Raw genomic sequence first — 144,179 nt, 5'->3', positions numbered from 1 at the left:
CACATTTGCACTAAGAAGAGAGCACATGTTGTTTGGAATTAATGAACTAATACATCAAGTTCATCATTTGCAAATATTATTATTAATTTTTGGACTATGCATTGTTTATTTATTTTGTCTAACTATATCTTAAAGAGATATTTCAGGTTGATAATTGATTATATTATACTATTTTTGGAGCCCAACGGGGTTTAGTTGGGTGAAGTAGTGCTTCACAATATATTATCTTTATGTTATGCAACTATGGACTTCAATGGGGTTCAGGGCAAAGTTTAGACTTTCTGAATTTTGAGGATGATTTGCGAAACTGGCTGAAAATTGAACCCAAGAATATTTGTTCATCCATAATTGTCACCCAGGCTGAACTTCAATATATTTATTATAATAATTATATTTATTACATTCATTATATTCATTTTCATTACATAGTTAATGAATTACATGGGATTATTTTGTTAAAATTGGTCTTAACCTGAAAAATTAAAACCAAGGCAGACACCACATCTAAGTACTGGTAAGCCACAATATATTACGTTTTAGGTTTAGTGAATGTAAAGACAAAGGTCAACTTGAAGTGTACTGTTTTTTTGTCCAAAACAACTTTTTTTGGTCATGGTTATTTCTACAAATACCTTCCCTAGGTTATAATTGATCCCTGTTTCCCCTTAGGGATATTAAAGAGATTTCCTGTTCTAAACATACCAGGAAATTAATGGACATCTCTCCAAAGTAAACGGAATCCCCTTTCACAGTTGTGAATGTAACTGATATCACCATTAAGATTTTTCCCTGGCTCCTGTTATGTGGCTATAGCAACATTTTTCATTTCAGATAAATCTCTGTCTCCCCATTGGGGACAAAGACAAAAAAAAAAACCTAACATGGGTCCCTACAGTGTTCAAAACTACAAATAAAATAAATAAAAACTTTTAGCTAGTAATACAGTTTAAGAGAAATTTCTACAAGGTTACTAATAACTTTGGTGAACTGTGCATAAACGAACATGCTAAAAGTTCTACTTTACTTGTCAATATTTTATAATGTGTGATTCAGTTGATGTGTTCACCCACTGCACATACTGCATATAGTCTACAAATTATTCAAGTAACCCATTAGGCTTTGTTAGTACAATGGCCAGCATTATCTATCAAATTAAAAAGAAAACATTAATAGAGTACAAACTGACTGTATAATTCAAACACAATTTTGACTCCTTTTCTGGAAAGTAAAATACAGTATATGCTTCATACAGAATTTTGTACATAACAATTAGTAAAACATACAAACCACGTTAGTTAAATGTGTAAAGCAAACTAGATAATTCAGATAATAAGATATTACGTAGTAATTTTGATGGTAAAACTGAAAATCACAATCTGGAAATACTTTCTGATTATTGGATTTCTGAAAATGATGCATAGATTGCAGTCTATTAGAACGTAATTGATTGAAGGTCTCAGGTTACTGATTACTTGATGTCTTCATTAGCCTTTATTCATAGGCTTGGCACTTGAAAAATATGTATGATTGGTACACAAATGGTCATAAGGCATGCATAATTAATGGTGCCTGTTAACAGATACAATCATATAATATAACACATATTTCTCTCCAGTTCCCTGGCAACCAAGGATACTAAGACAGATGAATGCATTATGTTATTGTACAGTGGAGCAGTGGGTGTTTAGCATTTAAGCTCTGTATAAAAATATTGAAGAAATCTAAATTCCAAAAACAACCATCTCTTTTATAAAATAAGATTACAACTAACAGCTACTATACATCAAAGGATACATAATGTTATATAAAATGCATGCCATTCAGTTTTATGTTTAATGAACAAATTCGAGTAATTCAAGTGTTACATGTTTTGATATGCAAAGTAGTTTGTTTTATGTACTGAGTAGGTACAATGAAACAAATACCATGGCAGTATTAATTAAACAATAAACTGATAAAAGTGTAGAGATTGATTAGAAGGTTTGTTAGAAATGTCTAAGCATTGAAGCCTTTGGAATGTATAAACTGGGGCAAAAACAAATGATTGGTTCGTGATATATTAAAAGATGACATTAAAGCAATGAAAAATAAACTATTTTATGGCGTTACTTGAAGAAAAGGTGCACGTATAGCTGGTTTCATTGTGAACCACAGTATATGATAAAATCAAAACTATGTATTCGTAAAAAGTTACTTATACTTACGCTCACTTTTAAAATATTTGTTTCCAGTCACATGCCACCCTAAAAACATCTCCAAATCATATTCTCAATTGAGTTATTAACACTCTTTCCTTGCATTGCTTGGATCCATGGTTTCATTTGGGACACTATCTGCATTAAATTTGCATGTGTATTTCCATTTTTTGTGCAGCTTTTCTCTGAGTACAACCAGCCTGCCAGATTCTTTTGTGATTATCGCTAGTGGCTGCTATAGCCGCTAGCGATAATCACTGTCTTCTCCCTATTGGGATGGCTTCCCCCGCCTGCCCCCGCTGGGAGAAGAAAATGGCTGATTGCCCTGTTAACACTGCCTGGTGCAACCCGCATTTGCAGGAAAGAGGTTTGGACTGTCTATGGCCTGCCTAAGAGTTTTAGTTTTCTCCTGCTATCCAGAACACACTGGTAAGTAAATTGTTTTCCACCAATATTGACCATAGTTTGTGTCTGTGCATCCATTTAACTAATGTTCTATGATTATTCGAGACATGGATTGTTTAATCACTCTGTAAAGTGCTGTGGAATTTGCCAGTACTATATGATTTAATACCTTGTAAAATTATAACACTGAACACTAATACAATTTTTGTTTTTTTTATTATGTGTGCTTTATGTAAAGTGTGTGATGCCTTGTATGTAGCCATTAAAATATTAAAATTTTATGAAAAAAGAGGATTTCAAGGAACAATAGCATTATAGCAGAGTACCATAGCTGTTCTTCATTGTGAGCAAAGTTGTGAAAGAGTTTGACAGAAACTTCTTCCTTTCTAAGGCCCCTTTCACACTGGGGCGGTTTGCAGGTGTTATTGCGCTAAAAATAGCGCCTGCAAACCGCCCCTAAACAGCCTCCACTGTTTGTTCAGTGTGAAAGCCCGAGGGCTTTCACACTGAAGCGGTGCGCTGGCAGAAGAAAAAATCTCCTGTCAGCCGCATCTTTGGAGCGGTGAAGGAGCGGTGTATTCACCGTTCCTAAACCGCTCCTGCTCATTGAAATTAATGGGACAGCGCGGCTATACCGCGGTAATACCACGGCTATAGCCGCGCTATACGAGGGGTTTTAACCCTTTTTCGGCTGCCAGCGGGGGGGTTAAAACCGCACCGCTAGCGGCCGAATACCGCGGTAAAACAGCGCTAAAAATAGCGCTGTTTTACCGCTGACGCTCCCTACCGCCCCAGTGTGAAAGGGGCCTTAGGCATATGTAAAGTAGTGCTATCTGCTCAATGCACTATGCTGTTTAGATTACAGACCCAAAATATAATGGTCTGGTGTCAATTTAATACCTATTATTTTAAATTTAGACGTTTTTCAATGGATGTCTTATGTAATATATGCAATTTGTGTTTTACATATAAAAATGTAATACATGCCTAAAAATACCTTGATTACTAGAATATCTAAGTGAAGAGCGTATGATTGAACCTTGGAACAAAGTGAAGTGAGAGATGACTCACTATTCTGAATAATGTATTCATGTTGAGTTAGTTCAACTTCAGCTATTGAGGTCTGTAAACCCAAGCAAATTTTACAATGTGCATTACAACATTTCTTGAGCCCTAAGTTGCACCTGACAACTGAATAGAAGATTAAGACCAAACATATAATGAGCTAGACACAAACTTCCTAGTCAGGACAATCATGATGGTAGATTGGGTGGTCAAGGTACAATCAAGCAATGTTATGATGTAGCAGTAAATAGACAAAAAACAAGATGAAAAAAACAGAAAAAATGCTTTTGATCTACATTGGACTGTCTACTTTTCAAAAAGGGGTAATTTGGGGGGTATTTTTACTGTCCTGACATTTTTAGGCCTCAAGAAATGAGATCAGTACATCATGGATTGATCAATTTTCAGACACGTATATACCATAGTTTGTGGACTCTATAACTTTCCTACAGATTAAATAATATACACTGATTTGGGTTATTTTCACCAAAGAAATGTAGCAGAATACATTTTTACCTAAATTTATGATCATTTTATATCAGAAATGAAGAAAAACTTCTTTAAAAACCCAGTGGTAAAAAAATACAAGCAAAAGAAAGCTCTAAAAAAAAAAATGATAAAAATTGAATATGGGTACAGTGTTGCATGACCGCACATTTGTCATTCGATAGTGACGGCGCTGAAAGCTGAAAATTGGAATGGGCAGGAAGGGGGTAAAAGTGCCTGGTATTAAAGTGGTTAACACTGGAAACCAACTGTTTAAATATATATTGTATTTTCAATAAGCACATATTTTGAGTTAATATTGCAGTGTTTACCATTAAAGAATTTGTTTTTTACCTGTTTAAATTCTTCTGCTTTCACCTTATTATCATGGAGCGATATGTAGATTGGCCACAAGAAGTAGAGTAGATATACCAGTACAATTACTCTCTAATTGGTTTCACACTTGTGAATGCACCCTGCCTGTAATTAAATGTGAGAACCCCAATAGAGGTTCCCGCAATCAGCTGTGAGTAAGCAACCCCATTGAAAGCAATGAAACACTGCTGGCTCTTGCAGCTAATCACACCCACTCATATGTCATCTCTCAAGCAGCGATCACATGCGAGTGTTCATCCCTGGATTCAGGCAGGCATGTGATTAACTGTGGGAGTCGGCAGCCTCCCATTGTTTTTAGTGGTGCTACCTATTTGCATTTAATCATGGGAACCCTCCCTAGGGTTATCACATCTAATCACGGGCAGGGTGCATTCACTGGTGTGCATGCACCCTAATAACTGAGATATCAGCCACACCAGAAATGTGTTGCTTGCAAAGAACTGGAAGACACATAGGGATTGATTTTGGAAAGAGAAAACAGAAAAGGGTGCAGGTCTTGTGTACTAAAAGAAGTTTTAAGGGCAACAATAGTGTAAAATCACTTACTATTAAAAATTTAGTCGGGCACTTATCTCAAGGTAATCAGAAATACAGTGACAGTGGTATGATCCAGCATTGAGATCACAATGGTGGAAAGAACTATGCCATTTTCTGTTTTCTGTTTGCAAAAGTCCAGATCTTGCTTGATCTTTAGAAGCTGCAAGAGTTAGTGTGGATTCTGTAACGTACCTGTTGAAATGTTTAGTTCGGAGTGGAGCTTTGGCTGGGGGTTGAGGTGTTAGTGTAATCAGGCAGGCCGGGTCAGCAGTGAGTCTTGGCAGCAAGGTACAGAGTCAAAATCCAGAAGCGTGGTCGGGGACAGAGAGGGTCATACAGAGGCTGACAGTAGTAATCCAGGAAACGGGAAGAGTTCGAAGTCCAGAAGTTCATTATGTCACACCCAGGGAAACAGATCCAACAAATGACCCAGTCCACAGGATATCCTGCAATTTAAAGAGGAGGTCCAGCCCCCCACAAAAAAATTAAAAGTCAGCAGCTACAAATACTGCAGCTGCTGACTTTTAATATTAGGACACTTACCTGTCCAGGGAGCCTGTGATATCAGCACTCCAGCCAATCTTTGGATTGGCTATTGGGTGCAGCCACTGCCATTCCTGGTAAAGGAACCCGGTAGTGAAGCCTTTTGGCTTTACAGTCAGTTCCCTACTGCACATGCGCTAAGTGCACTGCACTTTCTAATTGTTCCGGCAGTGGAGGAAGGAGGAGGGGGCCGATCTTCTGGGAGACAGGGCCGCGGCCCTGTCTTCTGGAAGTGGGGAATGGTACCTGTTAAAAACAGGTACCCGTTCCCCCCTCCCCCTTGAAAGGTGCCAAATGTGGCACCGGAGGGGGGGGGGGCGGATAAGGGGAAGTTCCACTTTTGAGTGGAACTCTGCTTTAAGCTGATCTGATTGTGAATTGATTGCAGCTGGAAGGCAGGTGGGGCTAGAGAGTACAGAACAGCAGAGGTACTATAGAAGGTGTATACTACATGACTCAGGTTCCCCAATGGCAAAGGGGACAGAGCCGCAGCCCAAGGACAGCAGGACCAAGGTTCAATCCCAGGCACATTGCAGCTTCTATTTTTTCCCTAACTTTAGAAACAGCTTGAGAATTATGAGGATTTTACCTTTCTGGCTACAAGAACAACTGAGAACTGTCTGTAATACTTTTTTATTTGCATTAATATTCACATTTTCAGGACAGGCTTTTAGGGTGTTCTCCCTTCTTCAAGGCCCAGGCAATACTAATACACAAAGTTTTAACTACTACTCACAGTATTGTGTGCTACTCATTTTTTGTTCTGTAGGTGGATTTTGTAAAAGCAGAGGCTGTTTACGTAAGAAAGACTGTTCACCGGGCTTAGTAAATAAGGTGAAGCTGAGCTCACAACAATTTTACCAGCCATGTAGAGGAAATCTTGTTTTGTAATTTTCCGAGTAGGTATTGAAAGTTAACAAAGCTTCACTTTTTTTTACAATGCTTCCGTTTATTTAGAAAGTGGGCTTAGTGGACCTCTTTTTAAAGGGAGAAGTCGCTCTCTTTTTAGTAGGAGTAGTAAAGATTTTTTTGTAGCACTACATAGCAGCAAGCAGACCCTGCATGTGTACACATATGTGGCTGTCTTTAATAAATGTGTATGTGTGTGTGTATTTTTATTTATTTTAGGTACTTATATAGCGCCATCAATTTTCGCAGCGCTTTACATATACATTATACATTCACATCAGTCCCTACACCCTCAAGGAGCTTACAATCTAAGGTCCCTAACTCACATTCATACATACTAGGGCCAATTTAGACAGGATCCAATTAACCTACCAGCATGTCTTTGGAGTGTGGGAGGAAACCGGAGTACCCAGAGTAAACCCATGCAGGCACAGGGAGAACATGCAAACTCCAGGCAGGTAGTGTCGTGGTCGGGATTCAAACCAGCGACCCTTCTTACTGCTAGGTGAGAGTGCTACCATATATATAATAATAATTACAAAATTATGCATAGAAACAATGTTTAAAAATATAAGATTAGTTGATAAAATTTTTACATTAAGCTGATATTTTTTATATGTGTTGTATATCTAAGAAAATAAATATTGAGAAAGCGATACATTTGCAATACATTTGCTTTAAATTACAGCATCTTTAAGCTACATGCGCTTTTCCTTTAGTGCAAACAAGGTCTGTGGAAGTCTGGCATATCTACATATCTACAACTGAAAAGTTAAGTTTAGTGATGTAAAAGTTTGATTTTATTATTTATTTGCTTGCTTTTTTAATGAAACTTAAGTTATAATATGTAGAATGTATACAGGCTTACAAGGCAAACAATGTGGCTCAAACATGTTTCTATTTAAAATATCAATATAATTTATCTTACTTCTCTTTGTTCATGTGCTAGACCTATATGAGCAATCACAAATTACAAAGGGATGATCGACTAGGCTCTTGCATATTATCGACTCATGATTAAGCAGTGTTTGAAGTCCGAACTCTGCCACATGATTTGTTAATCCTTTTGTGCTTGCAATGGGATTTTGTTGGCATTATGCCTATTGTTGGCAATTGACAGTGAGAATTTGTAAGAGCCAAGAAGTCTCTGTACCAGCTGAATTGCTACTTGCCCTTCTTAATATGACAAACAAATTTGATTCACTTATCCACATGACTAGCATTTATCACTCAACATAAATCCATTTTAATTTACGAAAAGCTCTTAAAAATATCAAGCAATTGCCACTGGTATTGTTAATTACATTTCCTTAATTTGTCCAATTAAGTGCTCTAATTATTTCTTTATGAGGTTATTAGATAATTCAGACTTAGAACTTCCTTGTAAATTATTCTCTAGAGACATAGTAGTTGTTTTGACCTTCTATTTGTCTCAATATTCTCATAAAGTACATGTGAATTCATTTTAATATTGAAATTTTATTTACTGAAATTGTAGCAACGATCTTTTAGCATGCTTTTTTTTGTGTAAAAATATTTAACTTTTTTGTAAAGTCAATGCATTGTTTTATATTTATGTTACAAATATGTAACTTAGCATACTAGTCATGTGCTTTTTTTCAGAAATATAGTATGTCCCTTGATAAAAAGATTTAGACAAATGGTTTTCAACATTTATTAAAATACTGCTTCAAATCCATGTATTATCAATCTGACTAGCCAGCAAATATCTAAATTGCAAAGAAATAGGAAAAATCTGCATTTCAGAAAAAGAACACAGAAATATTAACAATGTGGAAAATTATATTTAAGGTGAGATTGGTTATTTGTGGTGATCTCGAAAGATTCAAAACAATATAATACAAAGTCCAGAATGTGAACTACATTGAAAAAAACCTTTGCTTAAAAGCCTTACTACACAATTCCATTAATAAGTCACAGTAATTCTGTGATGTTCAAGATAAGCACTAAATTATTGTGACAATATATGCAGGGATCATAATGGTATGAAAAAGTTATCTTGCAACTAAGCAGCGATTGCCATTGGGTTTTGTCAAGCCTGATTTGGGGAACTGGAGATTTAGAGAGCACTGAGCACAAAAACTTAAAGCAGTATTAAACCTAAAGTACCTACAGTGCCTTGAAAAAGTATTCATACCCCTTGAGATTTTCCACATTTTGTCATTTTAAAACCAAAAACTAAAATGTATTTTATTGGGATTTAATGTGATAGGCGTGGAAGGAAAATGATAAATGTTTTTCAAAACTATTTACAAATAAATATCTGAAAAGTGTGGCGTGCATTTGTATTCAGCCCTCTTTACTCTGATACCCCAACTACAATCTAGTGGAACCAATTCGCCCAATTAGTAAATAGAGTTCACCTACGTGTAATTTAATCTCAGTATAAATACAGCTGTTCTGTGAAGAACTCAGAGGTTTGTTAGAGCTCCTTAGTGAACAAACAGCATCATGAAGGCCAAGGAACACATCAGACAGGCCAGGGATAAAGTTGATGTAAAAGTTTAAAGCAGGGTCAGGTTTTAAAAAAATATCCCAAGCTTTGAACATCTCACGGATTGCTGTTCAATTCATCATCCGAAAATGGAAAAAGTATGGCACAACTGCAAACCTACCAAGACATGGCCATCCACCTAAACTGGCAAGGAGAGCATTAATCAGAGAAGCAACCAAGAGGCCCATGGTAACTCTGGTGGAGCTGCAGAGATCCACAGCTCAGGTGAGAGAATCTGTCCACAGGACTGTCACGAATTTGCACGCCCACGGCGACTAACTAACCGCGACGTGCGTTCCGTGACCAGGGTATATGAGGAACTAAGGGAATAAGGGGGAACTTATACTGCGCATGTAAGACTGGCTGTGGTACTTTCACAGCCTGCACTACCTTTGGCCACCACTAGAGGGAGACTCCACTCCAATCTAGCTAGCTGACTACACACAGGCAGATACAAATCTTACATACAATCGGGTGCACTCTAAGGGTTGGGGAGCAGTCTAGCAATTACTATACACTTCTAGGGTTCCTCCAGCTATCCTGCAAGCTTGAACCCCGGTGTTAATCACTCTTCCCACTGTCTCCACACCCACACACCAGACACACAATAAACGATAGCCTGCCACCACCCAACAGTTTGTCCGCAGACTGGTCTGCTGAGCCACCACACACACAGATCTCCGTCTGGAAGATCTGTTAGCTTACAATCTGCATGCAATCTGCCAACACACAGTGCAATTGCATACCGATTGGTACGTAACTTAAACCGAGTACTTAGGCACTAAAATACAACAACCTCTCCAGAGATATGAGTCCTAGCTTAGTACACAGAAGTCACTTATTAATTTTATCATTTAATATCCCGAAAGTGGGCAGTGCATATAAGATATACAAAGAAAAAAGATTTACCAAAAAAGATACAAAAAATGCAGAAAGACACACAACTGGCAATTTGCTATGAAAATAAAAAGGGATAAAAACAGAAATAAACTTTACCAAGTAAATCTATCCGTTAGTAGAAGCATACTGGAACATATGGGAACTCCCCAGTTTCGAACTGGCTTCGTGGAAGAACAATGTCCATATCTCAGGCTACCCAATTTATTGAAATATGGATGCGGGCTGGACTTTAGCCCTTGGCCAATCAACCCTGGGGGGGTGTTCCTGTCTCAGCCCACAAAGGTTTTGTGTTCTGAAATGACCAGAGTCAAATTGGCCCAGAACGGCGCTGATTGCTGGGTCATGGATAGGATTTCCGATACCAGCGCATCATGCCGATCGCAACAGTACCAATCACTGCCTGCCTGCCGCAATCAGGCGCCATATAACGGTTTTGTGTGGTTCTCTAGGATTCCACACCTGCTAAACATACAGAGTTACATGTACACGTAACCCATCAGGTGTACGATCAAAAGGAATTATTTTCATCTCTCTGCCGTTAATATTTTAGCTTTTATGAGAGATAAAATAGGTTCCTTAGATCTCTTGATATTAATCAAAGCTTACAGACTGTCCGGAGCCTTGTGAATGCCCCCTGCAGATCTGTGTAGCCAAGATGACTAGCAGTTTCTTTGAGCCTCAGGAAGGTGGCAATCTATGTTTACTCTAATGGGAACTTTTATTGGCATCTAGGTGTCACTACGATCCTAGAAAAAACTATCTGTGTCCTTTTCAAATGCTAATGAAAGAACATATGTGCATGACTGACATCGAATACTATATTTTTAATAACCCAGAATTAAACTACATCTACATTTACACTACTTCTAACGATCACACCACATCTAGTTAAGGCAAAACTATCCTACGCTTATATTTTTGTCACATCTCCCCCTTCCAGATGACGCACAGCTGAGCCTAAACGGGTCAGCTAACGCGTCTGCATGGAAGGTTCCCTAAGATGGGGGTGAAGGTTCCCCCAACTGAAGCTTGGCACCACCGACATTTCAGCCTGTCCCTTTGCAGATAGGAGAGGGTGACCGCACCCCTCTCTGACTGATCCTAACGGGTCTGGATCAGGATTGGCCAGTAGATTGCCCTGCGGATCCACTTCATCCACTGGCCACTGACTACCTACTGAAAGGGTACAGGCAAATTTGTCATTGTGTGTTGTCAGCATTCTCAGCCATTGGCCCTGGCCATCTGGTGGTACTCTATGAGCTACCACACCCAGATGTTTGAGCCTGGCATAAGGCCGTCCCTGGGTGATCTGGGCCTGGTTCCATGATCTGGGTACCAGGGCCTCCACTCTTTGGCCTGTCTCCCACACTTTTTCTCGTTCTGCCTCAACAGAAGGCCTGCCAGCACAACCCCTGAATTCCTCTACGCTGACACCAAACATATCAGCCTGTAGGAACCCAGTGCCATCAGCTGCAGCCTCTGAGAGAGCAGATTCAGATGGGGTCAGCTTTCCCCCATAATTCTGTGGTTCTTCCCCTGTTATGCATAGCAACAAATCCTCAATCATGATACTCATAGCTATGGGTACAGAGGATAAAGCCACAAAAGACTTTATTCTGCCAGGGGTCATGCTCTGACCCGTGTCATACTCTCCTACTCTGTCCTCCTCAGCAGAAGGCCTGCCAGCACAACACCTCAGTTCCTCTGGGCTAACATCAGACTTATCAGCCAGAAAGTACCCGGGGTTGTCAGCTGCAGCTGCTGAGATGGTAGGCCCTGATGGGGCCAAATTTGCCCTGTCACCCTGTAATATTCCCTCAGTGACACACAGCAATGAATCCGCAATAGCAGTACTCGCAACTGTGGTGACAGAGGAGAAGATCACAGAAGACTGAATTCCACCGGGGGTTGTCCTTTGACCCACATCCCATACTCCTACTCCATCCTCAGCAGAGCATCTGTTGGCACAACACCTGAGTTCTTCTGGGCTGGCAACAAATGTATCATCCCCTAAGAACTCAGTGCTGTCAGCTGCAACTGCCAAGGGAGTAGAGCCAGATTGGATCAGATTTGCCCCCTCACCCTGTGGTCTTTCCTCTGTGATGCACAGCCCAGAATCCCCAATGGAAGTACTGGTAGCAGTGATGGCAGAGGAGCAAGCCACAGAAGACTTTGCCTCACATAAGGTTACAAGCACACCTTGCTTGTCCTTACCAGGATCTACTGAAACACAGTTTTCCTTTTCAGCAGGTACTTCAAAACATTCCTTTTCTTTACAAGTGGTTACAGAGTCACAGTCCTGTTCCCCATACACCCTCATCCCGCCATCCCCAACTGGCAGTCCATCAGCCAGACCTCTGTACTCCTCCAGGCTGATGTCAATTTTAACAGCCTCAGGGGACTCAGAGTGATCTGCCACAGACGCCAGGGAGACAACAGGTTGAGGGGACCTCAGGCCTGCTTGACCAAGTTCACAAGGGTCCGACCCAGTTGGATTGGGCCCTTTCACAGACAGTCCCTCTGTAGCAGTGGGCAATAACCAGTTCGGGGCAGCCCGGTGGGCCCCGGGAGTCACCACTGCAGCAGAGGGAATGTCTGCACAGCACAGATCATGACTTTTTACATCACACAAAACATTATCAATTTCAGAGTTCATTCTGACTTTAGTTTCCTCTCTGGGCCTTGGCTCCAGAAACCCATTAGGGCCTGGACCTGGCACACAGTCACTAGTCCCCTGACCCTCCCCAGAGTTCCCAACGTGCACTGAGTCACCCAACAGTACTTTACGTGAATCCGGGGCTTCAGGTGGAGATGCAGGTTTCAGGGGGGCTGAATTTTGCTCATAGCGGGCTACCAACTGCACCCGGTCAGTACTCGATAGTACATTACTGGCATCTGCTATGCCTACTTCTCTCACTTTGCTCTTTGATCCTCTGAGCAAAGCAACACAAGCTGTTGGTAACACAGGGATGACTCCTCCAACCCCTGTGATAACTGTGGCTTTCTTTGGGACCACATCCACATGGCTCCTCGATCCTGAAAGAGCTAGGACATCCGTGGATCCCGTATCTCGGAGTCCGACTGAAACATTATTACCTGCGGTAACCAGCTGCAGGGTATCCGCACGGCCTCCTACATTTGTGGGATCTGCTCTGCCCACTTCTTTCACTTGGCTTTCAGATTCCTGGTTCAACGAAACACAAGCCATAAGCATGACAGGGATGGCTCCTCCACCTCCTGTGCCAACCATGGCTTCCCCTGGGATCACATCCTCACAGCTCCTCAATCCTGGAAGAGCTAGGACATCCTCTGATCCCATAGCTTGGAGTCCAACTGTAACACTGTTACCTGCGGTAACCAGCTGCAGGCTATCCGCATGGCCTCCTACATACGTGGGATCTGCTCTGCCCACGTCTTTCATTTGGCTTTCAGAGTCCAGGTTCAACGAAACACAAGCCATAGGCACGGCAGAGATGGCTCCTCCACCTCCGGTGACAAACATGGCTTCCCCTGGGATCACATCCTCACAGCACCTCAATCCTGGAAGAGCTAGGACATCCTCTGATCCCATACCTCGGAGTCCGACTGTAACGCTGTTACTTGCGGTAACTGGCTGCAAGTTATCCGTTCGGTCTCCCACATTTTCCCCAACAAGCAACACAGTAGGGGGAGCACTTTTCACACTTGCTGGTGGGCTAGGCCTCCTCCTCTTTGGACAAAGGCTCGAGTAATGTCCACCTTGGTTACAGACAAAACACTTCAAGGTTTCCACAGACGTAGGTCTGGCTCTTGTAGTTCTTGATGCAGATGGAGATGGAGGTGATGTTGCATTTCCATGCTGGATTTGGGTACTGTTCAGTTTGTGCTCTCTCTCTCTTTGCTTCATCTGCTGTAGTGATTTCTTCCGCTGAGAGGGTTTGAGAACAGAATCATGCTGTCTCACACAGTCATCTGGAATGGCACAGTCTCTGGGTTTAGATGCCATGGTGAACTGTTCATGGTCATCCTCTATCAACGCACATAAAAGTTGGGTCCTCGTCTTGCCGACTGTACTGATGCCTCTTAGCTCACAGAGGTCAATCGCGGTCTCTTCGGATTGCCTCTTGTACCAGCATATCATCTCGTGGGTTACCATCTCCAAGTTTTTTGCCCAAATAAAAGATAGAAAAGAAAAAAAAAAGGGGGTGGGGAGCAAATAGCCAAGTATGTCTTCTACAAAACAAAAATTATGCACTGAGTGAGCTTCTGTAGGTCAGTTGCTTCTAACAAGCTTCCAACCTTTAGTACACAGGTTAAATGAATAAACCATGTACTAATGTACTAAGCAAATTCCGCTCGCTGCCGCCAATCTGTCACGAATTTGCACGCCCACGGCGACTAACTAACCGCGACGTGCGTTCCGTGACCGGGGTATATGAGGAACTAAGGGAATAAGGGGGAACTTATACTGCGCATGTAAGACTGGCTGTGGTACTTTCACAGCCTGCACTACCTTTGGCCACCACTAGAGGGAGACTCCACTCCAATTCAGCTAGCTGACCACACACAGGCAGATACAAATCTTACATACAATCGGGTGCACTCTAAGGGTTGGGGAGCAGTCTAGCAATTACTATACACTTCTAGGGTTCCTCCAGCTATCCTGCAAGCTTGAACCCCGGTGTTAATCACTCTTCCCACTGTCTCCACACCCACACACCAGACACACAATAAACGATAGCCTGCCACCACCCAACAGTTTGTCCGCAGACTGGTCTGCTGAGCCACCACACACACAGATCTCCGTCTGGAAGATCTGTTAGCTTACAATCTGCATGCAATCTGCCAACACACAGTGCAATTGCATACCGATTGGTACGTAACTTAAACCGAGTACTTAGGCACTAAAATACAACAACCTCTCCAGAGATATGAGTCCTAGCTTAGTACACAGAAGTCACTTATTAATTTTATCATTTAATATCCCGAAAGTGGGCAGTGCATATAAGATATACAAAGAAAAAAGATTTACCAAAAAAGATACAAAAAATGCAGAAAGACACACAACTGGCAATTTGCTATGAAAATAAAAAGGGATAAAAACAGAAATAAACTTTACCAAGTAAATCTATCCGTTAGTAGAAGCATACTGGAACATATGGGAACTCCCCAGTTTCGAACTGGCTTTGTGGAAGAACAATGTCCATATCTCAGGCTACCCAATTTATTGAAATATGGATGCGGGCTGGACTTTAGCCCTTGGCCAATCAACCCTGGGGGGGGTGTTCCTGTCTCAGCCCACAAAGGTTTTGTGTTCTGAAATGACCAGAGTCAAATTGGCCCAGAACGGCGCTGATTGCTGGGTCATGGATAGGATTTCCGATACCAGCGCATCATGCCGATCGCAACAGTACCAATCACTGCCTGCCTGCCGCAATCAGGCGCCATATAACGGTTTTGTGTGGTTCTCTAGGATTCCACACCTGCTAAACATACAGAGTTACATGTACACGTAACCCATCAGGTGTACGATCAAAAGGAATTATTTTCATCTCTCTGCCGTTAATATTTTAGCTTTTATGAGAGATAAAATAGGTTCCTTAGATCTCTTGATATTAATCAAAGCTTACAGACTGTCCGGAGCCTTGTGAATGCCCCCTGCAGATCTGTGTAGCCAAGATGACTAGCAGTTTCTTTGAGCCTCAGGAAGGTGGCAATCTATGTTTACTCTAATGGGAACTTTTATTGGCATCTAGGTGTCACTACGATCCTAGAAAAAACTATCTGTGTCCTTTTCAAATGCTAATGAAAGAACATATGTGCATGACTGACATCGAATACTATATTTTTAATAACCCAGAATTAAACTACATCTACATTTACACTACTTCTAACGATCACACCACATCTAGTTAAGGCAAAACTATCCTACGCTTATATTTTTGTCACAAGGACAACTATTAATCGTGCACTCCACAAATCTGGCCTTTATGGAAGAGTGGCAAGAAGAAAGCCATTGGTGAAAGAAAGCCAAAAAAAGTACCATTTGCAGTTTGTGAGAAGCCATGTGGAGGACACAGCAAACATGTGGAAGAAGGTGCTCTGGTCAGATGAGACCAAAATTGAACTTTTTGGCCTAAAAGCAAAACGCTATGTGTGCTGGATAACTAACACTGCACATCACCCTGAACACACTATTACCCACCGTAAAACATGGTGGTGGCAGCATCATGTTGTGGGGATGCTTTTCTTCAGCAGGGACAGGGAAACTGGTCAGAGTTTATGGGAAGATGGATGGAGCCAAATAAAGGGCAATCTTACAAGAATACCTGCAAAAGACTTGAGACTGGGGCGGAAGTCCACCTTCCAGCAGGACAAGAAGAGTCTCTGGTTAATCCCCACATACACTAGTCAGGTGCTAGCCCAGCTTGCATGCTGTGTAACATAAGGAAATAATTCTGGACGGCTGAACTTCCAAAAATTCTTTTATTGAAGCCTCATATGTCAAGTGGTTAACAGATGGAGCAGAGGACAAAGAGGTAGACGTGTTTCGCGCAAATGTTAGCGCTTAGTCATTACCTATTGGAACTAGTCACCAGAATCACTTATATACTGCTCTATTGTGTCATCATTAGGTTACAGGTGAACTAACCAATTAAAATGAGTGCTCAGCTGGTGTTACAAAGAAAATCGGGCTAGAATACACAGTACTTACACTCAAATCTGATGTAAAGAGTTCGGTCCAAATCCACGGCCAGAAAAAATCTGATACAACTATTGAACTCGGAGCAAACTCGACACATCAGTCAAAATCATTATATAGTTACAACAACATACAGACAATAATAGAAAACATGTATATATGTATACACACAAGGAAGTTGATGTTGAGAACAAATGAATACTGGCATATTCCCAAAGTATGTGTATAGTCTTGAATGAATGTCAATGCCAAGAAAAAATAAAAATAAATATATAGGAGAGAAATAGGTGCTAATAGACTGCAGAAAACAAGCTAAGAGAGAGAAAAAAATGAATGTAGGAGAGAAATAGGTGTTAATAGACTGCAGGAAACTAGCTAAGAAAAAAAAATGAATAAATGTATAGGAAAGAAATAGGTGTTGATAGACTGCAGGAAAGTCACTAAGAGAGGAAAGAAAAAAATTACTATATTAATGAAATGTAGGAGAGCAATAGGTGCTAATAGACTACAGGAAACTAGCCAAGAGAAAAAAAAAGAATAAATGTATAGAAAAGAAATAGGTGCTGATAGACTACAGCAAACTAGCTAAGAGAGGGGAAAAAATTATATATATATATATATATACATATACATATACACACATACACATACACATATACATACATACATAGGAGAGAAATACGTGCTAATAGACTGCAGGAAACTAGCTAAGAGGGAAAAAAAGAAAAAGCAAGGGGAGGTTCATCATAAAATGGGTAAGATCCAACTCAAAATTTACCAATGGGTTTACGTGTTCTCAAATGGAATACCCAAAAGACTTCCCGCTTGCACAGCAACCTAAAGATGGTGGTCTTTTAACTCTTGCAATCCCCTGTATTTGTAGAGCTGTGAGTTCGCCACCATGTGATCGATTAAAATGATTAGCAACATTTGTAGAGTGATTCTTCTGTATATCATACACATGATCATGGAGGTGATCCCGCAATCTCCTTGTTCTGCCCAAATATTGTATGTGGCAGATTTTATATGTAATCAAGTATATCAAATATTTGGTGTTACAGTTTATAAAATCCCTGACACTGTAATTTCTGCCAATAAACTTAATAAATACACTTAAAACCTTCTCCTTTAATCAAATGTGGATACAGTGGCGGTGCGTCCATAAGGGCGCATGGGCGCCACCCCATCTCTCCTGCCACCCCCTCTAGCACCAATAGATAGATTCATGCATTGCATGAAGCTATCTACGGCCTCCGCTGCCATCACCAATTCAGGAGCTCAGCCCCTTTTCGGGTGCCTGAATTACAGCAGCGGGGGGTGTTTTTGAAGCACCTGATTAGAGCTATAGGCTCTAATAGGCACCAAAAAACCTCTACCTGCCACCTTTGCTGTACAGCTTGGTCTGTTTAAGGAAGTTGAAAAATAACAAACTTACCATCTGGATCACCAGACTTTGCATTTTCCGTGCTTGGCATATAGTCCATGTTGGCGGAGCTGACACAAAACACTCTTGACATGCCCCTGATGTAGGTCATAGGACACAGAAAAAAAATCAGGATATCTACTAAATATACCATCACAAAAATGTGCAGGAAATCTTTGAACACATTCATGAAATGCTGGAAGGTGGCAGGAGCATTGCACAGACTGAAGGGCATCACCAGGTTTTCAAAGAGGCTGAATCTAGTACAGAAGGTCTTCTACTCATCCCCCTCACAAATTCGAACCAAATTGTATGCCCCTTGCAGATCCAACTTGGTGAACATGGTTGCAGACCTTAATCTCTGAAACAATTCAGATACAAAGGAAAGGTTTTTTTTTTTACTGTAACCTTGTTTAGTTCTCGGTAATCTATGCATGGATGTAGAGAGTGATCTTTCTTCTGTACGAAGACTATTCCTGCCCGTGCTGGAAAAGTGAATGGGCAGATGAAACCTTTTTCCACATTTTCATCAACATACTCTTTTAGAGCCTCCTGTTCTCTCTATGAAAGTGGAAAAATTTACCCAAAGGGAATACCCCTTGAAATTTTCTATATTTTGTCATGTTACAAACAAAAACGTAAATGTATTTTATTGTGATTTTATGTGATAGACCAACACAAATTGGCACATAATTGTGAAGTGGAAAGAAAAATTATAAATGGTTTTCAAAATTTTTTACAAATAAATATGTTAAAAGTGTGGCGTGCAATTGTATTCAACTTTGTAGACGTTTTTGGGGATGTCTCTACCAGCTTTGCACATCTAGAGAGTGACATTTTTGCCCATTCTTCTTTGCAAAATAGCTCAAGCTCTGTTAGTTCGGTTGGGTTACATCTGTGAACAGCAATTTTGAAGTCTTGCCACAGATTCTTCATCTGGATTTAGGTCTGGACTTTGACTGGGCCATTCTAACGCATATGCTTTAATCTAAACCATTCCATTGTAGCTCTGGCTGTATGTCTAGGGTCATTGTCCTGCTGGAAGGTGAACCTCCGTCCCAGTTTCAAGTCTCAAGTCTTTTGCAAACTCTAACAGGTTTTCTTCTAAGTTTGCCCTGTATTTGTCTCCACCCATCTTCCCATCAACTCTGACCAGCTTTCCTGTCCCTGCATAAGAAAAGCATCCACACATCCACACATTGCTGTCACGTTTATTGTAACGTGTAGAGGGAGACCGCTCGTACAGTCCCAGCTCAAGGACCACTGATGTTGCGACAGTGGCCAAAAGAGCATGGTGAGGTAACAGTGCCTGTAAGATCTTCCACTGGTTGCAGAGGTGTGTGGCAGGTGCGTCACCAGAGTTGAGCTGGATAACTGAAGCAGCAGATGGCAGCAGGAACAACAGACCCCAGGCTGGGTAGGCAGCAGCTGGTAGTGGATGCAGTAAGACTCGCAGCACACAGCATATGGAGGACCAGCATAACCAGGCACAATGCAGAGCAGGACAGATGGATAAGCGGATGCAGGGTCAGACAAGCCAGGTCAGCAACAGATGGTAAGGTGTAGGCATAGATGGCAGGCAGAGAATGGTCAGGATGCAGGCAGAGGTTGGCAAAATGAGATCAGGCAGATGTGCAAAAGGTAATTGAAGTCTTAGAGGCAAACCAAAGTCAGGACAGGTAGAGTTCAAGTGTGGTCAGGATAAGCCGGGTAATCATAGGAGTCAAACACAAGGAAACGGGAACAGGAACACGGGGAACAGCTGCAGATCAGACAGCAACCTCCTAATGCATCTGCTGCACTTATATAGGGCATTTGGCACCAGTGTCAGTGTTGAATGCACGCATGCACATATTCTGTGGTATAGTCTGTGGTATGGATTTTGTTTTTATTGTAATTGTACAGTTTACATAGATATTCATAGAAAAACACATTCCATTATTCCTCGGTTATACAGTATTCATAACATTTCCTAGTTATATTGGGTATCCACCCTTATGGTATTAGGAATATTGAGTATTACTCTGGTGTAAAGAGTTAACTGTAAGCTCGGCCCTTCACGATCTCTCTATTTGTTCACAGTGGCCGGCTTCAAGCCGTGATTATTAATCCCTTCTAGCTTATGCATTCAATTCTACTATCTGAAGAGGTTTAATGGCTGTGTATATGATATAGAACAATTTTAAAACATAACAAAAAACAGAAACAGAATTCAATCATAGTAATGCTTATTAACTTAAGATCCCATTGTGGTCAATCCTTATTGTTAGTGCTTCAGACTGTTAGGGTTTAACTCATTTGGAGTACCAATCTTACCATGGAGCCCATAGTTTTTACACTTTTTCATAATTCCCCATTGCTGAGGAATGTAGGGCCTCCCCATGAGTGTGTGTGGTGTTAATTACTGTTGGAGCCTCTACATCCTTCCAATGTCTAAGAATTGTTAGACGGGTAGCTAGTAGAATATGAGATATCACAGTTCTATGGATGGATGGTATGGAGTCTAGTTCTAATGAGTATTACCATTCCTGGTTTTAGTGGTTGGTTAAGTTGTATAATAGTAGTCATAATTCTTTCAGTCTCGGACCAAAGCATTCTTAGTTTAGGGCAGCTCCACAGGATGTGGATCAGTGTGCCAGAGCAACCACAAAGCCTCCAGCAACTTGGGGAGGTGTGGAGTCAAATACCGTCTGAGGAATATCTTTTGTTGCATTTCCCATAGGTTTGTGCTCTTGGTGGATGTATAAACTAGTCTTAGTGTTTTTTCCCAATGTGCAGTTGGGTATTCTAACCCTGTTTCCTGTTCCCAGGCTATCATGGATTGGGATTTTACACAAGTGTATTTCTCTTGAAGACCCAAGTATAGAATTGATATTCCTTTAGATAAGCTTGGGGTTTGTTGGTATAGTGGGTTATCTTTACTGGTAATGTTGTGAGTAATTGGGAGTTCTTTTTCAAAAGTTGTGTTATTTGCATGTGTTTATATCGTTCTGTTCAGGCAATTGGTATTCAGATTGTAAGATGTGAAATGGCTTAATCGATGGGCCTTCCAGTATGTCCTATAGATGATTGATTCCTTTTTCTTTCCATGTATTTAAATTGATATCTGGAATTATTTGGTGTATTGCTGAGATAGGAAGTTTTAAAGGTAATAATTTACCAGACCATTTGTGATAGCTTCTGAGATGAACCCACACCCTTATTGATGCTAGGATAGGTGGTGCTAGTTTGTTATTTAGGGAGGAGTTGTGGTGAGCAGTCAAGGAAGTCTCGTAAGGACCCTTTCATAATTTGTGTTTGTTCTATTTCCTTCCATAATGTCTTGGATTCTGACATTATCCAGTGTTGTAGTTGGGCCAGCACGGTCGCAAAGTAATAGTCCTGTAAGTGTACATGGCCCACTCCCCCTGCCTTCCTGTATTTGATGAATCTACTAAAAGCACATCTGGCCTTTTTTACTTGCCAGATGTACCTATCCAGTATTGGTTGTAAGGAGTTGAATTATGAATTTGGCAGCAGGATTGGTAGGGTTCAAAGAGATATAAAAGTTGTGATATTACCTGCATCTTAAAAGCTGCAAGCCTACCCAAACTTTAGTTCATAGCTGCCAAGCTTATTTAGTTTGGTTTCTAAAGATTTCAAGAAGGGGATATAGTTGGAAGATATCAAGTCATCTGTTTTAGGGGTCAATGTGATACCTAGATATTTGATACCTTCTTTCTTCCAGGGATAGGGAAATTTTTGCTGTAAGTTTTGTTTAATCTGTTCCGGGACGCCTAGGTTCAAAAAATATGACTTGGATTCAGTCACTTTGTAATATGATACGCCATTAAATGTTTGCAATGCTTTGTGGACCGTGGCCAAGGAGGTGTCTACATTCATGAGCATCAGTATTATATCATCTGCGAATAGACTTATTGTGTAGTGTCTCGTGCCTACTTTTATGCCGAAAATGTGCGGATGCGTTCTCAAGTGGGAGGCCAGTGGCTCTATCAGCAAATTGTCTTGTCCCATTAGTGATTGTGAATGGGGTAGAAAGTGCACCTGAAATATATACTTGGGCCGATGGGTGAGTGTAGAGAGCCATAATGGCTGAGTAGATAGGGCCCCCGAATCCAAACTTGCTCAGTACCTGTGAGAGAAACTGCCAGTGTAATCTATCAAACGCCTTCTCTGCGCCCAATGCTAGGAGCAGAGAAGGCTTTTTGTGTTTGTGTCTGGGGGCATCCGCCGTCTGTCTCCCCTTGGTAAATCCAGACTGGTCTACATCTATAATTGAAGGTAGGATGTCCATCAATCTGGTAGCTAACAGTTTTGCATACATTTTAACATCATTATTAATTAATGATATGGGCCTAAAGTTTTGTGGGGAGTCTGGCTCCTTACCTGGTTTAGGCAGAGCCACTATTATGGCCTTAAGCATTTCTGGAGGGAACGACGAAGAGGCAACAGCAGAACCAAAGATTCCTACCAAATGTGGAATCAGTATGTCTTGAAAGGACTTGTAGTACTCCCCCTTGAAGCCGTCAGGGTCTGGGGATTTGTTGAGTGGAAGCGAATGTATAATTTGTTGCACCTCCGCTTCCGTAATGGGGGAGTTTAGTATGTGGAGGTCTTCAGAAGTTATTTTGAGTAAATTGACTTTGTGTAGGAATGTTTTTTATGATTTCTGGTGTTGGTTGTGGTATAGTAGAGTCGTTTTTAAGGTTATAGAGTGAGCCATAGTATTGGCTGAAGGCGTCAGCTATGGCTTGAGGGTGGTGTTGTTTTATTTGTGTATTAGGATGTGTAATGTATGGGATTTGTGCTTTGTATCTGTGTCCTCTTATCTGGTTAGCCAGCAGTTTTCCTGCTCTATTACCACTGGTGTAGTATGACAGTTTGATTCTCCTGGAGGCTTTTCCAAAGTCCTCCAGGAGGAGTAATCTAAGTTCCATGCAAAGTTGTGCAAGTTGGCCTATCAGTGCTTGGGATGTCGTGGACATGTTTTGTTTTTCTAACGTTTCAATTTGGGATATAAGTTTTGCAGTATGCTGTTGTCTCATCCTCTTGACCCTCGCGCCCTTGTATCAAAATACCTCTTACAAATGCCTTATGAGCATTCCATACAGTGAATGGGTTTGTAACCAATTCTTGGTTGTTTGTAAAAAACTCTTTTAGTTGTTCAATGTAGGACTTGGTCGAATCATCCTGGAAGAGATGGGGATTAGATCTCCATAGAGATGTATGTTTATGAATGGACGAGCCTTCCACTGAAAGCTCCACCGAGGCATAATGCAACCAAGTAATGCTATTGATTTTGGCCGACTTGCATTTAAAAAACAATTGTTTGTCTACCAAGAATAGATCAATTCTGCTATAAGATCTGTGGCTGCGTGAGAAAAAAGAATAGTCTCTCTGATTAGCGTTGAGGCATATCCAGGCATCACATAGTTCGTACTTGCGTAGGAGTGGTAGTAGAGATGGTGGAGAGCGTTTTAGGATAGAGGTAGAGTCCAGAGTCGGGTTGGGTGTGATATTAAAGTCCCCACACATCACCAGTGTACCCTGTTGTATTAGACGTATTTTCTTGATGATTCTGTGAAGAAATTTAGTTTGCCTGGCGTTGGGGGCATATATATTTGCCACGGTATAAGTGCTGGAGTTAATGTCACATACCATTATTATGAAGCGACCTTGTGGATCTGTGATAATCTTGTGCAGGCGAAAGGCTATTGTGTCTCTGATCGCTATCATCACTCCTTTTGATTTTGCTTCTGCATTGGCATAGTATATAAATGGGAATTTTGAGTGTGTGCACTTTGGGGGCACCTTGTTTTGAAAGTGAGTCTCTTGGGCACATAATATGTCACAGTTCCGTTGTAGGTCTTCCTTCTATAGGAATCTGCGCTTGGCCGGGTGGTTGAGTCCTTTAGAATTAATAGTTAAAAAGTTCACTGCCATGTGTACAGATTGTAAGAGTGTAGGAGGTTGCGTATGCCAGGTGCATCACTTACTTTTGATGAGGTCATGCTTCGTGAGGAAGAGAGAAACGGTTCTTTGAGAGGTTCTGAAGACTTTAGGATCAACTTGGAGGTTGTCTCGGATTTCCTTGGTATTGAGATGTTGTATTTGACTGATAAGGTAGAAAAGTAAAGTTTACGTGAACAGTAATATAACATAACTGTGGTTGATCGCCAACCAACAAAGAAAGGTAGTAGGGTGTGACTTATATTCACTGAGGATTTAAGTTGGGGGAAAAGAAAACTTGTACAAACTCAAGCGAGTTGCCCAAGTTTGAGTTAGTTGTGAGTGCGAACACTCCTGCGGTCTACTGTGCACCATTCAGGCTCAGGGCTTGTAGTAGAACTTCCCTGGCGAGGGTGTGTTTGGGGTTCGGGAATAATTCCCCATGTATTTAGTAGTACCATGCCATTGGCAACGGATTCCATCACATATTCCGTGCTCTCTCTGTTAACAATCAACTTGGTCGGGAATCCCCATTTATATCCAAGCTTATGATTTCTGAGGGCTTTCTTGATAGTATTCATGTTTCTGCGCTTCTGTAAAGTATATCGAGACAAGTCAGCATAGAATTGCAGGCTAGAGTATAGCGATGGGATCTGATCTCTTTGTCTGGACGCTGCCATTAGTCTCTCTTTCGTGTGGTAAAAATTGAGTCTTAGGATAACATCCCTGGGTATGTTATCTGATAGGTAGGTGGGCTTGGGGAGACAATGTATCCTATCCACTGTGAAGTCTAAAGCTGACATATCAGGTAGTATTGTGTTAAAGAGCTGGGAGACATAGTTATCCAGGTCCTGTTGTTTAACATTTTATGGTACCCCTCTGATCTTCACATTATTACTCCTGGATCTGTCCTCTATGCCCACCATTTTGGCTTTGATTTCCTCTATGTCATCCTCCCTACACTCATTGGCGTCCACCAGATCATTAATTGTGGTTGCATATTCCCCCATCTTATGCTCTATATGGGAGACTTTGTCTGACACAGACCGGAGCTCAGTGCTAAACTTGTGCATACATGAAATCATGTCTGAATGGAGAGAGCCCCTCAGTGACACTAGCATCTCCTTCAATACTGTGTCCAATACTGGCTGGCCATTGGTAGGGAATAAATCTATGGAGTCTGGCAATTCCCTGGTGTCATCCCCTGAATCTGGGAGAGAGCTCATCTCTGTATTGTCATCTGCGGCATTCGCCTTGAATCTCGCCTTTTCCCGGCTCCCTGAGGATGGTGTAGCTGGTGGGGATTGCAAGCTTTTAGGAGGACTGCTCCTTTTTTGTGATCTCCCCTTCTGTGGGGAGTGACACTGGGCTGCAGATGCCGGCGTGGATGATGAGCCGGCACCATTTTGCTTAGGCCCGAGCGAGAAAAACTCTGTGAGTCTCTTGGGCCGGTTTCCCTCCTTCTTGCGTCTCGGCATGATGGGACTCTGTTCCCTGGGTGTTGTGGAACTGGAATGCCTTGTTAGGGTCAGTTATGGTGTACCAGATGGGTCGCTGTTGACCGTGTTGTTCTCGCTGGTACTGGAGCTCTGCTACTGAGCGTCCATCTCGGTCTCTGGCTAGTTCCGCCCCTCCTGTGGTATGGATTTTTAAGGGAGACCTCATGGAGAAAAACAAAAAAAGATGTGGTGCCTCCTAAAATTAATATTAGACCCTTATCTGGGTAAGCAACCCAACTGGTCAGGAAGAATAGGAGGGACAGCAAACATTCAACCCCCTCCTGAAACATACCAGGCCACATACCTTCAACATGGGGAGGTTACCTTGCAAGAGGGACAAATACTTCATCGCCACATCCCTAGTCTGGATGTGGGGATTTGCAGGAGGAATTATTGCTATCTAGAATCCCCTTTTAAAATAAGAAGGCCCCAGATATCCAGATCTCCCATCTACATGAGTGAGTATGGAATACATAACTCTTGCTACTCATTTAAAGAAACAGCAAGTAAAAACAAAGACACCTGAAAAAGGCCCCTATTAAAAAAAGACATGTCCCAGTACATAAATCCAATATCAAACACACTGTCTAGCAATGTAGATCCATCATCAGTCACAATGAACAATCATCCTACTACCTGCTGACATGAAGACAATAACGCACAATGATTCTTAAGCGACCCGAGACTGAATAGTTTTCTCCTTATGCTAGAATCACCATTTTCATTTTTTTGCATATCACTGTCATACTGTATCTCCTTAAGCATCCCTTCTCCAGGGAAAATAATTATAATTCTTGTAGTCATTCCTCATAACTGAGGTCCTCCGGTCTGCCTATTAGTTTTGTTGCCCTTCTCTGAGCTCTCTCCATTTCCAGCACATCCTTTCTGGGGACTGGTGACCAGAATTGGACAGCATACTCAAGTCAAGATGTGACATAACAAGAGTTTTGTAAGGTGGTAGAATTATAATTTTATCTCTTGAGTAAATGCCCATTTTTAGTGCATGCTAAAAGTCTGCTAGCCTTGCTTGCTGCATCTTGATATTGCATGCTATTGTTGAGCCTGTGATCTACTGGGACCCACAGATCCTCTTCCATCCTTGATTCTCTCAGAGGTTCTCGCCCAGGGAGTAACTTGCATTCATATTTTTTGTCCCCAAGTACATTACTTTACATTTATCAATATTATACCTCTTTTGTTATGTAGTTGCCCATCCCTTTATTTTAGCAAAGTCTTCTTGTAAAGATTCTTTATCCTGTTGTGAGGTTATTTCCCTGCTTAGCTTTGCATCGTCAACAGATGTTGACATTGAACTTTTTATTCCAACCTCCATTCCATTTATGTTCAAGTTAAATAGAATTGGTCCTAGGACAGAGCTTTAGAGCACTCTGCTGAAAACTTCAGACTATTCCCGAGATACTCTATTTATCATCACTCTTTGGACACACTCCTGTAACCAGTTTTTTATCCAGGTATTTACACTATTGACAATGCTAACAGTCCTCAATTTGTAAGTTAAGCAACTTGAGTCAGATGTTCCAAAGCCAGTTTTGAGGGTAGAAGAGAGAGACATTTACTGAAATAAAGGTATGAAAATTGACTGGACGGGGATCAAGACCTCCTCAAACTAGTTCTGGGAAAGATTACTCATCCCCTATAAGTAGGTATTCCTCTGATGCAAGGGAATCTGTTGTTAGTTTCTTGTCTAAGAGAGGGATTCTTAATTGTCAGCACACAATAGATTCAACCCTTTATGATTAAGAGGATGAAGAAATTGGCAATAGATACTTGGGGAGACACTCCCATGAGCCTATATATCAAGGAAGAGATATACATAGGAGGAATGATGATTTTCAGAGCCTTTATTCTTCACAGAGACCTCCTAATCACCAGTCATATCTACCTTTGACCCTTTCCCCAGGAAAGCCTAGAGAAAGAGATATCAGGTTTTATAAAAAACCAAGGGGTGAGAGATGGGGCCCTTATAGAGATAGGAGATCTCAAGGTCCAACCTCAAATTTCTCATACTCTCAATATGTGGGAATAATTGTTTTTAAAGAGGAGGGTCCCCCAGAAGTAGAGAATATGAAAAGTATGGGCATTTTCAATTTGAGCAAAGTTGATCTTATCCCAAATAAATTGGAAACACTAAATAAAGAACTGAGATTTTTTCTTAAAATGAAACTTAACATGTGTCAGTCTTTTTTTATATCCTTAAGTTTACTAGGCAAATCTCCTTGAAAAAATACTTTGCCCAGAATCCCATAATTAGAAATAATATGCTTGAATTTAGCCACTCAGGTTTAACTTACATTTTTATATTTGTTGCTGATCAGAATACAATGAATAATTAATGTGTTCTTTAAGCACAATTTTCCTCTGTGTTTTTTGTTTCTAGAATAGAAACTTCCCTTGCAAAGTGAACAACCTATTTGCCTTTTGTAAATTAACCCCTTAAATTAAGCCCCTTCTTGGCTTGGGGCATAAAAGCCACACCTACCTGCCTGTCTTCTATCTAATGACAATGTCTTGCTGGCCAATAAAGCACTCTGATTGAGAAGCTGAAGCTCCGTTGGTAAGTGAAGTAAACTCAGATGGGAGGAGACTTTTCTGGACAATAGGTAATGGGGTAATAGCAGGTCATGTGTGGTGTCTACTTTTGTCAGGGATTTCAAAAGCAGGTATCCAGCAAGGATAACCAGGTCAGTGTGCTGTTCTTTAGGAAATCATGAGCCAGGCTGAATAAGGTTAAAATACGTTTATTGGGGTAAATAACACACTTCCAACACCAATCCCAAGACCAGTAAACCATAAACAATGTGGTGTAACAAAATTATTTTAACAATGCAGGAACTCAAATGATGATCTAACTATGTACAAAATAGAGGTGGCACACCTGAGCAGGGCAAGGTCAGGGCTAAGACAAGGGAAGCAGGGAGCAAGATACTGGGAGCTGGAAGCAGGGAGCAGGGTATAATAAGCAGGTCACAGGATCAGGTACAGGAACCACGAACATGGATCAGGATCAGGCATAGAAGCTGGTGCAGGAATCAGGTTTAGTCGAGGACACAGCTCACAGGAAGAACACTGAAGCCCTGAACCTCAGTTTTGGGCAGGCTTAAAGGGATTGTAAAGTCTCGTTTTGTTTCAATAAAAATAACAAACATGTTATAATTACCTGCTCTATGCAGTGGATTTGCACAGAGCAGCCCAGATCCTCCTCTTCTAGGGTCCCTCTTCTGTGCTCCTGGCCCCTCCCTCCTGTGGAGTGCAAACCACAGCAAACAGCTTGCTATGGAGGCACCCAAGCCCAGCTGCAGCTTTATGTATCCATTCAGACACAGAGCTGTGGTCCGGCCCTGCCCCTATCTCATCCTGATTGGCTGACTTTGATTGACAGCAGCGGGAGCCAATGGCGCTGCTGCAGTGTCTCAGCCAATCAGGAGGGAGAATCTTGGATGGCCGATACACTCGTGGACACCACTGGACAGAAATGGGGCTCAGGTAAATATTAGGGGGTGCTGAGGCAGCTGCTGTACACAGAAGGCTTTTTATCTTAATGCATAGAATGCATTAAGATGAAAAAACTTTCTGACTTTACAATTCCTATAAATACCTCCGAGCAGACCATGTCAGGTGCAGCCTAATTACTTGGAAAGCCTGGCTTCTGGGAGACACCTGCTGGAGGCCACCAGGATCCTTCGACTACTGGGAACAATAGTGCCACCAGCAGGTGAGCTAGGTAATGACAACTTTAACCCTTAGTTCACATCTATGTGGCTGTGGTTGTTGCGTCCTTCCTGTGTCTTTCGTGTTTTCAAACCCGCGTTTTTGATGCATATTTGCATACAGTTTTCATGCGTTTTGCGTTTTTTATTTACTTTACCAAACTGTGAATAGCTGGTTGTTAAAGAGCGGGCTGGCCACGTCCTTAACAACCAATGTGTTCCCCGCTGGCAGCTGAATGTAAAAAAAAGAATTGCCGACAATAAAGAAATCAGGGGAAAAAATGGTGTGCCCCCCCCAATCCATACCAGACCCTTCAGGTCTGGTATGGATTTTGAGGGAAACCCCATTCGAAAATGTATTTTAAAAATGGCGTGGGGTCCCCCCAAAATCCATACCAGACACGTATCCAAGCATGCAGCCTGGCAGGTCATGAAAAGGAGGGGACGAGCGAGCACCCCCCTCCTGAACCATACCAGGCCACAGACCCTCAACATGGGGGGGTGCTTTAGGGCAGGGGGCTCTCCCCCCTCCAAAGCACCTTGCCCCCATGTTGATGGGGACAAGGGTCTCTTCCCCACAACCCTGGCCGGTGGTTGTGGGGGTCTGTGGCCAGGGGCTTTTTGGAATCTGGAAGGTGTTCTCCAGATCCCACCCCCAAGTGAATTTTTGACATAAAGCCCCACTGACAGCTGATGACTCATCAGTTGTTAAGCCCCAGCCCGCTCCTTAACAACCAGCTATACACAGTTTATTGGAGATGGAGTTTGATGGAGAATAAAAAAAACCCCACAAAACTCAAAATGCATGTAAAAAATGCATCAAAAATTGAACACTTGCATTTTTGGTGCAGGTCCATTGAAGTCTATTACACGCAAAAAGCAATCTGCGATGGGAAAAAAAGTCCCTTACACTTTCCAAAAACGCATAGGTTGAACATATACCATAGGAAACCATGTTAAATGGACTGTAGTACATTTCTGCAAACTGCAAAACGCACTAAAAAACTCATAGATGTGAACCTAGGGTTAGGCAGTACTTTATTACTTTATATAGACAGAGCAGAGGAAAGAAATTCAACAGACATATTACATTTTATGGTACCAAAAACAATTGGCCACATAAGCCACATAAAGAAATACAACTTGAAAGCATTTACTCCTTACATACTTACCTTGAAGCCCATCCAATCCAATCAGAAATTTACTGACTGTACTGTATCAGCTGGAAAAATATCTTTGTTAGAAAAGGAATCCTCAGACACACAGGTTTGATATATCTTTTGGTTGGGCAAAAAAACAAATACAATAATTACATACTGTACAGTGATGGCAAAGCTGATTGATTTCAAATAATCACTTATTGAAAAAGATGATGTAACTTCCTGCACACCTAAGAACTGAAAGGGCTGAGCCTATTTACACCACACAGGACAAAGTACACACAGTTTACACTGCACAAAGCATATATAGTATCTTACAAAAGTGAGTACACCCCTCACATTTTTGTAAATATTTTATTATATCTTTTCATGTGACAACTCTGAAGAAATGACACTTTGCTACAATGAAAAGTAGTGAATGTACAGCTTGTATAACAGTGTAAATTTGCTGTCCCCTCAAAATAACTCAACACACAGCCAATAATGTGTAAACCGCTGGCAACAAAAGTGAGTACACCCCTAAGTAAAAATATCCAAATTGGGCCCAAAGTGTTAATATTTTGTGTGTCCACTATTAATTTCCAGCACTGCCTTAACCCTCTTGGGCATGGAGTTCACCAGAGCTTCACAGTTCGCCACTTAAGCCCTCTTCCACTCCTCCATGATGACATCACCGAGCTGGTGGATGTTAGAGACCTTGCGCTCCTCCACCTTCCATTTGAGGATGCCCCATAGATGCTCAATAGGGTTTAGGTGTGGAGACATGCTTGGCCAGTCCATCACCTTTAGCCTCAGCTTTTTTAGCGAGGCAGTGGTTATCTTGGAGATGTGTTTGGGGTCGTTTTGTTGGAATACTGGCCTGCGGCCCAGTCTCCGAGGGGAGGGGATCATGCTCTGCTTCAGTATGTCACAGTACATGTTGGCATTCATGGTTCCCTCAATGCACTGAAGCTCCCCAGTGCCGGCAGCACTCATGCAGCCCCAGACCATGACACTCCCACCACCATGCTTGACTCTAGGCAAGACACACTTGTCTTTGTACTCCTCACCTGGTTGCCACCACACACGCTTGATACCATCTGAACCAAATAAGTTTATCTTGGTCTCATCAGACCACATGACATGGTTCCAGTAATCCATGTCCTTAGTCTGCTTGTGTTCAGCAAACTGTTTACAGGCTTTCTTTGTGCATCATCTTTAGAAGAGGCTTCCTTCTGGGACAACAGCCATGCAGACCAATTTGATGCAGTGTGCGGCATATGGTCTGAGCACTGACAGGCTGACCCCCCACCCCTTCAGCTTCTGCAGCAATGCTGGCAGCACTAATACATCTATTTCCTAAAGACAACCTCTGGATATGACGCTGAGCACATGCACTCAACTTCTTTGGTTGACCATGGCGAGGCCTGTTCTGAGTGGAACCTGTCCTGTTGAACTGCTGTATGGTCTTAGCCACCATGCTGCAGCTTAGTTTCAGGGTCTTGGAAATCTTTTTATAGCCTAGGCCAGGGATATGCAATTAGCGGACCTCCAGCTGTTGCAGAACTAGAAGTCCCATGAAGCATAGCAAGACTCTGACAGCCACAAGCATGACACCCTGAGGCAGAGGCATGATGGGACTTGTAGTTTTGCAACAGCTGGAGGTCTGCTAATTGCATATCCCTGGCCTAGGCCCTCTTTATGTAGAGCAACAATTCTTTTTATCAGACCCTCAGAGAGTTCTTTGCAATGAGGTGCCATGTTGAACTTCCAGTGACCAGTATGAGAGAGTAAGAGCGATAACACCAAATTTAACACCAAACCTGCTCCCCATTCACACCTGAGACCTTGTAACACTAACGAGTCACATGACAACGGGGAGGGACAATGGCTAATTGGGCCCAATTTGGACATTTTCACTTAGGGGTGTACTCACTTTTGTTGCCAGTGGTTTAGACATTAATGGCTGTGTGTCAAGCTATTTTGAGGGGACAGCAAATGTACACTGTTATACAAGCTGTACACTCACTACGTTACATTGTAGCAAAGTGTCATTTCTTCAGTATTGTCACATGAAAAGATATAATAAAATATTTACAAAAATGTGAGGGGTGTACTCACTTTTGTGAGATACTGTATAACACGGAAGATACACATACACAGCACATAGTACAGACAGCGCATGTATAGAGCACAGAGAACACACATCACAAAACACACATAGGGGTTGATTTACTAAACCTGGAGAGTGCAAAATCTGACATAGCTGTACATGGTAGCAAATCAGCTTCCAGCTTGTTGAATTAAGCTTTGACAAAAATAAAACTGGAACCTGATTGGTTTCTATGTAAATTTGCACTGTACAGTTTTAGTAAATCAACCCATAATGCACAAAGTATGCATGGTCCAGCACATTTTTGAGGCCTACTAACTAAACCTTTTCACATCATAAGACATGTAGTCTTACAATTAACATTTTCAGGCATAATTCCATGTGCTGTTAGAACATTCATCTTGGTTGCAGCTGTGAACTTAAGCCTCGTACACACGATCGTATTTTCTGGCGGGAATTGTGTGATGACAAGCTGTTGGCGGAAAATCTGACCGTTTGTACGCTCCGTCGGATAATTGTTGTCAGATTTTCCACAGGAACAAATGTTGGATGGCAGGCTTTCAAATTTTCCGTGGACAAATGTCTGTTGTTGGATTTTCCAAGCGTGTGTACACAAGTCTGTCGGACAAAAGTCCAAAGTACAAACACGCATGCTCGGAAGCAAGGACGAACCAGAAGTGGTCGGTCTTGTAAACTAGCGTTCGTAATGGAGAATTAATATTTGTGACGTGGCAAATTATGTAATCTCGAAATGCAGCAGACATTCTCTTCTTCTTTAATGGGATAATAATGAAGCTGCTTTGCTGATGATACAGATGGAGTTATTGCAAACAAATTAGACAATAATGGCTGTGTTGAGTTATTTTGAGGGGACAAATTTTCAAAGGCTTTTTTTTTTCAAGTGATATCAAGAATAATATTATTATGCTTGTTATTTTTATTTTTTGGTGCAAGTTACCACAACACCATTATCACATAGTTTATAAGATCAAAGATACAACTATGTTGGTGTCCCTTTTTAATTTTACATTGTATTTTTTAAAATGTAACTGCCAAACTGTCATTTGAAGTAAGACAAGTATTATTCTGCACAATTTTTTTTATTGTGCATTAAAAAAAGAAAACAAATAAAACTAGACATGCTATCTGCCAATAGAACTTAAGCAAAAAGTGCATTCTATGCATCCAAAAATATAGAAAATATACCAAATCAAATCATTATTCAATCAAAAAATAAAATAAAAGCCTCATGCATGTGTCCTGCTTCTTAATATAGGGGGTCAACAATTCCAAGAATTATTATTATTATTATAAACGATTTATATAGCGCCAACAGTTTACGCAGCGCTTTACAATGTAGAGGGGGGACAGCACAATTACAGTACAGTTTAATACAGAAGGAACAGGAGGGCTCCTAGAGCTTACCTTTTTAAGAGAGGGGGTGGTGGTATAAAAGGTAATAGATGCAGGGAACGACTTGATGTGGTTGAAAGCAGGTCTGTCATCCAGAGATAATTCCGAAAAACTTTTGGTCCAAGAAATCCTCCTCCTCCTGTTCCTGGACTGGTCTTGGGTCAAAGCAATAACTCCATGGCCAATAATAAATAACGCGTTATCTCATCCGATTCTGCAACATGGCTAGTTGATGAACGGCCGTTCAGAAACAGACTGAAAAGCGTGAAATGAAAAGCGCGAACTGAAAAGCGTGAAATGAAAAGCACAAAATGAAAAGCGCAAAAGCGCAAAAGCAGAAGGAGCCCAAAGGGTGGCACTAAAGAGCTGAAAAACCACATAGTACGTCACTACGTTTGTGTTTGCTGGCCGACAATTGTGTGCCGTTTGTATGCAAGACAAGTTTGGGGCCAATGCCCTTTGGACAAAAGTCTGCGGTTTTGTCTTCGGAAAATCCGATCGTGTGTACGAGGCTTAAGATCTTGCAACAATTTTTGATTCAAGTTCTGATTTCACACTTTCACTGATATCCATAGGTTTAACACCAAAAATCAAGAAATAAGCTGTAGTTATTGATTATGTGACAGCCCATTTTTGATGACTACTTAAGGTTTGTTTACAAACAAACCAACCCTTTCTTACTGTGTGCTTTCTGTGGACGTAGAGAGTGGCACAGTAAGGGCTTGTTGGATTGCCATTCAGAGGACTTTTGACAGACCATGAGGAGGTGTTATGTCACCTCCTCATTCCTTCATTTAATTCCTAAAAACCTGCACCACCATAACACATTAAGTTTCAGCATGGCCGCATTCAGTTGGATGGGTTGTGTTCGGGGGTGGTACTGTCCAGCAAGTGCAACAGGGGGATCATTTTTGCCACGATGTGATGCAAGACATTACAGCTAGGGCATATGTAAACCCCGTCTGCTTTCTTTGTAGCTTAGGGGGCAGCAAAAATGTATCTTAAACCTGTGTTTTAACTGTACCCCAACCTCAAGTGTAGACAAAGCCTAACACTTTTTCTCTGAATTACAGTATGTGAAAAAAATACCACGATTTACAAATGGAAAAACTTGATTACGACCTGCTTGCGTATCTATAGATACACCTTTTTTTAGTTTTGAAAAGAAAATGTATTTTGATGTAATTATCCCAGTGGAGATTTTTCTTTACTTTAAGCCCTGGAAACACAACAGTAAATAAGAAGATATTTCACTTGGATGATTTACCCTTATGCCGCGTACACACGGTCGGACTTTTCGTCTACAAAAGTCCGACAGCCTGTCCGACATACTTCCGACGTACCTTCGGCAGACTTTCTTACGAACGGACTTACACACACACGACCACACAAAAGTACGACAGCCTAGTACGCGGTGACGTACACCAAGTCCGACGAGACTATAAAACGGAAGTTCAATAGCCCGTACGACACCCTTTGGGCTCCTTCTGCTAATCTCGTGTTTATCTCGTGTTAGTAGAAGTTTGGTGAGAGACGATTCGCGCTTGTGAGACTCGTATTTTTCAGTTCGTTTTAACTGTTGTTCAGTCTGTGCTTGTGAGGTTTGTATCTGCTTTTCAGTGCGTTTGGTCAGTTGGCATTGAGAAATCTTTGTTTTATTGCCCGCTCGTTCCTGATTTTCAGGTCGTTCTTCACAGGCCTTGCTGTTCTTCAGTGCGTTCTGTTTAGTGCGTTCTGACCAGCCGACCGTTTTGAAGCCATGTTACCTGTACGTACTCGTCGTCGAGCTCGTGCATTGTATGTGCTTGGTGCTGTAGTTTATTCTTCAGCCCAAGTCCAGTCCATGAACAGGGCGAGGAGGAGTTCATGGACCAAGAATTGGTTGCTTCAGCGTGACCAGTTCTGTCACATGCCTTTGCTCCGTGAGATCCGTGAGAATAATCCTGAGGATTTCAGGAACTTTCTCCGGATGACGGACCCCATTTTTGACCGTTTGTTGGCTTTGCTGACCCCCTATATCAGCAGGCAGGATACCTGCATGAGGCAAGCCATCACTCCGGAGCAGAGGCTGGTCGCTACCTTGCGGTATTTGGCCACAGGGAGAAGCCTGCAGGACCTTAAGTTCTCGACAGGCATCTCCCCCCAGGCTCTGGGGATCATTATCCCAGAGACCTGTTCTGCCATCATACAGGTCCTGCAGAAGGACTATATTAAGGTAAGATATTTTTCTTTTATTAGCATCACATGTTCTTTTATGTAATCTTTGATAATGTGATGTATTTCTTGCTTCAAACACTACTTACCATCATTGCAATATAGTGTGAATGTCCCCTTTTTATCCTCACACATGCTGGAATTTTTTCCTGTTATTTTTTGTCATGCATGTATATTTTCCTTCAATAACCTTCCCAGCATGAAGTGATGGGAACATATCCACCTAGTCTACTCATTTGGAATGTATTTTGTTTGAGTGTATTTAGTGTGCTGCTAATGAGCAATTATCTAGATTTCACAACCCCCCCACCCCCCCCCCACCTAAACTCACTCCAAATAGTGTGCTGCTAATGAGCAATTATCTAGATTTCACAACCCCCCCACCCCCCCCCCACCTAAACTCACTCCAAATAGTGTGCTGCTAATGAGCAATTATCTAGATTTCACAACCCCCCCACCCCCCCCCCCACCTAAACTCACTCCAAATAGTGTGCTGCTAATGAGCAATTATCTAGATTTCACAACCCCCCCCCCCCACCTAAACTCACTCCAAATAGTGTGCTGCTAATGAGCAATTATCTAGATTTCACAACCCCCCCACCCCCACCCTCGTTAAAATTTGCTTGAATGTTCTGTGGTGTTGATTTGTCTAAAGCAAATATATGTTGCACTTTGCAAAATGCATGTGCACTCTACAAGTGCATTTGTTCCAGTGCTTTAGTAAATGAGCAGAAGCTCTGCTGATTTCCATCATCAAATCATATGCAAGCCTCAAAGTGTTTTCATTAATTGCCCTTGCATGTGATTGTGTACTCCTTGCAACATGAATGCCTTTTTACATTACCTCATTTACTGTAAGCTGGTTAGCAACTGCACCTGCAGAGTGCGACAACTGCAGTCTTGTAGCCTTTTTAGTCCCTAAATTCCTGCGTGTCCTAAAAGTAATTTTTTTTAGGGATTTCACAACCCCCTAAAATGTAATCAATGTTCCATCAGAGGGGGTGAGCAATCTGATAAGTGTGCCTTTCCATATTAGTTATTCCAGAACAATTAAATTATTGAATGTTATACTGATGCTGGGGAATAATGTTTTTAATTGTCTAATTTTCTTGCAATGTTAGCTTCCAAATTAATTGATTTTGGTTTTCTTGTTTGATTTCCCAGTTTCCTTCAACGCCACAGGAATGGCAGACTGTGGCGTCCCATTTTGCCAGCCGTTGGGACTTTCCCAATTGTGCAGGGGCTATAGATGGGAAACATGTCCACATTGTGCCACCACCCCATTCGGGGTCATATTATTTTAATTATAAGGGGTTCCACAGTATTGTTTTAATGGCGGTGGTGTCGGCACACTATGATTTTTTATATGTGGACGTGGGGAAGAATGGCCGGATGTCGGATGGAGGAGTATTTGCCCAGACGGAGTTCTGCCAGCGTCTCCAGAGTGGTGGCCTGGGATTGCCACCTGATGAGGATAACGTGGAAGGACTCCCCTTTGTCTTCATTGCCGATGAAGCCTTTGCTCTCAGCAAGCACCTCATGAGGCCATTCCCCCAAAGAACCCTCACCCCGGAGAGGAGGGTTTTTAATTACCGGCTGGCCAGAGCTAGAAGAGTGGTTGAGAATGCGTTTGGAATTCTGGCCAGCCGGTTCCGCCTGTTTCAAACAGCCATTAATTTGGCGGAATACAAACTTAATTTTATCATTTTATCGTGCTGCATTCTGCACAACTTTTTAAATAAGCATTCTCCAAATTATATAGGCACAGTTGGGCCTGAGGCCGGACAAATAGAAGCCAACCTTACAGGCCTGGATACTGTCCGTACTGGCTTGGCCCCCCAAAGTGCCCGTCAAGTTAGACAGCAATATGTTAATTATTTTATGGGTAGGGGGGCCATTGCAATGGGCCAGGATATATAATTTTTGACAATAAAAAAATTATTGATGAAATCTTGCATTATATTTATTGCTTGCCTTTCTTTTGGGCTGTCTTCTAGGTTATGGTCGAGCAGTTGTAGTGCCAACTGTATTGTAATTTTAAATGTCTAAATAAGCTCCATTGCCACTGTAAACAACTTTTTGACAATTATAACTAAAATGATACTGAGCCTTGAAATAACAAACCACACATTTATTTAATTCCTATAAGGAGATGTTTTTATTAATGGTTGTTATGCATTCAGTTCTGCATTTAGTATAAAATGTTCATAGACAAAAATAGAATGATATCTTAATAATGTAGCAAAATATAATTATATCTAAATATTTATACCTAATCCACAAAAAAATATTTTTGGCTTTTTGATTTTCACAAACAGGCTTATTTTTTTGTTTTGGGAAAATCAAGTTTTGTTTTGTTTTTTTTTTTTTTAAAGCAATTTTTTTGTTTATGTTTTTTTTTTTATCAAGTTATTTTTGTTTTTATTATTTTTTTTTAATAAAGTTTGTATATTATTTTTTTTGGTTTTTTAACATCAAGTTTTTTAATTTTTTTTGGTTTTTTAAAATCAAGTTTTTTAATTTTTTTTGGTTTTTTAACATCAAGTTTTTTTATTTTTTTTGGTTTTTTAAAATCAAGTTTTTTAATTTTTTTTGGTTTTTTAACATCAAGTTTTTTTATTTTTTTTGGTTTTTTAAAATCAAGTTTTTTAATTTTTTTTGGTTTTTTAAAATCAAGTTTTTTATTTTTTTTTGGTTTTTTAAAATCAAGTTTTTTAATTTTTTTTGGTTTTTTAAAATCAAGTTTTTTAATTTTTTTGGTTTTTTAACATCAAGTTTTTTAATTTTTTTGTTTTTTAAAATCAATTTTTTGATTTTTTTGTTTTTTTAAAATCAATTTTTTTTTTTTTTTTGTGTTTTTTTGAAAATCAAGTTTTATTTTTTTGTGGATTTTTGAGGTATTTACGAGAAACAGCCCTCCTTTTTTACATTAGGTTAAACAGCCATTTATGTTCTGCCAAAAAAAAAAAAAGAGAAGGCCCAGAATGGGGTCAGCAAAACAGGAAATGAAGGACATGATTGATGTTTTGGGGTTTAAAAAAGGGCATTTAGATTCGACCCAAAACATCAATCATGTCCTTCATTTCCTGCTGCATACGATCCAGCCGATTCCGCATTTCATCGATGTCCTTATTCCAGGCCATTATTTGACCAATTAGCCGTTGGGCACTTTCAGAGGTGAAATAGTCACTTCTTGTTGTTGTACCTAAAGTGGAATGAAACCAAAAAATGTCTTTAGAAATATGCACACATACATAGTTTACCTTACCATAAATAAAGCTGTTGTCTCAGACACTGACCTGGTGGGGTGCCCATGTAGCCTAATTCCTCCACATCCTCGGGGGTGGCACTATTGCTTGAATGAAGCACAACCAGATCCCCTAAAATAGAGTAGACAAATTACATTAAACAAAAGGCAGCCATGCATAGATTAACGTAAGCTGGTGTGTCAGACACTCACCTGGTGGGGTGCCCATGTCGCCCACCTCTCCTTCCTCCACATCCTCAATGGGACTTGGGCTTATTTCCCAATCATGTTTTGCTTGGGGTGGACTGTCTTCTGGTTGTTGGCTGAGTGATTTTTCCCCTATGTGAAACAAAAAATTATTAATCTAATTAGCACACAGATATTTTAGTACATAGTAATTTTCCAACATTTGTAATGAAGTGGTTTGTGTAGAGTTCCTATTTTACCTGAATATTTAAAATTAGAAAGACATATTGGATAGATAGATATCAATATCTCAAAATATAGTTAATAATCTTTTGATCTCTCTCTATATCTGGAACAAAATCTCTAAATATCTAACTAAATGTAAAGCCAAAAAATTAAGATAACTTCAAATCTTCAAAAAGAATGTTTTACATTTCTATATCTATCTATCTACCTATCTCTATATTTCTCTCTCTCTATATATTTCTCTCTCTCTCTCTCTCTCTCTCTATATCTCTATATCTATATCTATATCTATATATATCTCTCAATATATATATATATATCTCTCTCTCTCTCTATAGTTATATCTAGTTATATATATATATATATATATATATATATATATATATATATATATATATATGTATATATATGTATATATATGTATATATATATATATATATATATATATATATATCTATAGATATATCTCTAGATATATATATCGATCTATATATCGATCTATCTATAGATATGTAACGAGGTTTATTAAAAGATCGTTTAAAACGATGAACAAAAAATCGGATAGGAAGGAAAAGCACATGGAGCAGTATACAAGGTAATAAACACAAGAGAAAAACACGACAAGTACTTACTTTTTTTAAGAACTTTCCGGATACGTCGGTATTGATCCGGCTCCCTGAGTTTCAGGTCAGACCATCTTTTTCTCAGTTGATCTTTGGAGCGCTGGACCCCAAAAGATGCCTGCAAAGTCTCCACGACCTTCGCCATTATTTTGGCCTTGCGCAAATTTGGCCGTGCGTACGGCCCATAATTGCCATCATAGTCGTCTTTGTGAAGAATGGCCACCATCTCCACCATCTCTTTAAAACTCATATTAGAGGCCTTAAATCTAGGCCTCATAGATTTCGCTGACGTTCCAGCCTCCGGGCTGTCTCCACTACCTGAGGTCGTCAACATTTCAGGTGTCTCCGCCATTCTTTAACTCCACTACGCGCCGTAACAAAAAATGGGCGGAGAACATGAGTTAAAATCGAACGTCAGGGGCGGGCGACGCAGGCGGAGTTTCACACATGCGTAGTGTATAAAGAGGGGCCTTGCGCACGTGTCGTACGTACATTCTGTGCGTCGAATTAGGGGGCGGAGAACATGAGTTAATTTCGAACGTCAGGGGCGGGCGACGCAGGCGGAGTTTCACACATGCGTAGTGTATAAAGAGCCTTGCGCACGTGTCGTACGTACGTTCTGTGCGTCGAATTAGGGGGCGGAGAACATGAGTTAATTTCGAACGTCAGGGGCAGGCGACGCAGGCGGAGTTTCACACATGCGTAGTGTATAAAGAGCCTTGCGCACGTGTCGTACGTACGTTCTGTGCGTCGAATTAGGGGGCGGAGAACATGAGTTAATTTCGAACGTCAGGGGCGGGCGACGCAGGCGGAGTTTCACACATGCGTAGTGTATAAAGAGCCTTGCGCACGTGTCGTACGTACGTTCTGTGGTAGGTGATAGTGGACCTGGACGTTACAAAACGAAGGTAATTTTAGATATATATTTTTTTTTTTGGTTTTTATGGTCATGACTTTGTAGCAAGCGGCCTATATGGCTTGATAGATTGATGAGGCCTACATAGGGAGAAGATGATGAGGGGTTAGCCGAAACCTATAATAAAAGTGTTTTTTGTCTTGTGACTTCATCTTTTCCAGATATAATGAATCCCCTATTTAAGGATCCAGAGTTCCTTACATCTTTTATTTCCAAATATCGAGAGATGAGGAATTTGTGGGAGGTGAAACACCCTCAGTATTATGCTAAGCATGTGAGGAAGTCAACGCTGGAGAGACTTCTGGCCTTTGTCCAGGCGACCATCCCGGAAGCAACAATGGAGACATTGCTCAAGAAAATTGGGGTCTTGAGGAACATGTATAAGAGGGAGCATAAGAAGATCCAGGAATCAAGGAGATCAGGAGCATCAGCAGATGATGTTTATGTACCCAGGCTGTGGTACTATAATCAACTCCGTTTTCTGGATGACCAGAATGAAGCCAGGCCATCACTTTCAACCCTTCCCTCCACCCTTCCCTCCACCCCAGCAGAGGCTGATGAGGAGCAAGCTGGGTCTTCCATCCTGGATGAACCAGATATGACCATCTGGAGTCAGGTAAATTATTTTAACAAATATTTACTGTACTAATATTAATGATGTTAACTGGATGTTATAATTGTCTAAAATAATTTGGCACTCAAAATTGTGTATACATATCAATTGACAGTAGTGGCTAAATATGTTTGGCACCTGCTTGAAATAATTATGGTGTCTGATTAGACTCTTTTATTAAAGAGAAGTATTCACATTGAATTTGCTATTCATGAGAAGCAAACTGTGTGTCATTGATGAACCCAAAAAAATATACTCAAACTATTGTCCTTTTTTTATACACAGGATGAGTCCATCCAGGAGGAATGTGGGGAAAGTGGCAGGCAGGAGGAGACCAGGCCCATGGACAGCCTGGAGGAGGCCGGATTCACCATCATCCTGGAGGAGGCTGGGCCCAGTGTCAGGCAGGAGGTGGCTGCTCCCAGTGAGGTGGCTGCTCCCAGTGAGGTGGCTGGGCCAAGTGAGGTGGCTGGGCCAAGTGAGGTGGCTGGGCCCAGTAGGAGCCTGACCGAATCCCAAGTGCCTCCCCTCCACCTTCCCAAAAAAAGGGCCAGGAAGGGGATGGTCACACAGGACGCATCCCTGCGCCTCATGCAAGAGGCCACCCGTTTTTTAACGAGCCCCCCCGAAGCGGAAGAATCCTATGGCTGCTACTTAGCCAGCAGGCTTCTTCAGATGGATTTGGAGCAGCGCCTCATTTGTGAGCGCCTATTTGGGGAAACAATCCATAAGGGGCTGCAGGGCACGCTAACACAAAACACCCAACTACATGAGGCAGCCCCCCCTCCTCCTCCTCCTCCTCCTCCTCCTCCTGCCACAACTGAAACACCAGAGCCACAGCCTCAAAAGAAGGCTACAGGGAAGGCTGCAGGGCAGCGTGGAGGAAAGGCTGCAGGGAAGAGAAGAAAATGATGACCTGGGTTCAGTCTGGTCTGACAGAAGACGCAGGCTGTTGTAGGACCACAGTCTGGGGACATCTAGATCATCTGCTGGTGCTGTTGATCTCTGGGATTCTTGGACCAGATTGTGCTCCCTCTTATATGGACTCCGCAAGATCCCAATTTTCTGGTACACCGACTTTTTCCAGCGTTGACTTCCTCTTTATTTTATTTTGACCATGAATAAATGGATCTTTTTTGAGTTTAGCAAAAGACTTTATGTGTTTTCTTTGAAATCATTGATTTTACACACAATGTTAAATTAACAAGGGACAACAATCTCATTGAGTTTGAAAAAAAACACACCAAAAATACATTACTAATGTTAATAATGTTCAAGTGGTAAGTCTTGAAAATCAAAAAATTTACGTAACCAAAAACGGTGCTTTGGGTTAACTTTATCTAAAAACTAAAAAATAATCACCATAAAAAAAAAAAATAATAATGGGTTCTTTGTGTTAACTTTACAAACCTAAAAAAAAAAAAAAAAAAAGGGGAAAAAGTATTATTAGTATGGAAACATTGTTTTTAAAATGCATACTATATCATTCATGAGATCAAAGAGAAAAAGAATCCAGAAATCAGTTTGGGAGAACTCTGATTATGAACAGCAAAACACCTTCGTTCTTTAGAGCCTTCGTAAAGAAGAAATAAAATGCGCTGCATTCAACGATCACAGATTTTGCAGCGTGATGAATGTGCTACCTACAATACGAACACTAGTTTTACTAGACCGAGTGCTTCCGTTTAGTTTTTGCTTATGAGCATGCGTCGTTTTTTTGTCCGTCGGACTAGCATACAGACGAGCGGACTTCGGGGTCCGTCGTAGTTACGACGTAAAGATTTGAAGCATGCTTCAAATCTAAAGTCCGTCGGATTTGAGGCTAAAAAAGTCCGTTGAAAGTCCGGAGAAGCCCACACACGATCGGATTACCAGCCAGCTTTAGTCCGTCAGCGTCCGTTGGACTTTTGTAGACGAAAAGTCCGACCGTGTGTACGCGGCATTACTCTTGGCTGTGGTGACAACTCTAAAAGTCTGAATTTCCTATTACTTTTGCTTCTGTGACAATGGTCATTAGGACCAACAGGGGAATACATTTCCCATACAGACAGCAATAGAAACATGACAGATAATCTAAGCCTTCTACACTCCATTCAAAACGCTAAATATGTAAAATAAGCAGAATTTTCATTTTTACATTTTGTTCATATGTCAACTTATAGTAAAAAAAGGGGATGACATGTAATAACATGGTGTACCAAATAAAAGACTGATAAAAATGCAAAAGTTATATAGATAGGACAATTAGTCATAGAGTTGTTGTCAAGTTAATTAATGCATAATGATACTGCTAAATCTAGTCTGAACATCCAGGCATCATTAACCTTTGGTTATGAAAGGGTTAATTTCACTTTAAATCATCAATCAGGTTAAGCAGAAAATACTGATGGGAGCAAATGTCTGGCAAACCTTTTAAAAAATATTCCAGGATTGGTGTCATTCCCAAGTTTTTTTCACTAACTCAATTTGTTAATAATCAAAGTTCAAGTTGTACAGTATGTCATTTATTTGTTGGGTCTTAAATGTTTTCATTTTGTTTTTATTGTAACATTTCACCCTTCCTTAACTAGTTTTCAAGTTAATGACATATGCAAACCATTTGCCAAATGCTGAGATTGGAATTTGCAAAAAGGCTTAATTTTTGCACTGTGTAACACAGCCCTTGTAGAGAAATAGCTGTCAGTTTCATGGTAGACTTGAACATCTGTTCTTTTTTGTTCAGTTAATTGATGTAGGTCTTCAGTTTTGTAATTGAACCTTGGAAAATTGCCCAGTGCTGGGATGGGAATTGTTTCTTATTGTGTTTATTCAGACTCATTAGTTCTGTGTTAGGTTTATTTATTTATTTGCGCTGGTGTATTTATTTTCTTTGTATAAGTATATAGTTAGCTATTTTATAAGTACATTTTTTGCTTTTAAAAATTACATATCAATAGAATTCTATCAAACTGTAAAGAAATGTGTATAAAACAAATAATTACATGTCATCAAAGAAATAAATGGTGCTACCTGTAAAATTATTGCTGTTACTTAAATCACACATACAGTATATCACAAAATTTTATTTTAGTAAAGCTCAGGATTTTCATTTATTTAAACATTATACCCTAAGAATATGTATGCCACAAGACATTAGAGAATTGTTTAATAAAAAGCATTCTAAATGAACCCACTTTATTCCTAAATAGTTCTTTTTCTAGTTTTGGATAGAATTGGTTACTATTTCTGTTTTTTTGGTGGGTTTTCCCTTTTATCTGACCCTATATAGTTATCACTGCAACAGGAAAAGGCAGACAGCAAAAACAACAATTGTTCAAAATTCGAAACCTACAGAAAGTCCTAACAAGATGGTATAGAACTCCCCATCTGCTAGCCAAAATGTTTCCCTCTCACTCCACACTTTGTTGGAGAGAGTGTGGCGTCCCTGGCACAATTCTTCACATATTTTGGCAATGCAAGAATTTGTCTAGTTTCTAGAGGAAAATCTTTAGTGTTTTAGCTGATATCACCGGAATACTACAAACCCCAGAGCCAGCGTTGGCAATCCTTCACCTAGATATAGTCAAATACCCTCTGACATCACGCATAGTAGTTGTCCACATTCTAATCACTGCAAAACTAGTTATAGCCAGACACTGGACAAGCACTTACTCTCCTAACCCCTCAGAAGTTTATGCACAAGTCAACCTCAACTACCAGTATGAAAGACTTATAGCTATAAGAAAAACCTCTTGCGCAACTTTTGACAACTATTGGAAATGTTGGAAAGAATCGTATAGGCGGTAATCCTTATAAGTGGTTAAGTGTTCTCTCTTCGTTCCTAAATTCCTGCTTTTTCTTCTTTCTTTTTACTTTATTTATTTTCTCCTCCTCTCTTCTCTTGCCTTTCTTCTTTTTTTTCTTACCTTTTCCAGTCCACTCTCCATTTCTCCCCCTTTCCCCTCTTTCTTCCCTATATATCCTGTCTAAAACGGAGGTCCTTTAACTCAAAACTAAAAGAAAATCGTCCCTACCATACCCTGTTACGTACACCTTAGGTACTGTTGATTTATGCTGTTCAGTGTAAGTGCTGCCCAGTCTCTCCCAGCACAGTTTGATCTCAGTTGGGGTGCTGGAGGAGAAGGGGTAGGGCTTGGCAATATTCTTATACCGCCAGGTATAATTCATATAATTCATTCTGTTTGTCTTTCTCCACTGTGTACATAACATAACATATCAATGATTGTTCAGTGTACTTTATTTTCCAAAAATTTGAATAAAAATTATTAAAAAAAAAAAAAAAATTCGAACCCTACTCAACTAAAAGTTAATTTTTTTGTTTTTGTCTGAAAACTACACGTTTGTATAATTATTTTTTTTGTTTCATTATAGCTACCCTTTAAATTGTCAAGTTATCTTCAAAAGTTGGTTAAGATACAGCTGAGTGCCTCCAAAATGTTGAAGCTAAAGATGTGGGCTGAGCCAAAGAACAGGTTGTAAGTAATGTTCAGCCCTCAACTGCCTATATATGTGAACTACTTTTCCCACCCAGAGAAGAGGCTGCCAGCGTAAATGCAAGGGAGTTTTATGCTCTTCTATAGGAGAAGCTTCAGATTTGTGTCCAAATATAAGATCAACCCAACTGCAAGTCATTTTTCATTCAAGTAAGTGGTGCAGCCATTCACGTCTATAGCAACTATTTATCAACAATGCACTGACTGGCCTCTATCTGTTGACAGGTAGCTTAGAAGGGTCAATCATGGGGTTTTTTTATGTATCGCCCCCCCCCTATAAAAGTTAGGGTTTCCAACCCTGCTGATTCAGCATAAGTAGCCCAATTGATGCCCTTATCTGTCACAAGATGTGTGCAAATTTTTTCGCATTCCGCCCTAATGCGCCTCTTCTTCCACAGATTCAGGGAACAGGGATTTGTCTGCCTCTATTATTCTGTCTTCTGACAGGAGCCTTCCTGACAAAGGGTTTCTCCACCAAGTACTAAGTCTTGTTTTGCTTGGGGATCACATACAGTACTTGTTTTACTCACTGAACTGCAATTTAATGTAGAACATTTGTATCATGAGTTTTTTCTGGATTTTTGGTTGATATTCTGTCTCTATCATTTAAGGTACACCTATGATCTGCAGGGGATAAAATATTTTTTTTCCACACTGTACCTTTTGCTTGTAATCCACTGACAGTGCGATCAAAAAACTGTGCACAAACTGTTACATCCTCCCAGAACAATCATGGCGAGAAACAGCTGTATATATATATATGTGGCCTACTACAAATGCTTAAAAATGTGTACAATGTCACTGTAATATGTGGCTAATATGTAATATGTGTGTAATATGGCTTTTGTAAAATATATATACATTTTAATATTATTATTATTTTTTTTTTTTTTTTTTTTTATAAGCTAACTGATGTGTGCCCTGTCCAAAATACATCCTAGTACAAGTTATTCAATACTGTGTATGTAGTCACTATAATATTCTGGGGGCCTTTATTAGTAAAATAATTGCATTATAATGTTGTTTTTTTTTACATTTAAATCTGGCTGGTGTGTGTCCTGTTCAAAATGCAGACTACTACAAATGCTTAAAATTGTGTCTTGTTTAAAATGTAGCTAAGTACCAGGGTGTTTATAGGATGTATATACTGTGCATTAGTCATTCAGCTTAAATGGAATGGAAGGCAGGTGAGACATCAGAGGGCTAAAGCCCCACTGATGTCTAATTAAGGCTGGATTCACACTGCATACAGAGCGGCTCGCAGCAGTGGGTCTGGTGCGTCCCCGTTCACCCTTTCAGGTCAGAATTAGGTCAGAATTTTGGGCTAAATTTGGACCTGAAACAGAGCCAATGATTCACAGGACTCTTCTGCTTTGCGCTCTGCAGCCATCCCAGAGATGTGTGAACCCACACTCGAATTGGATGCGGCTTTCTCCACATCCAATTCGAAATAGTGTGAACCCAGCCTAAAGCTGTATTAAACCCAAGAGCAAACCTTTATTATATTGCAGCTTACCATTTCTTAGATGTGATGGCTGCATTTGTTTTCTTTTTTAAGCTTTCTTTCTTTGTTCTAATTTCATCTGACTATCTATCTACTAAGCCTGACAGGTACTTACAATGATCTGCTTTTATAAATATCCCAATAGGTAAATAAATGTTTGCTGTAACTGCTTATAAAGTAATAGCTGGAGTTCTGGCTTCATATTATTAGTGTATCTAAATATGCTAGTACACCTAACACTTCTCTCCCCCCAGATTGACAATGCTGCTGTCCAAAGGTGCCCCCTGTGCTCCTTCATCCAGAGGTGGTTCACTCTAATACAGGAGCTGTTTTAGTGGCCAGATTGCCAGGTGAAAACAGAGGGAAAAAAGCATAAGAAAAGAAAACTGATGCGGTCTTAAAATGATTAGTAAGCTATAATATATTACATTATTGGTTTTGGGTTTGTCTTTTTTGTCCCCTTTGTGATAAAAATAAAGTTTTAGTTAAAAAGTTAAAATATAAGGTTACACCCAATCACTTAGAACCCCCCTCCCCCCAAAAAATCCTACCCTCATGCACACGCACATGCAAACATTAACACACCTGTTGGGGTGCCTATTTATAAAATAATCACTTGCACTACGCATGTTACATATCGCCACGCATATCAGAATGAGAATGATGATACTAAGGCCAATATTCATGGTTAACTCTAAAGTGATAACCAATAGGGCTTTTAAAGCATCACCCATGGAACCTATAGGGTACTGATGGTCCTTGTCATAATGCGAGCACACACCATTTTAAAGCATGTTGGTTATCTATTTACTTGGTGCAACTTCATCTTTTATACTTTTTGAAAAATCAGGTAACATATTGTGTTTGTGTGCACTAACATTAACTTTAGTGTGTTTGCTTTTCATCATATGACATACAAAATTGAAACTACCACTATTTTATTCTCCAGGGTGTCTGCTTTCAGAAAATATAAAATGTTTGGGGGTTTTAACCAATCTTCAGGCCTTCGTAGGCCCAAAATACTTGACTGCTATGTGCCCTTGAAAAGGAGGAGAAAAAGGGCCGGTAACTGTCCTCTAGATTATATACAAGGAGTTGCAACACAAAGAAATTGGCCAAATAAATTTGTAAATATTATTAATATTATTATTATTATTATACAGGATTTGCATCGCACAATCAGTTTGCGTAGTGTTTTACAATCTAAAGGGAGACAGTACAGTTACAATACAATCAAATACAAGGGGGTTAAGAGGGCCCTGCTCACAAGAACTTACAATCTAATAAGGTAAATAACATGTAAAAACTGTATGTAGCCACAAATACAACATACACTCTATGACAGGAGGCTAATCTAAAGTACCTCTGGCTGTTTGGCCATGATAGAAACATTCGGGGAAAGGTGGGCAGCGGAAAAAAAACTTGCAGCAATATTAAACTCAAAATCAAAATTTTTTTATATTGCAGCTTACCAATTCTTAGACATGATGGCCGCATTTTTTTTTTTTTTTTTTAAGCTTGCTTTTTTTTTTTTTTTTTTTACCTGGTGATAAGTCTGTTGTTTTTCAACAAAACAAGCTTTCCTGCAGATGTAGCAATTAGAGTGTTAAGACAAACCATTTCTCACTGACAGGGGTGCTTACACTGATCATTTTTTATTTGTTTATGTAACACCTTTATCCCAAAAGGAACACAACTGCTGCTGGAACTAAAAAAGCGTTAGCTGGAGTTTGGCTTCAATTTGTTAGTGTATTTAAATCTGCTAGTATACCCAAGACTCCCATCTATCCAGACTGACAATGCTGCTGTCCAAAGATGTCTTTGCTGCTTCTTCATCCACAGTATAGGCACCCTGAGACAGAAGGTGTATTACTGGCCTGATTACCAGGGGAAAATAAAGGGGGGAAAAGCCCCCCCAAAAAAGAAAATGAATGCAGCCACCACATCTAATGCTTGGTAAGCTGCAATATATTACATTTTTGGTTTTGGATTTAATACCACTTTAATTGTTCCCCTGTGCTATTGGAGGGCAAGCGGACGTTTGGTTTTATAATCTCCTCCTCAGTGTCAGCACCCCATCCCAATGCTCCTGATTCTTAAGCAAGATTAGCAGAAGAGAAGGAAAGGGGCACATCGGCTCCTCATGCGCATCAGCTCTTCAGGGACACGGCAGCATGCGCGCGCTCCCTATACTTCTTAAAGCGTCCGCCGTACAGCTACGGCGATCTACGCAGGAGTGCCACTCTACCGCCGTCAATCGACGCCGGGCAGTCGGCAAGTGGTTAAACTAGGAGCAAAAACTACAATCTTTTTATGGAAAAATGGCAGGGCATGAAAACAAAGAAAAAGTTAGGCCAATATAAAATATAGTAATGTATATTACAGTATCTCACATAAGTAAGTACACCCCTCACATTTTTGTAAATATTTTATCATATCTTTTCATGTGACAACACTGAAGAAATGACACTTTTCTACAATGTAAAGTAGTGAGTGTACAGCTTGTATAACACAGTAAATTTGCTGTCCCCTCAAAATAACTCAACACACAGCCATTAACGGCTTCAGCCCCAGAAGATTTTACCCCCTTCCTGACCTAAGCACTTTTTGTGATTCGGCACTGCGTTACTTTAACTGACAATTGTGCGGTCGTGCGACGTTGCACCCAAACAAAATCAACGTCCTTTTTTTCCCACAATTAGAGCTTTCTTTTGGTGGTATTTGATCACCTCTGCGGTTTTAATTTTTTGTGCTATAAACAAAAAAAGAGCGTCAATTTTGAAAAAAGCGCAATATTTTTTACTTTTTGCTATAATAAATATCCCCCAAAAATATATAAAAAAACATTTTTTTCCTCAGTTTAGGCCAATATGTATTCTACATATTTTTGGTAAAAAAAATCGCAATAAGCGTATATTGATTGGTTTGCGCAAAAGTTATAGTATCTACAAAATAGGGGATAGTTTTATGGCATTTTTATTAATTTTTTTAAATTAGTAATGGCGGCAATCTGCGATTTTTTTTTTTTTTTTTTTTCCAGGGCTGCAACATTATGGCGGACGCGTTGGACACTTTTGACACTATTTTCGGACCATTGTCATTTATACAGCGATCAGGGCTATAAAAATGCACTGATTACTGTGTAAATGACACTGGCAGGGAAGGGGTTAACCACTAGGGGGCGAGGGGTTAAGTGTGTCTTAGGGAGTGATTCTAACTGTGTGGGGGATGGGCAGATAGCAGTGATCTCTGTCATGACACAAAGCAGAACGGGGAAATGCATTGTTTACATAGGCACTTCCCTGTTCTGCGGCTCCGTGACACAATCGCCGGGAGACCGACGGACATCAAATCCGCCGGTCCCGTGGGCACGGTCATGCTGTACGTAGCAGCGCGCACGTAGCTGCTATCCTCAACTCTTAAAGAGGATGTACAGGTACGCCCATTTTCCCACCACTGCCATTGTGCCAACGTATATCGGCGTGCAGCGGTCGGCAAGTGGTTAATGTCTAAACCACTGGCAACAAAAGTGAGTACACCCCTAAGTGAAAATGTCCAAATTGGGCCCAATTAGCCATTTTCCCTCCCTGGTGTCATGTGACTCATTAGTGTTACAAGGCCTCACTTGTGAATGTGGAGCAGGTGTGTTCAATTTGGTGTTATCGCTCTCACTCTCTCATACTGGTTATTGGAAGTTCAACATGGCACCTAATGGCAAAGAACTCTCTGAGGATCTGAAAAAAATAATTGTTGTTCTACATAAAGATGGACTAGGCTTAAAGAAGATTGCCAGGACCCTGAAACTGAGCTGCAGCACGGTGGCCAAGACCATACAGCGGTTTAGCAGGACAGGTTCCACTCAGAACAGGCCTCACCATGGTCGACCAAAGAAGTTAAATGCACATGCTCAGCTTCATATCCAGAGGTTGTCTTTGGGAAATAGACATATGAGTGCTGCCAGCATTGCTGCAGAGGTTGAAGGGATGAGAGGTCAGCCTATCAGTGCTCAGACCATATGCCACACACTGCATCAAATTGGTCTGCATGGCTGTCATCCCAGAAGGAAGCCTCTTCTAAAGATGATGCACAAAAAAGCCTGAAAACAGTTTGCTGAAGACAAGCAGATTAAGGACAAGATTACAGACTAGATTACTGGAACCATGTTCTGTGGTCTGGTGAGACCAAGATAAACGTATTTGGCTCAGATGGTGTCAAGCGTGTGTGGTGGCAACCAGGTGAGGAGTACAAAGACAAGTTTGTCTTGCCTACAGTCAAGCATGGTGATGGGATTGTCGTGGTCTGGGGCTGCATGAGTGCTGCCAGCACTGGGGAGCTACAGTTCATTGAGGGACCCATGAATGCCAACATGTACTGTGACTATATACAAGATTTTAGTAATAAGAACGATATCATTAGCAGTAATCAGCATGGATTCATGAAGAATCGTTCTTGCCAAACCAATCTATTAACCTTCTATGAGGAGGTGAGTTGCCATCTAGATAAAGCAAGGCCCGTAGACGTGGTGTATCTGGATTTTGCAAAAGCATTTGACACAGTTCCCCATAAACGTTTACTGTACAAAATAAGGTCCGTTGGCATGGACCATAGGGTGAGTACATGGATTGAAAACTGGCTACAAGGGCGAGTTCAGAGGGTGGTGATAAATGGGGAGTACTCGGAATGGTCAGGGGTGGGTAGTGGGGTTCCCCAGGGTTCTGTGCTGGGACCAATCCTATTTAATTTGTTTATAAACGATCTGGAGGATGGGATAAACAGTTCAATCTCTGTATTTGCAGACAATACTAAGCTAAGCAGGGCAATAACTTCTCCGCAGGATGTGGAAACCTTGCAAAAAGACCTGAACAAATTCATGGGGTGGGCGACTACATGGCAAATGAGGTTCAATGTAGAAAAATGTAAAATAATGCATTTGGGTGGCTAAAATATGAATGCAATCTATACACTGGGGGCAGAACCTCTGGGGGAATCAAGGATGGAAAAGAACCTGGGGGTCCTAGTAGATGACAGGCTCAGCAATGGCATGCAATGCCAAGCTGCTGCTAATAAAGCAAACAGAATATTGGCATGCATTAAAAGGGGGATCAACGCAAGAGATAAAACGATAATTCTCCCACTCTACAAGGCTCTGGTCCGGCCACACCTAGAGTATGCTGTCCAGTTCTGGGCGCCAGTCCTCAGGAAGGATATACTGGAAATGGAGCAAGTGCAAAGAAGGGCAACAAAGCTAATAAAGGGTCTGGAGGATATTAGTTATGAGGAAAGGTTGCAAGCACTGAACTTATTCTCTCTGGAGAAGAGACGCTTGAGAGGGGATATGATTTCAATTTACAAATACTGTACTGGTGACCCCACAATAGGGATAAAACTTTTTCACAGAAGAGAGTTTAATAAGACTCGTGGCCACTCATTACAATTAGAAGAAAAGAGGTTTAACCTTAAACTACGTAGAGGGTTCTTTACTGTAAGAGCGGCAAGGATGTGGAATTCCCTTCCACAGGCGGTGGTCTCAGCGGGGAGCATTGATAGCTTCAAGAAACTATTAGATAATCACCTGAATGACCGCAACATACAGGGATATACAATGTAATACTGACACATAATCACACAGGTTGGACTTGATGGACTTGTGTCTTTTTTCAACCTCACCTACTATGTAACTATGTAACATATTGAAGTAGAGCATGATCCCCTCTCTTCAGAGACTGGGTCACAGGGCAGTATACCAACATAACGATCCCAAACATACCTCCAAGATGACCACTGCCTTGCTAAAAAAGCTGAGGGTAAAGGTGATGGATTGGCCAAGCATATCTCCAGACCTAAACCCTATTGAGCATCTGTGGGGCTTACACAAACAGAAGGTGGAGGAGCGCAAGGTCTCTAACATTCACCAGCTTGGTGATGACGTCATGAAGGAGTGGAAGAGGACTCCAGTGGCAAACTTTGAAGCTCTGGTGAACTCCATGTCCAACAGGGTTAAGGCAGTGCTGGAAAATAATGGTGGCCTCAAAAATTATTGACAGTTTGTGCCCAATTTGGACATTTTCGCTTATTTTTGCTTACATTGTAGCAAAGTGTCATTTCTTCAGTGTTGTCACATGAAAAGATATAATACAATATTTACAACAATGTGAGGGGTGTACTCACTTTTATGAGCTACTGTAGGTAAAGCAGCCATTCTCAACTAGGGATGGGCGAACGGTTCGGCCCGAGCATAAATTCGGGCCGAACTTTGGTTGTTTGGGCGTTCGGTGACCAACGAACATTATGCGGTGTTTGTGGCAAATTCGAAAGCCGCGGAACCCCGTTAAAGTCTATGGGACACTAACATGAAAAACCAAAAGTGCTAATTTTAAAGGCTTATATGCAAGATTTTGTCATAAAAAGTGTTTGGGGACCTGGGTCCTGCCCCAGGGGACATGGATCAATGCAAAAAAAAGTTTTAAAAAACAGCCGTTGTTTCAGGAGCAGTGATTTTAATAATACTTAAAGTGAAACAATAAAAATGAAATATTTTAAATATCGTGCTTGGGGGGTGTCTGTAGTATGCCTGTAAAGTGGTGCAGTTTCCCGGTGTTTAGAACAGTACCACAGCAAAATTACATTTCTTAAGGAAAAAATGTCATTAAAAACTGATTTTGGCTGTAATGAATTGTCGGCTCCCTTCAATATAGATAAAACTAATTGAAAAAATGGCATGGGTTCCCCCCGAGTCCATTACCAGGCCCTTTGGGTCTGTTTTGAATATTAAGGGGAACCTTGAACCAAAAAAATTGCGTGGGGGTCCCCCCAAAATCCATACCAGGACCTTCAGGTCTGGTATAGATATTAAGGGGAACCCTGCGCCAAATTTGCGGGGTTCCCCTTAATACTCATACCAGACCCAAAGGGCCTGGTAATGAACTGGGGGGGACCCATGCCGTAAGGGATCCGACAATTCATTACAGCTGAGATTAGTTTTCAATAACATTTTTTCCTTTAGCAATGTGATTTTGCTGTGGTACTGTTCTAAACACAGGAAAACTGTGCCACTTTTACAGGCATAGACTTGTGTTTGCATGTTCGTCTGAATGTTTTACCTGTTCGCAAGTTCTGGTGCGAACCGAACCGGGGGGTGTCTGGCTCATCCCTATTCTCAACCAGGGTTCCTCCAGAGGTTGCTGTGGGTTCCTTGAGCTGTGGCTGATGAACCACCTATTTGAAGATGCCTACAGAGTTCAAGAGTCCACTTAGCAAAGCCAGCAGTATGACACCAAATATCTTTATGGGTGGCATTCTGGGCCCCACTTTAAGGGGGACATTCTTCCTATTGACCACCAATATAAGGGGCATTGTTCCTATTGAGTCCTGATGAATTGGTTTTAGTAAGGGTTCCTCGAGGCATGAAAATTATTTTTGGGGTTCCTCAAGGTTAAAATGTTGAGAAATCCTGGTGTAAAGTATAGTTCTTACACAGCATAGTAAATATACACCATGAAATGGGAAAACAATTCTATCTAAAAGTTTTTTTTTTAACTGCTTCCGGACCAGCCCGTATGTATATGTGTGTATGTGTGTATATATATATACGGCGGGAGACCCGATGCGCGTGGCCAGCAGGCGCGATCCCCACTGGCCGCCCGCGATCACGTGCACGAGAGCGGGAACGGGGATTTGTGTGTGTAAACACACAAATCCCTGTCCTGTCAGGGGAGGAAAAACAGATTGTGTGTTCCTACTAAGTAGGAACAATGATCTGTCTTCTCCCCCAGTCAGTCCAATCCCCTCACAGTTAGAACACATCTGGGAAACACACATTTAACCCCTTGATTGCCCCCTAGTGTTAACCCCTTCCCTGCCAGTGACAATTATACAGTAATCAGTGGCTATTTTTAGCTCTGATCACTGTATAAATGTCACTGGTCCCAAAAAAGTGTCAAAAGTGTCTGAACTGTCCACCGCAATGTCGCAGTCCTGATAAAAATCGCTGATCACCGCCATTACTAGTAAAAAATAATAATAATAAAAATTACATAAATCTATCCCCTATTTTGTAGAAGCTATATCTTTTGCGCAAACCACTCAATATACACTTATTGAGATTTTTTTTTTTTTTACCAAAAATATGTAGAAGAATACATATTGGCCTAAACTGATGAAGTCATTTTATTTTAATTGGGATTATTATTATAGCAAAAATTTAAAAATATTGTGTTTTTTTTTAAAATTGCCGCTCTTCTTTTGTTTATAGTGCAAAAAATAAAACCCGCAGAGGTGATCAAATACCACCAAAAGGAAGCCCTATTTGTGGGAAAAAAAGGACCTAAATTTTGTTTGGGTACAACATCGCACTTACCGCTCAATTGTCAGTTAAAACGATGCAGTGCCGTATCGCAGAAAATGGCCTGGTCAGGAAGGGGGTAAATTCTTCCGGGGCTTAAGTGGTTAAAAAAATAAAAATTATTATTTATATTAAACAGGAACCAAATATGTATATTCTGATAAACTATAACAACACATTTCTATACCAATAAAAGAAAACCGCTTTTACTGATTTTGTAAACAATGTGTTTTCCTAAATAATTCATAAAGATTTCAATTTTTTTCATTTGCATTATGCACAGCTACTGCACAAATAATTTTTTAAACTCATTTTAGGTATTTTAAATCTGGTCTGGAAATAAATAAAAGAGAATGAACAGCTTAGATGCAGATCACGTAGAATATGTTTGTGGTGCTTAATATAGACTACATGACTATTCAGAAACAAAAGGGTTATTTAATATAATTTACTTGGACAAAATATCTTGTCTAGATTGATTACAATCTGTCAGAGATTAGAAAGATCATTAGATGACAGGTCATAATTTGGTTGAATTATTGAAACCCGAAGTGAATCTATTTTTGATGTAAGACAGTAATCTTACCTACCACACAGAAAAAAATAATAATTTGCCCCTATCTGAGTTTGGCAGAAAATGTCCATAAAAAAGAGAAAGTAATATGAGTTTGATGATCCTCATTATTCCTTGAAAAACCTGACATGTTCTAACCCACCAATTTACTTTGGCAGATCTCTAATTGAGCATTATAGTTTCAACCTTATAGTCCTTATAGTTGAGTTTCTGTAATTTAGGTATCTGTCTATAAAACATTTAAGCAATATTGCAAAACTTTAAGCAGCAAATTAAATTAATTTATTGACTTAACATTCCAGTATGTATCTAAGGGATATACAAGGGATACAATTTGTATGGGCTCAGAATGTATGAATACTAAAAGTGTAGAAACACTACAGGTATAACGTTGCAATGTTTTTTATCTTTCTCCCATTGGTCACTTTTTTTTAAAATAAAAATAATAAACATGTTATACTTACCTGCTCTGTGCAAGCTGTTTGCACAGAGCAGCCCCGATCCTCCTCTTCTGGGGTCCCCGCCGATGCTCCTGGCTCCTCCCCTTTATTTGATGCCCCCACAGAGAACTGCTTTCCATGGGGGCACCTGCGCGGGCTCGCTCCTGAGTGTTGCATCCATTGACACAGACAGCGGCACTCGCCCCCCCGTTCCCGTGTCACTGGATTTGATTGACAGCAGTGGGAGCCAATGGCTCCTGCTGCTATTAATCTATCCAATGAGGACAGAGAAAGTCGATGGGCTCGTGCACATCACTGGATCAGATGGGCTCAGGTAAGAAAAAGGGGGGCTCTGGGGGCAACTGCAGCAAAGAAGGAGGCATTAAGGTGAAAATTCTTGAGACTTTACAATCACTTTAGGTACACCATTGGTTACTGCAAAATTCACACGTATATTCAATGTGATGCCTGGATGTAAAATGAATGCGTATTTGCCAGACATTTATGAATTGTGAAGCCCATTGGCTCACTTCTGCCTAGAAGCACTAGGGTCCTCAGTTGCCAACCTTGAGACTGCATTGAATTTGCATGTTTTGCCTGTGCTTATATGGATTTCCCCCCCACACCCAAAGATGCGATGTCCTAGTATGTTTGTCCTATTATGTTAGTGTATGCACTACAGTATGCACTAGGTGGGGACCTTAGATTGTAAGCTCCTGGACTAATATGAATGTACATGCACTACATAAAGTGTTGGGGTTATTAGCAAATACATAATAATAATAATAATAATAATAATAATAATAATAAGCCTAGATAAATGTGAATTGTGCAGCAGGGATATCTGTCAGTCAGTATGCAAGTAAGCGTGATTTCTATCGTAAATCTAAAGTGCTTTATTCTAAAGTAATGTGCATTGCCCACCAAACATTTATGTTGCTGCACTGCCTGACAGTTATACAAGTAGCCTGATGCTGATGCCAGATAGATACTGCAGTACTGCAAGAAGAGGTGTATCCTAATGAACTGTCTGATAGGAAGATGTGTATATAAATGCATCCTGTAAGAAAATAATAGGAAATATTAACTGTCTTCAAAGGGTGTATCTGCCCAATCTTTACTGTATGCCTTAAAATGGCATTAAAAGTAATTTTTCGGGCTAAAAAAAAAAAAAAAAAGATATTACACTTACCTGCTCAGAGCAATGATATTGCACAAAGTGGTCCCTTACCTCCTTTTTGGCAGGTAACTGCCAGTGCTTCCTTTTCCTCCCCTCCTTCCAGTGCCCCCACAGCAAATGCGGTGCTGAGGGGTGCACCCGATCTGGGCTGTGTGCATCCATAGATAGACACAGCACTGGTAAGCCCCACCCCCTCTCGCTATGCACAGGCAGTAAGACTCTTTGGCTTCCGCTGCTGCTTGTTTCATGATAAGAATGAGTGGTGGGGATTTTTTTACCTTAATGAAGAGAATGCATTAAGGTAAAAACAATTAGACATTAGAGGAAATATTTTTTGGTGAATCTGTCGCAAAGCTTCTTACCTTGGAATTCTGTCAGTAACAGCACTTCCTATTTTCGTCTGACAAAGCCAAGCTGCTGCCTTGCAATTACACCAATGTTGTCAGCCTGCTGTGAGTTCTCGTTCAGTTGGCCATTAGACAGTCTATCAGGTCTACTCTGTTCTGAGATTGATTAATCATGACTTTCTGAATGAGGTTTTTAAAGGATAAGTTCACCTTTTAAGAAAAAATAATACATGTACATATGTTTGCAGAAAAAAAGTGTATTTTTTTGTTTCTTATCTGCAGGCAGGGCTGGTGGAAGGATTTTTAGGCAAAGGTACATTTTGCCATACCATCCTCCCGCCACCTCCTCCCACCACCCCCTTCACCTACCATCCTCTCACCACCCCTCCACAACGGCAGTCCTGGAGACATTTTTTACATTTAAAAAAATTTTGTTTACATGTTTTAAAAATAATTTTAGGCCTGAAGATTACTTAAATCCCCCAAAATATGTATTTTTTTTTTAAAGCAGATACCCTACAGAATAAATGATGGTAAGTCTATTTTTTTTATGTTACATGACATTAGCGCAACTGTTTATGAAAGGCAACATTTCACTTAAAAATACATTAACCACTTGCCGACCGCTGCACACCGATATACGTCAGCGCAATGACAGCGGTGGGCAAATGGGCATAAGTGTACGTCCCCTTTAAGAGGCGGGGCTAGCAGGCATCCGTGCGAGCCCGCCACGTACAGCGTGACTATGCCCGTGGGACGATCGAGTCACGGAGCAGCAGGACGGGGAAGTGCCTATGTAAACAAGGCATTTCCCCGTTCTGCCTTGTGTCATGACAGAGATCACTGCTCCCTGTCATCGGGAGCAGTGATCGCCTGTCATGTGAGTTGAAGCCCCATCCCCCCCACAGTTAGAATCACTCCCTAGGACACACTTAACCTCTTCATTGCCCCCTAGTGGTTAACCCCTTCCCTGCTAGTGTCATTTACACTGTAATCCGTGCATTTTTATAGCACTGATCGCTGTATAAAAAAAAAAAAAGATTATAATAAAAAGCGATAAAACTATCCCCTATTTTGTAGACGCTATAACTTTTGTGCAAACCAATCAATATACCCTTTTTGCAATTTTTTATTTTTATTGGCCTAAACTGAGGAAAATTTTTTTTTTTTTTTTATATATTTTTGGGGGATATTTATTATAGCAAAATTAAAAAATATTGCGTTTTTTTTCCAAAATTGTCACTCTTTTTTTGTTTATAGCGCAAAGAATAAAAACCGCAGAGAGAGAAAGCGCTATTTGAGGAAAAAAAAAGGACATTAATTTTGTTTGGGTTCAACATCGCACGACCGCGCAATTGTCAGTTAAAGCGACGGAGTGCCAAATCGCAAAAAGTGCTCTGGTCAGGAAAGGGGTAAAATCTTCCGGGGCTGAAGTGGTTAAAGTTAATTTCTCTGCACATAAATGCAATTTATTACCTAATTTTTTGGGTAAAATATAAAAGATAAGGTTGTGCTAAGTAAATAGATACACATGTCAAACCTTAAAATTGAGTGCGCCTGCAAAGATTTAAAAACCCCTACAGGTCATAAGTTTAGAGTTGCGCAAAAGCACTGGTGCTAAAATTATTGGTGCTTGCTTATATATAACATGTGTAGGACAATCGCTGTTTTCATACATAGGTGCCCCAGCGCATGCATTTTTTGTGGGTGTTTGTGTGTGTGTGTGGGGGGGCTAAACACCCTTTACATTTTTTCTAATTTTTTTATGTCCCCTTATGAACCTAAAACTATTTATTAAATTTGTATTTATTTTTACATAACTTTTATTGCTATCACATAGGGGACCAATGTCCCCCTATGTGATAGCATATAGGTGACAAGTTCTCTTTATGGAGAGACCCTGGATGTCTCCTCTCTGATTCACTGCCACTGATGGAACACAGACCGTGTTCCATTGGCTACTTCCCCCAGCACTGAACTCGGAGAATGACAGCTCCGGTCCAGAAAGTGGCATCATACACGTCAGTTCCTGGTATGTTTACAGAAGGGAGTGGATGGAGGTCCGCTGAGCTTCACCACCCTTCCCAGCGAAACCCACCATGACAACACTGGGCCCTCAGGCGGGACAGCGGAGCCTGGTGCACATGGTGGGGGGTCATGCAGTGGAGCGGTACATGGTAGAAGTGATAAGTGGCTTCACAGCCACTTGTATCACTTCCACAGGAAAGCCGTCAGTCCGCTTTACTAAAGTACACACACTACCGACCACTATGCGTAAAACAACACATTATAAAAATCTGAATCCCCCACCCCCCCTATCCTGGTGCCCTAAGGCAGCTGCTTAAGCCACCTTATGGTAGCGCTGGCCCTGCCCGCAGGAGCCTAGAAAGCATTGCACTCGTGATCACTGGATTAGTGATTCAATGTCAGGCTTCTGTAGATAAGACCTGCAGCTTTCAGCTCATACCTTTGAAATGGACTGAGTGTTCACAAGCTGCAGGGCTTGTAAATAAACTACAAGCGTGCTCATCAGCACCCTCGCAGTTCATTCAGAACTGCAAGCTGTCAGCCATGGTGGCTGATGGTAGTTGTAGTCTATTGATTCACAGGAAACTGTGAATGAATGATGTGGCCATGTGAGTTGAGTCTGTTTTTGTTACAGCGGGTGCAGAGAGAACATCCCCACTTGCTGTCACACAGAGGTGGGGAGCGGGGGGAGATTCCGCAGGAGCTGGAACATGATACATGTTCAACCATAAATACAGGTAGAACATGTACCATGTTCTAAAAGGTGAACCTAGCCTTTAAACCAATTTCCTATCCATTTATACTTTTAATTATCTAAGCCAAAAATCCTACTTCTTACATTAGCCCTGTAAATCCGAGAAGTAGCTAGAATTTATTCTTGCATAATTGCACAATTCTGTGGTTGAGTGTAATTGATCACAACTACATGCTGTAGACTATATAACAGGTGGCATTTTATTCCATCCATTTAGCAATTCACCACAACTCCTTGGGGCCAATTTTTGAATTAAAGGTATATCTGATTTTTAAAAGTTAGCACCTAAAAGTTACAGTAGATCACTAAACAGACACTAGCACACAGAAGAAGAAAAGCAAGGTCACGCGACCTTCCAAAGTCACAAGACCACCATCTCCCATAATTGCAAAGTGCTCTCTGCAGCGTTATGCAGAAAATGCTTTGTGGAATACTGAAGACCCCACTGTGCACTCTGCATTTTAAAAATTGTAAAATTAGTCTTTAAATTAAAAAAACACAGTGTGGAATAAAAATGTTGATGTCTATCAGAGGGCAGATGGCAATATCCTTAACAAATCATCCCAATATGATTAATCTCTAGTAATAGTTCAAGTTGTCGTAGTATATAGTAGAGTGAAGTTATATTGCGCTACTAAAATAGACTGTGTAGCACTTGCCTTAGCAGAATGTGCCACATATCCCTCTCCATTACAACAAGGGAATTTTAGTCCTTACCAAGCCAAGATGACAACTTTCACACTTTCCATCCTCCTCTTGGGCAATCAACCTTTACGCCTTCCATGGTGATCGGATTAGGGTGATTTAGGGTGTGAAAATAAAAGCTGGGGTATCTTCCTGACTGTAACAGACCACCTGGCCCGGCTGTATGCCTCCACCAAACAGTGCCTCCTGCCCTCTAAACCCTTCCAGCAGACCGATAGCTAACACCAGCCCTTTACCCCAAGCATCATACATGAGGTAAAAACTAAAAGGAATAATTTTATTGAACAGAAATACAGGTTTTTATACACCTCAAAAACAGGAGCAATCCCCACATGAACAATAAAAACAAATATTACACATAGAGGTAAACATCCCACAATGGTTAGGTAACATGGAAAAGTTGACACCAGACTAATCACATCAGGAGGATTAGCAAATAGACAGAAACAATAAGTTACTTAATTAACAATGGTAGTAAGATTTATCAGTAAACACATGACACCCTAATAAACAGATTACACATAACCACAGGAGACCTCAGCATCAGGTTGATTTGAGCTGATTATAATCTTCTGCTTAGAGTCTCTGTGTTAGGATGGAGTTAACCTGCTGGTGGCACTGTGCTGTTCTGGGCTGTTTGCTGCAGCTCCAGTGTCCACCAGCAGGTGCCTCACAGGAGTCAGCAGGCTGTACCAATTAGTGACATTAGTGTTCAGCTGCCAGGGGGCTACTTAAGGTTGCTCCTCCCTTCCCCCAGCGCGTCACGATTCTGGTTCCCTCCTTGCTGTCTGTTGTTCCTGATGCCTAGCCTGATATAGCCTGTACCCCTCTCCCTTTTTCCTGCCTCCCTCTGCTGTGCTTCTGTTCGATTACCCTGTCAAGACCCCCCCCCCCCCTTGCAACCTTGCATTCCCTGTACCCTTGAGTTTTGTATATAGTTAGTTGCTCGGTTCAACAGTTCTTATCAGTGGGGTTTGGTTAGTGTGGTTGAGGTTGTTCATGATTATTGTTTGCTGTGCTCATGGTTTGCTGTGTTTCACTGTAAATACATATATCACTTTAAGGATATATACTTGTTTGTTTGGTCTCAGTTTCCTTGTGCAGCTATGTGTTTGGTCTCCTTGCTTTAGAAAACCTGACACTCTGAGTCTAGGAGGTGGGTAAAGCAGTCAATGCAGGTTTGGGGAAGGAGGCCCCAAATCTGTATCTGGGTCTTCCAGTTCTCAGAGTTTGTTCCATCTCGGGGAGACATGGACTTGAATCCAAAGCAAAACTACTCCATAGTTCCCCTAGGCACACACCTCCCAAAAAATAAGTCCCTTCAAACCCCAGGGCCCATAGTCAGTAGATAAGAGGCTAGCCTGCAGTCCCCTCTAAAAGCCCTCGTCCCATTTTTGGTCTGTCACACTGACATTCTAGGAACTAAAGAAATGGCTTTGTAAGCCATTAATTGTCTTCAAAATTACAGAACAAGTCAAAGTATATATGACTAACTACTACTAGATATAACTTAACCCTGAAAAATGAGATACAGACATTCTGATGTGACAGCTGTGAGCTTAATCTGAGATCTGTGGCTATGAGTTGAACTAAGTGAAAGAGTCTACTGTTCTGATTCAATGAAAGCCACTTAAAACATCAATATGTAAAAGACCTACACTGTAAACAGCTCCCTCAAGCTTGGTTGGTACCTGGGGGAGTTCCTAGGTGCCCTGGTTGGTGACCCCTAGGCCTTTAAGATTGAAATTACAGCACCTTGGGTCAAAGTGATATTCCTAAACAATCCAAAAATATCAGCCCTACCAAAGTTAACCCTGGTAAACCCCCAAATCCTCTTTTAACAAATAAATTTTTTTTGATCATGTTGCTTCAGAAAAGAGATGAGGCTGGCTCTCGTTGCGTATCTTGCTAAATTAAGCATTGTACTACCATACTATAACTGTGTGAATGGATTTCAAGGGACAGTCTGTCTGAGATATAATTGATGGTGCTAAATAATGAACACTAGAAGGGTGACAAGCTTGCAACTCTTATCCCACCTTTACTGAAACTAGGACATTTGACAGCCTATAAGTTAATAAGAAACGAGACAGCCACAGGGCAAAGAGCAGGATGGTGCCTGCGCAGCACAGCCATGCCAAACAGTTGCTAAAGGATTTACTGTGGTAGTCTTGTGAGTGCATCTGTGAAGTTGCTTTTCCTAGTATTTGCTCCTCAGAGTCCTTTACTTGCATTTTCCAATTTGCTCTAACAAAAAAAAAAAAATCCTGTTGTCCAAGGACATCAGATAACTCCCAGAATCAACATTCTATGGCATCATTTCTTATACATATTAGTAATTCTAATTTTTGCCTTTAGTAATGCATCCAGCCCTTTTGGAAAAAAATTATATCTAGTAATACCAGTCTTTGGGAAAAGTGTACTCCCTTTTTCACAGTTTCACAGAAAGCTCCACCACCCTTTTGTACACCCACTGAAGTGAAGTGAAATACATGCTAAATGTAGACATGGGCCATCATGTGACTCTCTCCCTTTTCATCTTACTCCCAGGTTGCAGTGCTAGCTATCTGAGTAATAAATAACCGGGTATGTGTGCTGTCAGATGGTGGGGGAGCCCTGTATAAGTGCCAGCCAGATCAATCTTATCTAGTGGGGGTAAGGAGCAGAAGATGGGAAGCAGGCAGTAGCACAGGCTCACCTCAAATCTCTATTGCTTCAGTAACAAAGGTTACCCTTTGTATCTGTTATAGTGAACTTAAGCATTTACATGCATACAACACTGCTTATGCACCTCTGCTGTTCACAAACACATGCTACATGACACCTCATCAGCCTCTCCTCTAACTTCACCTGTAACTTCAAGACTTTCTGAGCTGTGCCAGCACAAGGCTTTCTAGATTTATATAGTGGCAGGCAGGGACAGTAGCAAAGGAGAGTATAGCACCCCAGAATAACAAATGTTCCCAAACCAGTTCTGCACAAATTAGGAAGGGATTTAGACCACATAGCTGAGAATACCTGTCCTGCACTTTGGTTTGGTGGCTTGGTTGATTAAAGCTGAACCTGTATGAAAAACACAAAGGTACCTGACAATACTGTATACATTAAAGTGGATCTTCACCCTTTGAATCAAGTTTATTCCTCTTGATTTAGCCTCCCTCCACTACACAATTATATTTCTTCCTTTTTTTTTGTTTACTTACTTTTTTTCCATTGAATAGGTTTTGGCCTGCCCATGCCCCCCCGCCCCCCACCATCTTCCCTCTTCACCTAGGCAAATTATGTCAGAGCCTCCAGTGCCTCCTGGAATATGTGACGTGCCTATCCCAGGATGCATTAGGAGCACTCATTTTATTACATTCGCTAAAGGAGGGGGGGAGTCAACTGGCACAACATCGGGAGGCTGTGCCTGAAATCAGAAGAATTGGCAACCTCCAAATGACAGTACAGGGGAACATGGTTGTGCAGGACCAGAGATGCAGCTGCAAAGGAGAGGATCTCAGCAAGACAAAACTGGATCTACTGGGTGGGTGAGCATCTGAATTGAGAACAACCCATCATCAGATAAGCAGATAAAAAAATAATGGGGGGAGTGTGAAGTTCCTCTTAAACATAAATGTCGGACCTCATGTGTATATAAATGTTTTCCTTTTTCTAGGTTTTTTAATTTAACTCATCACTTTGGCTCAAGGGCATGTAAGTGACATATAGACTGTGTTATTGAGAGATGTATGCTAGAATGTGGAAAGTAGTTTTGGGCTTACAAAGCATGTTCCCCTTATCTCTCACATCTGTATTAACTGCTCTCTGCACCCCACTTAAATACTGCATATCTGTCAGGGCTGGGCTCAGCCCTCCCTTCTCAGTGCTCAGGTTGCCCAGCTGTCAATTAATTCCCAACACTGGCAATTCTGGCTATTTAAACTGCCTGGTTCATTTCTTCTGTGCCTTCACCTTAGTCAAACATATCTAGAGACTCTCTGCTGTGTTCCTGTTGAAGACTTGCCTGTCTCCATGTCTCTTCTGGTTCTTGATCCTGTCTGCTGCCTCTGACTATGCTGATCTCTCACTTCCTGATTTACTGGCTTGTTCTGACTACTCACTTTGGCTATCGAAACCCGGTTATGTTTTGACTACGTTTGCTATTTGTACCATTTTTAACATTTTATCAAAAGGTGTGATTTTTACTGCATTTTCTGTCTCCGTCTGATTCATGGTTCCTGACAATATCTAAATTACAATTGTCATTGACAATTATCATTATTGTTATCGTCCTGTATTTAAAATAGATATTATGATATAGTTGCCTGTTTCATGTAGAATTTAGATTATTGCATTTATAATCATGTTTACTTTTTAAATACACATTAATACTGCACCATACATGTACTGTAGGTGTAATTAAAAAGCTATTTCATTTAAATAAAATATACCTATTTAATGATGTTGCAATTTTCAAATATTTTTAAAATTTTAAAGTTAAGCTCAGTATTTTCTTAGTACTGAATTCTACAATGGCATTTGATTCCACATCAATCTTTACACACTAAACCAATGTCCCTGCAAAAGTAATAAACTGGTCTATAAGTGGCAGTTAAAGTTAAAGACAGCTGTTTTTCAGTTTTGTATTAAGCACCAGTCTAGTCAATGGGAAATTATAAGCATAATTTTAAGAATGACATGATTGTCTACCAAGCCAATAATAATACTGAAAGGAACTTGAGGAATTCTGTTAAAATAATGAATTACTTTTTAACCATTACATGGATGAAAAATAAACATTCAAAAGCAACCTAGTCCAACTAATCAGTATTTTACATCTTTCATGTTTTTGTTGCATTGCTTCATTTCAAAAGAAATGAAGTGAGCTGGTTTTAGGGGGCACGTTATATTTCAAACAATTTGAAGTGGAATGATCGTTAAAGAATAACTGTACTTTTAAAACATACTAGCTTCTTTAGTTGTCCTGGGAGGGACAACAAGCAATTTTGCAGATGTAAACTTTTACTTCTGCCCTTTCTTTCCTTGTACTGTCAGAGGTTCAGGCTAGTGTTAGCATTATTTTCTATACAACAGTCTATTTCCAATCATGCAGTATAGAAATAATAATTTATGGTTGCTGTTGCCAAACAGGTGTATGTAGCAGGTCCCTTCTTCTTTGTTCTCAGCTCTCTTCTGAAGACAGGTTTCTCTGTATTTTTAATCAATATTTCTAAGTCAATATAATTTCTGTTTTGCCTACCTGTATTTTATTGTATTTTTTGGTATTAATGCAGTGGTTGGCACATAGAGGACAGACACTTCTGCACACAGGGGCCCAGCTCATCTGAAATTCCTCTTCTTTGAAAAACATATTCTTTCTTCTTCCAGGAACTCAACAGCCATTTTTTTTGTTTATCTCTCTATTTATAGGTTTATTTTTTAATTTTAATTTTTTATTATAGACAGGGCCACAACACAGGGGAAGGACAGCCAGTAGTAAATGGAGGATAGTGTTAGGTTCAACTCTTAAACAAGTTGCTTAAGTTTATATTGCTTTGTCAAATTATTGCTTCTTATAGGAATTAAGACACAGAGTCAGAAATCCATGTATCAGTTTCTGAGCATAATGGACTGCTCCCTTTACTTCTTTCAAAGGCCTTTTATAGGCAATTATACAAACAATAGCATCAGCACAACCCCCACAAAGGGCAAGGGTAAACAACAACAGGAGTCACCTGGGCTACAGGCACAAGCTCCAACACCATGGCAATACAGTTACAAGGCAACAAAAGCAGCTTCAATCGAGTTCAGCAGCCAAAAGTTACATTCATAACAGATTTACACGTAGGCATTATATTAAGTGAGAACTCTAAATTAAATCCCTGACCTTATCAATTTCCCCCTTTGACATCATCCTCTCCTTCCCCCTGGGTCCTCATGAATAAGTTCTAGTCAGTTTTTCCCCAGAGTCCTTTCCCTGACCGCGAGTTGTCAGAGGGGTAGAACCCATCCCCCTAGGTATTACCAACATCTTAAAATTCAAGAAGAGGAGTTTTATAGGAGTAGGGTGATGTCAATACACATTTATTGGTATGCCCTGTCTATTCTCCTAATTTTCCTATTTATTTTCCTGTATACACATATATTCGTGATTGTAAGTGATATTAATATTAGAATAATAATTACCATTGGACTTAACAACCAGTGAAAGGTATTGGTTGCTGTAGAAGACATTCCACTAAATATATCCCACCAATGTGGTGCAGTATCCTGTTGTATCTGTGAGGAAAGATGTACTAGTCTACCTTTGTCAATTATTGCAGATACATGGTTATTCTGTAGGGTATGTTCTAGTGTTTCTATGTGTTGTCTTAACAACTCTGATTGTTCCAAAACCTGTTTTAGTGGGTCTAAAGAAATTATAAAGGGTGTAGTGTCAGTGAGATTATGTACCTCATAGACTGAAGAGAATATCTTATCGGCGTCTGGTTCAAAAAGATAGGTGTCGTTACCCCATTGTAAAATTTAATCTTTTTTATACATCCCGCAAACGGCGCCGATTTGTTTAATGACATGGTGCGGTTATCATTAGTAATGATACAAATATGCTGGGGTCCTATTTCTATGAATCTATTGTTCACATTTATCGGTGTTCTTTGCATTTTGCATATGCTAGTTTGGTATTTTAACAAGCAAGGTTCATATACTGGGGAACTTCTGCCACATACTATTCCCTTATTAGTTCCTTCACATAGAGTTAAATCATGGGTTCTGTTTCCTTTATCTACATATTTCCCATATATTTCTGGATACCAAAACTCGTCTTTAATTACTAGTGGCATGACCACTATTTTACACATTTCCATTACATCTGCTACCCGGTATGCTTCGAACCTTTCTACACACCATTTCTCCTCACATTCTATCTTTTCCCCTTTTACTTGGAACCATACACCATCGTCAGTTAAACCCTTAAAATATTTCATCCAGGTATGATAATTTCCCAACTGTAGTTCAGTCCTGGCCCTATTTATTTGTATATGATAGGTTAAGAGGTTAAAAGAGCACTGTGTGAAATTTACAAACTGTTGACTTTGATTCCACAGCTGGAGCTCTGCTCCTATCGTGTGATTTATTAACCCTCCCAAAAATTGTAATAGGGGTATTTCTTGCAGTTGGGTTTCAAAAGTGGTGGGTAACCATTTGCTTGTGATAGTCAAGCTGTCAGCTATGTGTCCCCCTGCATGCTTCCATCTGTTGTTCATTTCTTCTATCTCGACTGAGTTTAAAATTCCCATCCCTGTACCTGTCAGTCCCAATAGTGTGTCGTACCATTCTCGTTTATACCTACACTCCGGTATCGGGGGAAAGGTGATATTGAATTTTATTTTTGTTTTCTGTTGTGATGTTGATACATTTATGCAAGTGTTTGGTATGGGTGTTAATATGGAAGATTCAATTGTTGGCGTTACTTCTTCCTCCATTTGTATGTGAAACCCATAAGTCTGTGCCATCCAGTACCACCCATCAACTCTCTCTTCCCTCCACCAAGATGCACAGAGGAAAGTACTGGATTGATTAACGGTAATATCTGTCAGATTGAACATCCCTTCGGTTATATTCCCTCCTTCTGCCATGACTGTTAATATTTGGTACATTTGTCCCACTACCCGTTCCCGGGCTTGTTTCCATGTCTGTGAAAGGGATATTTTATGACACCTATGGTTCTTACTATTGTTAAAGGGGAAACCCATATTATCGTTCCACTGGAAAGTTACAGTTACTTCTGAGAGGGGGTCTGCCTGTATCCATGCTATACCTACATCTACATGAAACGGTCGCCTATGTCCTTCAACAGTATAATTACCCACAGTGTAATCCTTATTTATCTCATATCCTGATACATTTGCCACTTTAGGGTCATCTATGCTCCATTCGAAAGTCATTGTTTCCTCTACTTCAAGTACATTAATACCAGGAGTCCATGCATATATTTGTAAAACAACAATCTTCAACAAAAAAAATATGTAAGTAGATATTTCATCATGTTGTTTTCTCGGGTTGTTTCTTGCAATGTGATGCGTGTATCCAGGTAGGTTTTCCTTCCAGCTTTACTGAGGTGGATGTGGTCAAGAGTACTTGGTAAGGACCTTCAAACCTGGGTTCTAATGTCTTTCTGGTGTGTTTCTTTACATATACATAATCCCCTGGTAACAGCGTATGTGTACCTGTTATTGAATTAGGGTCTGGAAGAGAAGAATACACACTTTTGTGGATCTTAGTTAGACGTTGTTGTAATTGTATCACATATGCAGTCAAACTATCACATTGCAATTGCATACTCTGTGGAAAGTATAAACCTAATCTAGGTGCATTCCCAAAAAGTATTTTGTATGGGGATAATCCTGTTTTTCCTGTTGGAGTGTACCTTACAGAGAATAAAGCCAGAGGCAGGCATTCTGGCCAAGGCTTGTTTAACTCTTGCATGGCTTTTTGTATTTTTAACTTTATTGTCCCATTTACTCTCTCCACTGATCCTGAACTCTGTGGGTGGTAAGGGGTGTGAAAACTTTGTTGAACCCCTAACATGGTCATCACATTCTGCATGATTTCTCCTGTAAAGTGTGTCCCCCTATCTGATTCTATGGTTTCAGGAAGACCAAACCTAGGTATTAACTCAGTGATCAGTTTCTTAGCTGTGGCTTTAGCTGTAGCCGATTTTACTGGATAACTTTCGGGCCAACCTGAGAATAAATCGATACACACGAGGACAAATTCAAAGGGGCCGCTCTTAGGCATTTGTATGTAATCAATTTGCAGTCTCTGGAAGGGGTATTGGGCCCGGACCTGGTGTTTTCGTGGGGTTTTCACTTTCTGTCCTGGGTTATTCAGGAGACAGATTTGGCAGGCTGCACAGTAGTTTCTTGCAGTGCTACTGAATCCAGGGGCGAGCCATCCTTGGTTCACAATCCTATACATGGAATTGGAACTGACGTGTGTGGGTTGGTGAACTGCCGCTGCCATTGCTGGGTACAGAGAGGCAGGTAGGCATATTTTGCCTCCTTCCCTCCATACATTGTCAAGGTCTGGTGCTGCTCCCATCCTGACCCACTTATCTTTCTCGCTCTCCCCTGCTTGCTCCTGTAATTTACTCAGCTGCTGCCATGTTGGTTCTGGGATACTCACCTCTACCGCTGCTAAGGTCTCAGGGCTTCCTTCCCCTAGAGCTGCCTGTTTTGCAGTCAAATCTGCAAATGCATTTCCTTTTGCCTCAATTGTTTTTGCGCTCGTGTGTGCCGCTATCTTCATGATGGCCACTCGTTTAACCTTTTGAAGATTGTTCAGGACTCTCTTAATCCCTTCTCCATGTTTTACAGGTGTACCTGCTGCTGTCAGATAACCTCTAGCCCTCCATATGTGGCCATAATCGTGCGCTACACCATAAGCGTAGGCAGAGTCAGTGTAAATATTTCCCTCTCGTCCTTTTAAGTATTCTAGGGCTTGTTCTAAAGCTTTTAATTCTGTTTCTTGTGCTGACATGTGGGCTGGTAAGGGCTGTGCTTCAATCACCCGGGTATCAGTCACTACAGCATACCCTGTGTGATATTTACCCTTGTCATCAGCAAACCTGCTGCCATCTATGTACAAAGTGTGCTCAGCGTTTAAAATTGGTGTATCTGTAACATGTGGGAATCCCATTGTCTCCTGTTCCATGAGCTGAAAACAATCGTGTTCATCTACTTCTTTAAACAAAAGAGTGTCAGTGTCCTCATTTCTTTTCTCACTAGTACTATTAGTACTATCATTCCCCCTTGCCAAATCTGGTGACTGAAGAGGCAAAAAGGTGGCCAAATTTAAGGTTGTACAGCGCTGAAAAGTGACATTTGGAGGTAAGAGTAAAGTACACTGTAACCTTAATTGCCTAGCCATTGAAATGTGTTTGGGCTGTACCTGAGACAAGATTGCATGTATTTTAGAAGAGCAAAAAGATATATTGGTGGGCTCAAGACTTTATAGGCACAATAATGAGGGTAATATAAATATATAGTCTTGAGCCCACCAATATATCTTTTTGCTCTTCTAAACTATTGTATATAAGACGTGGCACCTGTAACTTATCCTGTATCCGCATGACCACTATGCGATGATACGATTTTAATCTAATAAAAAAAAGATTGCATGTATGTCATGTGTGGTATGCACTACAACTGGATTGTCTAGAACAATCTCTGATGACTTATCTATGATAATTGACACTGCAGCTACCGCCCGTACACAAGACGGTGAACCTCTAGATACTGGATCTAATGCTGCTGGAAAGTAAGCGACTGGTCTTTGTTTTACATGTGCCTGTGTCAGAACACCTGTGGCATGTCCAGTGATCTCAGCAATGTACAGATTAAATATCTTAGTGTAATCTGGAATACCAATAGCCGGGGCAGAAATCAACAACTTTTTCAAAGTGATAAACAATTCATAAGCTACTTCTGTAAGCATATACGGTACAATTTTCAAACAATCGTATAATGGCTGCATCAAAGCGCTAGCATGTGGTATCCACTGTCTACAATATGACACGATACCTAAAAACATACGCAATTGTTTGAAATTCCGTGGGGGTAACATTCCCTTTATCACTTGAACCCTCTCCTCAGTGAGATGTCTCATACCCTGTGATATACAATGTCCCAAAAAGATAACTTTTTCCTGACACACTTGCAACTTTTTCTTATTAACCTTGCAACCTTTTTCTGCCAAAAATCGCAACAAATTAAGGGTGATGTGCAGGCTTTCAGTCTTTCACTTATCTGTGGAATTAATCCTTCCATAAACTGTCTATTGAAGGCTCGGATCGTGACTGGCAGAGCCAAATCCAATCCCTCATCTGCCATCATACTTTCCATAGATAAGTAAAATTCTGATACAGTCTGTCCTGGCATTTGTTTCATGGGTGATATTGACCCCCTCTCCTGTTGTTTTGCCTGACAGAAAGCTTCTAATCTAGCAATAAAAGGGGCCCTTGAGTCTATATGTCTGACATGTCCTGTCTCCAGTATTGCCATCCCCCTCAGCTCGATCTGCAGGTCAGTCATAAACTGGTTAAACAGGGTCAGAGTCATTTTATGTCTGCATAAATCCTCCCCATCCTGCCAGGTTGCTTCATGTGTATTCATTAACTGTGTCACAAATCTACAGAAAGCAGCTGGCTTTGCTATAATGCGTGTATCAGTGCGTACGGGAGCTACAGTTTCTGGATGAGGTTTTTGTGCCCCACAATGCTGACAAACCCATCCTCTCCCCTCAAGTACAGGATATATCTTGTGTGGTTTGCGTTCTACGTCAGTATATGGGGGTGGGATGGCTGAGCTAAGATTATTTAAAATTTCAACATTTTTTTTTTTTTTTGTTCTTCTATCTTTCATATCACAACCATCACAGTCTGGATTATATTTCCACCCCTCTTCTTTTGCTCTATTTGAAACCTTAATTAAGCATTGAACCTGACTCATCCATTGCTTCTCTAACACCTCTCCTTGTCTGTCCCTTTTTATTTCACTCCATACATCCAGGTCTAAACCCGCTGCTCCTTTCACCTTAAATTTACGAAAGACATCCTTTAAGTCCTATGCTTCATCTTTCCCACAGATGTTTTTAATTATCTGTGGCACCGTATAGTGCGCCACAATTCCCTGACGGGGTTTTGTGTTCCTCTGGCCCATTCTAACAGTCCTGCTTAGGTAGCGTGTGGGACACTTAGTGTACAATATAATGTGGCTACAACTATACAATAATGAATAATTACTTTATATGCTAGCCCAATAACAAACCAGCTAAGTTACACTAGTTCCTCGTTGCCTTCCTCCTAGGGTGCTAGAATACTAAAAATCTCTCCGGAATGAGATTTCTGAAATCGAATTACTTTATATGCTAGCCCAACTAACAAATAATTACTTTATATGCTAGCCCAATAACAAACCAGAATGCGGCTACAACATATACAAAAATGCGGCTACAACATATACAAGCATTCCTTTAAGTGGCCAGGTATCCGACTAGATCTCCGGACTTTATGGAGATCTTATTCCCTCCCCGTATCTGGGATCCCTCTCATGCACTCTTATCCCTGCTTTATGGAGCAGACAGGGCTTATACTCTCAACCCGTCTATGGTTTATGAGTTAGATGTGAGGTTAAGCATAAGCGTCAGACCCCCAAAGTCCTCTTGCGAGGTAAGGGCGCATTCCGTTGCTTAGTTCGGCAATCCCCTTCTAACTCATACCATCCTTGACAAGGCTCATTCACTTTCTCAACAAGACAGACAGACACAGACAACAAACAAACAAATAATTCCAGCAATATAAACTAAAATATGCAGTAATTCTAGACTCACCACTACAGAGGCTGGTGTTTTAAAACCAGGAGAACCGTAACTGACAGAACGGATAGGCACAAATCAGGGGAGCACAGAATATAAGAAAAATAAAGCTTTTTCTTACCTGCGCAGGTTTTCGATCTGTGGTTCCCGGAATGCCTGTCCTTTTGTTCCGTCAGCGTAGCTCAGCCACCTCTTGTAGCAACTTGGTGAGTCCCTCGTCCGGGCGCCAAAATGTTAGGTTCAACTCTTAAACAAGTTGCTTAAGTTTATATTGCTTTGTCAAATTATTGCTTCTTATAGGAATTAAGACACAGAGTCAGAAATCCGTGTATCAATTTCTGAGCATAATGGACTGCTCCCTTTACTTCTTTCAAAGGCCTTTTATAGGCAATTATACAAACAATAGCATCAGCACAACCCCCACAAAGGGCAAGGGTAAACAACAACAGGAGTCACCTGGGCTACAGGCACAAGCTCCAACACCATGGCAATACAGTTACAAGGCAACAAAAGCAGCTTCAATCGAGTTCAGCAGCCAAAAGTTACATTCATAACAGATTTACACGTAGGCATTATATTAAGTGAGAACTCTAAATTAAATCCCTGACCTTATCAATAGTAATCCTATGATCAGGGGTAAGGGCAGGTAGCAGCAAAAAATTAAGTGTAGAATCATACAGCCAAAGGCTACCTGACCTTTTTCACATTGGGTTAATACGTTGTAAAAAAATGACAGGTATAAACGTAAAGGAAAGATAGTGGTGTTGCCACATGAAGGTAGTAGGTGGAAAACATTATTAATTTGATCTCTTCCTCCACTTCTTCCACTTATAACATCTCCTTTTCTTCCTCCCTCTGCTTCTCCTTTTTCATACTTCTCTCGCTCTTCCTCCTTCTATGTGTTTATGGTACAAGAGTAGGCTCTGGAGAAAGCTGGGATGTTTTTCAGCCTGCCAATGGCTCATCATGCAGGTTGCCAGCAACATTTATGTTCCTTTTGCCTTTTGAAGAGGTGACAAAAAATTGGGAGCTGCAATAAGGAAGGGATTAGTGGCACAATGGGACTGATTTACTAAAGGCAAATAGGCTTTTCACTTTGCAAGGGAGGTTGAACTTTGCAAGTTAATTTTTTGCCAAAGCTTGGTGAATGAGGTAAAGTTTTTGCTGACTTTTATCAACCAAATATGTACAAGCAAAAATGTGTTTGTTTTTTCTAATTTTCTTTATGGTTGGGTATTCTTTCAAAAGTAAAATTTCACCACATTCACTAGGCTCTGGGACAAACTTGCATCCAAAGAGCAACTTACCTTGCATAGTGCACAGCCTACTTGCCTTAGTAAATCAACCCCGATCTCTCTTATATTTAGGGCCAGGTTCCTGGCCTGGATTGTCCTACGTTAACATACTCCTACCCGTCATCACATTTTTTACATTCCTTTTATTCACTGTGTTTTAAATTTCCTGTTTTCAAATATAAGGCCAAATTGGGCAGGGACAGAATTTTGAATATCAAGACTAATGGTTAATTATAGAGTGCTAAAGTGTCACAGGTAAATAATCAAACAAAAAATTATATATACATAAACCATTAATCTTATAAGGGAATGCAGTATTAACAGTGCTTCAAACAAATTCACAAATGAAAATTAGTTATGAAAAAGTCCTATATTAATCAAGTCCATAGTGAAAGTGGTTGATATTAAAGTTCTAAGATGTCCAATATTGTGACTTTGTGATGGTGCTCCAAACAATGGCACAGTAACTTCAGACATGTGTGATTGTGCTCACCTCAGGGTATGTAACCCCTGGGGGGGCAAGACAGTGGAGGAGACAGTATACATGCTCTCTGAGCAGCTGCTGATGCACACAAGTTTTTAAGCCTATTGGAGTGGATTTTGGATTGGTGCACTGGAAGCAGCATAAAAGTGTAAGTATGCTGACGTTTTTTACTTTTGATAAACTTTGTGTCTAAACGATAATACCTCAGGGTATGTGACCGCACAACTAAGTTTGTTCTGGAAAAGCAGCTGAACCACCTCTGGGCTGTATGTGTAATGGTCTCTCCAGGGATCCCCAGGTAAATCCAGTGATGCTTTCCTCGATTCAAATTAAAAATAGGCTGGATAGTGTATTATCGTTTAGACACAAAGTTTATTAAAAGTAAAAAACGTCAGAGTACTTACACTTTTATGGTGCTTCCAGTGCACCAATCCAAAATCCACTCCAATAGGCTTAAAACCTTGTGTGCATCAGCAGCTGCTCAGAGAGCATGTATACTGTCTCCTCCACTGTCCTACCCCCCCCCCAAGGGTCAAATACCCTGAGGTGAGCACAATCACACAGGGGGAGCACGTGTTTGAAGTCACTGTACCATTGTTTGGAGCACCGTCACAAAATTGGACAACTTAGAACTTGAATATCAACCACTTTAACTGTGGACTTGCTGAATATAGGACTTTTTCATAACTAATTAGCATTTTTTGAATTTGTATATACGATATATATATACACGAGATATATATATATATATATATATATATATATATATATATATATATATATATATATATATATATATACATACAATTAATCTGGTAAGTGAATGCAGTATTAACAGTGATTCACTGTTAATACTGCATTCACTTACCAGATTAATTGTGTGTATATATATATATATATATATATATATATATATATATATATATATATACCGTATTTATCAGCGTATAACATGCACTTTTTTCCCCTTAAAATGAGGGGAAAATCGCGGGTGCGTGTTATATGCCGATCCCCCCCCCACTGATTGTGAGCGGAGCGAGCGCCGGCCGCCGATATAAATACATAACCGACTGTGCTCGGCTAGTTCCGCTCACAGTCACGCCCAGTCCCGCCCTATGATGGACATAACACAGGGACTGGGCGTGACTGTGAGCGGAGCTGGCCGAACCTAGCCGAGTACACTCGGCTATGTATGTATATGGGCGGCGCTCGGCTCCGCTCACAGTCACGCCCAGTCCCACCATTGGACCTGTGTTATGTCCATCATAGGGCTGGACTGGGCGGGACTATGAGAGGAGCCGAGAAGAGCCGGCTCTGTGTATCTCGGCGCCGGCGGCGCCATTTTCAAACTGCAGTGACACTGACAGGTCACTGCAGTTTAACTGCAACCTGGGCAAGGCTGCAAATGTCACTGACAAGGCTCGCAGATGGACACTGACAAGGCTGCAAGGCTGCAGATGGACACTGATAAGGCTGCAAATGACACTGGCAAGGCTGCAAAAGACACTGGCAAGGCTGCAAAGGCTGCAAATGACACTGGACAAGCATGCAGATGGACGCTGTGCAAGGCTGCAGATGGACACTGATAAGGCTGCATTGATGGGCATTTAAATGTAAGTTTTTTTGCTTAAAAAGATTTTTTCCTTAAAATTCCCTCCTAAATTTGGGGTGCGTGTTATACGCCGATAAATACGGTATATATAATGTTGTTTGATTATTTACCTGTGACACTTTGGCACTTTATAATTACCCATTAGTGGTCTTGATACTATGTTATTGAGGACGCATTCACACATATTTTTGATAAGCTGTATCCACAAGGTCAACGGGGAATCCCTTTTCAAGAAATGTTTCTTTTAGGATTAGACCTTCAGTGTCATAATCACTCTTCAATGTACAGTTCTTGTTTAGCCTACAGAACTGACTCTTAGGTTATTATCACCATTACTCCTTCATTTTAACATACCCCCCTGTTTTAATTTGAATCTATGGGCGTTTTCATGCCACATTTTACACACTTTCATATGATGATATCTCAATGTTACCAATATCATGCATGTGAAACCCTTCCCCCCCCCCCTATGTTACCCATTTGCTGATTATCTGTTATGTGCATGCACTTTTCATGATCTGTCAGTCCTAGATATTAGGCACTCTGATCGTCATACAGATCGTTTTTAAACTTTTATTATCACCATCCTTGATTTTATTTTATTTTATTCCATTTTCCTCCATTGTTCTGTTTTTTAGTATGCTGTTGCAGGTATTCGCTTACATTCATATGTATTTACTAGTCTTATTGTTATTATACCTTGTTGCCCCCGCCCCCCGGCCAATCCACTGCCAGTGTGCTTGCATAAATCTTCCCCAGCCATCAGTTTAGTCCGAGGTTGAGAAAGGAACGAATGACGGTTCCGAAACGCGTCCCTCATTGATGACATCACATCCCCTCTCTGGCCCTTCGTTTGCGGTTCAGGCTGGTCACAGAGCCGCTCATCGGATGACATCACTTCCGGGTTCGCAGCCCTCACACGCTGATGACGCCGGCTTCACAGTGGCTCTCTGTGCTTTACACCGCTGCTGACAGTGACCACATCCATCCTCCTGAAGGCTTCCTCTGATCGTGACCCCTTCCTATGCAGCCTTACCCACGATGTGCCTGTTAACCACTCCTATTTTGTAAGTGTTTTTAACCCAGTTGGGGTATTAAAATTGTTTACCTTCTGCACTTAGAGGCGCCTTTGTTTGTTTTTCATGGCTTTTTTTTATTCAGCCCACAGACTGCATGAAAAAAAGAACATTACAATATATGCCCAACAAGGACCAGCAACGTACTGCTATGTTGCTGGACATTGAGTGGTTATACCAGAATGATGACTGCAGGTTTAGGTATCATCTTGGTATCATTCTTTTCATCCAGTGGTTGGCTTTCATGTAAAAACAGTCCTAGCTGCTAATTAGCCTCTAGACTGCTTACAAGCAGTGGGAGGGAACACCCTCCCCCACCGTCTTTCATGGTTTTCTCGGGCTCTCCTGTCCCAACAGGAAACCCGAGAATTTGGCCGGTGGTTCCACCAGCTGACCATAGATCTGATCGGAGGCCAGAATGGCTCTAATCATCTCTATGGCCTAAGAAACCGTAAGCTATGAGCATTTCATGACTTAGGTTTCGCCGGATATAAACAGCACCATTGGGAAAGCATTTTATCACACCGATCTTCGTGTGGTCCGATGCTTTGAGGGCAGAGGGACTAATAGACCCCAATTTTTTCAAAAAAGAGTACCTGTCACTACCTATTGCTATCATAAGGGATATTTACGTTCCCTGAGATAACAATAAAAATGATAAAAAAATGAAAGGAACAGTTTAAAAAGAAAATAAAAAAGAAAAATTAAATAATAAAGAAAGAACACCCCTGTCCCCCCGTGCTCACACACAAGGGCGAACGCAAGCGTCGGTCTGGGGTCATATGTAAACAGCAATTGCACCATGCATGTGAGGTATCACCGCAAAGGTCAGATTGAGGGTACTAAATCTAAAGTGGTAACCTGTATAGGATTTTAAAGGCTTTTAAAAATGTATGTAGTTTGGTCACCGCTGCCCGTTTGTGCGCAATTTTAAGCATGTCGTGTTTGGTATCCATGCACTCGGCATAAGATCCTCTTTTTTGATTCATCAAACATTTGGGCAATATAGTGTTTTAGTGCATTAAAATAAAAAAACAAAAAATTGCGTTTGAAAAATCGCTGCGCAAATACTGTGAAAAAAACTGCAACACCCACTGTGCCTCTACTGTGGGGACAGTTAGTGTTACGTACCACAGATACCAGGGTGCCTTTACGAGGCTCTGTGGCTTACGCAGCATTTCCAAATGTGTGCAGACTAAACCCCTGCTCTTAACGCATACTGTTAGACAGGTTTACTTGGTAGTCTGCAGGCTGGTTGGTAAGTTAAGCTTGGTTTTTTCCTTGGATTTATCCTTGGCCTTGTTTATAACTGTTGTTAGCCTGCTTCTTGTTAGCAACTCTTCTTACCGTGATAGCCAGCTATAGATGGGGGCAAGTGGCCTTCCCCTTTTTGTATCACATATGTGGAATTACACCCCAAAATACATTCTGCTGCTTCTCCTGAGTACGAGGATACCACATGCGTGAGATTTTTTTGGGAGCCTGGCCATGTACAGGACCCTGAAAACCAATCACCGCCTTCAGGCTTTCTAATGGTGTCAACTTTTGATTTCACTCCTCAATGCCTATCACAGTTTCAGAGGCCATGAAATGTCCAGATAGAACAAACCCCCACAAATTACCCCATTTTGGAAAGTAGACACCCCAAGGTATTTGCTAAGATACATGATGAGTATTTTGCAGCTCTCATTTGTTTTTGAAAATGTCGAAAGAAAAGAAACCATTTTTTTTCTTTTTTCAATTTTCAAAACTTTGTGACAAAAAGCGAGATCTGCAAAATACTCAACTGGCCTCTCAGCAAATAGTTTGGGGTGTATACTTTCCAAAATGGGGTCATTTGGATCATCCCCTTACTCAGGAGAAGCAGCAGAATGTATTTTGGGGTGTAATTCCACATATGCCCATGGCATGTTTGAACAATCTATCATTTAGTGACAACTGTGTGCAAAAAAAAAAAAATGGATTCAACATGTCTCTCAGCAAATAACTTGGGGTGTCTACTTTCCAAAATGGGGTCATTTGGGGGGGTTGTGTTATCTTGGCATTTTATGGCCTTCGATACTGTGATAGCTAGTGAGGAGTGAAATCAAAAATTTACACCCTTAGAAATCCTGAAGGCAGTGCTTGGTTTTCGGGGTTCTGTACGCGGCTAGGCTCCCAAGAAGTCTCCCACATGTGGTATCCCCATACTCAGGAGAAGCAGCAGAATGCATTTTGGGGTGTAATTCCACATATAACAATGGCATGTGTGAGCAATATATCATTTAGTGACAACTTTGTGTAATTTTTTTTTTGTCATTTTTCAATCACTTGTGACAAAAAAATAAAATATTCAGTGAGCTCAACATGCCTCTCAGCAATTTCCCTGGGGTGTCTACTTTCCAAAATGGGGTCATTTGGGGGGGGGGGGGGAGTGTACTGCCCCGCCATTTTAGAACCTAACAAAATGAAATTGGCAGTCATAAACTATAAGCTGCGTAAATTCCAGAAAATGTACTCTAGTTTGTAGATGCTATAACTTTTGCGCAAATCAATAAATATACGTTTATTGACATTCTTTTTTACCAAACACATGTGGCTGAGTAAATTTTAGCCTAAATGTATGACTAAAATTAAGTTTATTGGATTTTTTTTATAACAAAAACTAGAAAATATAATTTTTCTTCAAAACGTTCAGTCTTTTTCCATTTATATCACAAAAAATAAACATCGCAGAGGCAATCAAATACCTTTATAGGAAAAAAAGCCCGAAGGATGGAGCTGCACTAGAAAAAAAATTTGTATAAAAAATTTTTTTTGAATCAAGAAAAAGCTGCCAGCAACTTATAGTCTAGTACCTAACTAAAACAACAAAATCAACCAAAATAGATGCAGCGCTAATACAAGTATATGAATATAACAAATATTTTGTGAACAAAAACAAAAAAACATAAATAATTAGTGAACATATGCTTGGTGAAAAATGAGTGTCACTTTTCATTTGTCACTCATTTTTCACCAAACATATGGTCACTAATTATTTATGTTTTTTTTGTTTTTTTTATCACATATGATTTGAAATACTATTGGAAGTTTGCTTTAGTTATAGTTTTTTATTCTTTCACTAGCATAAACATATTATGAACATTCTTTTTTCACAAAAGGATCGTTCACAAAATATTTGTTATATTCATATATTTGTATTAGCACTGCATTTGTTTTTGTTAATTTAATCAAATACCATTAAAAGAAAGCTCTATTTGTGGGGAAAAAAAGGAAGCAAATTTTGTTTGGGTACAGCATTGCATGACCGCACAACTACTAGTTAAAGCAGCGCAGTGCCAAATTGGTCATTGAGGAGCCAAATCTTCCAGGGGTGAAGTGGTTAAATATCATGCCTGGGGGGTGTCCTTAGTATGCCTGTAAAGTAGTGCATCTTTCCCATGTTTATAACAGTGCCACAGCAAAATGACATTTCTAAAGGAAAAAATGTCATTTAAAAATGCTCGCGGCTGTAATGTATTGTCGGATCCTGGCAATATAGATAAAAATACCACAAAATACAAACAAAATGGCGTGGATGTCCCCCCAAAATCCATACCAGACCCTTCAGGTCTGGTATTATGGATATTAAGGGGAACCCCACACCAACATTTTTAAAAAAATGGTGTGGGGGTCCCCCAGGCACTATATACTCTGAACAGCAGTATATATACCATAAGGCCTGCCCTATATACTCTGCAGAAAATTGGGCCTTAGGTGTTTGTGGTACCAGAACACTGTAAGCCCTCACAGATACTCTTTTTGGGTGCAGGAATGTGCCCTGCTGTGAAACATGACTGCCAGTTTCTTGTCCTTCTGTGGCACCCTCTCTCTAGGCTCACGTTACTCCCTTCCTCGACTTGGGAACCAACATTGGAGCCTTCAAATCGCTGTGCATCCTCCAGCAGAATATAACCGACACTGTGGTCGAATAATTATGGGGACTCATCCGTGCATGATGGTGGGGCTACTGAAGGAGTGACTGTAAACAAGGAGCCGGTGGAATAGGCCGCTTTGGTAGCTGCATTGGAAGGCAAACTACTCTGAGCAGAGGATGAGGAGGATGAGGATGTTATCCACTCCACCAACTCTTCTGCATGTTCTGGCTCAATAACACTGCCAGCAGCAGCAAAAAAGGACAAGCATGCCCCACAGCCACCTGCAAAGGATGCACTTTGTCCATGACCACCACTGTTGACTGTAGACACAGAGGCTGCTTGCCCTCTTTTAGTGGCCTGTGAGCGCCTGCCTCTCTTTGGCGGCCTTACGGACATGATGTATTTTTTCTTTTGCAACACCACACTACACTGTATTGTATACTGTGTACACCACCAGAAGTGTAGTAGAAACTGTACACACTGTATTAGATAATGTGTGTACGTGACCTGCACTGTATTAGCAACTGTACACCACGGAATGCACTGTAGATATAGGCTACACTGGATGCAGAGTATATATAATATATCAAATACACTGCCACTAACTGAATCACCTGCCTGCTAACTCAAGCTATCTCTCTGTCCACGCCAACAACACTACACACAGCCGCTCTGTAAGCAGCCTTATATAGTGTGGGGCATGGACTGAGTCCCCCTGAGCCATGATTGGCCAAAGTCACCCTGCCTTTGGCCAGTTATGGCTCTTTCAGCAGAGCGCGCTGTGATTGGCCAAAACAAGTCAGGTGCATGCTTTGGCCAATCATCATACAGCAATTCACTGCAAACTCGTAGTGCATTATGGGGCATTCCACTGCACTTGAATTTTCTATGAATGCCCCATATGTTCAGTTCGTTTTAGAACAAACGAACGCCCGGTGTTCGAATTGAACTTTCGTTCGACTCGAATCGTGGGCTCATCCCTAGTTAAGAACTGTTCCAGAGAGGTTTTTTTATCACTCAAGAAAACATTCACGGCAACTGAATTTAGGGTTTGTGTGCCACCACAAGTTTTAGCCTCCCTTCAGTCCTTGTTGGTTTTATCCAGGGACTAGAGGGTAAAGACAGCAGCATATTTTAAGCATACAGTCCTATAACCATAGGCCATCTGGGGTCTTACATGAAATAAATATGTGGTGGTTTTGGATTTCCCCTATTTCTTATAAATATGTATTATCTTGTCTATTCATAAAGTTAGCTAGTCTATCAAAGTTCTGATAACATTAATGGTGATTATACAATAAAAATGTTAGCTATAAATATAAACTCAATGTCACGCCTTGACGGAGAATTTATCCTGGGACCTGGTGTTCTTGGTACAGTTCCCTACTGCCTGAGCCACCGAGGAACTTCTTTCAGAGTACAGCTTGCTACCCGATGCTGTTTACTAATGGATTCTGACTCCACCCTGTGGCCAGCTGTAGGCAGTCATCTAATCTTGTGACCTATAAATAGTCACTTCCCCTTTCTATCCTTGCCCTAGTATAGGTTCCATTTCCTGCTTCTTGGTGTTTGATATTGTATTTCTGGTTGCTGACTACTGCTTGTTGGGTTACTGCTTTGGATTACGCTGATCGTTGTTGCCAACCCTGCCTGATCGTTTTGGATTGCCTATTCTTCTGCCTGGTTCCTGACTTTGGCCACTCCTAACACTGAGTTACTTGCTCGTTGTTCCTCGATATTGTCAGGAATCATGAATCAGACTGAGACAGAAGTGCCATAAAAATCACGCTATTTAATAAAATGGTAATAAGGTATAAATAGAGCAAACGTAGTCAAAATATAGCCAGAGTTCAGTAACCAGGACAGGTAGTCAGAACAAGCCAGAGAAACAGGAGTCCAGAGATCAGCAAAATCAGGTGCAGCAAACAGGATCAGGAATCAGAAGGGAAGTCAGCCAAGCAAAGCTTTTACAGGAAAACACAGCAGAGAGAGTCTGGATATGTTGACCAAGGCAAAGACGATCTGATCCAATTAATTTTCTATAACCAGCAGCTCTAGCTGAGGAGCAGGAAATGAAGACCAGGTGAGTCACTGTGGAAGGAAGAGTCTTTTGGCAATTAACCATCAGCTGAGCACAGAACTGAGAAGGAAGGGCTGAGCCCAGCCCTGACAGATATAGTCTGTTTGCACTTCCCATTGTGGTCCCTATTTCTGGCTGCAGGATCTCAACCATCCCTCCACCTGATACTGGGATAAGAAGGCTACCGGTCAGGAAACCGGAGTGACGGTTGGAATCTCCTGGCAGGCCTGACACTCAATGCAAAGGTCTGGTTTATTTTCAAAGAAAGTAGACAATTAACATAAAACACTAAAAGAATAATACAGAGCATATAAAACAAAAAAAAGGAGGGGTGATACGATATCGTAAGTCCTTCCTTTTGGGTTCTGTATGCTGGCTGTGCTCCAAGAAAGAGGAAAAACTGTAGCTGGCCATTACCTTGTATAGCATTTTCAGACACAACCCACACAAACACCCTCTGTTTGTGCGTGTAGTCCTCTGAGCAATGAGACACCATAAGAGGCCATCCTTCCTAATCACCAGGAAGTATATTCTTCCCCCAAACATCTTCCAGGAAGTAAATTTTGCTCTCCACCAGGTGGCAGCATCTTCCAGTAACAGCTCGCCTTTGATCTTGCTGTAATTCAGGAAACCAGTCATTTTAATTTGCACCTCACCAGGAGGTCTTAGCTGATGCTATTCTATCCCTCATACATCACATCAGGAGGCATATGCAAAAACTTCCTTTAGGAGATGAATTTGCATTTATGACTCCATGTTACAAACACCCTGCTGGGTAAACTTTCTGTACTGGTATTCTAAGATGACTTCCAACATAGGCCAAATGGCTTTATTAATCAGGCAGTAAAAATCTATGAATGTCTAATATACAAAAAAACATGTTGACTTCCAACAGGTCAAATTGTGAGTAGACATGGCAGGTTGCCCCAAGAATTGCATAAAATAAATTTGTCCTATGCATTCAAGGACCAGGTTTAGGAGCAGGAGAATGCTGAAGCTGTAAAAGAATAGGTGAAAAGATGGTGAATCACAGGAATAGAAAGGATTGAAGGAGACAGCCAAGGAGATACTAAGCAAATCAGCAGGAGTCAGATGCATTGAGAGATTAGGACCATACATGGGAAAAAAAGCAAAGTGTAAGAAAAACATAGATTGTCTGGCAATTTTTTTTGGTTCATACAGTATATGTCTTACATTTTTTATTAAAATCATTATTTCACCCCACCCCCAAATGATACCCATCTATTTCTCCTGGAATGCAGATCGTAGCCTTAAAACAAGGTTGTAGATATGTGGACTCCAATCTACTCCAGTCTTTAACAAGGGCCATTCAGCCCCGTGTTTTGTGCTAATCATAATGCATAATCTGTGGTGCATTGTTTTGTGATGCTATTCATTTTTAATGGCACCCCAATGCATAACTACAGTAGTGGGAAACACTCACCTGCTGCTAATGCACCATGATGCAAATGCTATGCCTTGCAATGTGCTACATTAAAAAAGGGCTATGTCCATTTCTTTGGGCGTGAATGTGTGTCGACAACCCTTTTACTAAGTTTAACTGTCTTAACAGTGCATCTTAACTTAGGATAAGGCATTGCTGTAACATATCTGCATTGTGTGCATGAACACACAATTAGTGTTTCAAGAAAAGAGGCCCATATGCTGTGGCCATTTTGTATATTCTTAGCATAAGGTTCCCTGATAAGCACACTCTTGAACCCTGCACTCTGTACATAGTACACGCCTGAACCTTGCACTCTGTGAATCACACACTCCTGAACCCTACACTCTGTACATAGCACACTCCTGAACCCTGCACTCTGTACATAGCACACTCCTAAACCCTGCACTCTGTACATAGCGCACTCCTGAACACTGTACTCCACTCTTTGTGTAATGGACACTTCCACAGTTTATGCAGAACAATTTGGATTGGAAGCTTTTTATTCTTTTTTTTAATGATTGTGCTGGGGTTTGTGTGTGTCTGTGAGACTCTTTTCTTGTGGCACAGCAATCAAAACATATTTTATAGGTACAAGGAAACTTGGGTTTTGTTTAACCACATCCATTAAGCCCCTCCCATTGTTAAGAGTTTGACCACACCCACTTTTGCCGTAGCGCGTCGCTACCACCCTCAAGTGTCCCTCATTCTGAAGTTCAAAAGTTGGGAGGTATGCGCATTGTAGTACAGTGAAGGAAAATGCTCTCTATGGTGCAACAATAAAAATTCACTGGCTTTAAAGGCAGACTGGCCTGTTTAAATCTCCTAAGGAACAACAGCCTCTCTGGTACCTTCTCCAACACATGGGAGGTGTTGAGGGACCATGACAATTCCTCTGTTATAGAAACTCTGAAGAATTGAATGTTATACACAGTCTCCACCTCCACTACATTTATATGCAGAGGGAATTGGGTGGTCTTCCTGGATCTCCTGTAGTTAGCTATTATCATTTTAGTTTTTGTAGTAGTTAGTATAAAGTTGTCTGTACACCACTCAACCAGATGTTGAACTTCCTCTTTATTAGGGTCTCCTCATTGTCATGTATAAGTCTGTTTGGAGTTGTATTATTTGAGAATTTCACTATAGTATTAGAGGCATGAATAGGAATGCAATAATGTGTAAACAGGGCTGGACTGAGCACATAGCCCAGTGGTACTCCTGTGTTTAAAACAAGTGTGGAGACAAATCATTTCCCTATTCTCACAATTTGTTGTCTGGTTGTTAACCTCTTCCGGTCCGCTCTATAGCCCAAAGACGGCTACAGCGCAGACCTACTTTGCCGGGAGGTTGTTCATAGACGTCCTCCCATGCTTGAGCAGCCTACGCCCCCGCTCTGTGATCAGCGAGTCTATGAGAGTCGGCTGATCACAGATCGGAGTAAGGGGCCAATCCCGACCCCTTACCAGGTGATCAGCTGTCAGCCATTGACAGCTGATCATGTGATGTAAATAGAGCCGGTAATCAGCTATTTTTTCTCCTCACGCTGGTAGTGTGAGGAGAAAAAAAAAGCCGATCACCGGCGGCTGTGAGAGGGACATCAGTCCCGATTGTGGAGAGCCTCTGCAGAGGCTTCTGTGCCCACCTGTGCCACCTACCAGTGCACAACAGTGCCACCTGTCAGTGCCCACCAGCGCCACCTACCAGTGCCCACAGTACCACCCATCAGTGCACACAATGTCACCTATCAGTGCCCTCAGTGTCACCTATCAGTGCCCACAGTGCCACCTATAAATGTCACCAATCAATGCCTCATCACCAGTGCTGCCTATCAATACCACCTACCAGTGCCCATCAGTGCCACCTACCCGAGTCCATCAGTGCCACCTACCAGAGTCTATCAGTGCCCATCAGTGCCATCTTATCTGTGCCTATCAGTGTCGCCTTATCTATGCCTATCAGTATTGCCTTATCTGTGCCCATCAGTGCAGCCCATCAGTGCCTATCAGTGCAGTCTCATCAGCAAATATAAATAAAGGAGAAAAATTACCCATTTACAAAATTTTATAACAAACTATGAAACATGTTTTTTTTCAAAAATTTCTGTCTTTTTTTGTTTGTTTAGCAAAAAATAAAAACCCAAGTGGTGATGAAATGCCACCAAAAGAAAGCCCCATTTGTGTGGAAAAAAAGGATAAAAATTTCATTTGAGTACAGTGTAGCATGACAGCGCAATTGTCATTCAAAGTGTGACAGCGCTAAAAGCTGAAAATTGGTCTGGGCAGGAGGGGGGGTTAGTGCCCAGTAAGCAAGTGGTTAAGAAATATAATATTCATGAACAGAGTAAGGTGCCTAGGCCCAGGTTTTTAAAATTGTACACCAGTTTGTGGGGTTTTATTGTACTGAAGGCAGAACTAAAATCAATAAATGACAGTTTAACATAAGTATCTGAGTGCTCAAGATGGGTCAAGGCTGTATGCAATGCAATAGTCAGTAGATCTGTTCACTCGGTAAGCGGTAAGCGAACTGATTATAAAGATAAGTGGGGATGCTGGCCTTGATGTGTGATAGTACATGTCACTCAAAGCACTTCATAATCACTGAAGTTAAAGCAACTGGTAGTCATTCAGACTCATTGCTGATTTTTTTGTTTACAGGAACAATATTAGTGAATGTAAAACAGGTAGGGACAGCAGCTTGTCGCACTGACAGATTGGAAATGTTGGTAACAACTTCTGCTAACTGATAAGCACATACCCTGGGTGCCACTCCATTTGGCCCTGCTGCCTTGTTGATCTCAAAATATTAACTTTGTAACCTTAAAAAAACTGCCTTTAGAAATCTGTATACAGTGAGACATGCTGGCAAACATACTGAAAAAATAGAATTTAGTTTAGAAATGCACGTGACTTCTTTGTCTGATTATAAGCCTTGAGAAATTTTCATATTTGGATCATTTGGCTGTAATTATTCCTTGGTGAGAGCAGGAGCTGAAGTCATCTTTTACTCTACTTTACTTTAGCTTACTCACATTCATGCAACAGGAAGTCGTTGTCTGTGTGCAGCTGGCCAACATTTTGTTGAAGTCTACTAGAGCCTGATAAGTCAGTCAATCCTGTTTGTCTTGCACCAATCTATTCACATGCTGATCCAACTGATACAGGTTTGGGATGCATTTGAGCGGTACTATTTTCTTTGTTTAGGACTACATATGTACTTATTCCTTATATTTAATATTGGGCTATAGGGGTTCTCTTTTTATTATAGTTTTCTATTTTTCATTTGTGCAAACTAGGTTTCCAAAGAAAACTGTATTACACAATCCCACACCCCCCAGTGGGCTTGGAGGTGCAAAATAGTCAGGTTCACTAGTACAGACAATTTGGCTGATTAACTAGTTGAGAATCTACACTTTGCAGCCCCCTAGTGGAAGACTCTGATGACATTCTGTTGAGTGGCTAATGCAGCTCTGATATGCATTTTAAATATGGAACTACTAAATGCATAAAACAAAACCAACAATGTCAGGGGAACTAAAATGCAGTCTGGTTGTAGTGTCGTGTAGAAGGAGAGGTAGAGAAATAAAATCAATCTTGAGGCTCCCCAGGTTATCATCAAGTGAAATCCCTGAACAAAAAGGAAAAGAGGCTTAAACTGGCAACATAGAATATCCAAACAATTATGGAGGTGGTAAAACAAAACATAATTTGTGAAGAGGTGGACAGATTGGATACTGACATCATGGAATTGTCAGAAACCTATGCTAAAGAAGAAAATGAATACATGTTACCCTGACAAAAATATATATAAGAAATGAAAACCTCAATTTGCAGAGTACGGAAACATGGGGCCTTACCAATAGTTGAGAAACTAGAACTACATGTGCAAAATGTGGTAATAAAAAGTCCTCCTGCTCAAAAATGGCAGTCTGCACATACACCTACATTTAATGACTGCAAGGACACCCAGTTGGACAGGCCAGGATTAGCCCTTATGTCAGTAATAGCACACAAACTATTATACTAAATAGAGTAATAGGAAGCAGTAGTTCCTTATAGTAGAGCCTAATAAAAGTACATGAATGTGTTTACCTGGATCTGTATGAAAATGACATCTATCCTGTCCTGCTAAATTTGGGTAAGAACAAAAATATACAGTGATAACTCAGTTCACGAACTTAATTGGTTCCACGACTCTGGTCGCAAATCGAGGCAAATTTTCCCATAGGGTTCAATGTAAATCAGGTTAATCAGTTCTTATTTTTGCGGTTCAAAAAATGAAACAAAGTACTGTACAGTACAGTATGAAGAGAGAGAGCATTAACCTTGCTTGAGACGACTTCTGGCGTGGAGGAAGGTGGGTGGGAAGCGGTTATTGTCACCTGCATTACCTCTCTGCACATTTTTGTCACATTCATTACTGCTCCTCACTTTCTTCTTGCCACCATGATTGCTCTGAATTTTCTTTGGAGCCATACTGGATATCCAGTACAGTACAGTATGTGATAAAAAGCACACAAAAAAGCTTTACAGCAAGTGTGCACAGGGATGTACAGTATAGTACTGTACAGTATGTGCTAAAAAGTGCACCAAAAAGCTTCTCAATACTGTAAGTGTCTTCACAGTACACTTTCAGTGTCTCTCTGTGACTGCGAACTCACCTACAGGAAGTTGCGACCACGTGTCAGAGCAGGGAAGATGGCCACGGCTCATGTTTGTGAACCGAAGCGGAGTTCGCGCCCCAAAGCAAATTTTTGTGAACTCTTCTGTTCGCGAACCAAGTTGTTCGTGAACAGAAGCGTTGGTGACCCGAGGTATCACTGTACTGTAAGATCATGTAAGAATGAAAAGGAGATATCTTACAGGCTAAACCTGTAATTAGAGTTTGACAAAGAATGGACCTTTATGTTTATTTCTGTTTATCTGACAGACATGCTGTAACAACACATTTTGATCACTTACAACGGGTATCGTTAAACTGTCCATTAAGTAGTAAGCTGAGATGTGTATGATATCTATAATGTCTGAAGGCTGCCAGTTGTTGAACATTTTCTCTTTTTTTTTTTTTGTAAAAACACACAAAAAATTATTTAATAAAGAAATACCTATTCTTAATAAAGAAAGCATTTTATAAAAAAAAAAACAAAAACATGGCCCGCAGTGTAAATCAATCATCAACCAAATCGTCCATTGAATAGATCCATCTTAAACCATAATGAATTATGCCCTGTGTCAACACAAACACAATGGCTCACACACAATGATCCTCTTCCGTTTGATTCTCACCGCAAATGACAGTTTCCTTCCCAGTGCTGAACGTCATCAAGCCGGGCAGTGATGCTGGCAGATGTAAATGACCAGATATAGTCATGACCATATTGGGCCAATGGCATCACTCGGGATTCCCACAGCCTAGTTTACTATGTTAAGCAAGCTGGTGCGCAGGCCAGGTAATTTTTTATTAGTAGTAATACTGCCAGTAATCACTAGGCGCCCGCGCTATAGCCGAAAGACGGCTACAATTGAATTGCCGGGAGGGCGTCCCTGGACATCCTCCTGTTTACTCCCTCCCTGCGCGCCGCTGTGGGCGCGCATCGGGGAAAATCTGTGTTGGCCATGTCCCTTGGACACAGCCAATCACAGATCGTGCTAAATGGCCAATCACAGCAGCCATTTAGCACTCAGCATGTCCAATGAGAGATGATCTCAAGTGTAAACATATGAGATCATCTCTCATTGCCAGCTCTCCCTCCTCACACAGAGACCATGTGTGAGGAGGGAGAGCGACCTGTGCTGCAGATCTGTGAGTGAAAACTGCATAAAACACAGTGCCCACAGTACATAACAGTGCCACCTGTCCCCAGTGCCACCTGTCCCCAGTGCCACCTGTCCCCAGTGCCACCTGTCCCCAGTGCCACCTTTCAGTGACACCTGTCAGTGCCATCTGTCCCCAGTGCCACCTGTCAGTGCCATCTGTCATCAGTGCCACCTGTCAGTGTCACGTGCCATCTGTTATCAGTGTCACGTGTCATCAGTGCCGCGTATCAGTGCCATCTGTCATCAGTGCCTCATATTAGTGTCATCTGTCATCAGTGCCACATATTAGTGCCATCTGTCAGTGCCACGTATTAGTGCCATCTGTCATCAGTGCCACGTATCAGTGCCATCTGTCATCAATGCCACATCAGTGTCATGTGTCATCAGTGCCATCTATCATCAGTTTCACGTGTCATCAGTGCCACATATTAGTGCCATCTGTCATCAGTGCCAGATCAGTGTCACGTGCCATCAGTGTCACGTATTAGTGCCATCTGTCATCAGTACCACATCAGTGTCAGATGCCATCAGTGCCACGTATCAGTGCCATCTGTCATCAGTGTCACGTGTCATTGTCCTGGTGCCTTCAAAAGTGTAATAGGTAGTCAACAAGTTAGATGTGTAATTTATGCTCCTAGAACACCTGATGGTGCTCTCTGCATGTTGGGCCTCTCTATGTGGCTAAGCTGTGAAAAAGTCCCACACATGTGGTATCGCCATACTCAGGAGGAGTAGCAGATTGTATTGTGGGCCGTTATTTGTGGTATACACATGCCATGTGACAATGACAATTTTGTGGGAAAAAAAATCTTCATTTTGCAAAGAATTGTGGGAAAAAATGACAACATCAAAAACCTCACCATGCATGTTACTAAATACCTTGGAATGTATACTTTCAAAAAAGAGGTCATTTGGGGGGTATTTGTACTTTCTTGGCTTGTTAGGGTTGCAAGAAATGCCACCAGTACATCAGGTGTGATCAATTTTAATGATTTACAAAATTTTATCAGACAAACTAAGAAAAATTAGTTTTTTTCAAAATGTTCAGTAAAAAAAGGACAAGAAATTCATTTGGGTATAGTATTACATGACTGAGTAATTGTCATTCAAAATGTGAGAGCACTGAAAGCTGAAAATTCGTCTGGGCAGGAGGGGGGTTTAAGTGCCCAGTAGGCAAGTGTTTAAATAATACATCTCTGGCTGGACAGTAGTGGTAGCTAGAGGTTCGGATTGGTAAACACGTCAAATCTGGCCATTTAGTTTGGTCATTTAGCAAACTTTGAATAGTTATGCTATGTACACATGATAGGATTTTCCGACAACAAAACTGTGGATTTATTTCCGACGGATGTTGGCTGAAACTTGTCTTGCATACACACGGTCGCACAAATGTTGTTGGAAATTCCGAACGTCAAGAACGCGGTGACGTACAACACATACAACGAGCCGAGAAAAATAAAGTTCAATAGCCAGTGCGGCTCTTCTGCTTGATTCCGAGCATGCGTGGAATTTTGTGCGTCGGAAATGTGTACACACGATTGGAATTTCCAGGATTTTGTTGTCGGAAAATTTGAGAACCAAATTTTTGTTGTCAGAAATTCCAACAACAAATGTCCGATGGAGCCTACACAGGGTCGGAATTTCCGACAACTAGCTCACATCAAACATTTGTTGTCTGAAAATTCTATCGTGTGTACAGGGCATTAGGGTTTGAACACAGCATTGACATGAAGCCCATCCCTAGAAATTACAAGAACAATCAAAAGAATTGGTCGATGAGTGAAACAAAAATAATTGATAGATTTGATGAGAAACACAAATTAGGAGAAAGGAAAAATAACATTGAAAAATGTACATGGAAGTAAAGATTCTAGCATCAAAAATGTATCAATGGAAATCTAATTAAAAAATAAGGGAGAGGTATTAACCACAGAGACATGAGATACACAGATGGGAAGAATACATGGAAGAACTATATGGAAGTAGAAGACCCAAGAAAAATGGCCTACAACATGAGGCTGTTGAAATAACACTTTATGAGAAAATGAAAGCAATACAAAGCTTGGGAACACAGCCACAGGCATTGATGTGATACCAGTGAAATATGTTAAAACAGCTTGAAACAAAGTAAAAGAACCATTGTGCTCAAATTGTAAGAGGCATTTACAAACGTGAGGGAATTCTCAAAGAATGGCTACTGAATAATTTCATAGCAATCCCGAAGAAAAATTAAAATGGATACCACACACGATGAAGGTCTTAATCATATTAATCTACAACCCCATCAGTTCAAACTCCAAGCCAAATTTGTCATAGCAATATGGCTTTTAGCAAAACATTGGCACCATTGAGAGCATCACCACAATAGAAACTCTGTCAGAAAAGCATATGAAAAAGGTGTGTGTTTGTAGGACTTTATATGAAGCACAGCACACAGCTGGGAATGAACAAATCAATGATTATATAGTAATGCATGTTTAATATTGCAAAGGCGTACACATAGGACAGTAAAATTATATATCATAAATTTCAGTATAAAACATCTATACAATTCATATATATTACACAAGTATTCCAACATTATAACATAGAAATGAACCTAGGGTATGTGTACCCAAAGTCAATAGGCATGGTAGCATATAAACATGATAATTGATGGGAACAGTTCATAATAAAAAAAATATTGAATAAAATGTTGCACATGACTACTGTGACACAGTATCATAGGAAAGCTTGACGCGTTTCGTGGACAACTTGCCACTCATCAGGAGCAGGTGCAGATAGGACATATCTATAATAAAATAAATGCCAAAATAGTAAGATGGTAAATGAAAAAAGGGAAGGAAAAAGAGGGGGAACAACAAGGAATCCCAACCAATCTTACCTAATTGTAGTATAAAAATATAGATATTGATAACAATGCTGGAGGCACTGTGGGAAACGTCATCCCTGGGAGCTGAGGTGGCAATAACTGCAGCAAACCTGTGGCACCAACAACAGTGAGTGAATATTAGAAAATGATCCCCAATTATCAGCTGTATTGTATAAATGGTGCTATATAAAATTCCAAGGAATGTCTGTAAAAATAATATTAAATTATTAAGGCGATGGCACAACTGATAAACTGAGGATAGAAAGGGAAGAAATTGTAACCCAAACAGCCATAAAGCAAAGACAGGACGCCAAGTGAAAAATAGTATATTTCAACGAGATTGTGTGATGAGAACAAAGGTAGCAGTGTAGAAATTGGTAAGGGAGATAAGCCACAATTTTACCTTGAATGTGAAATAGAGAAATACTCCAGAATGGTGCAACAGTGTCTCAGGAATGAAACAAACCAGAGTGTCAGCTCAGTGAAGTTGTGGTATAGGTACCGGCAATCAGCAGCGGGTGACCACCATCGTCACGCTGCGTAATCAAAGAGGGGGCGGCGCCAGCGTCTGAGCGGCATATGATGCTCGGCGGTTGTCATTCACCCTCATTGTAGACGCAGTTGGGTAAACACCATGTCAGTGCTTGGCATATGGGCATGGCGTCGTCCCACAGTGAATGCCTACCCATCCCCCCATGTCTAATGTAGACAGGCAGAGGGAGGGAGGAACCGGTGCGTGTCACAGCTCCCAGGTTTGAGGAAAGCAGAGCCATCCCCAGCATAAATCCAAAAGTGGCCCTTGAATCATGGTGAAAAACATAATGGCAGAGGGGTGTCACAGATAATTCTAATATATAAAAGATAATAAATAGTTGTGTGCTTCCATCATATTATGGCACAACTGATAAAGTGAGGATAGAAATGGAAGCAATTATAATCCAGACTGGTAAGGGAGATACAATCAAAATAAGTAATTGTGTATGCGCTAGGTAAAAATAAATACCGTGATAAAAATATGGATAACACCAAAAATTTATATCGTAGCGTAAAATATATAAATCACGTTAAAAATATACAATAATAATCAGTGCCATTCATTTGTGAAAACCAATAAATGAATATATATATATAAATAATCTATAAATCACGTTAAAAATATTCAATAATAATAAGTGCTATTCACTTATAAAAACCAGTGAATAAATATATATAAATACAACATGCAACATGCAAAACGTGAAAAAATCCAAGTGATGATGAAAAAAAATTTATATTATTGAAGTGTCCAAAAATTCAATAAAAATAATCAATAAAATATGGTATATAAAGTGCAGGCATTAGTGTCCAAAAAAATATATATAGGCATTCCTCATGTTCTTCCTATATGGTGTACGAAATACAGCATGCTTTGGTGCCCTCCGGTGACCCCCAATAGCTCATGCGCTCACCTCTGAGCGTGTGACACAGTGATTAAACAGTGTCTATACACTCAGTGGAGCCACTCCTGGGCTCATATAGGATCTGTTGGGAATGATCTGCACCTCTCTCAGATAATCATCAATGGTAACATATGTAGGAAAGAAAGAAACTCCATAGTGTAATACCGTCAGAAATTTATTAAATTTTAAAACCACTTCCCTCCAGGAGGGTACTCACAAGGTATGGGTGCGTCAGTGCACCATCCTATCCATAGTGTAATACACAGGGATACAGGAACAAAAGTCTGGCGTGCGGTGTGGTGTCTAATCCTCTGCTTGTCTGTAGCTCCGTCCTGCCCCTCCCCTACGCGTCTTCGGCACAGGGATAGCGTGCCTTCATCTGGGGGATCTTATCCCTGTGCCGAAGATGCATAGGGGAGGGGCAGGACGGAGCTACAGACAAGCAGAGGATTACACACCACACCGCACGCCAGACTTTTGTTCCTGTATCCCTGTGTATTACACTATGGATAGGATGGTGCACTGACGCACCCATACCTTGTGAGTACCCTCCTGGAGGGAAGTGGTTTTATAATTTAATAAATTTCTGATGGTATTACACTATGGAGTTTCTTTCTTTCCTACATATGTTACCATTGATGATTATCTGAGAGAGGTGCAGATCATTCCCAACAGATCCTATATGAGCCCAGGAGTGGCTCCACTGCGTGTATAGACACTGTTTAATCACTGTGTCACACGCTCAGAGGTGAGCGCATGAGCTATTGGGGGTCAATGGAGGGCACCAAAGCATGCCGTATTTCGTACACCATATAGGAAGAACATGAGGAATGCCTATATATATTTTTTTGGACACTAATGCCTGCACTTTATATACCATATTTTATTGATTATTTTTATTGAATTTTTAGACACTTCAATAATATTAATTTTTTTTTCATCATCACTTGGATTTTTTCATGTTTTGCATGTTGCATGTTGTATTTATATATATTTATTCACTGGTTTTTATAAGTGAATAGCACTTATTATTATTGAATATTTTTAACGTGATTTATAGATTATTTATATATATATATTCATTTATTGGTTTTCACAAATGAATGGCACTGATTATTATTGTATATTTTTAACGTGATTTATATATTTTACGCTACGATATAAATTTTTGGTGTTATCCATATTTTTATCACGGTATTTATTTTTACCTAGCGCATACACAATTACTTATTTTGATTTTGTCACATACACGATATGAAACGTGGATAGTGTGTGCAGCTGATTGAAGCATTTGGATTCACTTTATAGGCATCAATCCATTTGTGGCTCACAAGATCTTTATGTAATTATTGGTAAGGGAGATAAGCCACCTAATACCTTGAATGTGAAATAGAGGAATACTCCAGAATGGTGCAACAGTGTCTCAGGAATGAAACAAACCAGAGTGTCAGCTCAGTGGAGGTGTGGTATAAGTACCGGCAATCAGCCGCAGGTGACCACCAACGTCATGCTGCGTACTCAAAGCAAAGCAGATCAACAAGCAACAGGAAACAAATCTATGCTTTAAATTTGTCAAGGCATTTGATTGAGTTGAGCATGACATCCTCATAGAAACACTCTTGAAAAGAGATGTATGTGAAAAAGATAGTTAGTCTCATAAACACTATCTATAACAAAGATCAACGAATGGATACCTAACCTGAGCATGCAATAACAGTAGAAAGAGGGCATGCATCAAAAACATGATCTGTCTCCAATGTTGTTCAATACCTATACAGATGAAGTTTTTCAAGGCATTTGTAAAGGTGGTACATTCCAGTGTATGAATCCAAGATCATAAAGAAAATAGGCTAGGCAGACAATATGGTTTTGCTTTTTGAATCCGAAGAAGATATCAACCCTTACCTATTGAAATAGCAGAAATGGGCAAAAAAGCTTCTAAGTACTGCAAAGAGTCAGTAAAGCAAACCCATGTCTGTTGGAAGGGATATTTAAGGGAAAATGCCACATTTTTAGCTATATTGCAAGAAATTTAGCTGGAAAGGCACTTTGTAAGTTTGAAGAAGAGAGTGGAAAGAGAAAAAAAAAAACATGATGTAATGCAGAACATGCAAAAGGCAAAGTCAAATGGAAAGTTCTGATGGAAGTAATGTTCCAATCTGAAGTTCACCAAAGACCACAAGCAGTCATGGTGATGGTTTTTTGTAAGTGTGCTATAATCACTTCAATTATCTAATTGTGTAAAAATCTAATTCCTGTTTACCTATTTTATATGCATGGGGTATTTAAAGTGAATATGAATTTGCTTTTAACATGATTGGATAATTAAAGTGAACATTCTCAACTCAATATATTGAATGAAGATTCTCAACTCTTTTCGCAAATCAGGCTCTATGTAATTTTTTAAGGTTTTATAATTTTAAGGTTTTAGGAAAACTGCATATTTTTGATACTGATATATATAGATGAAATAAATCAACCAGCGCAAAAAATTCCTAACCCCTAAAAACAAATGCAGCTAGCACAAAAGATCATTACATAATCCAAACAGAATATTTATACAAAAGGGTCCAGCTCATGAAATAATTATGTACTAGTTAAAACAGTCCAATATGGTCCAGCAGAAAGAGAGGAGCACTACAGAATGCAGCAGTCACCAAAGAATATTTTGCATGTCAGAGCACACTTGAGGTAAAAAATTGTGACAAACCCTCCACCTCCAAAGCACTCGCTTCGCTCACCTCAAATAACAAACCACTGAGCTAACAGATGGTCAGTAAAGCAGGTCCCATTAGGGAAATATCCTCCAGAGACAGGCAGGGACTCCAGTCGATTCTCCCAGGGAGTAAAGTGAGAACAAAGATAGATCTAAGTGCACACTGTAGGCCAGTTTAAAACGACTTTTTATTTTTACTACTCACCAACATCTCTTGTAAACACATATTGCCAGAGTGCAACTGGCTGCGCAGGAGACACAGCGGGTGATGTCAGTGCGTGGCTCCTCCCCTGTATGTGTTACGTTTAAAGAACTTCATCAGTGGGGCGGAGCCTGTGTGCATCACCCGTCCTCTTAAAACCATGTCACGTGGTCATGTATACCCTGACGTGAACGGGAGGCATGGCTACGCCACTTCCACAGCATGGTAAGAAGCTTTATCACGCAGTACTACTGCAGGCAAAGAACAATCTCACATTGTTAATTCACAAGAAATAAACCAGTAGGTCACAACATTGACCCCTAGTGGCTGAATATAAAAATACTCGTTGGACATGAAAAGATATAAGTAAAAAATAGATTTTAAAAGCCGCACACCACCCGCTGTCTTCCCGAATTTCCAAACACCTCCATCACAATAAATAGGCAATTAATAAACCATAAGTAGACCCTAAAAAATATTGGAATAAAAATAATACAAGGAAAACAATAAAAAAAAAAAAGGAGAAATGTATCTGTCAGAAATAAAACAATTTAAATCAAAATCAATATTTAACCCTTCAGGGGAGAGTACCTTAGCCTCAAAGATCCAGAACGATTCTCTCTGGCAAAGGCGGCAAATGTAATTGCCCCCCGCCAGTGTCTAGAAACTTGTTCAATGCCACAAAATTTGAGATCCCTGGGGTCCCTTCTGTGACATAATCTGAAATGCTTTTCTGTTATGTAATGGTCTGTTATTTAAGGTGAGCGAAGCGAGTGCTTTGGAGGTGGAGGGTTTGTCACCATTTTTACCTGAAGTGTGCTCCGACACGTGGAACCTTCTTTGGTCATTGCTGGGATCTGTAGTCCTCCTCTCTTTCTGCTGGACCATATTGGACTGTTTTAACTAGTACATAATTATTTCATGCGTTGCACCCTTTTGTATATATATATATATATATATATATATATATATATATATATATATATATATATAATATTATACTATATTGTCAAAAGTATTGGGATGCATGCCTTTACACGCACATGAACTTTATTGGCATCCCAGTCTTAGTCCGCAGGGTTCAGTATTGAAATGGTCCACACTTTGCAGCTATAACAGAATTTAACTCTTCTGGGAAGGCTGTCCCACATGGTTTAGGAGTGTGTCTATGGGAATGTTTGACCATTTTTCCAGAAGCGCATTTGTGAGGTCAGGCACTGATGTTAGACGAGAAGGCCTGGCTTGCAGTCTCTGCTCTAATTTATCCCAAAGTTGACTTTTTGGACAATTTTGTGGGAACAGGTTGGGGATGGCCCCTTCCTGTTCCAACATGACTGCACACCAGTGCACAAAGCAAGGTCCATAAACACATAGATGAGCGAGTTTGGGGTGGGGGGACTTGATTGACCTGCACATCAACCCAAAAGAACACCTTTGAGATGAATTAGAGCAGAGACTGCGAGACAGGCCTTCTCATCCACATCAGTGCCTGACCTCACAAATATGCTTCTGGAAGAATGGTCAAATATTCCCATAGACACACTCCTAAACCTTGTGGACAGCCTTCCCAGAAGAGTTGAAGCTGTTATAGCTGCAAAGGATGGGCCAACTCAATATTGAACCCTACGGACTAAAACTTGGATGACATTAAAGTTCATGTGCGTATAAAGGCAGGTGTCCCAATACTTTTGACAATATAAATATATAGATATAGAGATATCAATGTCTATAAAAGAAGATCTGTCTCAGTCAGTCTTTTATGGCATCATAGCAACCAGATTAAACTACCTTGTTTCAGTGCACATACATCTAATTGGTTACTAAGAGGCTACTTCAGCTGTCTAAGACCATTCTCTCAGGACATTTGATTAATTAGGCATATAGTAATCTCCCTCCTATTGTGTTGCATTCTTGTGATTTACACAATGTAAGAATTGAGCTGTTCTTGTGTAGTGGTACCTAGAACTGCTTCCATGTATGCTACGTATGCTGTCTTAGTTACTTACACCACTAGCCTAGAATTTTAATTTAGCAAAACACAGACCACAAAAATACTGGAAGAAAAGACAGTTGTGAGCATATTGGATTGCTAAATGTTGAAATGCTAATGTGACTCTGTGATGATGGTGAGCAATTCTCAAATGATAGTTTGAGGAACTGTCAGTCTCTGGCTGTTACAGGGAAATCCTAATTACAAGTGTCATTTTAACAGTGTTCTTCTCACTTCGGGTCAATCAAAAGTTATGCAAAAGGTACCCTAACTCTCAAGCAAATAATGTATTTCGGTGTATAAATTATTTTGTTACAACACAGAATATTACTATTTTCTATTGCACTGCAATCCCATAGATCTAATTTTTTTTCTACTCTTAATATGACAAGTTATTTTCTCCTTAATTCTCCTTACTCAGCAATGAAAGATCACTCCAGTTTAATGGACCTAGACAGTAATTACTCAAGTGATACTCATAAAAGGTTATCCTTGGCTACAGGTTGTTCCAAGTGCCCATATGGCTGTATGTTGTGCTCCCTGGGGTTTAAAAGACACAAGACATTCCAGAAACTGTTATATATAACTGTCCAGTCATTTTGTTACAGGAGCTAACAGCATGTACTTTATAATGAGATCAATACTTTAAATTGGCTCTCATGCCATCGAACATTATTAAATTTGTGTTTTACACATTTTAGGTACTTCACTAAATCACAGGGGTGTTAAAAAAACAAAGATAACACTATAGTAGTTAGCGCAACTGTCTTGCTATCGGTTATATACCACTGACACAGGGGTATTGAATCATCTACTGGCACCACGGAAAAGCCCCTTTTTATGCAACACATTGATATGTAGCAGAGGGCATCATATACTAATGCCCACTAGTGGTGAAGCACTGTAAATACAACTGCATGTCAAGCAGGGGGCACTTAGTAAACCACTGATTTAGAAGTAATGGACATTACCCTATGGATTTTGGTAAGTTCTTTTTGTAAACCAGGAGATTACTAATTGTTGTCTAAAGGATAAAAATTGGGTTTTATATGGCATATTTTGTATTGGAAATAGCAAAATGCTCTAAGTATATCAGCCAAGCTGAAGAAAGAGCATTCCTTAATTTAGGGCTAATGAATATTTGGTAAACTCAAAGAGATTTTAGTATATTGTATGTAAATCATCTGCATACCCAAATCATATTCTATCTTCAAGTAACACAATTCTTGGGATTTGGGGATATTTACAATTAACTATTCTTAAATGGACAGTTGTCTTTACATATCTGGCAGACTCACCAACTTAGAGATCCCGTGCCACTCCTTTTCTGCCCAGCATTATTTAACCACCTTTCTGCGAGCCCAGTGTGTTAGGCTTCATCTGCACTCTGAGCTAACAGGACAATGCTGCAGGGAATGAAGCCACATAAAGATTATTAACAGCATTTCAAATTCATTCCTGAAGGAAGAAAAGGGTGGAGAGGACTTGTTACATTACGTGACTTGGCCAAAAACACTTAGAAAAAAGGCATGTATGTAGAATTTGTTTTGAAAAAAGTTGGCATTGCTGAGGGAGTGGTTGGCCATAGATGGACGGAAAAAACAAATGGTTTGCCACATTCACACAAGCAAGGTAGATGGAAGAATCCAACTGGCTAATGTATTCTGACCATTGGGGACTCCTCCACTGTCATAATACACTGTCTGATTGTCTGCAGCCCACTAATTCAGATTTTTTTTTTAACAACATTCTTGTTTGACAGAAGTCGATTGTTAGATTGACATCTGTCAAGCAAGAACGGCTGTAGATGGATTGAAATTCATCCAGTCCCTGCTGAAGCTGCTGAATTTCGATCCATCTATGACCAGCTTAAGCCTAAAGCTGGGCTTTAAATGGCCACATCTTGAATTTACAGTCTGAATGTCTGTTGGTTGAACTGGAAGCCCTTGTGTCTTTTTTCAACCAGATTGACTATGTAACTTGATTTACAGACTCCTAGCAATTTTAGCAATAACTATATTTTGCAAGGTACTACCTGATTTAAGAGATTGTTTAGTAATGGTTGTCTTGGCAAACATAGAGAATGTTTCACAAAAATTGTACATACAGACAATGTTTAGCTCCGTTTCAATGGTGTCTGTTTCAGCAAATTTATGAAAATAGTAATGTTTACTAGACATGTGCATTCATTTTCATCCAAATGCATTTTCGTCCGAATTTCGGGTATTTTCGTTATCGTTTTAACAAACGATACCGAACGTGCAGAATCCGAAAACCGAAACATCCGACATAAACAAATGCTTTATTTTGTTTTCGTTGTGACAACAGTTCAATATAGATAGGAGATGACGCTGACAATAGCATTCTGTGTCCATCAAACCTGTGGTCAAATGTGTCTAACCTTAGCTCTATTAGTCCAAGATTATTCTACATAGAGAGAAAAGATTCGACATAGAGAGAAAAGATGTGAAATTATAGAGACAATAGCAAATAAGGTCAAATGTGCCTAACCTAACTCTATTAGTCCAAGATTATTCGACATAGAGAGAAAAGTTTCGACATGAAGATTCAACGAAGCAGTCACAGCGAGCGGACATTTATAGTCAAACGCTCCACCCATAGGCTATAGAAGAATTCTAATGTTGGTTGACTAATAATAATAATTAATAAATATAATTATTACTAGTGTCATACAACATTAAAATTCTACTATAGTTTGTAGGTGGAACATTAGACCGGAAATGTACGATTGCGGCGTCGTACAGTTTAGGTGCTCCGTCAAATCTTCTTAGAACATTTGACAGACACCATAAGCCTTCAATGACAGAAACTACCTTAATTATTTCGGATTTTCGTACAAATGCATTTTTTAACTAAACAAAATAAATAAAAACGAATTTCATGAGTAACTAAATAAATTTATTTTTCGGACGAAAACTAAATTCCGAAACGATGTGCACATGTCTAATGTTTACTTTCAATATATTCTGTTTACTGTAAAGGAAAACAGTGGCTACATTTTGACTATCCAACTTTATTAGTATCAATAACCAAAGGAATATTTTAGTTTACTGAGTTGTTACAGAATCCCAGGAGACTGCTCCTTGATCACTGCTGTTGTAGTAAATCTTGTCTGTTCATTCATTTGTGCCTAGTTGATTTCTGCCTTCTAAATTCATCTTGGAGCACAGTAGGTGTAATGCTGATTGACACAATTGACACAAAGCATAATGAAACTTTTCTCCTGAAGATGTGAATGGTCAATGAACCATTTTATTGAAGGAAGAGTAAATAAATAAAGATGCCACAAAATAATACACTGAGCTGATTTAAACACTTCCAGTCAGTCAGGGGATGGAGATTGTTCAGATGTACAACAGAATGTTAACATGTTTTTCAAGATGTTGATTTTACTGTTTGTATGAGGAAAATAATAAGTACATTTACTATCAATTTGTCTGCTTAGGAATACAAAAACATAGGCTTCATATAGTATTACAATTGTAATGTAACCACAGGTCTGTTCACAAGGTTACAAAATTATTAGTTTGCTCTCTTTTTCTTTTTCAAATATTCTATTCTATATTGTATAAAAGCTTCAGGCTGGGTTCACACTATTGCGGACTGGATGCGGGTTGCCCGCATCCAATTTGCAAAAACTGGAAGTTTTAATCAGCTCTCTATAGAGCCGGTTCACATATCTCCGCTGCGGCTCTGGTGCGAATTTGCGCAGGAGCCCTGTGCGTCTTTTGGTCCATTTCAGGTCCGAATTCAGCCAAAAATTTGGGCTGAAATCAGACCTGAAACGGTGAACGGGGACACACCAGACCCCTGCTGTGAGCCGCATGCAAAGATAGTGTGAACCCAGCCTCAAGTGTCAAGTGTACTATTTCTATTCCTGAGTTGAGCATATTTAGTTTCCAACATTATTTATATTTTTCAAAGGTCTCATGTTTATAACACCACATTACAAGTATTATTTGAACCAAAGGCTCCTATCTCTTCCTCTGTATTCTGTACATTTGGCAGTTTTCACCAGTTTTGTTCTAGTCTTTCATAGTCTATTTTATTATCCTATAAATTGGTGGAAATATGGGAGGAAAGTTGGGAAAATTTTAAATATATCTATTTATAAGTAGAGCCATTACATTTAAAAAAAAAATCAATATAGATATGTTTACACGTTGACTTAATAGCAAGTATGGTATAAATGCATAATAAAAGTACAATGTTTTGGGGGAGGGATGCCTTATAACATTTTTTTACTTGACTGAGGCTTTTTCTAGCTGAGATCTTTTTACACGTATTTGTCAATGGTGAAGCAAATAGGTCCTAATTTCCAGGATCACTGTGAAGTCAGTGTGCCAGTTCAGTGTGTCAGCATTACTTAGGGACAGGGTCTTTAATAGAGATGGTTGTAATGCTTGCCCCCAGGGACAAGGCATCATTAGGACACAGTTCTAACATTTCTTGAATTCAGTACATTTTCAACATGTATCCAACTGATCACCTTATGTTTTCTCACACAGGGTCTAATGGAAAGATCTGTGCATTTCCTCAGAAGACAACCAAGTTGTAGTGGATTCAAATCTTGCACAGAGTTTGGCAGTCTCTGAACCCTCTCTTCTGTCAACTACTTTTAGCTCATCCCAGTATTGCCTTTTCACAGGTTCTGCAGGAGGCATATCTACACAACTGTCTTTTGAAAAAAAAAAATTTTTTTGTTACTGAAGCAACCCTTTTTTACAATTAAACAAAGCATAAATGATCTTCATCTTTGTGTCAAACGTGATAACCCTTACTTACAGTCAGTATTAAACTTCAGGTTGTCATCTGTCTTTGATACACTTTTACTCCCTATCTGTACATTGAAGGATATTCTCTACCCATTCCTAATAGGGAGAATATTTCAGTCCCCCCCCCAAAAAAAAAGAATCAATTGCTCCGGTTTAAAACAGCGGTTATAGGTGCATGCATTTGAACTATATGTTAAATCCACATTACTGTGTCAAGGAACCTCTGGCAAATGTGGCCCCTTACTCTAAACTATTTTTGTTTCCCAAAATTTATAGCAATGCATACACAGAGAACAAGCTCACCTGGAGGCAATAATTTTCTCTTTAAATAAATGGCAACACACCTGAAACCCAGACATTGCTTTTGCAACACAGCTGAAAACCTCCAGTGGGTTTTTTCACCAAATTAAAAAAAGCAACATTATGAGAAACTCTGATCTGTCTGAAACTAGCTAAAAGGGAAAGGTGTGCATGGGCTGGGCAAAGCAGTTCAAATGGTATCTCCAGCACATCTCAGACAGATCAGAATGGCTGCCATTGTTGCTTTTTTGGATTGTTGCAGACACACAGTGGAAGTCTTCAGCTACATTTCAAATGTCATGTCTGGGCCTTTTGTGTGTGGCTGTATCTTTAAGGAGGGTGGGGCAATATATGTTCGAAACATAGTTGCAAAGTCAAATAGTTTTGAGTTGGAGACCACATTTATCAGAGGAAACTTGACAGCAGAGTGGCTTCCACATATGTTTGCAGATGTACGCAACTAAAACTTCCATTTTAGTAGTTAAAACAGATTAGTTATTTTTTTATTATTTTTTGCTGGATAACTTGAAAGTGTTTTAAACAGAAAACAAATCTAGCGTGGTCAGCTCTGTGTGAAAGAAGTGGAAGAAGGCAATTTGCTAGGATCTCAACATAGATTTTTTAGCTTAATAGTAAACATGTAAATTGGGCAATATTTGAGGGGTCTGTTACTTACTATGGGAGGATTAGTGGTAGTAGATCTCACTGACAGAAGTAATTTCTCTGAACACTCATTATTCTAACTAGACCCAAACTTCTTGCAGTCTGTACAACGGCAAATTGCTTACATTCTTCCTTCTAAACTATGTGTTTTATGAAAATCTACTTTCTTCCAAAAACGTAGTTATGGCTGATTGTCTATTAATACTTTATTTAGGATCTTGGTCTTCAGTGGGGATATTATATGGTTCTGAGTTCTAAAATGTTAGGCTATTTCTTAAGCTATAGCTAGATGTTTGTCCATTGGCAATAAATCCAGAATAGTATAAATGTTTAGAGTGATATGCCACGTATACACTATCGGATTTTCCGACAACAAAACCGTGGATTTTTTTTCCAAAGGATGTTGGCTCAAATTTGTCTTGCATACACACGGTCACACAAATGTTGTCGGAAATTCTGACGTCAAGAATGCAGTGACGTACAACACGTATAACGGGACTATAAAAAAGGAAGTTCAATAGCCAGTGCGCCACCCTTTGGGCTCCTTCTGCTAATCTCGTGTTTATCTCGTATTAGTAGACGTTTGGTGAGAGACGGTTCGCGCTTTTCAGCCTCATGCCTTTCAGTTCATTTCTGCTTTTCAGTTTGTGCTTGTGGGTTTGTATCTGTTCTTCCGTGCGTGTTGTCAGTTCGTTCTTGTATTTCAGTGCATTCTATTTAATAGTTCGCTTCTGTTTTTCAGTGCGTTCTTGTCCGCTCGTTTATGATTTTCAGCTCGTTCTTCTCAGGCTCTTTCTGATTTTCAGTGCGTTCTGTTAGTTCGTTCTGACCAGCCAACCATTTTCAAGCCATGTTGCGGGTACATACTCGTCGTAGAGTTTGTGCTGTGCTTGGGCTTGGTGTTGGAGTTCTTGCTTTGACCCAAGTCCAGTCCATGAACAGGGTGAGGAGGAGTTCATGGACGAAGAATTGGTTGCTCCAGCTTGACCAATTCTCGCACATGCCTTTGTTGTGGGAGATCCAGTAGAATAATCCTGATGATTTCAGGAACTATCTCCGGATGACGGACCCCGTTTTTCACCGTCTGTTGGCTTTGCTGTCCCCTTATATTACGAAGCAGGACACCTGCACGCGGCAAGCCATCACTCCCGAGCAGAGGCTCGTCACCATCTTGCAGTACTTGGCGACGGGGAGAAGTCTTTAGGATATCAAGTTTACGACTGGAATCTCCCCCCAGGCTCTGGGAATCATTATTCCAGAAACCCGTTCTGCCATCATACAGGTCCTGCAGAAAGACTATATTAAGGTAAGTTTTATCCTTTAACATCGCATTCTATGTATTTAATGCTTGCTAATGTATTGTATTTCTTTCATCATTCCATAATTACCATGATTGTAATATTCTGTGAATGTCCTCTTTGTCCTCATGCATGCTGTAAGATTTTAATGCTCCTTTTTTGTCCTTCATGTAAATTTGCCTTCACTAACCTCCCCAACATGCTATCCTGGGCCCATACACACCTAGCCTAGTAACTTCACAATGTATTTTGTCAGCTCCATTGTAGTGCTTACCCTAAACACCCCCTAAAACATGTCCAAATGTTATTGTTGGCCTTAAATTCAGGCAGAGTGCAAGAGGCTTTTTTGGGGGGGCCCAAACTCATTTGGAACCCTCCCTCCCCCCAACTGCTAAGTCAACCGATACCAATACTCTATCTGCTGCCAAACCCATACACACTATACCTACCTCTTTTGTGGTCAGATTTATGGATGAATTCACCAAAGCATGTAGTGCAAGTGCCTGCCTGAACACTTTCAAATGGTACTGTTTCAAGTTTTGTTCTCCTATTATCTTGATAGGTAATTGCAGAATGTAAAAATGTGTTTCAATTTGTACAGTGTGTATTCATATTTTTGTATTATGACACTTCTTACCTGTCCAGTGAGCTGCCAATAGTGTAAGTAAGGAGGGGCTGGCCAAAGTAATACACATTATTTATGCATTCAGCTCTCAATGAAGTAGAGAGGGCTACCTGTCCAAAACATCTCCCCCCCTAAAAATTTTTACAATGGGCCATCAGAGGGGGTGAGGAATCTGATAAGTGGATCTTATACTTTTGACTTTAAATACTCATGTCAAGAAATGTTCTACTTATGTTGGCCAAGAATGTTTGTGTATAATCTGCTTGCAATGTTATGTGCAAAAGTACTAATTTTTTTTTCTTGTTTGACTCCACAGTTTCTGTCAAACCCACAGGAGTGGCAGACTGTGGCCACCCAGTTTGCCCAGCAGTGGGACTTCCCCAACTGCGGTGGGGCAATAGATGGGAAGCATGTCCGCATCATCACACCCCCCAACTCAGGGTCATACTATTATAATTATAAGGAGTATAATAGTATAGTGTTGTTGGCGGTGGTGTCGGCGACATATGAGTTTCTGTATGTGGACGTGGGGAAAAATGGCCGGATGCCGGATGGTGGAGTCATCGCCCAGATGGAGTTTTACAGACGGCTCCGGAACGGCAGCTTGGGCTTGCCACCTCCGGAAGACAATGTGGCGGGACTCCCATTCATCTTTGTCACAAATGAAGCTTTTGCGCTGGGGGACCATCTTCTGCAGCCATTCCTGATGCGGATGCGTTTAAATTCAAGATGGTGCTGCTATAAGACCTACAAACAGTACAAAATATTTTACAGCGCACACATACAAGAATGACATTTCCTGCAGGGCTAGTTAAAAACACCTGAACATATTCAAAAAATACAGGGGTTTGGTCACACTATATGGTCATATAGTGCTAAGCCCACTTACTGCGACAAAGTACCCCGAGCACCATCTTGAATTTAAACGCATTGTATGGTGTGCCCCCCAAATATGTTCTTGTATATTGTAATAGGCCCTGTCCAGGTTTTTTGGGCTGGAGCACCCCTACCCCTCCTCATTACCTCCTATTTAGTGGCCACCAGTGTTTAGGATGTATACCTTCAGTTCTCCCACATAGAGGAGTTCAGCTCCCATGGTTGAGACAAAGGATCTTCCATTCTATTACTAGTGTAGGACCCACTAATTCGGGGTACTTTGTCGCAGTAAGTGGGCTTAGCACTATATGACCATATAGTGTGACCAAACCCCTGTATTTTTTGAATATGTTCAGGTGTTTTTAACTAGCCCTGCAGGAAATGTCATTCTTGTATGTGTGCGCTGTAAAATATTTTGTATTATTCCTGATGCGGACCCTCACCCCGGACCAGAGGATTTTTAATTACAGAATTAATTAATTAATTCTGGCCAAAGCCAGAAGAGTGGTTGAAAATGCCTTTGGAATAATGGCCAGCCGGTTTTGCCTTTTTCTCACAGCTATCAACATGGCAGAATATAAAATCAATCACATTGTTCTTTCATGCTGCATATTACATAACTTTTTGCGAAAACATGCATCAAACTATGTGGCCTCAGTTGGGACTGAGGCCAGCTTGCCGGATGCAACAACTCTGATGGCTCGTGAACCTTGCCGGCCTGGCTTGTGCCTGCAAAGTTCGGCAAAATTATCTTGAGTACTTTGCGGGTAGGGGGGCCATTGATATGCCAGAGAATATATAAACATGTTTAAAATATATATATTTTTTTTAGAAACTGAACTCATATTTCATTTGATTTACTGCTTGTGTTTCTTATCTGTCTCCTAGGTTCTCCAATGGCCTTTGATTTTTGGCCATTTTCTTCAATAGTGCAAACGTAACTTATTTGATACATGAGGTGACAATCTCTTCTTCAGCTAACTATTATGTTATGTGTCTGCTACACACACACATTGTTTTTGTTGTTAATGTATGTAATGCATTAATGCTAAAAATAATCATCCTTTTCAGTTCCATGAATAATTTGCTTTGAATCTCTAAAATGGCCTGATTGGGTCAAATTTTAGAGCACTGTGGGGGTTATTTACTAAAGGCAAATCCACTTTGCACTACAAGTGCACTGCAAGTGCATTTGACAATGCACTGAAACTGCACTGAAAGTGCACTTGTAGTGCAAAGTGAATTTGCCTTTAGTAACTACCCCCATTGTCACTGTAATTACACCAACTTACTCCAAAAACTGGTATTGAGCATTGAAAGAAGAAGCCACACATTGTTGAGTATAAATCATTTTACTCCAAGCACATTCACATGTGCGTTATAAAAGGGTTTTTTAACAACCAACATCTTTGGTGTATAACATTTATGTTTGACAGTAGATATAGCCTTTTTTTGGCTAAACAGCCATGTTTACAACCATAACAAATACAACAGTTCAACTTTGATAAAGTGAAGGCCATATGAGACATTAGTATGTCAAAACTGTGTTGATCTTGCCTTCATCAGATGGGGTGATGTCACCCCTATAAAAGCCAAATTTTGAATATGCACACAAATTGGGAGTCAATTTGCCTAATGTCAACATGTGCTAGCTCCCAACATGGGGGATCAATGGACGTGTTTGGGGGTGCAACCCACAAAACTCGTACATTGATATCCTGTGATGGCAGATAGAATGTTGACACACTGTGTGCATCTTCAAAATTTGGCTTTCGAATTACTTTAAAAATGTACCAAAATTAAAAAAAAAGAGCAACTTTTAAATTTTTGGTGGTTTTAGATTTTGGCTAAAACATCAGTGATGTTGGTCATTTTTTTTGTACATCAGTGAACTTTTGCTTGACCATCTCTAAATCCCGATTGCACACCATGATCTCACCAATGAGGATCTGTGCACTTGCACTGTTGAAATGAGTTTCTACTTCCACAACATCCACATCACCTAAAAATAAAATACACACCATGTATTATAAATATGCAGGCATACATCTATTACCTGAAGCTGTGGTCTCAGACACTGACCTGTTGTGGTCACTATTTCGCCCACTGAACCTCTCCCTCCACATTTTCTTCATGGTGTGTGGGGATTTCCCTTTCTTCATGAGTAGTGGGGTCCCTGGTGTCCTCAGATGTCCCGATTCTTTTCTCCCCCATGTGAATAAAAAAAAAGGTATACTTAGCACACAGATATTTGAGGCAAGAAATAGGAATATGAAACATTGCTTGGAAGTGTCGTACAATTGTCTGTTTTGGCAGAGTTCCAAGCTGAAAACATGTTTTTTCCCTTTCTAAAGCTGGAATACTTACCTTTTTTTGTTAAAGTTTCACACATGGAGAGACCCCTAGTATCCACTGGAGCACCTGTGTTGGACACCCCAAAAAGGTGTGTTCTGGTGTCCCACACTAGTGCTCCTGCGTCCAGATGTGTAAACAGCTGCTGAGTGTCCTCTCCTTACACTAAATCAAGTTTGCATTTCATTCTAGTTACAAATCCATCTAGACAACAATGTACTAAACTTCTTTTAATACAAATAGGCATGAACAAATGTAGTTAACCTACATCTGCCAAAAACATTGTATTAGTGGGCGAACGAACGATGTTTACTACGAACGATTACTGTGCCCACAAATCTGAAACTTGCCATTTTAAAATGTACAACAGTAAAGAAAAGCACATGGAGCAGCACTAAAGTAATAATAATAATAGGAACACACGACAAATACCGTATTTATCGGCGTATAACACGCGCCGGCGTATAACACGCACCCAAGTTAAGGAGGGAATTTTAAGGAAAAAAACTTTTAGGAGGGAAGTTTAAGGAAGAAAAACTTACATTAAAATGCCCATCAATGCAGCGTTATCGGTGTCCATCTGCAGCCTTGTCAGTGTCAGTGCAGCCTTGCCCCAGTGTCCATTGCAGCCTTGTCAGTGCAGGCTTGTCAGTGCAGCTTTGCCCCAGTGCAGAATTGTCAGTGCAGCCTTGCCCCAGTGTCCATTGCAGCCTTGTCAGTGCAGCTTTGCCCCAGTGCAGCCTTGTCAGTGCAGCCTTGTCAGTGCAGCCTTGTCAGTGCAGCCATGTCAGTGCAGCCTTGTCAGTGCAGCCTTGTCAGTGCAGCTTTTCTCCAGTGCAGCCTTGTCAGTGCAGCTTTTCTCCAGTGCAGCCTTGCCCCAGTGCAGCTTTGCCCCCATGCAGCCTTGCCCCAGTGCAGCCTTGCCCCAGTGCAGCTTTGCCCCCATGCAGCCTTGCCCCAGTGCAGTCTTGCCCCCCCGGCTATGTGTAGCTCCGCTCCGCCGAGTCCCTGCAGTCTCGGCGCCGTATTTGAATTTCCACACGGCTGTGTATGTTGGCGGCGATCGCGGCAATTGCCGCGATCGCTCCGATCACACACAATTGGGGGGGGATCGGCCTATAACACGCACCCACGATTTTCCCCTGATTTTCAGGGGAAAAAAGTGCGTGTTATATGCCGATAAATACGGTACTTACTTTTTTGCAGCACTTTTTTGGTCCTTCTGTACTGATCGTGCTCCCTCAATTTCAGGTCTGACCAACGTTTCCTCAACTGCTCCTTGGATCGTCGTACCCCAAAATTCCTGTGCAGACTTCTCACAAGTTTAGTCATGATCTTGGCCTTTCTCCCATTTGGGTTTCTGTATGGTCCATACTTCCCATCATAGTCGACCCTCTTCAAGATGTCCATCATCTCCAATATCTCTACAAAGGACATATTTGAGGCCTTATATCTCCTCCTGGATCGGGAACTGCGTTTCGTCATTGCTGCTCTCTGCAAGCACCTTCTCTGTCTCTATGTGCTCTCCCACTGCACCAAAAGAGAAGGGGCGGGGAATACACTAGAAAGAAGGTCAGGGGTGGAGTTTCATGTATGCGCAGTGTAAATAAAGCATAACACGCGTGCGTCGTACGTACGATCTGTGAGCAAAGGACAGAACAGCGTAAGCGCCGATCATGCAAGCGAAGGTACAATTTTAACTTGGGGCATCAGTGGTTAGTGGCCTATACTGCTTATAGATTGAGGCCTTTATTGGGACAAGATTAGAAGAATTTAGCCTGACATTAGAGTTTGTCTTGTGTTGTGTCTTGCAGAGAATATGGATAAATTTACCAATCCAGATTTCTTGACAAACTTTATTCATAAATACAGAGAGCTGCCCTGTCTGTGGCAAGTAAAAAAACAATATTATTCCAACATTATTATTATTATTATTATTCCAACTAAAGAGGAATGCAGTGCTGGAGCAACTGTTGGAATTGGTGAAGCCAGTGACTCCCACGGAAGACAGCAACCTATTTGAAGGCCAGAATTAGTGTCCTGAGGAGCACATATAATATGGAGCGCAAAAAGGTCCAGGATTCCATGAGATCAGGAGCAGTAGCAGATGATATTTATGTCCCCAGGCTGTGGTACTACGACAGACTGCGTTTTTTGTCAGACCAGAGTGAACCCAGGCCATCACTATCTACTCTTCCTCCTACACTTCCTTCCACACTTCCTTCCACATCAGATGACACTTCCAACGTGCAACCTGGGCTTTCCACCCAGGAAGATGTGGAGGAGCCCAGCTTGAGCCAGGTATAGCATTGTTCAACATATTTCTTGTCAAAAAATTAATGATGTTAACTAGATGTTATTATTGATCACTAATTTCTGATTTAACAAAGTGGTTTATATATCAATAGACAATAGTAGCCAAAAATGTTTGGGACAAGAATGAAAAATGTTCTTTTCTATTTGTTAACATTCAATTTGCAACAGTCATGAGCTCAAAATTGTGTGTGATTGATGAGAAAAAAAATAAAACTATGTCCCATTTTCATACACAGGAAAGTCTCGGCCAGGAGGAGGCTGTGGAAAGTGGCAGCCAGGAGGTGGCCGTGACCAGTAGCCTGACCGAATCCCAGGTTCCTCCCCTCCGCCTTCCAACAAAAAGGATCAGGAAGGCGAAGAACGTGGAGGAGTCAGTGACTACTTTGATTCGGCAGGCTACTGCGGTCCTCACAACCACCCCTAGTGTCCACGAGTCCTTTGGCTGTATGACGGCCAGTAAAATGCAAGGAATGGAGGAGGGCCAATGCCTCATCTGTGAGGAGGTCATACCTCAGGCCCTAAATAAGAGGGTGAGGGGCCAACTCACCAATAAAAGCCACGTCTGTGAGTTGGACCATATTACTCCACCACCTTTAGCAACACCTCCAACACCACAGCCACACAACCCACCACAGCAGCCTGGAAAGAAGCATGGAAGGAAGTCTTGAGAGTGATGGCCTGGGTTTGGTGTGGTCTGGCAAAAAACGCAGGTTGTTGTAAGACCACAGCCTGGGGACATATATGCCATCTGCTGCTGTTCCTGATCTCTCAGAGTCCTGGACCGTATTGTGCTCCCTATTAAATGGACTCCTCAGGTTACCAATTTTGCCTGTCAAATAATCGATGTCTGCTCTGGGGTACAAAGGCTTCACCAATTCCAACTGTTTCTCCAGCGTTGCCTTCCTCTTTATTTTGGTATGACACCTAATAAATTTTTAATTTTTGTTTTGACAAAATTGTTTGTGAGTAGGCAGGTACATTTCAAAAATACAATGTCAAATTAACAAGGGACACCAACACCAACCAACCTCTTTGAGGTTAAAAAATACAAGATAATAATGATGTTGTGGTAACTTGACACACAAAACGACAAAAACTATTTTATGGAGATCACTATAAAAAAAAAAAAAAATTCTGGAGATCAGCAGAAAAAAAAGGAGATCACTAGAAAAAAAAATATTATTCTGGAGATCTTGATAAAAAAAAAGGAGATCGCTAGAAAAAATGTAAAAAATGATTATTCTGGAGACCTTGAGAAAAAAAACAAACAAAAACAAAGATTATTCAGGAGATCACGAGAAAGAATAAAAAATCCATTTGTCTGAACTCTGTGAATATCAGCAGCAAAGCAACTTCATTATTCTAGCATTATAAAAAAGAAGAGAATGCGCTGCATTGAAAGATTTAAAAAATGTGCAGCGTGATGAATGTGCTATCTCCATTATGAACGCTAGTTTTACAAAACCGAGCGCTTCCGTCTCGTACTTGATTCCTAGCATGCGTGGAATTTTGTGCGTCTGACTTGTGTACACACACTCTAAATTTCCGACAACAGGTTTCGTTGTCGGAAAATTTGAGAACCTGCTCTCAAACATTTGTGTGCGGAAATTCCGACAGCAAATGTTCGATGGAGCATACACACAGTCGGAATTTCCAACAACAAGCTCACATCGAACATTTCCCGTCGGAAATTCCGATCGTGTGTACGCGGAAATAATCATAGAAAATAAATATAAAGCATTTAACTTGATTTTAATGTAGGTTTTATTTAACCACCTCAATACCAGACATTTTCAACCCCTTCCTGCCCGGGCCATTTTTACGTTTACAGCACTGTCACACTTTGACAATTACTCAGTCATGCAACACTCTACCCAAATGAAAATTGCATAAATTTTTGAGACATATAGAGCTTTCTTTTGGTGGTATTTAAAGTGTTTGTAAAGGTTCCATTTTTTTTAAAAATAAAAAACATGTTATAATTACCTGATCTGTGCAATGCTTTTGCACAGAGCAGCTCAAATTCTCTTCTTCTCGGGTCACCCGTCAGCGATCATGGTCCCTCCCCCTGCTTAGTGCCCACATAGCAAGCTGCTTGCTTCAGGGGCACTCGTGTATGCTCGCTCCCTAGCTGCCTCTGTGTCTATGAGATTGACAGCATCTCAGGCTGTATCTCAGCCAATGAGGAGGGGGAGACCTGGGAGAGCTTCTGCTCTCGTGCACATTGCTGGATCGGGATCAGGCTCAGGTGAGTATAAGAGGGGCTGAGGGGGAGCTGCACACTGAAGTTTTTTTACCTTGCTGGATAGAATCCATCAAGGCAAAAAACATTCAGCCTTTACAACCACTTTAATCACCAGTGTTGTTTTTTAATGTTTTGCTCCTTAAATGAAAAAATGGTTTTCTTTGTTTCTGCTATAAAATAAATAATCTTTCTTGATAAATGTTTATAGTGGTCCTCTGCGCTACTATAAGTGAACTCAATAAAAATAAAAATACTAAAGTGGAAATGCAGCAAAACCTAATAATGTTCACAACCACACCAATAAAAATCAATCAAAATTACAGTGATCTTGCGCATAACCTAGCAATCTATCCATAAGTAGAAGTAATCCAGTCGTTCAAGATAGTGTAGATGAAATTATGAAATTTCAAAACTTGACAATGTATCCAGTGAAAGAAACCGCTGACACCACACCAATGTGCTCACAGAACTCTCATCTCATGGGCATAGGTTAAATGCCTTTATAAATCCAATGGGAACAATGAGTTGCACTTCCAGGATCCAGGAACGGCAGCAAGATATTATAGATCAAATCTTTCTTGATAAATTTAGGCCAACGCGCATTCTGTTACATTTCTTTAGTGAAAAGTAGCCCAAATCAATGTATATTATTTAGTCTGTGTGAAAGTTATAAGGGTTAGACTGTGTACTTTGTAAAGTGCAGTTGCACTCTGCAAGAGCAGTTGCTCCAGAGCTTAGTAAATGCTCTGTTTACTTCCATCATCCAATCATGTGTAAGTAAAAATGCATTTTTTTTAGTTTTCCTTGCACATTGGGTATTCTTTGCAAAGTGAAGCTTTACCTCATTTACTAAGGTTTGGAGCAACTGCACTTGCAGAGTGCACAGTCTATTTGCCTTTAGTAAATCAACCCCATAGAGTCTACAAACTATGGTATATATATATATATATATATATATATATATATATATATATATATATATATATATATATATATATATATATATTTGAAAATTGATCAATCCTGATGTACTGATGTCCTATCTCATTTCTTGAGGCCCTTAAAATGCCAGAATAGTACACATATCCCACAAATCCCCCTTTTTAGAAAGTAGATAGTCCAAGGTACTTAAGATGCACCATGAGTTGTTTTAAGTTGTGATTTTTTTTTTTACTTTTTTTTGGGAAACTTAAACAATTAAGTACATTTTTTCCCCACAAAAGTTGTAATTTTAAGTTGTCTCACACACATCATAGGAATACCTATAAATACACCCCAAAACATGTTTTGCGTTGCCTTCCTGGGTATGGGGATACCACATGTGTGAGACTTTTTCACAGCCTAGATGCAGAGAGGGGCCCAAAAGGAGCACATCTGGCCTTTCACGGAACATAAATTACCTATCACAATTTTGGAGGCCCCGGAGCACCAGGACAGTGGAAATACCCACAAAATGACAATTTTACACAAAGTTGTCAATTAATAAGATATTTCTAGCACACATCATAGGGATATTTAGAATTGCATTCAAAAACACATTTTGCTACTCCTTCTGAGTAAGGAGATACCACATATGTGAGACTTTTCACAGCCTAGCCACACACAGGGGCCCCAAATCCAAGCAGCACCTTCAGGCTTTTTAAGGGCCTTAATTTATGCATTTAATTTTCTAACTAATTATCACATTTTTTGAAGCCCTGGAGCACTGGGACAGTAAAAGTAAAAACCACCCAAAAAATGACCACATTTTGGAGGGTAAATACCCCAAGGTATTTTCTAAGAGGCATTGGGAGTCTTTTGAAGACTCAATTTTTTGTCAGTAGCTTTTGGAAAATGCATAATGAAAATAAAAATTATTTTTTTTTACACAGACTTGTCAATTTAATAAGATATTTCTCACATACAACATGGGTATATTTAGAATTACAACCCAAAACACATTCTGCTACTCCTTCTGAGTATGGCTGCTGTACCATGTGATTACTGTGATCAATCACAGAGGTCACAATAGTAAACAATGCTGTCATGAATTGTGGTGTTAACTTCTGATCATGTAATTCCTGTGATTGGTCACAGCGATCATATGTTACATGGGCCAATCACAGCCACCTGGTACCAATCACTGTAATCAGATCAGCCGCTGCACTCCCAAGGTGGCGCGTGCGAGGAACTTGATCAGGAAGACATCATATAATGTCCTCTCAGAATAAGAGAGATCCCTGGGGGTGGGAATATTTAAAAAAATATGTTTTTTTTCCTTTTTATCCCTTAAAACATGTAACAATAGTTAATCAGGTTTTTCCTTACTGGAGTATTGTCTCTTTGTAAAGCTGGCCAGAGCACTTAGACATGCAGGCATGATTCAAACTAGGAACGAATGGTCTTCAGAGTCCTGCCAAACATTCCATGAATTTGGATTGGGTGTCTAACTTGTCCAGTCAAATGCTGCTACTGACAATGGCCTGACAGTGGTGTATGTGGCACCCATAAACATGACATTTTCACTTGATCTGGCTAAAAACAGTAATAGATTATTAATTGTAAAAAGTATTTTTGTTTAAAACAAGAGCGGTATAATACAATTCATTGTAACTTGGACTAGTTAATTATAAACTCAGTAGTTAGTTTTAGAGAACCTATTATTTTTTATTATGTTTTATTGATTTTTTTCTAAAAGTCACAGTTCCAACAAATGTTATGATGCTGCAATAGTTGGGTGCTAGTTTTCTCTATATGTTTAAGTGGTTTAAAAAAAAAATCTCCTTCATGTTCCAACTAAAATTATTGATCTGTGAAACACACTACACTCCAGGGAAGCAATTCACTTGACATTAAATATCAAATGATGAGATGAATAGCGATCATGGCATTTTGTAATTAAGTATCTTACAAACCATTTAAATGATTGAGTGTCAAAAGGGCAAAGAACATTGTATAAGCATCTTCAATTCTATAGCATAAGCTGCACTTATAAGAAATTAAAAGGTGTAATTATGAAAAGGGTAGCTTTTAAAGCCAGTGATTAGATCCATATATTGGAAATTTGAAGTCAACAATAATAGAAAGAAATTGTATAGCTGAAATAATATCTAAAAACGGTTAGACTGGTTAGGTGCTAAACATTGTTTCTAAGTATAAGCATAATACTTGTTTTCTGATTGTTTTTACATACAGTATGCTAATAAAAGTGTACTGGTTCCAGAATAGGCAAGTTTGTGGAGCAGAGTTAATTGTTAAAGCTGATGTGCAGGCATTGGGGGGCAGTGGAAGGTGGAGAAAGGAGCTGTGAGTGTGGGGGGTTTATTCAGATTCCTAGGGAGAGATGCACTGTAAGCAGAATACCGAAAATGACTAGAAGGGATGTATTGTGAGCAGGAAGTTAAGTTGCAGAGGAAAGTTGTGAGGTAGACAGGGTTGGATGCACAGTGAATGATGGATAATGTTGTTGGAAGGGATGTGCTGTGACCTGGAGTGAGATGGGAAGTTGGGGGGAGGAATGCAGTGAAGGTGGGGGGTGAAGTTGGGTGGCCTAGAAGGGATGCACTGTGATAAGGATTTGGTTGGCTAGTGAAAGATGTGCTGCAGTTGGGAGGTGAGTAGGGAGTGAATAGAGAGTTAAAATGAATTGGAAAAGAGGATGCTCTTCTGGCAGAGGAAGGATGAGGGGTGGTGGGCTGGCTGAGGAGGGAATGTACTATGGTTGGTGGGGAGGTGAGGTGGCATGTGGACGGCATTGACCTAGGGGAAAGTAGCTAGGTGACAGTGTGAGGAGGGGTGTTTCTGGTTTTGTTTCCACTTTTGAAATGAAAACATAGACAGTGCTACATATTTCTGTGTTTCTGTTTTTGGCAGATTCTTTTTAATAGTGAAAAACATTGATTTACATATACACATATGTATATTTTATTTGTTGTTGTTATAATTAAAAATCTGCCTTCTCTTTAATAAATGAGCTACCTTAAAAAAATCCACACCACTGGCAATATATTATATTTGATTTCCCAATCTGATTTTCCAGGTGTTCATCTGAGCATTAACCAGAATTTTTCTCCTTAAATCTTTTCAAAAAAATACAAGTTTGTAAAAAACTGCATAGCCCCTGTTTTATAAATTATACATTGCTAGCACAGCTCCACCCCAGGACAGAGCCTTTGACGTAAGATGCAATCTTGGAGTAGGGTGGAAGGTAAAGCTGCAGAATACTGCCACACACAGCAGACTCTAGTTTTAAAGGGGACAGTAATAAGGATATGTACATGTTGAATGTTATACATCTCCATGCTGAAGCCTTTAGCTATATCTCCTCCTGTGGTGGCCTAAGGAACAGTGAATGCTTTATATCTGCAGTGCAGCAGTCTTTGCACACATAATTATGTGAGTGCATTTTTATCTTTGTTTCTGAATACATTTGTGGTTTAATACAGAAAGCACTATGATGGTTTAAAATATCTTTATTTCTGAACGCTACCTCTGGAATTTTGGAATTGCATATATTGTCCAATGGAACCGTGAGGGGATCCCAGCTGCATTTTACATTAAGGCATATTTTCTCTTAAAAGGATAGGTGCAATTTGACCTAATTGATTTAGGTCGAAGCATAAGGGGAGCTGCTGGTGGTGTTGGTGGCGTGTGCATCAAGAGGTGTTTAATTCTCACGGAAGATAAATGTGGAACACAGATTTGAAGGTTTCTAATTTTATGTTAACAAGCATGGGATACTTTATTTTAACTTTTTTATTTTAACCACTTCCTTACCAGGCCAATTCTGACATTTCTCTCCTACATGTAAAAATCATCATTTTTTTGCTAGAAAATTACATAGAACCCCCAAACATTATATATGTTTTTTTAGCAAAGACCCTAGAGAATACAATGGCGGTTGTTGCAACTTTTTATCTCACACGGTATTTGCGCAGGAATTTTTTGAACGCGTTTTTTGGGGAAAAAAACAGTAAAATTAGCCCAATGTTTTTGCATATTGTGAAAGATGAAGTTACGCCGAGTAAATAGATACCTAACATGTCACGCTTCAAAATTGCACACGCTCGTAGAATGGTGCCAATGTTCGGTACTTAAAAATCCCCATAGGCGACGCTTGAAATTTTTTTACTGGTTACATGTTTTGAGTTACAGAGGAGGTCTAGTGACAAAATGATTGCTCTCGCTCCAACGTTCGCGGCGATACCTCACATGTATGGTTTGAACACCGTTTTCATATGTGGGCGGGACTTACGTATGCGTTCGCTTCTGCGTGCGAGCACACGGGGACAGCGGCGCTTTAAAATTTTTATTTTTTATTGATAATTATATTTTGTTTTTTTTATTTTGACACTTTTTTGAAAAAAAAAACATTTTTTGATCACTTTTATTCCTATTACAAGGAATGTAAACATCCCTTGTAATAGGAATATAACATGACAGGTCCTCTTAATAGTGAGATATGGGGTCAATAAGACCCCATATCTCACCACTAGGCTGGGAACCCTGAAATAAAAAAAATAAATAAAACGATCACCACTTCCCAGCCGAAGCGGCACCGGTTTTTTTGAATGGAGAGGCGTGGCGTGACGTCATAACATCGCACCCGGCCTCCGATGATCATAGAGACTCCGGCGACCATCTGGTCCGCAGGAAATCTCTATGATCTACATCCGGCGTCGGCGGATCCACTCTCCGCCTCACCGATCGTCACGGTGAGTCGGAGCAAGCACTGGAGGGCAGCAGGAGGGGGGACATCCCCTCTCGCCTCTCATAGGAACAATCAAGCGGCGGAACGGCCGCTATGATCATTCCTATGGTGTAGAGATTTGCCGTCTGAAACCGGCAATATCTGAATGATGTCTATAACTACAGGCATCATTCAGATATACCCGCCCAAAGCCCAGGACGTCATATGACGTGGGCGGGCGGGAAGTGGTTAAATAAGCTTGGTTTCCAGGGGCTACAAGCAATGTATATTCCAGGCATGGACAGCTGGCAGACAAAATTTCCCAGCCAGCAGTGCCTGGACCCAGGGGAATCATCCCTACACTTGGAGGTACTCCAGAACCTGTGTCATATGTGGACCTCTTGACTCCCAGGTTCAATAATAAACTGAACAGGTTTGTCAACAAGTACAGAGATCCTCTAGCAAAAAGAAAAATGATACTCTGAAGGCTCTGTAGCATTGAGACAGCCAGAATTATGCCTCTCCTCCCCTGAAACCTCTACAGATCATCATTGCTCCAGGCTGGCCCAGCTCTCCAGCCTGAGTAAACTCCTAATAGATTTTTCCTACCCCATGTACCCCTTCCCCTGGTCTCTCTGTCAAAATCGATGGCACAACAACTTTAAGCCCATTCCCACATGCTAAGGTCCTAGGTGTAGTCCTGGACTCTAAACTCTCCTTTAAGCCCCACGTTCAATCACTGTCCAAATCTTGCTGCCTCAACCTCCACAACATATCCTAATTATGCCCCTTTCTAACCAATGACACAACAAAGCTCTTAATTCACTCACTGGTCATCTCTCGCTTCAACTACTGCAACTCACTTCTTATTGGCTTACCCCTACATAGTCTATCCCGCTTCAATCCATCATGAATGCTGTTGCCAGACTCATCTGTCTGCTACTCCTCTCTGTAAATCCTTCCACTGGCTTCTGCTCATCCAACAAATTAAATTCAAAATACTAACAACAACTTACAAAGCCATCCACAACTCAGCCCCCAGCTACATCACTAGCCTTGTCTCAAAATACCAACCTAATTGTTCTCTTCATTCCTCTTAAGACCTCCTGCTCACTAGCTCCCTCATCACCTCCTCTCATGCTCGCCTCCAGGACTTTTCCAGAGTCTTTCCCATTCTATGGAACTTCTTACCCCAATCTGTCCGATTATCTCCTACTCTATTAGCTTTTAGACGATTCCTGAAAACCCTCTTCTTCAGAGAAGCCTATCCTACCCACACCTAACAACTGTATTTTAATTTTCTCCATCAGCTCCTCCACCCCAACAGTTATTACCTTTTGTTTCACTTGACCCTCCCTTCTAGATTGGAAGCTCTAACAAGCTGGGCCCTCTGATTCCTCCTGTATTGAATTGTATTGTAACTGTACTGTTTGCCCTCATATTGTAAAGCACTGTGCAAACTGTTGGCACTATATAAAGCCTGTATTATAGTAATAATAATAATAATAATAATAATAATAATAGATTCCCCATGGACTTTTTCAGAGTGTCAAGATCCCTTGTGCAAAGGATCAGTTTACAACCCTGCTTCTTGGTCCCTTGCTTTAACAGGATGAATGGTGAAGCCTAGGTTTTTAAGAACAGGGGCATCTCTGAATCATTGATCTGCATGATACTTAAAGACAGGAAGTCTAATCATCTCATATACAGTAGAAACCATATTGCACTTGGTGGGGAGGAAATAAGATTTCATCACAGGAAGTTCTCTTTGGGACTAATCCTGGCCTTTTAGCAAATGGCCCAGAACAGCAATTAGCCCTTAACGGCATCAAGGGTCAGTATTGAGGCCTAGAGCTTTCTCCCCTCTTGAGGTACTCTGAACCTTTCACCTCACCTTTCAATAGTGTTCTTCTGTCCCCCTGTCTGTCTCCAGTTCACTAGAAAGAGATGTGCCTCAATTGTGTTATTTCAGGCAGTGCAAGTTTACCTCACAACCACTATATTCATTAGAAAAACTGATTCTCTTTTTTGTCATTCCTGCTCATCCCCAAAAAGTGAATCCTGCTCATTACACCATTTTTTTTTGGCTAAGACAGACTTTCATCCAAGCTGATGGTCACAAAAATCAGGTACCACACTTTTCCTGTCACTATTTGGACTTTCTGGCATCAAGCAAATAGTTTGAACCCCCTAGGGTGTGCTGTGACTCAAACATGGGTGTAACATGTAACACATTCCAAAAGGTGATCATATCCTTTAACCATAGACAGGGTAATTTAAATAGGGGGGACATCTAGACTTGGCAGTAAATAATATAATTCCAAATCTATTTTTTAACAAACTTGTGAATTGGGGGGGGTAGTGAAAGGAAATCTGATGGTATGCTACTAAATTGACTTGAGACATTTTTCCCTACCTACAGGAGGTAGATGAGACATCGGTCAGGGAAATAACATGTGGCTGGTTTATTTCACTAATTGACAATCTTTCAACTGACTTTATACTCCTGCAGAACCAAAATGTAAGCTGTTCAATGCAAACATAATGTTTTTAATATCCCCATAACAGAATGTGTTAGGAATCTGTTAAAACACTTGCAAAAAATCTGTAGGTGTTGGTGTAAATTTCTAAAAGTTTACTATTTTTATCATCAAAATTACCAATCTAAGGCCTCATGTACACTGCTGCTGGTAAATGGACGTTTAGGAGCAGCTGGGCATTTTTTTCAGCTGCCCATGAACTCTCCTCTATGTTATTTTATCAGTACATGTACACAAGGTCATTTATAGTCGTTTATAGGCAGTTGAGTTTAGAAGCATTTTTTGGAATGCAAAAAAATGGGTTCAGGATGGTCGTTCAGAGGCATTTGAGATGCCAAATGCTTGTAACTGCTTGTAAACTCATGTAAAAGCTGTAACCTGAGTTTAGGCATGTTTTCATTAATGAGCATTCCTAAAGAGGAACATGTCAGATATGGTAGAAACACAATTTTCACCACATGCTGTTGCCTGCAAGGGGGGGTGAGACAGACAGACAAAGAGAGAGACACAGGCATAGAGAGAGACAGGCAGAGAGAGAGAGACAGGCAGAGAGAGAGAGACAGGCAGAGAGAGAGACACAGGCAGAGAGAGACAGGCAGAGAGAAATAGACAGGCAGAGAGAGAGTGAGACAGGCACAGCCACAGCGAGAGAGATAGAGACAGGCAGAGAGAGAGAGAAAGGCAGCCAAAGAGAGAGAGAGGCAGAGAGAAAGAGACAGGCAGAGAGAGAGAGAGAGAGAGAGGGGCACATAGAGAGACAGAGAGAGAGACAGGCAGACAGAGAGACAGGCAGAGAGAGAGAGGGGGGAGAGACAGGCAGAGAGAGAGGGGGGCCGAGAGAGAGGCAGAGAGTGAGAGAGGCAGAGAGAGAGAGACGGGCAGAGAGAGAGAGAGAGAGACACAGGCACAGAGAGAGAGAGAGGCAGAGATAGAGAGGCAGAGAGAGAGGGGGGAGAGAGAGAAGGAGGCACAGAGAGAGAGAGGCACAGCGAGAGAGAGGCACAGAGAGAGAGAGCACAGAGAGAGACAGGCAGAGAGAGAGACAGGCACAGAGAGACAGGCAGAGAGACGGGGGGAGAGACAGACAGAGAGAGAGAAAAGGGGCCGAGAGAGAGGCAGAGAGTGGGAGAGAGAGACAGGCTGAGAGAGAGAGAAGTAGAGATAGAGAGGCAGAGAGAGAGGGGGAGAGAGAGAAGAAGGCAGAGAGAGAGAGGCACAGAGAAAGAGAGAGAGAGGGAGGCACAGAGAGAGAGAGAGAGAGAGAGAGCGAGAGAGAGGCACAAAGAGAGAGAGAGAGGCATGGAGAGAGAGAAAGAGAGAGAGAGAGGGGCACAGAGAGAGAGAGAGAGAGGCACAGAGAGAGAGAGAGAGAGAGAGGCACGGAGAGAGAGAAAGAGAGAGAGAGAGGGGCACAGAGAGAGAGAGACAGGCACAGACAGAGAGAGAGAGAGATTGGCAGAGCGCGACAGAGAGAATCCATAGTTAAAGCACACTATTCTCTCTTCTCACAGAATGGCTGTAATAGTTAATAATTTACATGTTTTCCCTGCATTGTGGACATTTGGGAGGGTCTCCTGAGGTTATCTTTAACCGCTAAGCCACCGCCCACCGTCATATGACGGCTGGACGAGGCTTCTATTGTTCTGGGAGGACGTCAGATGACGTCCTCGCCTTCCGAGCCACTAGGGGGCGCGCGCGCGCCGCCGGCGGCGCGCGCGCGTGCCCGCTGCGTCGCTCGGGACCCGGTGCGCGTGCCCGGCGGCCGCGATGTCCGCCGGGCACCCGCGATTGCCGGGTAACAGAGCAGGAGCGTGGATCTGTGCATGTAAACACAGATCCACGTCCTGTCAGAGAGGAGAGGAGACCGATGGCGTGTCCCTTGTACATAGGGACAGCGATCGGTCACCTCCCCCAGTCAGTCCCCTCCCCCCACAGTTAGAATCACCTCCTTAGGTAATACATTAACCCCTCGAGCGCCCCCTAGTGTTAACCCCTTCCCTGCCAGTCACATTTACACAGTAATCAATGCAATTTTATAGCATTGATCGCTGTATAAATGTGAATGGTCCCAAAAATGTGTCAAAAGTGTCCGATATGTCCGCCGCAATATCGCAGTCACAATAAAAATTGCAGATCGCCGCCATTACTAGTAAAAAATAAATAAATAATAAAAATGCTATAAATCTATCCCCTATTTTGTAGACGCTATAACTTTTGCGCAAACCAATCAATATACGCTTAGCGCAATTTTTTTTTACCAAAAATATGTAGAAGAATACGTATCGGCCTAAACTGAGGAAAAAATTTGTTAAAAAAAAAAAAAAAATTGGATATTTATTATAGCAAAAAGTAAAAAATATTGTGTTTTTTCAAAATTGTCCCTCTTCTTTTGTTTATAGCGCAATAAATAAAAACCGCAGAGGTGATCAAATACCACCAAAAGAAAGCTCTATTTGTGGGGAAAAAATGATAAAAATTTCATTAGGGTACAGTGTAACATGACCGCGCAATTGTCATTCAAAGTGCGACAGCGCTGAAAACTGAAAAATGGCTTGGGCAGGAAGGGGGTGAAAGTGCCCTGTATTGAGGTGGTTAAAAAAGCTTCTAACCTCAACTGCTGATAACTGCTGCTAAAATCAGCATGTAAAAGCTGTTAGGCCCCTTTCACACTGGCGGCTGTTCTGCCGCTGTTAAAAACATATTTTGTTCTTTTGAAATTCAGAGAATTCTGGCACAGCGTTCACTTGCAGTTGTAAATTGCGATTAGCTGCGTTTACGTGTGTTTACATGCGGCTGCGTTTAGCTGCATTTAACTGCGTTGGAACATTCTTGCCATTTCTGATGTGCTTCCTGTTGTTTTTCTTTCCTTGTTGCTGCTGCTATCTGCAGTAGAAATACTACACTGCGATTACCTGCAGTTATGTGCAGATAGCTGCAGATAGCTGCGCGAAATCGTTCCTGGACGCAGTAAACTTTATTTTTTCTATCGGCACAAAACCACATGTAATGAAACCGTCACTAAATGTAGTGTGTGGATGGGGCCATAGGAAAGCATTGTGTGAGTTTTTAGCTGCGGTAGATAACTTCATCTGTCTGCAGCTAAAAGCACAATTCTATCTGCCCGTGTGAAAGGGGCCTAAAACAGAGGTTTTTCACTGCTGTTTATCAGCTGTCAGTTTCCAGCGTTCAGAAGAGGTTTTCAACTGCCCTGTGTACATGAGGCCTAATACTTTATTTTATTCTGTTATGATTAAATTGTAACTTAGTCACCAAAACACCTGCAGTATCTTAGTCTATTTAGATCTGGTCCCTTTCATTTGTGGTAATGTGGAGTAACAAAATATATGACAGTATCTGATATACAGTTTAATTGTATGATAAAATTTATGCTATAAAAGAGTTCTTATGATCAAAGATGAAAATATAATTAAAGGTGAACCTCAATACAACACAGCAGCATATTTCCTTTGTGACTTCACAAAACATGTTAAAACTCCAATTCCATTGACTTTATGCTTGGAGAAGCCCATTCATTATATAAGTATACTAAAGGCAAATGTCATGCCTATTGTATGAAGAGAGTGAGACATATATAATGGGCCTATTTATAAAAAAAGAATTTATCTGGGAATATAGCGAGAGACATTTTTCTCATTAACTGAATAAATATCACACACAAAGTGTATACCTTTATTCTGTATATGATTAAATTCAATACAGGTGTATTCAAATTCCAAGATTGGTCTTTAACTGTGTAGCTGACTCTAAAATACAACCACTTTAGAAAGTTCATATTAAATGAGATATATTATGCCCAAATTATTTGAATATAAACAATTAATTCATAAAAATGTATTTCAATATTGTTACACACTCAAAGCTTCTATTACTTCTGGCTTACTTCTTATTTTACCACCTTCATTGAGGTACCCTTTATGGACCTTTTACTTAATTTTCACCTGTTCTAGTGTTTGGACAATGGCCTAGACACAGAAATTAGTAGTTCTTCAAATATTCCATTTGTTTTAAGCCAAAAAAAGTTTGTTTCCTATAATAAATGCTCATTTCATTACATACGAATGTGTATGCAATGTTAGTGGATATAACTTATGGTGCTTCAGCTGTTAACAAGATAAGCAAATTAATCTACCAGGATTAGATCAGGGTAAACCATGGTTTGAAGATGTCTTCAAATAATTACCAATCTGTGTGCAAATCTCTCACACACTCTTTTTTTTAAATATTATTTATTTTGTTTTAAAACAAAACCAGTCCACTACTCTGGACATCAGGGCATTCTCAAAGCAATTACATAGGAATCTCTCTGAATCCCCCCCCAAAAAAATGTTTAAAACACAGGTCACTAAAGTATGGGCGAACAGGGTCATCTGCATATGTGGTGTCACTGAAAGAATAAGGAGGGAACAGTACAGGGCAAGCAGGAGGGAACAGTACAATACATGGAGCATGGGGACAGGAGGGCAGAGTACAGGAGGGCAGAGTACAAGGGGGGGGGGGGCACAGTACAGGAGGGCAGAGTACAGGGGGGAGGGGCAGAGTACGGGGGGGTACAGAGCTCTGTGACCAGGAAAGGGCATAGTATCCAGTCTAGGAGTAAAGAGTCAGGCTTACCATGACCACCTGAAGTGAAAAGCCATCCGGGACTCCTGTGTGCAGCCCCATGTGATCTGACTGCTTTATGTTTCCCAGTGGAGGGGGAGAGATAGCACACACCCTGCATATTCAGATCTGTCTCTATGTGTGCACTGCACTTTGAGCTGCATGCGGCAGTGGGAAAATGCCAGGCTCCCGAGATGTTTACACAGAGGGTCTGCCCCCAAGTGTCATTAGACGGCACTTTAAGCATGCCCCATTCCAAGCTGGCTGGCTGTTAAACTGTGCATGTACAGTTTGAATTTGCCTGTGCCCAACGGAGCTGTCCTTATTACTGACAGGCAACTTCAGGGGCTCCCCATTCACCTCGGGCCCCTGCCCGTGCAATAAGATGGCCTTGCCTGCTCAGTGTCTCCACCCCCTAACATTCTCCGGGTGTCTGCCTCTCTTCAGTGACAGTCTTCTGCGAGTTCCGCTCACTTCTCTCCCAGCTCCTCATGCCCTTACCAGCGAAGCCGCCCCCGGCTCAGTTCTCGGGGTACAGCCGGCAGCTCAGAGTGCTGAGGCGCAGGGAGGGGGTGAAGCCTCCGCACAGTACCTCTTCTTCCTTCTACACCAAGACCTGCGCTACGCCCCTTCCCCCCATGCCCAGACATGTATCTGCTGGACCCTGCACCTCCCCAGATGCAGCAGGGGACCCCCCCCAGAGGAAGACTGTATACCAGATCTCCCTGACCCTAGTGAAGAAGCAGCTGGTGTTGGGGGAGAGACAGCTGGCGCAATGTCCGGAAGAGGAGGAGGAGGAAAGAAGACCGACACCTACCTCCAGCAACCTGGACTACGGAAAAGCTCCCAGCACTGATAAGCTCCCGGCGCCCCCTCCTCCCGGTGGAGATTAGGTAAACCAGTGGTCATGGCTGCGCCCTAGGCAGCAGTGTGCCCTGCAGCCATACATGGGTCAAAGTTCAGCAGGGAGTGGACGAATTTCAATCCAAGAATGGGCAGTCTGGTTGTACAGAAGTCGATTTATTGATCGACTTCTGTACAACCAGCCTGTTGGATTTTCCCTGCTTGATCAGCATCACAGGTTATAGCCAGCAGCACTGATCAGTATATTATTGTGGAAGGGTAGTCACCGCACTGTCGGAATATAATAGTTCAGCAAGCAAAGTTCCCTGATCCATGAATGGTTGGGGAAATCAAGTCACTTCTTTTTTTTTCCGTTCAACCCGCTGGGTAAGAACGAAAGATGTAAGATGCTTAAGACACTTGCTCTGATGTGTCAACAGATGTGAAAATTTTACAGTTTTTACTGAACAGAGGAGAAATCATCCAACGTGGACACCTATTTTAGTGACAGCTGTCTAATATAAGATTTCCTCTCACTTTCTGTGATATCCCTGGGACAATCTCCCTAATAGAACACAAACAGCAAAAAGGACATGATTGTTTTAATCATTCCAAACTCTAAAAAAAAAAGCTAAAATAAAGTTTAATAATGATATAACAATGGTATCCAATAAATCAATTTATTTCACACAGGCAAATTAATTAGTTAATATACTTCCATTATCTAATTTGCAGATTAAAACTGCAAGCTTTCAATACAAATCTAGAAATCTAAACTATCAAAAACCTGCAGTTTTAATTTACTTAGCTAACAAAAGCTGTCAGTGACTCTTTATTTAAGTGCTTCTGTTAATGCCTAACACAGTCCAACACCATTCTACTATATTTTATATAAAAAATACATGTGACAGAAGTTGGCTTATTGGGTACATTGTATCCCTTATCTAGGTAATAAGATGGTGTCATTTAGTATCATAGTTGTTTCAAAGTTATCTTGTTAACCACATAAGGACCGAGCCTCCTTCTGAGATTTGTTGTTTACAAATTAAGTTTTTTTTGCTAGAAAAATGCTTAGAACCTCCAAACATTATACATTTTTTTTTCTAGCACCCTAGAGAATAAAATGGCGGTCGTTGCAATACACCGTATTTGTGCACCGGTCTTACAAGAGCACTTTTTTTTTTAAAATACACTTTTTTTGAATTAAAAAATAAGACAACAGCAAAGTCAGCCCAATTTTTTTTATATTGTGAAAGATAATGTTACGCCGAGTAAATTGATACCCAACATGTCACGCTTTAAAACTGCACCCGCTCGTGGAATGGTGACAAACTTTTACCCTTAATCTCCATTTGCTCTCACTCTACCGATTGCGGCGATACCTCACATGTGTGGTTTGAACACTGTTTTCATATGTGGGTGCTACTCACGTATGCGTTTGTATGCACCTCTCCCGCCACCGATAAAAGTGATCTTGCGGTGAATCTTGTAGCGGACTGCCCACTGAAGAAGAGGATACCGGGGTTATGGCAGCTGCTGCCATAACAATGCTATCCTCCTTCAAACAGCTAACGTAAAACTGCGGTGGACATTCCGTAAGTGGTTAAAAAAAGACAAACTGTCAGAAGTTCTGCATATTTGGTCCAAAGTAAAGCAAACCAACCCGCTGTTTCCCTATATGACTGTGGCTATTTTTGCATCACAGGGGAAATCATACTTTCTTACTCGATGAAAGCATTATGATTAATACATTGAATTAAAATACTTCTATCATAAACAGTCAGGAACAATCTTGCTTGCTGACCTATCAAATCAATTCTGTGCCCAAAATCAACGCACAGCCTTGCAGCCCTCAGATTGTAGTAATCTTGAATACATATACAGAAAGAATAAGAAAAGGGCACCAGGCAAGTGCATCACCACAAACACCATTTATTAATTTGAATGTGAAAAAATGTTCACAAAAGCTTTATATATACCAGCATGTTGTAAAACCTAAGGGAAGTCTAAAATAAGGTCTCTTGGCACCTCCAAGAGCTGGACATCCAGTGCAGAAGACCTTTATGACTTATTCACTTTAAGGTCATCACAGAGGACAAGGGGGCACTCTTTACGTCTGGAGGAAAAGAGATTTAATTTCCAAATACAAAAAGGCTTCTTCACAGTAAGAGCTGTGAACATGTGGAATAGACTCCCTCAAGAGCTGGTTCTGTTCAGCTCAATAGATTGCTTTAACCACTTGCTTACTGGGCACTTAAACCCCCCTCCTATCCAGACCAATTTTCATCTTTCAGCGCTGACGCACTTTGAATGACAATTGCGCGGTCATACAACACTGTACCCAAATGAAATTTTTATCATTTTTGTCCCACAAATAGAGCTTTCTTTTGGTGGTATTTGATCACCTTTGCGGTTTTTATTTTTTGTTAAAAAAATGTAAAAAGACCGAATTTAAAAAAAAAAAAATATTTTTTTTTATATTTTGTTATAAAATTTTAAAAAAGGTAATTTTTCTCCTTCATTGATGTACGCTGATGAGGTGGCAGTGATGGGAACTGATGGGTGGCAATAATCGGCACTGATCTAGTACACTGATAGGCAACACTGCTACTGTAGGTGGCACTGATTGTCACCACTGGTGGGCATTGATAGGTGGCACTTGTGGGCATTGATAGGTGGCACTTGTAGGCATTGATAGGTGGCACTCATGGGCATTGATAGGTGGAAATGGCAGGTGGCACTGGCAGGGGGTACTGGTGGCACATATGAGGCATTATTGCGTCCTCCTCTTCGGGACCGATGTCCCTTGCTGATGAGCCAGCGATCGGCTTTTTTTTTCTCCTCGCACTGTCAGCGCGAGGAAAAAAAAAACAACACAGAGCTTTGTTTTGATCATGTGATCAGCTGTCATTGGCTGACAGCTGATCACTTGGTAAGGGGCCGGGACCTTACTTGGATTGGTGATCACCCAAGTCTCAGTGACTCGGTGATCACAGCACGCTCCACGTGCGCCCTGTAGGGCGCGTGCAGGGCGCGTGCACAGGGGAGGCCGTCATATGACGGCCTCCCGGGAATTCAGGTCCGCGCTGTAGCCGTCATTCGGCTATAGCGCGGATGTCAACTGGTTAAAAAAAGTCCTGGATTCTTTTCAAAATGTACATATAACTGGATACTAATATTTATACAGTAGGTGAAGTTGATCCAGGGAATATCCGATTGCCTCTCGGAGGATCAGGAAGGAATTTTTTCCGATGCTGGAGCAAATTGGATCATGCTTTGCTGGGGTTTTTTGCTTTCCTCTGGATCGACTGTGGGTATAGGATTATGTATATAGGATTGTGTATATGGGAATGTGGGATTTTGTTGGTTGAATAGATGAAGTTCTGTCTTTTTTCAACTAGACTATTATGTAACTGTGTAACTATATATATGACACACCACACATAATGCATGCATAGATCCTCTGAACTCCTCTTTTCTTCTTACATTCATAGTGGTAAAAGCTCATTTTCATAATACAACATATTCATACAGATAACTTCAAAATCCTATTGTTTCACACAAACCCAGCTTTTCTAAACTTTACAATGAGATCTGAGATACATCCTCACAAGTAATTGAATTGCTCAAAACGTTTTTCATATTTAAGAAAACACAATATCACTGTTTATATATTTTTTATACATTACCCTTCTTATGTAGCTACTGATTGGCATTGGCTAAACTGCTGATCAGTGTACTTTTAATGAACCTCTGTTACTTAGCACGTCTACTCTCTGATACTCACCTTCCAGGCACACAATTGCTGCATTGTGGCCTTTGGTAAATACTTTTTACTTCTGAGCATGGTTGAAAATGTGACCTTCTTCCAAGGTGCAGTGTTTAGCCTGAAGATTTTCAGCTGACTGAGAGGTAGAATAAGTTAACCCTGTAAAAAAACTGATTACTATCAGTGGGTGGAAGAGAGGTTCTTATGAGAGAACCTGCCAACTTTGATTTTATTATCTTTTAATTGCAAAGTACTAGTACAAATGTTCTATCTTTTTAAAAACATTTAGCAACACAGAAGAATTAAACAAAATAAGTGTACTAACTGAAATACATGCTTATATGCCAAATAGTATACATCTATGCAGGACTTAAAGCAGCAGTATTTAACCCAAAAGCAATCATTTATTATATTACAAGTTACGAATTCTTAGATATGATGGCTGCATTTGTTTCCTTTTTCAAGAATTTTTTCTTTCCTTTTTACCTGATGATCTGGCCAGGAAGTCTGTTGTTTCTCAAAAGAACAAGCTGTCCTGCAGTTAGAGGCTTGAGACAAACCATTTAACACTGGCAAGGGTGCTTAAAGCGGAGGTTCACACAAAAATGTAACCTCCGCTTTTCGGAACCCTCCCCCCCTCCGTTGTCACATTTGGCACCTTTAAGGGGGGAGGGGGGTGCAGATACCTGTATAATACAAGTATTTGCAGGTATTTGCACCCACTTCCGGGCATAGACTCCCACAGGAGTCTACGCCTCCCCCCCCCCCCGCTGTCTGCTGGGAAACACACAGGTCCCAGAGACAGCAGGGACCATCCGCATTGCGCAGCGCGACTCACGCATGAGCAGTAGGGAACAGGGAAATGAAGCCGCAAGGCTTCACTTTCTGATTCCCTTACCGAAGATGGCTGCGGCACCACCCGAGCGCCGAGCAACAGATCGGCTTCGGGTGCTGACATCGCGGGCGCCCTGGACAGGTAAGTGACCATATTTTAAAAGTCAGCAGCTGCAGTATTTGTAGCTGCTGATTTAAAAAAAAAAAAATTGGCGGACCTCTTCTTTCAAGTAGTCAGCTTTTATTTGTTTATGTAAAACTTTTATCCCAAAAGTAACAAAACTTTGGCTGTAACAGCTTCTAAAGTGATAAAGTGTTAGCTGGAGTTTGGCTTAATTTTGTGAGTGTTTCTAAACCTACCAGCGATTCTAACATTACCCTCCTCTAAACTGACAATGCTGCTTTCCAAAGGTGCTCTGTCGCTCCTCCATTCAGAGTGTAGGCACTTCAATACAAAAGGTGTGTTACTGGCTGCATCATCAGGTGAAAACAGGAAGCCACCACATGATTTGTAAGCTACAGTATATTTTTGGTTTTGGGTTTAATACTAATTTAGATAACATGACTGCATGGCATACTGGGCTCCATTCAAAATGCGGTATTGTTTCCCTTAAAATATGCAGTAAAATACTGCTCAGCTTTTTTCAAAACATTCACAAAAAAAGCTACTAAAATACCATATGAGTTATTTTATAAAGTATTACGGTATTTTAGTAGTGAAAACATGTGGTAATTTAATGTCTGACACTAGCTGGCAGATTTATTAAAATTAATAAATAGACATTGTTAAGGAGCGGGCGGCTGCCTGCATCCTTAACAACCACTAAACAACATGGTTGGTAAGGAATGGGCGGCCACCGCGTCCTTAACAACCGATGAATCATCAGCTGTCAGTGGGGTTCATCGCTGACATCTGAATGTAGATAAAAAAAGAATTGCAAACGATAAAGTCTGGAAAAAAATGGCATGGGGTCTCCTCCTCAATTCATACCAGGCCCTTTGGGTCTGGTATGGATTTTGAGGCAAACCCCCATGCCTAAATAAAAATAAAAATGGCTTGGAAAACCTGGTCTTGTTGGCAACACTTCAAAACAACTAACGAATACTACCAAATACTAACCCGTTGAAGACTGTCTATACACTTTATCAGATCAGGGGAGGAAGCCTCCCCTCTCTCTCCTCCGCTTCCCCGGAGAGCAATCACATCACCCTATACTCCCCCTCCCTCCCCCATGTCCATTATTTTTCTCTACTACCCTTACCCTACCCTATACAAACTCTCTGAATATCCCCCTGCCTTCTAGTGTGTGTAGCAAGTTCTACATATCATCTTGCTCGAGCATAGCTTAGGTCTTCTAGAATCTCCTCCCTTCGTATTGGTTGCTAGAGGTCCAATGACCACTTCCATACAGTAAATTGACAATTCTTGAGACTCCAGGCCAATTATCATTGCTACCACCACACACTGGACAAACCGCACTAGATTATATGCCTATGATACCTCCACATACAATAAACACATCCCCTATTAATATTAGGTTTAGTCCCATTCTTCTGTATGACACATATTTACTGACCCAAACAATACAGTACAAATTCAATACCCAAGCTATCTACGAAGCTCTTTAATCTTCGGTGCACTTAATTTTACACACGAGGGAATAAGATAGCATTAGGCCCACATACTGTTTCTGCAGCGAGAGGACAATGTAACTATACAAGTAAAACAATGTTTTACTTGTATTTAACCACCAAATATGTTCAAATGTACTTAATACTTCCGCTAAGTGTGTATTGAATGCCTGTTTATACCCCATTGACATGTTTTTTACACTGCTTACTGTTACTGTAATTTGGCAGAGCTTTGTATCGATATATTCTCTCTAAAATAAAAGCTTGTTTGAAATAAAAAATAAATAAAAATGGCATGGTGTCCCCCCAAAATCCATAGGATCTGTAGGCGTTTTGGAGAAATTCTTCAAATTCCACAACAGACGTACTGAAATCACAGATTCTGTTCTTGTTAACAAGGACAGAATCTGTGATTTCAGTACGTCTGTTGTGGAATTTGAAGAATTTCTCCAAAACGCCTATAGCTAAATAGATAATGTAAATACATACATGTCTGACCAACCCGTGAACTTGGAGCAGTTCCACCAGGTTCAAAAGCATACCACAGCAGACGCCATAATCTTTGAATCTGTAAAGGAAGCCGACGAGTGCAATATGTGCATATTCATATGCCAATCACCCCTGTAAGGGTAACAGGAGCTGCAAAAAGTCTTTTGTTCCAGTCAGAAGAACTGCCCTTTCAGACTGGACAACTTCATGGAGCATACAGCAATCAAATGTAATTGGTTAACTGAAACCAGAGAAGTAAAATATTAGTTCTGATTGTTTCATGGGCTCCTAAAATGTAATCAACTGAAGATGCTGTTAGTAAGCATTGCTGATCGGTTCGCTGGGAGCCTGCACTTTTGATGTGAATCCCTGGAGAAGTTGTATTGGGTGTGATTGTTATCTGGATACTGCTGTTCCAAGCCTTGAGGGTGTATGGTGGAGGCTGGATGAGCCGTGGATTAAATTACACGCCTAGCTTTCTTTGCCTTCTGGTAAGCAGATTACTTTACGACGTGGTGTTGAGTGCTTCTACATCTATGCACTTTAACCGGTGACAGGAACATTCCTCCCTTTACCTTGGACACACTATTTTAACATCATCTATTCCAGCGCCGCTCTCATAGACTCTTTGGACTTTTATGTTTGGTGATCAACAAACTTTGCTGGCTGTTTTTTTTTATTGAATAGCACAGATAATCACATTTTTTATATGTCTGGGTTCAGTCTGACCTGCCAGAAAATGCAGTCTGTCATAGTACCACAGCCTGGGGACATAAATGTCATCTGCAGCTCCTGATCTCTGGGAATCCTGGACCTTCTTGTGCTCCCTTAGATAATTGCTCCTCATGCCACCAATTAGGATCTTCAAATAGGTGATGTCTGTCGTGGGGATCACCGGCTTCACAAATTGCAGCAAATTATCCAGCGCTGCCTTCCTCTTTGTTTGGTTCTTATAATCAGGGTGGTTCACCTGCCACAGACAAGGCAGCTCCCTGAACATATCTATGAAGATTATCATAAAGTCCTGATCATTGACTAGATCCATTTTCACTACAAGACACAACACAAGACAAACCCTAATGTCAGGCTAAAGTCTCCTAATCTTGTCACAATACAGGCCTCAATCTAGAAGCAGTATAGGCCCAATTTTAAATCTTAACTTCCTTATCACGATCGGCGCCTCCAATACTCCTTCCTCCGCTCACAGATCATACATACTATGCACGCGTGTTACGCTTTATATACACTGCACATGCGTCAAACTCCGCCCGCCCCTGACGTTCTTTCTAGTCTATTCCCTGCCCCTTCTCGTTCGGCGCAGTGGGGAAGAGCACATGACGGAGACAGAGCAGGTGTCTGATAATTACACCAACGAGGAGGAGGAGGAGGAGGAGGAAAGCTCGGAGCCAGAAACGTCCCGATCCCGGAAGGGACGATTTAAGGCCTTAAATATGTCCTTTGGGGAGATGTTGGAGATGGTCGACATAATGAAGAGGGCCGACTATGACGGAAAGTATGGACCTTACCCCAACCCCAATGTCAGAAAGGCCAAGATCATGGTGAAAGTAGTCAAAAGTCTGCAGAAGAATTTCGGGGTACGACGATCCAAGGATCAACTCAGGAAGCGGTGGTCGGACCTCAAATTAAGGGAGCACAAGCAGTACAGAAGGATCAGGAGAGTGCTGCAAAAAAGTAAGTAGTTGTCCTGTGTTCCTATTCTTTATGTTTATTACGCTCGTGCTGCTCCATGTGCTTTTCTATACTGTTGTACAGTTTAAAATGGCAACTTTCATGTTCATGGGCACATTGTTCGTTCGTATGAAACATTGTTCGTTCGGCATAAAAAACCCCATTGTTTTGGCAATATGCATTTGAATACCTTTTTTCTGGCCTACTTCTCTTCAAATAATTTTGTTGTGTAGATGGGTTGTTAACTAGAATGTAATGCAAACTAGATTCTGTGTAAGGAGAGAACACTCAGCAGCTGTTTACACATCTGGACGCTGGAGCACTAGTGTGGGACAACAGAACACCCTTTTTATTAGGGGGTCCCACACAGGTGCTACAGTGTATACTATAGGGGTGTTTCCATCTGTGAAGCTTGTACAAAACAGGTAAGTATTCAAGCTTGCAACTCTTGCAACTCTAACCAAAAGACAATTGTACCCCACTTCCAAGCAATGTTTCATATTCCTATTTTTGCCATCAAATATCTGTGTGCTAAGTATACCTATTTTTTTTACATAGGGGAGAAAAGACTCGGAGGACAACCCTCATCAGAGGAGACCACAGACCCCCCACCTCTGGAAGAAGGGGAAATCCACCAAAGCCAAGCAGAGCAGGAGGAGGAAGACGTGGTGGAAATAGTCACCACAACAGGTGAGTGTCTGCGACCACAGGCTCAGGTAAGAGATGGATGCTGGCAGATTTATAATACATGGTGTGTTTTTTTATTTTTTTTTTTTGTAGGTGATCGTAATGCTGTGGATCCAGGTCATTTCAACAGTGAGAGTGCCCAGATCCTGATCGGGGAGATCATGGGGTGTAATAGGGACTTGGAAAACATCCAGAAAAACATCAATGAGGTTAAAAACAAAATGAAGAACATCATTGATATTTTAGGGAGAGTTTAAAAGACCTCTAAATCCCTTCCTTTTTTGTGGTATTTGTAATTGAAGAGTTTGTAACATTTTTTGACATTTTATAGAAAAGCCAAATTTTGAAGATGCACACAGTGTGTCAACATGTGCTCTCTGCCATCACGGGAGATCAATGTAGGCGTTTTGGGGGTGCAACCCCTTCCTCAATAATAAAGTAGCTGTGAGGAAGGGGTTGCACCCACAAAACACGTCCCTTGATCCCCCATGATGGCAGCTAGCACATGTTGACATTCTGCAATTTGTGTGCATCTTCAAAATTTGGCTTTTCCAGGGGTGACTTCACCCCATCTGAACGCAATATCAAACAAAGTTATAAATACTTATTTCTGATATTGCCTTCAATTCCTACAAAAGTTGAACTTTGTAAGTTCCATATTTGTGTATTTCTTGTTTGTTTGAAACATGCCTGTTTTACCTTAAATGGACATTTCTACTTTTATTAATGTGACCCAAAATATTGTTATACAACAAACATGTTGGTTTGTTTTAAAAACCTTTTATAAATGCACATGTCATTGTGCTGGTATTAAAAAGATTAATACTCAAGAATGTGTGGATTATTGTTTCAATGCTCCTTACATTTTGTGGTGTAAAAATTGTGGTTTTCAGTGACAATGGTGGTTATTTCCTGAGGGCAAATCCACTTTGCACTACAAGTGCAGTTTCAGTGCAGTCTCAAGTGCACTTGTAGTGCAAAGTGGATTTTCCTTTAGTAAATAAAACCCAACAGTGCTTTTTTATGTTACACAATCACGCCATTTTCAGGACTCCCCACATTTCTGTCAGGGTCAGCTAAAAGAAACACAAGCAGTATATGTCACCAAAGATTTTAGTAGTTAAAGTGCTTTTTTAAATTGAAAAATCTATCATACATTGTCTGGCAAATTGATGGCCCCCCTACCCGCAAAGTATTCAAGGTATATTAGACAGACCTCGCGGGCACTCAGGGGGGGCAAGCCAGGACGGCCAGCCTCAAGCGCCGTCAGGGTTGTTTCAGTTCCAGGAATTCCAGCCTCAGGCCCAACTGAGGCAGCATAGTTGGCAGAATTTTGCCTTAAAAAGTTGTGGAGAACACAGCATGCCAGGATTATATGATTCAGCACAAATTGTGAGTATAGCCTCAAATAATAAGGGTAATAAAATTTAAACCGTACCATCATCCAAATTAATATGTACAAGGAAAAGAGAGTGGGACATAGGGGACAGTGGCTGATGTTGGCCCCATAATGTTCACACCCTAAAATGGCTGGACTATACCGGTACAGGTAAACGATGATAGACAGAATGTATAAAAAGAATTTATTACAAACAGGAAATACATGGTATACAGATTAAAATACAAAAACAGAAATTCAAAGATCACCAAAGAATATCTGTAAATTACAAAATATTGACTGGTCTGGTTCTCGACTAGTTTCGCGATATTATCGCTTCCTCAGGAGGACCAATCTATAAGACAAATAATATGATGCAATACAAGCAAAAACAATGTACAGTACACTACAAGTAGTGATCTTAAAAACAGCATGTAGAAAGGGGAAAGAATAAAACATGATTACTAGTTCGGCTTACCCTATAATTGGGTGATCGTGTGCGGCACCGGGCCACCCAAACAACTCTCCCCCGCGGCGGACAAGGGGGATAGTTTAGAGCCCTCTAAGTAAAAAGCATAGCGTAAGTGGGGGGCTACAAAGATAGCTGGTGAAAGGATACAATGGATTTAGCCAACCACATATTGAGGGAGCGGAAAGAGAGGGGAGGGAGGGCCAAGGGAAAAAGGGGAAGGAAACTGGGGGGAGGGGGAAGGGGAGGGGGGGAAAGGGGAGGGGGGGAAAAAAGAGGGAGAAGGGGGGGCGGGAAGGGAGGAGGGAAGGAGGGTAAGGGTAATGGAACATGGGAAGGGGAAGGGGGGGGAAGAAAGGGGGGGGGAGGGGGGGGGGACTGGGAGGGACACCAGGGGAGGGGGTAGTGGAGGGAAGGACAAAAAGGGGGGAAGGGGGGGTAGGGGACAGGGTGAGGAGGAGCAGACAATGCACAGGAGCAGGGAGGGTAGAGGGAGGAAGGGAAGGGGAACAAAACAAGAGGGATTAAACTGGGCTAATAAACAATAAAAGCGTGTGATGTGGCTTACCATAATGGTTGGGACGAAGGGTAATACATATGCTAGCCACGAAAAGACTTGCGATGGCGTGGGGGTCGGGTGGCCCGTAATGAGCAGGAGAACCAACCAATTCCAAGCACTGGGGCATCATGAAGGGTACAATGTGTGGAGGTCCACCACTAAGGGTAGATAACCACAGGGTTGCATGGCAGTCTGTCAATAAATAGTATCAAATGTAACATGAGATACAGGATAAAATCCAAGTGAAGGTATCTAAAATAGATAGCGTCGGGTAGAGGATAGTATCCAAGGTAAGAGAACATAACGTACCTATAGATGTACACCAGTGAGGTGTTGAAGGCCTCCGTTCCATCCCAGCCCCACGTCAGCAGTCTATCATGGGGAGAGCTCAGATGTTCACTCACAGGCCCGAGGGCCCATTAAGTGAGCTCCCCAACCCGGAGACGCCCACGACGCCGCCAGCCGGCAAGCGTCTGACGTCACCGGGTCAGTTTCTCCGCACTGCGCAGGTGCGCGGACCGCGCTACTGCGCAAGCGCGTTCAAGGCGAGCCCGTGGGTAGGAACCCTGGGCTCCGCAAGGACAAGCAGGAGACGAACACCAGGGCGTCTTCTCCTGCCAGGAGAAACACATGTCCGCCGCTCGGAAAGGCACAGGCAGCCACGGACCACACAGGGCACCTAGGGTCAGCCGAACAAAATAAACAGAAACATTGAACATCATAACAAAAAATGGTAATAAATAAATAGCAGTATGTGTAAAAGAAATAAGAGTGGCAATAAAATGCCACTCAATCCATTAAGGTGTTGGTAAACACAAACGGGACTTGGTCCCCATAGATGGCACTACAAACAGAGGGGGGCAGCATTGGCTACTGAGAGACCTGGTTGAGAGATGAGAGCATTAATTAGTTGGGGCTACCTGTTGGTGAGTGATAGGAGTGAGAATAAGGACAGGGAACAAGGAGGGGGGGAAGGGGTGTGGGGGGAGGGGGTGTAGGGGAAGGGGGGGGGGTTTTTGGATGTGCCAATGAAAGATGAAGTATGTGTTGTAAATGAATGGAAGTGATGCGGTGAAGAGTGGTAAGGGAATGGATGGAAATTATACATGGTTGATTGGTAGTGTCAGATAATAAATGAAAAAACGTGAGCATGTGTAAAACAGTGGATCTAAGTACAACGTAGTAGGGATAGAAATCTGAAGGTAATAGTGACAACCAACAGTGAGGAAGCCATGGTAGATGGGTGGGAAGGATGGAATAAATCCTAACAATAATTAGATTAGGGGTTAGATGACATGAAGGCAGGGAACTCCATAAGGTGTCAAACTACATAATATAATATTCTAGGCTAGAAAGGGGTAATCGCAGAAGGGCGATGATATAGCAATGATAGGATTAGGTTACAAAGGGCCAACATGGGTAAGGGTCAGCTACGGATTAGGAGTATAGATAACACAATAATCACACTGGACCGGAGATTAAACGGTCCATAGTAGCACATACTCTTGGGTAAAGGGTAGTGAATATAGACTGACCAAACCCCATTCATGGCAATAATAGGTGTAATGTTAAAAGTTTGAGTTGAAACATAGTATAGTGGGGTAAATGTGAAGGAACGTCTGACTGTATGGAACTTAACCTGCGTGGTCAGTGATAGGGCTGCTCCCATGTAAGGTCCATCTAAAGGAGGGGGCTCAAACTCCGACGTAATGGGATAATTAATAAACAAAAAGGTAATCTAAGTTAGGAATTAGAGGCACTCAAGGGGAAAAAAAAGAAAACGGGTGTGTTATCCACCCAATGAATATGCACAAATTGTGAGTATAGCCTCAAATAATAAGGGTAATAAAATTTAAACCGTACCATCATCCAAATTAATATGTACAAGGAAAAGAGAGTGGGACATAGGGGACAGTGGCTGATGTTGGCCCCATAATGTTCACA

The sequence above is a fragment of the Aquarana catesbeiana genome, linkage group LG03 (assembly GCF_042186555.1).
Source record: "Aquarana catesbeiana isolate 2022-GZ linkage group LG03, ASM4218655v1, whole genome shotgun sequence".
NCBI classification, from domain to species: domain Eukaryota; kingdom Metazoa; phylum Chordata; class Amphibia; order Anura; family Ranidae; genus Aquarana; species Aquarana catesbeiana.
This window is presented reverse-complemented; position numbering follows the sequence as displayed.